General features: G+C 46.3%; 2 protein-coding genes and 3 long non-coding RNA genes across 7 annotated transcripts; all 5 read right to left on the bottom strand.

Annotated features, from left to right (window-relative positions):
* Positions 1-1,239: 1,239 nt before the first annotated feature.
* LOC148222500 (uncharacterized) lies at positions 1,240-6,535 on the bottom strand. Its single transcript, XR_015805923.1, has 3 exons — positions 6,429-6,535; positions 2,138-2,250; positions 1,240-1,714 (listed from the first exon to the last, which is right to left on the bottom strand). It is a non-coding gene; the product is annotated as an uncharacterized LOC148222500 (long non-coding RNA).
* Positions 6,536-34,388: 27,853 nt separating this feature from the next.
* Positions 34,389-42,448, bottom strand: DUSP7 (dual specificity phosphatase 7). Its single transcript, XM_014869643.2, has 3 exons — positions 41,921-42,448; positions 39,260-39,688; positions 34,389-36,777 (listed from the first exon to the last, which is right to left on the bottom strand). Exons 1-3 carry the CDS (start codon positions 42,330-42,332, stop codon positions 36,470-36,472), a joined length of 1,149 nt encoding a protein of 382 aa, XP_014725129.1. The 5' UTR covers positions 42,333-42,448; the 3' UTR covers positions 34,389-36,469.
* A 681-nt stretch (positions 42,449-43,129) lies between these two features.
* Positions 43,130-45,069, bottom strand: LOC148222499 (uncharacterized). The gene is made up of 2 exons (XR_015806082.1): positions 44,950-45,069; positions 43,130-44,859 (listed from the first exon to the last, which is right to left on the bottom strand). It is a non-coding gene; the product is annotated as an uncharacterized LOC148222499 (long non-coding RNA).
* A 43,112-nt stretch (positions 45,070-88,181) lies between these two features.
* Positions 88,182-130,596, bottom strand: POC1A (POC1 centriolar protein A). 3 transcript variants are annotated; one of them, XM_014869640.2, is made up of 11 exons: positions 130,496-130,596; positions 129,197-129,281; positions 128,326-128,497; positions 127,280-127,459; positions 126,067-126,174; positions 124,678-124,793; positions 120,258-120,391; positions 112,387-112,455; positions 111,073-111,168; positions 98,719-98,859; positions 88,182-88,445 (listed from the first exon to the last, which is right to left on the bottom strand). In XM_014869640.2, the coding sequence occupies exons 1-11, from the start codon at positions 130,511-130,513 to the stop codon at positions 88,347-88,349; spliced, it is 1,218 nt and encodes a 405-aa protein (XP_014725126.1). In that variant the 5' UTR covers positions 130,514-130,596; the 3' UTR covers positions 88,182-88,346. The 3 variants fall into 3 exon arrangements, with proteins under 3 accessions (XP_014725126.1, XP_014725127.1, XP_088027692.1); XM_014869641.2 differs by having other exon boundaries at positions 98,719-98,856; positions 130,496-130,592; XM_088171566.1 differs by lacking the exon at positions 130,496-130,596 and adding an exon at positions 129,597-129,648.
* Positions 130,597-131,147: 551 nt separating this feature from the next.
* LOC106849195 (uncharacterized) lies at positions 131,148-139,896 on the bottom strand. Its single transcript, XR_015806081.1, has 6 exons — positions 139,805-139,896; positions 139,295-139,434; positions 137,844-138,085; positions 134,892-135,014; positions 133,926-133,998; positions 131,148-131,283 (listed from the first exon to the last, which is right to left on the bottom strand). It is a non-coding gene; the product is annotated as an uncharacterized LOC106849195 (long non-coding RNA).
* Positions 139,897-143,613: the final 3,717 nt, after the last annotated feature.

Here is a 143,613-nt window from a genome sequence, read left to right as displayed (position 1 = left end):
GACCATATCAAACAAGGAAGCACAGCAGTGACAGATTCTTTGCTATTGTCACACAGCCCAAGTAGCCTCCTGGGAAGGCCAGGCAGCCACCCAGATTGCAGCCATTTCCCTCCTCTGCCCACTGTCTTGCTGCATGGGAAAAGCCTCCCTTGCCCAGACACAGAGCTGATAGCCAGGTGCCCTCGTGCCATGGTGGTCTGTGCCAGGGGGCCAGAGCAGGCTCTTTCCAGCACAGCAAGAGGAGCTGCTGTCTGAGGGCCAGCAAGATTATGCAGCTCTGGTCACAAAGAGCAGGGGTGACAGTGCCAACATGAACAGGAGCAGCCCATCTGCCTCCAGCCCACCTACTCCTATTGATCCTTGTCTGTGAGCACCGACTTCTATTCATCTGCTGGTTTCCTGGCCACTGGGGGAGAAGGAGTTTCCTGCTCTGAGAGCCACACTTTGGCAGAAGTACCTGCAGCCTTCACAGCCCTGGTCATAATGAGTCCTTGGCTTTGCCCCTGTATGGCCAAAGTCATATCCAATCCCCAAGGCAAGGTGCCAGGATCAGGCTCACAATGATGATGGATAATTACCAATAATCACTTGAGCTGCCCCCCACCTCCCACCACTGTTATGAGCAGGAAAACCAGTGGAGGAAACAAGCCTCTCCTGGCAATGCCCCAGCTAAACTGAATCAGCAACAAGTTTTGAAGGATGTTGAGACTGGTGGCCACTAAGGGACCTCCAGGAATGCTGCTGCTTCCCTTACATTGCTGCATATATCCACTATCCAAATTTTTCACATATTGGTCACATAAACAATATTCAAGGCAGTAATGAGATAATCAAATCCATGGTTCACTACTAACATGGCATTTGGTGAAGGCCTTTCCCTCACTAACCAAAGTGCAGCCTACCACCAAAGTAGGAACAGAGTTTTGAGTTTATCGATTTTTTTTTATTACAAATGATGGGAAAACCAAAGTGAGGATACTAAGAAACCAACACATGTTAACTACAAAAATTCCCTGAAGGAACCACAAATCATACTTCATGAAAATTTAGTAGGATAACTAGAACTGCAGCACACTTCCTCCATGCCAGCTGCCTGGACAGCCTCATCATGTATGGCTTGCAGAGGTCTTCCCTCAAAACAGGAGGTTTCAGTTTTTAACAAAGAACAGAGTTAAATTCAGCTCAAGTAGGTAGAAACAGGAAGAGCTTTATTTCAAGCATGTCCCAGTTGCTCAGTGCAGTACAACTGCGAGAATTAGGAAGAGGGAGGGGAGAGAAAAAGGCTTTGTGGTTAATTATGAGTGTGCTAACATGGTGAGAAATCAGGCAGTGAGGATGGCAGAGATAATTACCCTATGAGCTGCATTTCCCTTTTGGACAGGAGATAATGAGACATCCTCTGCTATGCACAGGAGTCTCCTAGCAGAGGAAACCAAAGAGCAAGCAAGGTGCAGCTGCAAAAACCCACTGTCTCCTCACCAGTGACGGGAAACAGGGCCAAGCAATCCTAGCAAAGGGGGAATAGAAAAGAATCAACCAACTCTGAGCCACCAAAATAGTCTTCCCTTCTCCTTGGGCACTCCTCATGATTCCCTGCATGGGTAACTGGCCCAGGTTGCCACAGATGTCATAGATGCATCCTGCTCTATGCTGCATCTCTTGGCTCAGGGAGAGGTACAGAAGGGACAGGTGTACTCTACTCTCTTCTTGAAGCCTGGGAAGGCAGAAGTGAGCTACTTAGGCTGAGAAGCCCCAGAAGACTCAGGGAAATGCATGGAATATCACAAAGCTGTTTGAAAAGTGCCACAGCACAGCAGCCTGCAGCCAGGCACAGATTATCCTAAATCCATTGGTTTCAGTGAGCCAGGGACCACTCCACCACAGGGACCTGTCCCCTCCAAGAGAAGACTGATTTTCAAGTACTCAAGCCCCCAGGAGCACTTTCAAGTGCTGCAGCCTTGTAAGGTCTCCAAAGCATTCAGCTGCCTAGGGAAAAGGCTCCGTTTGAGCGCATTAAAACAAACCTACAAAACTACGTGAGCAAAATCATCATCAGGTACACGGTTATTCCAGGCAGTGAGGATGGAGAAGCCTCCTTTTACTCAGAGATGGAGACAAAGCTTTACAGGTGTGTTACCTTGCAAGTCCGAGTTAGTCCTGTCCGAGCTGACAGGGCAGTGGGATGGAGTTTCCTCTTGGTTATTCACATCTTGAGTCCACCTCGGTACCTCTTCCCCAGGAGCTCCTTTGCTGATCACAAAAAGTTTTCGGTTAATGACGCTATTTTTAGCACCCACAGCTGGGAGAAGCTCAACCTTTTAACAATGCCTGCTCAACACTGTAACGAGCACATTATTGCTGAGGGGGAGGAACGAAAAAAGGTGGGGGTGAGCCTGTATCTAGGTCAGCATCAATCTCTCTCTGTCACCTATAGTCTTGTTTTATAGGAAGCATGTGGATAATAAATGGTGATTACAGAAAGTGAAGGGGAAGAGGCAATCCTGAGAAATTTATAGATAGGAGAGAATTCACTTTAATAGCAGATAATACAGAGCTGCAAAACTGTTATAAAAAAGGCATTAGAAAAAGCTCTATAATTGAGGTTATTAGACACAACTACACCAGGGTTTGAGGGTTTTTTTTCCCATTCTGGGTACATGTCACAGTGATGTATGTCACTTTTGATCGTGATAATAACAGTAAAATATCCATGTTAAAGCCAAGTACATTAACTTCTATATTGGTGTAATTTACTACGTTATGAGTTCCCATCATTCAGGAGCCAGACAGAATGCTCTCCTTATGATGTCGATAACCATGCACACATTTTACAGGAAGAAGTGTTTCTTTAAATATCTATCATATGTTAACGAATTCTTTTAACTTGCCATTAATCTTGTCAGAAAAGACAGGGAGCAGGAGAAAAGGGGTAAGCTATTCATACTGCTAACATACATCATGGGCTGGATTTGCCACTGCCCTCTGTCTGTCTCATGCACAGCTGCTTTTCCAGCCAAACATATGAGAGATTAGTTTGCTATGTGGAAAGGGGCAGAATGGACTGGACAGAAGCCATCATTTTTAAAAATACATATGCATCAATATGATACCAAAGGAAACATTAGGCATTACTTACTTGCCAACAAAAATAGTAAAGGCAAAGGATTCTCCTGATTTACCAGTGTGGATCAATAACAGGAAGGTGGAGAACCTGTCTCTCAAAGTTGAAGCGATGCTGTACCTGGGTAGGTGCTTAGAGTTATAAATAAAAGGAGCCAAACTTCAATCCTTTTCTGTCTGTTCTCCATTGCAGGAGCCAAATAACTGCTAAAGGACCCACAAACCTGGTCCTTCACAGGCTGTAACTAGAAATTGCAACACCACAAGTGCTAGGTGAGGCTTAGGTTCTGTGAGGAAGCAGGGAGCTGATGGCTGAGCCTTTGCTCCAGTCACTGCAGAGCTGCAGTCTACTCTCAGGCTGCCTCTCCGAGCACCCCCGCACCTTGGGGCAAGTCACTCCTTTGACTATTCTTTCCAAAAAGTGAACGCCTCCAGCTAAGGGCTGTGATTGTACAGGGACAAGCACAATGAAGCCTCGAGGGACTGCAGCAAGAATCCTTCCTGCTTCGAGATAAACTCGTTCTGAGGCAGTGTGGAGCTGTAAAGCAAATCAAACTACCCATACCAAGGGCAAAAGCATCCTTAGAGAATCTACTTCAAAACTGCATGGAAGAGGACTTGATACCAGTGTGATATCAAAAATGGGGTGGGCATTCAGAGGCTGAGCTAGAGTAAGTTTTAATGCTTTCAAAAAAATCGCGTAGAAAATGTTCCTTTTTCCTGCAGTACAAACCATACAACACAAAGCAATCACTCCCAGTTAACCAAGAGCCCTTTTCCATAACAGCAATAAGACCTAACAGCTCCCTCCAGCCTCTGTATGCCTGAGGGCCAAGGGGTCTGTAGGGCTCTGAATGTGAAGGTAGGTCTGTTCCCACTCAGTTTGGCTCATTAAATCAATCAGTTCACTTTCAGGATCAGGCACTGAGAAATGCAATCAGCTCCCCCAAGCTGCACTTTCAAATTGCAAATTACAGAATAGCTTCAATGTTAAGAAACAATTAAATCACTCCAGCTTTTTTTCCAAAACAAAACACTGCAGTGTGGCATTACTGAACACCATCCCACCCAAATGGAATTTGATACTTCATTCAAGCCCAAACATTTTGCTTCCACATATGCAGCTGATTAATTGAGGATTCAACCATTTATGCCCTACTATGTGCTGGTCTGGGGTTTTAGGGGTTTTATCTCTTAACAGTAACTGCATTTGACCTACACACATACAAAAGGCGTTAGCTGGTGCCTTGGAAGTGAGGAGACAGGGCAAACTGGAGAATTCTTCCTTCACTTCTGAGCCAGATGACCTCACACCTACTGCAGACCCTGCCTTTCTTTCGTTGTTCCTCACCGTGTGAGCCACACTCTGCTCTTCGCATTCTGTGCAGCCTGGACAGTCCCCTCTCTAAATAGCTGGGAGGTCTCTGCTGGCTTTCCTGGTGTTATCCACCCTGGCACCCAACCTAACCTAGATACCTGCCACCTCCCTGCCCTCTACTGTTGCTTTCACAATGGCTTGTCTGCTGAGAAAATATTTACTTTGCATTTGAGAAAAGGTCATTGACTGTTGGTTTAAACCACTCTCCCCCGGGACAACAAGAATGGGAGTCAGACTCTAAAAGAGAAAATCAGCCTGGGGTCTTTTTCCTCCTCCCTTGCTTTCTCCCACATCCCATTCAGATGGCATGAAAAGGCTGTCGGTGGCTCCAGGCCCAAAGAAAGGAGGACATATTTCATGTCCCTCATGAAATCCACCTCCATTGGTCCCTTGTTCAGCAGGAAGCAGGGCTTGCCCTAATTAAAACTGAGGTGGGTAACAAAACAGAAACATCAATTTCCTGTAGCTGACAGGAGCAGTTCCCTGTCCTCAGCATTCTTTCTGAGGACAGTCCTCCAAGTAAACACATTGACTGGAGCAGGAAGCAGTTGGATTTGACTCTCCTTGCCTTTGAAAGACATTTTGTCAGGTGTGCTCCTTATCCCCAGCTGTAGAAGCAGAGACACAAGTGCACATCAGCTGCACCACAGTGCTGCAGCACAGCAGGACACGTGGGACATGAAACAAATTTGGCAGCACAACACCCGGTCAAAGGAAGCAATGCACTTTCCTGTGCACAGTACAGTGGTTTGTATCAATGTCAAGTTCACTTTTTACCAGGAACTTGGAGGTTCCTGTGTGGTTTATGTACACAAAGAACAGAAGGGCATAAACACTATAATCCCAATGAAAAATATCTCCCACTCAAATGAAAGGAACAATAAAGTTAACAAACTATATGATTACAATCTCAGAGTACACATCTGTCTATTCAAAATACCCTCCAGCACAGTGACCAGCCACACAGAAAACCTGTGTCCTGCAAATGAAACCACCTGAGTAACATCAAGCCTAATTCAAAGGCCATTAAACAGAATGTGAACCTGGATGTTGGTTTCAGTAGTTTTGGACCAATCCACTCCACTTCATGAAAAGTTTCACCATTCCTTTCCTTGCATCTCTCCATTCAGAGCAGCAACAGCTGTTTAACATGGAGCAATGGCTGGAAAGAACAAACATCTCAGGGAAGAAGGTGACTGAAAGAATATATGCTTGGGGAAAGAATTAGGAAGAGAGAAGTGGAATTTTAACAAGGATGAAGATTGTTGGTACATAGCTCCCTCCTGACTTTGAATAACTTAGCTCCCATGCTGTAACAGCACAGATTCAGCTTGTGCAGCTCTTCCTGCCTCAGATCCAAAAGATGAGGTTTCACAAGATGGATGGTTCAAACTAAGACCTCATTTCACTTCACTCTGGATCCTGTCCCCTGCTCCCCAAAGCAGAGCCTTCCTCTTCCCCCAGGCCAGCTGCAAACATTGGTGTGATCCTCTAGGGAACCGCTCCCTTTCAAAGAGACAGCAGGAAATAGGCTGTCAGGGAAAGAAGTTCAAGTTTTGGCTGAGTGTGAGCAAACCAATTTCACAGACAGGTAGGTGAGTAAACAAGTTGTTTGCTTTTTGCAAGGTAAAGCAGAGCTCTGCAGAAAGCACCTACATCCATCCTCCCTCCTGCTCACCGAGGGTTTTGCATGGGCACACACTTAAGGAAGGGATACAAACATAACAATCTGCACTTCAAACACAAACAGAAAAAAATTGTAGCTGTCTTAGGGCTTAGGAACCGTCTTAGGAATTCAAATCACTTTGATATCTTCATGATCACCCAACATGACCTTTCAGGCAGGTCATATTCCCTGTCCAGTGCTCCTCAGTTCCTCTCTCCTCCCAGGAGACTCATAGTCACCAATTCCTTTCTGTAGAGCACTTACCAGCACCTCGGGGGAACCACACCACTGCCTGGCAAGGCTCCCACCACCTTTTGTTTGCAGCCAGCTCAGTAGTACAGAAGGATGAAGAGGTGGGGTGGCTTTACCCCTCAGCCTGCAAGACAAAATGGATAGGGAGTGCAGAGAAAGGGCAGATGGGGAAGTTGCCATAATTAAAATTCTGAGAAAGCAGAGTTGCCACTTCAATAATTTATTGCAAGGTAGAGCCCCCTTAGACAGTTGTCTCTGGGCAATAAGAGCACATGGATAAAGGAAGGGAAGTACTTGGCCCTTGCTTTGCTTCAGTTCCCTAATCCAGCACAAATGCATTTGGGGATTTATGGGTTTTTGGAAGCTTCCAGCAAAGCTCAGGGCCCGTTCCTTGGGTTATTGTTTTCCCATCTGCTTCTCTTCATTTTATTCCATCACAGAGGCCCCATCGTGGGACACAGGAATGTGACCGGAACAATAGGCAGAACTTGCAGCCTCCAGGACTGCAGTGAGGGCAGGGCCACCATTGCAGGATGGGAGCCAGCAGCTTCTATATTTATCCCTTTCTTGCTCATTCCAGATCACATTCTAACCACGGACTCAAGAAGTCAGGAGGCTTTCACCAGACCACTGTCCCCGAGCACTGCACATCCAGCAGGGCCCCCTGAACATAAACCATTAATTTCCCTTCTAATAAATGCCAACAGGAAGACTTCCTGCTCCCCCCCTCCTTTCCAGATCCCTAGTTTGACAGACTTATTTTCTTCATATAAGCAAGCTAAACAAAACCATCTCCTCCTCTGCAAGGCTGGTGGCCTTGGAGCAGCCCCAGGACTCCAGAGCTTGGACAGCACAGACTGCCTGTCAGAGCAGCACCCTGGGAAGAGGCAGAAATGAGTGAGCTCTTCATCCCCCATGTCTGAGCCTGTGTTAAACTTACCAATCTACAGAGACTTGCCCAAGCCCACACCCCAACACCTGATGGCAGGGTATGTGGGGGCAACCAGGTCTGAGCACCCATCTGGCTTCAATCACCACCACAGCACGTGCAAACACCTCTCAGACCTAGATGAGAGGGGCCTGCTGAGCAAAAGCTCAGGTGTTATTGCAAAGTCAGCCCTTTCATGTCCCAAGGCACCTCTCCATCCCTTTGAAGGCCCTGCAGGAAGCCCAGCTGACTGTGACACTGACCACGATGCCATTTAGCACTTACCTGAATTAGATCATCAAGTGAGGGGATCCCATAGAGCAAGAGGAAAACCTGTTATGTTTCCAGAAACACTTACCTAAAAGCTTTGTCACTTCAAAAAAGCTCGGCTATAGACAAGTTCTCTTCCAATGGCAAGTTCTCTGCCATTTTCACAAGGGTTGTAGGTTAGGACAACTCTGCACTTTGTTTCTCCAGCCCTACCAAAGTTCTATCAAAGGCTGCTGGTGCCCCAGTGAGAGGCTTGAGCACAGGTGGCCTCCTGGGAACCTTGCTGCTATCCATATTACTCCTCCTATTTACCAGTGTTTTCACACCCTGCCTTTTCTCCTGTTGGCTGTCCCTGGAAAATTAGTGGTACCTAGCAGTGCCCAAGCACAGATGGAGAAATTACATCTCCTGGTCATATCACAAACCACGCCACTAATTTACTTTGTAGCCTCAGACTCATGGCAAGTTAATCTTCTCTCCCTGAGGTATTTTCATCTGAGGGCTGCTCTGAAGTAGGGGTGCCCAACGAGTGTTTGGAGAGGCCTGGACAAAACCAGCATACTTAAGAGGCTGAGCAGTCTGTCCTTCTGCAGATTAGGATCCACTGAACACCTTTGCACTGCCAGCACTGGCAAGTCAGCTGCCTTCATTTGCCACACAAATCCCTTCTCCTTAACTTTTTATGTTCTGGAGCCTGGCTTCCCTCTGCTCATGTGAGGAGGCAGTGCCCAGTCAGCTCTTTGAACAGCTACCACATGCCAGCAAGCTGTAAATGAGCCCTGTGTGCCCAGCCAGCCTGAAAAGAACACTTACCATCTGGCATTCCTGCAGGTCTTGAGACACAGTTATTCGTCCAGGGTAGACAAGAGAAAGGAACTGGAGTTTCCAGTGGAAGAAGCTGACAGAGACAAGCACCAGCAGCACTCAAGGCTTTGCTTGGCCCACAAAAGCACTGAATAAAAAAACCCCATGCTGCTCCATTTTACAGCCAAAACTTTCCCTTACATCTTCCCCTTCCCTCCCAGATTTACCTCCCTGGAACACAAGAAATGAAGCTCAGACCCTTTGGAAGCTTTAGCTTTTAACCACAAAGGCTGTGAGTTTTTAGCACCTCAAAACCAGAGCTATGCTCAGGCAGAAGGCCCTAAGAGCAAGAGAGGATACTGCCATGGAGAGAACAGACCCAGCCAAGGAGAGACAAGGAGACACCTGAGGCACACAGGTAACAGAAAGTCTCCAGGAGGTCACACAGCAGTTTAGGGTAGGACTGGAAAATGACTTGAAACTTTGATAAATCCTACACCACAAGGATGCTTTTCCAGAATATCAAACATTGAATTTACACCATCTCAGAGCAGGGGCCATGCACAACCTATCAACTGGATCCAGACTATTTTTGCATGCTTTCTTTCCTGTGTGACTGAAACTCTCAGAAGTGTTGCCCTTCATTTATAACAGGCCTTTACCAGTCTCATACCAACTTTTAATTCTCAGAGTTCTTCCTCTCTCCTCAAGCTGTCTTCCTCCCATCCATTTAGAAGAAATAGGAATAACAAAATTTTTCTCTTGGAAGTCAGATGTAGTGTATCTCCCTGCAGACACAAGCAAATACCTCCTTTCAGGGAGCCATAGAACGATTGTGATCCCTTCTGGACACCAAGGAAAGAGTCGGGGTCCTCAGTCCTCCTGTTCTGCCAGGCTCAGACACCCAAAGGAAATCACTTATTTCCCAAAGGCACAGCTGGGTAGCAAGGCCCAGTGACACAGCCACTTTGCAGCTGAGTGGGAAACACAAGAGCATAAAGACAAGGATGCAGCAGAGCTAGAGGTGGCTTAGCAGAGCCCCACAGAGCACAGACAATAACAAACAGATGTATAATACCAGAAGCTTTAACTTTTAAAGAGTAGAGATTATAACTTTACAGAAAAGTGCAATCAATGCATATGCACAAAGATTTGTGGTCAACTGTGCAATCCCATCCCCAGCTGAATGATCCACTCGGTACACATGTTCAAATATGCACAACACTGACTGCTCAACTAAGACTCTGTTCCCATAAAGCCACACAGAGTCCCTTGGGCAGGGGCCAAGCAGTTAAATAAAAAAGTCTATCCAGAGTGAGAACTCTTCAGAGACATTCCAGCATCTGGAAAGAGGAGGGGGTCTTACTCTGAGAACTCTTGGAGAGCCCAATCTTCTGTGGTTAAATACGTGCCTCATCCAGCGTTAATTCCTGGGGAAGAGCATCTCATAATTCCCACCACTTTGTGCAGCAGGACCTGCAGTGAGCAAATGGGCCTGATTCTGCTCCTCTCTCCAGACAAGAGCATACAGCCAGAGCCCAAGATGGGATGGCAGCTGGCCATTCAGTATTTGCTTTTTAGTGAGGCCAGACTCACAGTATGCCTGGTGACAAACAAAAGCCATTACTGCTAGTGTGGGCTTCTTCACTTCCTTTCATTATATCCCCACCCATGGCATGTAAATAAAACTGCAGTCAGCTTTCTCCAAACACTGAGGCACTGAAGACTGTACAAAGCATCAGGAGGGAGCACAGCCAAGGCTGAGGGCACTACCTCCTTCCACCATTCCCTCAAGAGACTGGGCACTCCAAACAGCAGAAAAAAACACTTAGAGCAAAACCCTACTCTCAACAGGCCTTTGATATGTGAGCTGGTCTAGGACAGCAGTGGTCAGAAGAAATTAAGTTGGATGTAAGACTTGGCTCCCTTCAGAGCCCTGCTGCAGGAGGCTGTGTCCTGGTAAAGAAAATTTGAGATGGCTGTATAAAGGCTCTGTATTTCATAGTCACATGAGGTCTTTCTCCTGGTGAGTTTCCAAGAGCTCAGCTAGGTAGAGAGACCACCCATACACATGCAATTGTGAGAGTGAACTTGGAGAGATAGAGCCCAGGAGAAATTAACACATTCACTGGGAGCTCTCATCCCATTCCCTTCCTGTCGAGGGACACAGGCAACATGGAGGAGTACAAAAAGTCTCATTTGGCAGAACTCAACCAACATCAGCGCTCTGAGCTCTATTCTTTTACTCAAGGCTGGCCTGAGCAAGTTTTGGTGCCCTCATCCCTCTTTATTATGCAAATCAGAAAGAAAACCACCTTTCTGTAGGTGAGAGAAGAGGCCAAACCCCACTGCCTTAAAGCTCAGTGCACATTATCAGTCAGCATCCCTTGAGAGGGGCCTCAAAGGCAGCTCAGCCTAAGGAGGCATCATCCCAGTAGAAATTCCAGGAAAAGAGGATGGGAAAAGACAACAGGGCACAGCTCTCATCCCTGTAGGACAGCATACAGCTAGACACAGCCAGCCAATGCACCAAGTGTTATTCAGCACAAACAAAAAAAGCTCTTTCCAGCCTCTGCCTCACAGCTGCTCATCTGTATTCCATCCCTTGGACCCCAACAACCCTTCTGGCTGAAAGAAATGGAGGACATCATTTCATCTGCTCCCTCCTATCACTCTCCTGTTCCAACATCCTTAACCCACCCATCACCACTCACTAGAAATCTGTTTGTCTCCTTCACAGGGTCACGTCCCTGCAAAAGATGAACCTCTCATCTGGACACTGAATTTCCTGGATGTTATCTGACCATGATGGGGAAGGAGGAAAGAAAGGTCTTCCTCAGAACACAGAGATGGAATTGGTTGAAATAGCTCCAATCAATTGGGCTGCAGTATCTGAGATGGTATTTTGATTCCAGCCCTACAGCAAGAGACAGCACAAGGCCAGGCGAGGGCAGATTACATGATCCCTCAAAGCCGCCTTTCAGTGCAGCACAACATGTCCTCTGTGCTGTTAGAGGGCTTTTTTGGACTGAATGAAATAACACTCCACAGCTCTTGATTCCTACCTCAGGGCAGCAACAGCATCTCTCCTGCCCATCTTTCTCCAGGGAGGAGATTAAATAGCAGAGATGAATCAAAATGCAGTCAATCAGGCCAGGCAATCTGCCAAAGCAGGAAAAAGGAAGGGAGGGAGCAGAAAAGGTACCTCCATAGTGAAGTGACCTGTTTAAATGCTGCTGCTGAACACCAAGCTGCTGGATCTCTCCAAGGCTCCATAGGACAGGAAAAGAACACAAAAGTGGGAACTTTCCTGCTACCCTGGAGGATGGGGACAAGCACATGACACTTCTTAAGCATCAGCTATACTCGAGGAAAGGGGCAGACTCAGCTGGAGGAGCTGAAGGCACAGTACAAGGCTAGTCCAGCCTGGGTCTGACAACTCACACTGGCAATGGCCTAGAGAGGAGAATGAGATTCAAATGTGTACTACTTCAGGAACTAAGGAAAATGCACCCCTCAGCCCAAGGGATTGCAGAGCTCTAAGGGGCTCTGGTAAGTCCCAGCCCACAAGACCTTCTTTGCATAGAGGTACAAAGGTCAGGCCTCCAGACCCTCCTGGGCCTTGATGGGTATCTGGACACAGGGCATTTCCACTTTCCAGCAGCAGTAACAGAGCTGGAGCCAGCTCCTTTGGCCACAAAAGCACAACCTGCTGGGGTTGGAAGCAAGGGAAGCTGCTTCAGTGGCTCTCTGTATTTTAGCCACTTTAGGCCAAAGACAGCTGGACTCTGGGAACCACTCACAATGTGCTACCACGTCAGAGTCCCACTGTGCTCTGCTGTGCCACAGTGCTTTGCACAGACACGCAGAGAACGCTTTCCTCTTCCAACAGCATGTGCCTGCACTGGCCATCTGGGTAACCTGCAAGCCACAGCAACCACTTGGCAGGAAGAAACTGCCAGCACTGCACGAGCAGCCTGAGTTCAGAATACCCAGCAAAGTCTTGTCAAGAGGGCCTGAAACCCTGACCACCACCTCACAAACCCTGTGCCAACAGGGTGAGAGGCCAGAGAGCACAAGTCAGAGTTCTCAGAAACAGATTGTTCACATATCACCCACATCTTCAAGTCAGGCAGCAGCAGGTAAACCACAGCAGGAGGGGAGATGGGAAAGCAAAGCAGAGAAGCACCAGAAACTCTGACAGAATGATAGAAAACCACACCAAGAATGGAGAAACAAGCTGTGGTCTCTGAAAGACGTACTTGCACTCACACACAGGCACATTTCTTGGACTGTTTATCAAGTTCAGGAAGGAAGAGGGATCAGTCTGCCAGAAAGATCAGAGATGCTGGGGCCATCATATGATGCTCCCTCTAAGAAACAAAACCCACAGACTGTGCATACACAGACAGAGAGGAAGCTACAAGGAAGGTCTTGAAAACAGCAGAGGAAACCCTAACCCCACCCCAGAAGTCCTACCTTTAACTAACCCCCCTCCCAAAAGCTAAAGAAAAGCACAGCCAAACTTGCACTGGTTTTTGTACTCCCCTGTCCCCTTTCAACACAGCAATTGGACAAATAGTTTCTTATCCTGGCTATGTCAATGACAGGAGGCTCTGCCCAGTCCCAAGTCTTTGCTAAGGGTGCTCAGCTGCATTTGGAAAAAAACTTGCTACGCAAGAGCACAAACGTTCTACATAATCTTTCCTTGTTCCCAGGAGCTTTGAGTCCATCTTGTATAAAAATCAGCAGTCAATAAGGCTGTGGATCAGCTAGAAATGAAAGATTTTGCCAGCAAAATGATTGTACCCTGGCCAAGGCAAGAGAGTTTGCCTCCTACCCTGTCGGTATAGCCCTGTGCAAACTCCTCATACAACCCTACTCCATTTACAACCACTGCAGAGCACAAGAAGAAAACCCTCAGTGGGTGAAGAGGACATTGGGGCATGGCTGAGATTCCCATGCCTGCAAATGCAAGGACACCCAGGCAGGGGGGCCAGAGTGGGAAACACATCACAGGAGCCACACAGCATCAGATGCTCTCCTGCTCTGGTTTTCAACCGCTCGCACATGAAGCCCAGATGGTTTCCAGAGTGAGGGAGAAGGGTGTGCTGCTTACACAAGCAATGCCATATTTCAGTAAATATCATATGCCATCCAGACATTCTGGACTGGATCCAATTTCCATTAGGCTTTGCTCAACTGGGGACCTGGCTCCTCCAGCAGACAGCAAACTCCATTTGTGCTAATGCATGTCTAAGGCAGATCTGTCTCAGGCAGACATACATTTTTACCAGATGATCCTTGTTACACCTGGCATGAAGAGAGGATTTCCAATGTTCAGTCAATCAACCTCTGCTTGCAGCCTCAGCTCAGACAGAAGTGACTTAACTCTTCCTCACCAGCTTGGTGTAGGAATGTGCAGGTCACAGCAACCTGCAGCTCCCATTTGCCTCTCTGGAGATCCTCCAAGTCTTCTCAGGTCCCTTTGGGTGCTTCACCCAAATGTTCTGTGGGTGGGTACCTGCAGTGCTAGGAAATACCTACTCTATTTGTTTGATACCTATCATAAGACACAACAGAGTTGGCAGTGCCTGGAGATAAGGTGTGAAAGTATCTTTGTAGTGTCAGACAGAAAAGAATATCTTGAGTTCTTTCCTTAGGTCCTTTTCAAATGATAATTATTAAACTTGTCTCTAAACTACTGGGGAAGAGCAGAAGTATTTCAGCAACCTTCTCTTTAACATGCTAAGTTTAAGGAAATGAGGAGATTCTCCAGTGTAAACATGGTCCTGCACAGTCTTGCCCTTGATACAATACTCCAAACACAATTTTATAAGATGGTCTCCATAGTCCTGATTACTGCTTTGCTGCACTAGGATGATGCAGATCTCTGGATACCACCCCTGTCTAGCATCCTATCCGGCTTCAGGATCCTCTGCCAGCCAAGGTAACGAGGTGTCATCCAAGGCATTCTTGCAAGCACTCACCTTTTCAGGACAGTACTCCAAAGACATGCATCCCTCAACCTGCCAATGAGCAAACGTGATCATGAAAGAACGGCAATAGTGGCAATCAACAAAACAAGGCAGGAATCACTCCCCAAAAGAACCAACATATATTTTCTCTGACTAGAACTTCATTGCCTACTTTTCTTTCAGAAAGCACAGCACATACTCCAGGCAGCTTTGAAAATCGACTTCCCTTTAAAAATCAAGCAGAGCCCTTGAACAGCAGAACAAGCTTGGCAGAGGGACTGTAGATGTCTGGCTCACTGGCAATGCTAACAAAAGCAGGGCTCTCCTCCTACAGCCCATATGCACGAGACACACCAGAATGGACAACACCTTTGGAGAAGCCAATCCAGAGACCCGACAGCTTTTTTGGCATTTCTTTTGGACAGTGAAGCCAAAAAACACACACATTCATGAGCCAGGATGGTGTGGGTTTAATGGGAAAAGCAGCAAGCAAGTTTAGTTTCACTCAAGCTCTGAGTTCAGTTGGGGTTTGCCAGCATTAACACACTGGTCACCACACTTGAGCTGCAGCAGCTGAGCAGCCGTGTCCTCCCTGCACACTCCAAGGGCCAAAGCAAGAGGTGGGCACTGATAAAACCACAGCAAATGGCACTGCTGAAGTTGTTCTTGCCCTTTTAAAGGCCAAGAGCCACTCTAGCTCATTTCTTTGCTCTTTTATATCTTCCTAGCCCAAGGCTGAGAGCTTTTCCTCTCTCCAGGCCTCCCAGAACCTCTGTGCTGGATAAACCTCTGCCTTTCTCCCTGGTGTTGCATCCAATTTCCCAAACAAAAGATGTGTCATTCAGAGCAAAGCCTCAAATAAACTTTTATCTCTGGGAGCAAAGGATTTTATTTAAAATACCCAAACCAGATATTTAATATATAAAGCAGTTCTTAAAGATCAGAGTTCCAGGCACATTAGGCTCAGCCAAGGAGCACAGGCATCTGTGAGCCCTGCTTTCAGCTGTTACACTGCTGTTAATACATGACCATCCTTACAACAAAGAGGAAGGAACCAAAAAAGACCTTTTAAATCAGCCCAGCTGGTGATGCATTCCTGAAAAACTCTGACAAGTTGTAACTGTTTTAAAGCACATATACCAGGATGGTGCAGGGCACCTCTCCAGTTACTTCCATGGCTTCCTTAGCATTCTGGAAGAGGTTGCTGGCCTCGTTCAGACACTTTGCTAAGTCCTTTTGCAAGCTCTGAGTGTCTGTGTGCGTCTCTCATGACTATTCCTTCTGTGAGACTCATGCTGTAAATCTTGGAATTGCTACAGCAATTTCCCAGTCTAATCACATGCCTTGTTGCATTACCACAGCAGTGATAGCTGGTTGAACCACACACCACATCCTTGCAATTGTTTCTATTACTCACAATCGACTTATTTATTAAATTTCAGCTTGCCAAGCCTTGCCAGGAGATGAGCAAGAACGCTGTCACCCCTCCTTGCTGTTGATCAGAGTGGCAAAAGGCAGGTGAGTAGGCTGTGAGTCTGAGCTGTGAAACAGTCCCAGCAATTTTGTAAGTTCATGCTTTCTCCAGCAGCCAAGCTCCCTTGCATCTACACACCAAGGTTTGAGTCCTGGGAAGCAAAACCTTGAATTGCAACAGAAATCAGAAGGGAAAGTAGATGCAAACGAACACAAAATTAATTTGGGATTTTAGAGCAGACAAGTATTTCCACAGACTTGCTTGTGGCATGGCACCAGGAACAGTGCCCACACCAGCCCTTACTTGCAGACATACCTAGGAGCCATCCATAAGAGCAACGGGAAGTGCCTCTGATGCAAGGAACTCCTCTTGTGGGGGATTTCCTAGGCTTGGAACAAACAGCCTGATAGCTTCTGGCTGCTTCAGAGGCCCAACCCACCATCTTGTGCCTCACAAACACTCCTCTGACAAAAGACTTTGACTCCTTGCTTTCAAAGGGGAACAAACAGAAGGCAAGTTCAGACAAGGCTTATGGCTGCTTGCCCAGCCAGGCCTCAGCTAGTCCTTCATAGTAAATATTTGTTCTTAATTACACTGCCGTTTGCCCCAGGAGCTTGCCTGCAATCTGTAGGAGGGAGGGGGATTATGTTGTTGATAGGTAAATAACAGCTCTTTCATCCAGAGAACCCAGTGCATTTTCCAGAGATGAAAGCCTCCTGAATGCTTTCCCCATAGGTTAGGGTAAGGATTTTAAACCTCTGTCCCACTCAAGGACATGCCAAAAACTCTCACATTCGGTTCAGAGAGAGTGAGCTTGGAGCTGCACTGTGACAGCTCCTCTCCAGCCTTGCTGCAAGCTGGAGTCAAGTGGGAGAGGCTCAGCTCTGGCAGCGTGGGTTAGGCAGAGTCTGGTCAGGAATGTGACAGGAGGACAGAGTCTGCTGCTCTCCATGTTCTGTCATGTCTGCTCATCGCCCTGAAGCCAGGAATGGACTCCATCCCTGCTGGCCCCCAGGTCCTGTTTCTGCCCAGCACACAGCCATGCTGCTTCCTGCCCAGCTCCTGTCTGGAGAGCTCCTGAGGAAGGATGAGGCACTGTCCAAGCACAGGGCAGCCATGTGAAGCAATCCCACAGACGACATGTGGGAAGCAGCCAGTTCTCACTCTCCACAAGAGTCAGCAAGTGTGAGTTTGTGAGTTTTGATCTTCCGGCACTCAGCTTCCAAATCATCAAAATTACAAATATTTATCAGCAGGACTAAGGGAAATATAAGCGAGACAGCAGACCTCTGCTCTGTCTGAGGAGGAAGTGAGAAGTGACTTCCTCCCACCCACCATGAGAAAATCTCTCTGACCTCTGGGAGGCAAGGAGTGCAAGCATTCCCCTTCTCCCCAAGCTGCCAAGCTAATGTCACTGCCAAAGCATCCAGCAGCTCAGAGTCAAACTAACTTCAACCACACATTACCCATTTCTTCCATAAAGAGGAAAAACAAACAAAAACAGCAACAAGAAAACTACCTCAGGCAATCAAAATTGGTATCTAACCATGCTACAGCTCCTGCATTCCTAATCCTTTCCCAGTTACTGAGCCCGGCACAGAGGATAAATGCCTGTGAGCACCAGAAATGAAAGGAGCCTTCAAAGGCTCTTTTAGAGGAGAGCCAGACACACAGAAGTCTGATACTATAATATTTAAAAATCTAAGATAAACTGCACTCCTTTCCTCCCACATTCAGCCCATCATTCACAACACATTTTTTGCAAGCCCCAGCCAGGCAGCAGCAGTTACAGGGCTGATACTGCACTTCTCATGCTCAGGAAAGCAACACAAACCCTCCAGCACCACCTCTGCTCTCTTGCCCCCCTCATCTTATCATGTACAAGCAGATTTGCAAGGCTCAGATTTGTTCCTCCTTCTAAACATCATCCAGGTCTTTTCTTTTTCTTTGCTCTAAACTCTGCTTAAAAGAAAAATATATTGTCATTCTCTGCTCCCAGCTGTAAAGGGCTGACCTGAAATCTGTTGCCAGCATGCAATAAATATTTGTACGGTTCCATTGTAACTTCATTCATCTCTCTCTACTGCAAAACTTGAATCATTTAGCATTTTCCCCCTCTTACCCAAGGGCTTCAAACTCCTAGACAGAAATTTAATGAAGCCTCTGAAAATCCCCAGTCCAATCCTCTGTTAACATCCCTGTATTGAGCTGGAGTTTTTCTGCTTGACCTATGTATGAAATCATCTGTGATGAGAGCAGCAGAAAAGAGAAAGATTTGTTCCATGCATCCTTCCCTCTACAGGAATACCCCCACAGCTGGGGAACAGCCAGTCCAGCCTCACACCTGGACTTTTACACAAGCCCCAACACCATGAGAGTTCAGACAAATGGTTCATTGGATTATGCCCAGTAAAGGACAGCACGAGAGCTACAGGACCAGAAATGTAACTGGTGTCAAGTCTTCCCTCTGGTATGTTGCTGTGTCCTACCCACCTGAATCTCTTTATTACATCCTTTAGATGTTGACTTTGCTTCCTGCCACTAAATTCGTCAGACAGGCTTCCTTGCTATTATGGTAGTTACAAGGTACATGGTTAGAGGCACATTTTATAGTGTGCCTAAGGAGTTAAACCTATAAATCTATGTAAGAAGCATATTACATTTAGAACAAGAAGCAAGCAAGGGGGGAAGTCTTGAAAGACCACTTTCAAACAATCCTTGTTTATCCCTGATTGAAGCCAAACCTTTAACACAAGTCTGCCAACAAGCCCTAAATCACCTGTAAAAGCAAAAGGCACCTTAAAACCAAAAGCACTGGTAGGTCTGTGTTTCTTGCCAAGAGTCCCACTCCAAAGCTTTCCAAAACTAAATAACCAGCTTACAACCTTGTAAAAGATGAAAAACCTTGGATTTGGGGTTAATATGTATTGCTGCTCTTGAAAGGGGAGTGGAGGCAGCCAGGGAGCATAAATATGTTTACATACAAAGGGTTGACTACTAAAGAAAAAATTCCAACAAAACAAGTTACTTTCAGTTTAATGTTTTGGGGGTTTTTTTTCCCTTTCTCATGCAGGACAAACCACCTTTAAATGCTAGCAGCAAGGAGAAAGGGTGTTTCTCGTAACTCTGCTCTCTAACATAGATGCAGAGTGCTGCTGGGGAAGCAGAGAACAGGGTTGAACAGATTTCTCATCAAAACCTGTAAGCCTGAAAAGAACTATCAGGCAACAGCAGCTACTGGTGACTTCTGTAGTGAACTCACCTTGAGACCAAAGCAAAAAGCCCAGGCTCCTGATCCTTACAAGTCCCTTAAAATAATGAGAGGAAGAATGCCCATGTATTTAAGTTAATTCATTCAGAGTATAGGTGCACACCCCCTTACCGTCAGCCATACAGAGCATAAATATTCACCAGGGGAATGGAGCAGGGCAGGGGAGACTAGGAGAAACACTGCACATCTTGTGAGTCACAGCAAGCCATAACAGAGGATTCATTAACTGGATTCAGGTGATCCTATTAGCTTTGCAATTGCTGCACATCAGGCTGCAGAGTAATTAGGGCTGCAATTCAGAAAGATTTACCAGAACATTTTTTATTAAAACACAGTGGTTGTTAATCAGCCTGACTAAAGCCTTCAGAGCTATTAGCCTGCTGCACAGAAGTCATAATTACTTCATCCACTGGGGAAGAAGGCATCAAAGAAATTGCCTGGGATCATCTGCAGGTTTAAAGGACCAAAGGAAGATTGAGGAGTTTAATGGGACATCTCCCTTTGGCATCACCACAGGTTTTTGATCAAGTTTCCAAGTGGAGCATTTGAGAGGCCATCAGAGAATGTAAGAACATCAAGCCTACACAGGAAGGATTTGCCATTGGAAGCATGCCACGGCAACACCCAGATGTATTAGTTGACTCAGAGTTACTGTATAAGTCCTAATTGCTGCCTAAAAGTTTAGTGGTCCACCTGAATTACATGATCTCTATCTGCTGAGGATGTTTGGCCACCCTGCAGCATCTCAGAGAAGCAGGGCCTGCATTTCCTCTCCGGAAGCAGAGCATTTTTCAGTGCAGACAGACTCAACCACTCCAGAGAGGGGTAAAGGGCATCTCCTACCAGAGTGGTGAAGCACCATCAGCTCCTGGGTTTCCCAGTGTAGAGCCAGTCATGGAATATCAGGATACATTCCAGCTCCAGTCCCTGACCTCAATTCCACCAGGCTAAGGCAGGTTCGATTCAGGTGACAGGCAACTGGCCTCAACTCTGGCCACAGGACTGAGAAAGAACAAAACATTTGGTCACCTGCTGCCTTGCCCTGCTCTGCTTCCCAGACACTACACACAGAGCCCTGCATGAGAGCAGGGGGACAGAGGCACCAGCATAGGCTAGAGAAGAAATTATTTCCTTCTCCACTCTTTCAGACCAGACTTGGTGAGTGTAGCACAGGGGTTTTGTGAGTCAGGCTGATCCTCCTCTGCCACCAGCACTGCCCATCCCCTTTCCTAGCCCACTTTGCTCAGAGATTTACTACCAGTGCACAGAACATCCTTTCCCAGTTTCACCCCCACCATAGCAGCTGGCAGGCAGGGACCCAGCAAGCTCCACTGCCCAGCTGATAGACCATGAGACCACACTGTGACAGCTCCTCTGCAGGGAACCCTGCCAGACCCTCCAAAGCCAACACCCTCGCCCATATTAAGCAATACAGTTTATCAACAGTCTAAAGGGAAGCTCAGAAAGGAGAACATGATAAAAAAGCAAGTGGAAATACGTGTGCACACACAGGCTGTGAGGACATGGAAATAACACTGGGGCAATGACAAGTAGCCAGTCCTGACCACAGGCTCTGGGAGGGAGATCTGCTTGTTAACCACACACCTTCTGAAGAGATACTTTGACTTATATGCTCTGCAGAGCCAAGAGTTTGATGGATTCTGCTTTGCCCAATATTTCTGAATAGTTGCCCCTATGCCCAGCCTGGGCTTGTGCCAGTGGGAATAGCCCAGTGGACCTTTAATAGGGTCTCCCTCAGAAATGTCCTGCTCAGACATACAGCAGTGAAAGCATAAAGGAGTTTTTAACCTGTGCAGGCTTCACTTCTGTAGATGACTATTCCATTTTAATAAGAAAGCTAAATTAACATGTTAAATATCTTACTATTCCAAGGGGAGAAGGTAGGGGAAGTTTTACCAGCTTCACCTCCTTGAGCACTTCAAACACTTTTGCACATCCACCCTACAGGGAAGCCCGTACAGTGTCCAAACCTGGGATAGGCTTTGCATCATTAGCCATGTACAACACCTAGCACAGGACTAATGATGTAATGCAAATAATTAAACATTAAATCGTGGTTGGCAGTTGATAGAAGAAGGGAGTTGGTTAGAACAGCTCATAGTGACAGTTTGTTCTTCCTTTGCCCTAATTCAAGTTGCAGAGAGGAAAAGTGCTGTCCTGCCTGGCTGGTCCCCGTGCAGCAGAGACAAGGACCCCTTCGAACTTCCAGACCAAAGAAATTCCTTGATGACTGTCTGACCAGCTGCAGGGGATAATTGCCTGCCTCTGATCTGCTGACATCCTGCTGGAAGGGGTTAAAAAAAATTACATTCCAAGGACCGCTCAAGTCTTTTCTAAGTAGAGCAACAAAACCAGATCTGATCTTCATAAACCATCAATACTAAGCTTAACTGAATATTTTCTTCCTTTGCAGCTGGACTCTAGAGCTAGGTGTACAACTTGGAGCCAATGCTCATCTAATGGTTGAGCTCCTTTGTCAGTTAACAAATAAGCTATGAACACACTTCAGTTTTTATTACTCTACTCATTGTGTTCAATTTCTCAGTTTAAATATATTTCAGCTAATGCATAATTCAGCAATTTTTGGTTGCTCAAACCACATGATGACTTCCCAACATAAGATCACATAAATCACATATTAAATTTGGATTCCAAGAGGAGACAGCCTTAAGGGACTTGATTTTCTAGACACTGTTTATGGGCTACCTAACCACAGGTTTGAGGGACCCTTCCCCTGTCACTTTTTAAAATCTAGGCCAGAATTCTCTTTTAAAATTGAAAGTTGTGCAAAGGTTTCCAAATTACAGACTCGTTCCAGTGACACTGCTGAGAATAAACTATTAACATTCCCAAGAAGCTCTTAAAGTGGCGTGTACACGTCCGGCAGCCTCCGAGCTATTTTCCTTTGAATCCTCCTGAGTTGGTTTTTTTGTCCCTGAAGGCTTCATTGAGATTTACTGGACATAAATAAAAAAGTTAAACATTTCCTTTTGTAGTACATCACATCAATTGATACTTGACTCATAGACCTTCCAGGCCTAGAAGGTTTTGCATTCTTAAGGGACTGTGTTTCCAAAATGAAGCTTTTTTTGGTGTGTTTTCCTGTTTGTTCTTTCATTGTGCTGCAGTTGTAGTTTGCTTTTTTTGTTTTCATCCACAGCATGGAAAGAAGTAATTTCAATTAACATATTACAGATTCCTGTAAATTTTCTCTACTTTGGGAAGGTAAACAGGAGATTTATGGGGCAGAGGAAGAATTAAAAAAAAAAAACAGAATAAGGGAAAAGCAAACAGGCTAAGCAGCTTCTTAAAAATCTTTGCACAGAAGACACCTGTATTCCAGCAGGCCCAGGAGAAGCAGTGAAAAAGCCAAAGATATACTGATACCCAACAGTAACTCAAGAGCTGGTGAAAAGCCATTGGCTTTTATCAGAAAGGCACGCCAACAGCAGAACCACCCGTTCCTCTCCATCCGTGTCTGCAGGAAACATGATAAAAACCTTCACCAAATATAAATAAGGAATCAGGACTTGCCAGCTTGGTGTTTTTTCTGACAGTGCCACAGGGGTGCTGCCTGGGCTCACGTCCCTGCTCACTGGGGCACTAGAAATAGTGGAGGGGAAAGATGGTGCCCACCCTAAACTGGCTCTCACTGCTTTTCTGGAACTATGCACCTGAAGTCTTGTTTAGAGCCAGGAGGGAGGAAGACAGACAGACAGACTGGAGGCAGGCTGTGCTCTCCATTCAAAGCTTTGATCTGCTCACCAGCAGCATCTGAATGCAAGTAATTGAAAGTGGTTCTCTGCTTTTTGGTGTTGTTTGTTGATCTGTATTCTTGTCTGCAGTTTCTGGTAATGGAGCACACAGCAAAGCTCCACACTTTTCCCACTCTGCTCTTCCAGACAGCAACTCACCCAAGCCTCAACACTGGGTGCTCAGCCAGGAAAGGCCTCCACTTTCAGGAAACTGATTACTTCCACCAAAGCTGCCTTAGTAGCAAGTTTAGTGAATGAAGAATGCCCTAAGGAGAAAGGAGACAAGTGAGAGTTTGGCACAGAGCATCCACCCCGCCCTGCTCACTGAACACCTGTCCCTCCCAGTGCTGTGAAGAGCATTTACCAGGGCTGCCCCAGAGCTGGACCTGGAAGTCTGCCTGTCCTCAAACCCCACCCCAAGATCCTCCTGTGTGCTCCCCATCTCACCCTGGCCAAGCCTTCTCTTCTTCAGGGCTTCCCACAGGGCAGGATGCTGCTGTCTGCACTTCCCCAGGGAATACCTTCCCAGGTGAGGATCAGGATTCCAAGCAGCTGGGTACTTTGGCCTGACACCTTGCTCCTATGCCCAGAGGAGAAGGCTGGACCAAGAGGTCATGGTTTGTTAAAAGCTCAGTCTTTCTGCTGGTGGCTTGGTCCAAGAGCCTGTTCACAGCCAGTGCAGGACATCCCTTTCCAACTGTCCCCTGCCTGGCTGAGCACCCTGTAGCTAGTATGTTCCTTCCACAGCCAGCAGCACAGGGACTCCCCTTCCTGCAGCAGACCAGATCCCAACAGCACACACAAAACAAGAATTCTTGAATATCCTTCCTCCAGGAAGCTTCAACTCTCTCTTCAGTTCTTTTACTTTCCTGAAATCCAGTGCCATGCCAGGTGACTCAGGGCTCTGCAGGAATGTTGATCCCTTCAGCCTCACAGCTCTTCACTGCAGGCTGTCACCTGTAAGGGGAGAAACAGCACACAGCAGCACCTGGTCAGCAAAGCATCAGCATTCCAACAACCACACTGCAGAAGGACTGAGTGAGAAAACCAACATCAAGGGCAGGCTTTGAGCTGTGAGGAGGAGTGGAGCACCTGACAAGGACTGACAGCAAGAAGCAGTGAACTCAGTGACCAGGCACAACATTTCAGCAGTGACCATGGAGAGCCACAGTCGATGTTCCCAGACTTGACTGGCGACCAGGCAGTATTAAAGCACCACTTATATAATTACAGGGTTAATAGATGTTACAAGCACGTTACCAGGTGTCGTGACTTGCTGGAAGCACATCTCAGAAGATAGCAGAAGCAATTATACTCTGCTCACTATCCAGCTGTATCAACCACCTGTAGGCACTACTTAGCAACCCTTTATGAAAGGAAACTTAGCACAAAGATGATCTGCAGTGCCCACATCTCTGTGTATATCCTCTGATCCATCCCTGTTCCCTGACAGAGTTTATCTTACACAAAGCCCAAAAAAGAAAACCAAACCAGCCACCAGAGTCTAACTGTGTACTGTCTATAATGAAGTAAAACCCTTGGATGACATAACCTGCCATGGTGGAGAGAAAACAACAGAGCCAGCCACCTGGGGAAGGATTTGGAGTTCAATGGCACAACATGGTTGTTCTACTGACTTTCAGGCAAAAATCAATTATCCTTGGAGGCCAGAAACAATAGAAAGTGGGAAATTAAGATACAGGTGGCTTATAAATATCTAAAAAGCTTCGTCCTTACTCATAGAGGAAGCATGAGACAGGCAACTATTGTATCACTTGTCTTAGGCCAAGCTTTGCAAGATCTCCTGTACAAGCTGGACTACCCGAAAGGGACTGGAAGTTTCTAGGAAGCAGCAGGTGTTTGTACATCACTGTAGCTTCACAAACTGATCCAAGGCAAGGCCTGTAGGGCTCCTGAGGCAAGAAGCAATGATCAGCCCAGAGCTGGGCAACAAATTAAACAGCATCACCACACAGCTGTGAGCAGGACACAGCGAGTGAAAAGCCCAACGAGCCCAAACCTGCAAACGCATGACGGCATTTTTCAGGAACTTGCAACACCACCTTCAGGGTGGGGATGAGCAACCAGTGTCCACACCTTGCTGCATTATAGTCATTCACATGGGATCATGCTGGAACACCTGATGCACATGAGCATGCAGTTAGGGACCCTCACACCCACCACAAAGGCCATTCACATCTCAGGAACAGGCACCAGCTCTCACTCTGCTGGCAAACAAAACACACAGAGGCATCCCAGGCTCTGTGCATGGTGCTGGGATGTGGACAGGACAGGCAGGAGGCAGCTCTTCAGTTTAACAGGTTGTCTAAAAAGGTTTATAAAAGCAACTGTCTGTAGAGAACTCCCCACCACAAGCAGCTTCAGCACACTCCACCCAGCCCACATGAAAGGTGAGCATGAGGGACAGACCAAGCCTCTGACTGGTCCACATAGGCTCCAGCTATGGGTCTAGGTAGGGGAAAGAAACACCCCACCCCAATAACCCACTTGCACTGGACGAAAAGACCTGTGGGTTTCTGCATTTTCAGCAATGCCATGCAACTTTAAATACCCAATGGGTATATTAGCATGTCTGCTTCGGGAAGAAAATGACACAGCCCTTTTCTTCTCCTTGTTTAGTGTCTTATTCAAATAAAACCTGGGAAATTAAACATCTATCCATGCACTGCAGCTTGAATCAGTACACAAATGACAAAAAAGTTGCTTTTAAAAACACCTTTCCGTGTTTTTTTTCCTCAGGTTACTCCTCCTCTAGTAACACAAAGCAGAATCTGTCTCCTCCCCTCTGCTGAAGCTGACATCAAACAGCGACTTCACCACATCATAACTTACAATTCAGGCTACTCCTGGAAAAAGACGTTCCTTTCCTAACTAAATGCTAAAGCTCTCCTGGCATTTCTCTTCCTATTATCTATATCCAACCCTGTATTTATAAGATTAACCTCAAATTAGGACAGTTTCCTCATTCTTTCTTCACTCTTACTACAGCCTGGCTCCTGGGAATCTGATCCTATCTTCCACAGAGGTTCCTCCCTGTTGATAGGAAATATCTAGTGTATGTGGGCAGGAAGCGCCAACAGAGGATAATGAGGATTAAGAGAGAGTCCTTGTTTGGACTTATCACCACAGCAGATCAGGAGACTCAGTGGGCCATTTGATCAACAGGAACATTAGGAACTGTCTCCCACTCCCACACAGTGTCTCGCCCCACTGTGGTGTGTGTTCAAGTAGCACACGAGGGCTTTGAGGGCAGGATGAGTCGGCCTCACCCATCCTGCCACTTCCACATCATCCAGCTCTCCTTTACCAGAAGCACAGTACTTAAGGAGTGATGGGAGAGGACAGGCTAAAGAAAGGAAGTCCTTTTGGAGTTGGTTTCCTGCCCAAATGTTTCTCAGAGGATACAAGAGGCAGATCTGTTGACCCAGGCAATGGCTTTCCATCACCTAAGGATTCTGTCCATTTCAGAGTGGCTGGTGCTGGTGAAGAACAAGATGTTTCTGCTGGTACAAAGACCTTCTCGTTGCTTGGGTTGTCTGTCTGCAATGCCCATTTAATATCAGATGAACAACAGCCTCAGGAGTCTTCTCCAGCCATGCACTTCAGCAGCTCTCTTTACTGAGAGCACAGTATCTGCAAGCTCCACAAAAACTCTTCTCACACACTCACACAATCACAGAGTGCCACACAGCTTATTCTAGGACAGCAGTTTTTTTGAAAAGCAGAGGAATCACAGCCACTAACTATTGTTGGATCAAGCTTCATCCTGCCCTGCTGTCCTGTTTTCTATGGTACTTAACAGCAGAACCAAGGCAAGAGTGTAAGAGCAGCCCATGAAGCTACGTAGCATGTAACTATGTTACATTACTAATGCTTGCTCAGGCTCCAGCTCTTTCCAGATGTGGAATTTTCTCAACAAGATACCATGTATTGATATTTAAAAGCACTCAATGGATTTTCCTTCCATTAGTTATTCCAATGCCGTCCAATTGCCCAAATGCTTTTGCTCACCATAGATTCATACAATGCACTTACCCAGTTTGTTGTTAGCTCTTTTTCAAGAGGCTGACTGTTTGGGGGTTTTTGACCATACTCAGAATCAAGCCTTGCTCCCACAGCACAATTCATTGCATTTCTGAGATCTCTTTCCCTTGTGACATTTTCCTTTTTTGAGATGGATTGCTTTGCTTTTCTCAGCATCATACGCTACAACCCCAGCACTCCATATTGCAAAGACTTCCTACAGCTATTCAGTGCAGCTTTTGGATTTTGCTACTCTGAATAGTCAACAGAAAACTTCATCTGCCACTTATTCCTCCTTTTCATTAATAGACACATTCAACAGTTTTGGCTCTTCACAGGCCCTCATTGCATCTGAGTGATGCCAATCCTCTACTGGGAAAGCTGCCCCCCTCACCTCTGCCTTTATTTCTCATCTTTTGGCTTATTATTTACTCAATAGAAACCCCCTGATGAGATGTCCCAAAACCCTGAGAGTACAACAGGACCTCTGGCCATGGTCCAGCCATCCATGGAGTATCTTGAAAAAAAAACATTTTCCCATCTGGTCTCTCAGCCCAACTCCTCATCTTCCAGGATTCAGTAATGTTCTTCAGGAAGGCTCCCAGTTGTGTCAGTAAGGAAAGGAGAACAGCTGCAGCCCAGGCACAGCACAGTCCTTAACACCATACAAGACAATGGAGCAGCCAGGCAAGGAGGCCCAGCTTCTCTGGCTGAGCATCCTCACCTCTGCTGAGCTCGGCCTAAGCAAGACCCCTGCAAGAAATTTCTGGAGTTCAATTTCTTTGGGGAACTTCCCCACAGAAACACTACCAGGACTTCCTCCTGCAACACCCTGGGCCAGCCACAAAGAGAAGGGTCATTAGTCAGCAACCCAGCTTATTCCCAAAGCCTGGAAAACATCTGGAGAAAGAAAAAGAATGCGGTTCTTCCTATTACCCCTTTCATTAGAGATTATTCCAGAGTCCATGGAGATGAACAAAGCACAGACTTTTCCTCCTAGTAACAATCTCCCATCCTGCTACCCATCCCCAGCTCCTCCCCTGATTGTCCCTCTGGATTTCAGTCTTCAATTCCCAGCCACACCATACTTTTGCAAAGGGCACCTTCAGCTCCTCCACCCCAGACCTCCCTGTGCTCCAGAGAGAACAAGCCTCAGGAAAAGCACCTTCCTCCTCTCTCACAGGGAGAGGCCGATTGCTTCAGATAATGGCATTAAGTGAACAAGTTGGACACTGAGCAGCAAGATTAGTTCCCACAAAGACTGGGTAGTAATGAGAGTGGTTAAAGACAGGTAATGAGTGGGTGGCACCTGTCAGCTTCATAATGTAGATTATAATTTGTTTATTACTCTTGCTGCTGCTTTCGCTGCTGTTGGAATGCAATTAATTAATTAATTGCACCCATGAGCCCTGCTGAGTATCTGTCATCCCTGACCTACAAATATCCCACAGGCAGTGGCACTGGACATCTGATGGCATCACACGGACAGTAGGAAGGATCCCGGTTGGGGAGAAATGTTAAGAACTTGATAAACAAACCCAAATGCTTCTCCACAAGGAACAGGCTTACAGAAATTCTGGAGATTCAAGAACCATCATCCAGAATTTTGTTGACTGTATCTCAAGGAAAGCATTGATTCTGTGTCAGGAGTGCACACCAGCAAACTGACTTCAAACATGAAGGTTCAAACATGACTGACTTTGTTTTATTAAAAATACTAAGATTTGTAAGCCTTGCTTCATGCACACACACTTTATGCACCTCTCTCTGCTTTTACCAGATTTAAAACTAGACTGGAAATTTCTCTAAATTGCCAGAGCAGCTGGCAACACAGGAAAGTAACAAGCTGGTTGTTCTGGGCTTTTTCAGATACAAGATTTTTGCAGATCAGGCCTTTATTTGAACCTCCATCAGCGTGGCACCCCTCAACACCAGTGCCTTCACCATGTCCTGCTGAAGATGGAGGCAGCCAGGGTGAACTGGGAGCCTCAGCCTCACTGACTTAAAATAACAACTCTCCTTCCCTCCCCAAACCACTTAAATCCTTCCCCTTGCAAAGAAAAACACACTGCAGGGACACAAATAAAAAAACAGCGGTGAACTTCAGCACTGAAGTGCACTATCAGTGCATGTTTGGGCACAAGCTGATGCCCACTGAAGTCAGCAGAAGTTTGGAAAGACAAAACACCTCCCACACAAAGGAGAGACAGAGGAAGCAGTCAGAGCTGCCAGGCAGATAAGCTGCCTGTCAGAGCAGGCTTGGACTCTCCTAGCAGGAAGATGTCCAATGAGAGGGAAAGCTATTGGAATGAATAGTGAAGCTTCTTGATTTAAAAAAAAAAAACAAAAAAAAAAAACAAAAAAAAAAAAAAAAAAAAAAAAAAACAGAAAAACACCCAAACAAAAAAAAAAATCCGCAAGACTTTCCCAAACATTTCTTGCTCTCAGATTTCTGCCAAGAGATGCAAGGCCAAGACATGCAGGAGCCTGCCTGAACCTCTAGCACAAGATCACTCAAAGACAGCAGCTGGAATGGGGGCGGAAGGAAGGTGAAGAATGGCAGAGAGAACACAGAGGTGGAGCTGACAGCAGAGCTGATCCTTGTTCTGTCAGAGGAGAGGGCAGCTTCCTGTAGGCTCAGCACCCTGAATCCCATCCAGCTCTCCTCCAGCACCTCGCTTTGCAGAGCTTTGAGAGGATCCTGCTTGGCTCTTGGGGCTGTGATCCTGCCTGGACCACTGCCTGCTCCAAGCAGCAGGGAATGAGCCACCCAGGGAGAGGAAATGGCAAATTTAGAGTAAGACCCAAACAAGTTGCATCACTGGAGAAGGGCTATAAATCTTTCACCAAATACTGAGTGCTTCACTGCTGGGATAAATGCATGGGAAAATGATGGGTTCAATTCAGAGCCACATTGGCAGAAGGAAGGAGAGTGCTAATCCCTCTAACTGCACCCCCTTATACATAATTAAATTCAAAATCTCCTATACAGTAAGATGCTGTGCTTTCAGGATGCAATCAAACTTCAGAGCTCAGTTTCCCCTGGCACAGGGCTTTCACTAATGCCATATGAGTGACCAGGGTCTCACCAATGCACCAGACTGCTCCCTCCCATTTTTTGCAGGGCTTATCACAACGATTCACCTCCCAGAAGAAAGCAAGGCAAATCCACAAAGTCAAACTGGAGCAGATCTTTGCAAGAAAATGAAAGAAAGGAGAATAAAAGACAACACAGACCAGAAACAAAGAGTAAATTTCATAAAAGCAAAACCCCAAATCATTAAGAATCTGCCCCTGAGGCAGTGATGGGAGATGAGAAGAGCAGAATGCCCGATTGCAGAGACTTTCAAAATAAAGCAGTGAAAAACTCAGCAAATGGCTTTACATAAGCCAGATGTTTCTCTAGGGAAAGAAAATAGGAAAATAAATCTGTCTGGATTTCCCCTTTTTCCCCAGACTTGGGTCCCTGACCAGACATTTCTTAGAGCCCTACCTGCTCTTGGATCACTTGTACCACTGAGGAGCACAGAAGTGATATACACATCCCCTCCAAACCTCCCCATAGAACAGCAGCTCTCCATTTCCAACATGTCCCAATGTCTCTCAGAGGAATCCAGGGCTCCTTTCTCCTACAGGAGGACCACAACTTTGCAGGAGCCACTGCCATGTGAAATCACCTCAAATCCCAACAATTTGAATAAACAGAAGGCAGTGGAGAAACCAGGGAAAGGAAATAAGGAAAACTCAGAACAAGAACAATGTCAGCAATGGGCACCGTGGGTGGGGGAGAAAGAAGGGCCAGCAAAGCACTGGTGGTGTTGCCTTGCACCAGGCAGAGGAGGGGGATCTGCACTGCCTCCCCCAAGGGAGCCACACACCCACGGAGGCTGTGTCCCTGCAGGGCCAGCCAGCCAGCCACTCCTGCTGTAGGATTCATTCCCAACCCATAATTAAACCCCAACCCTTGATAGAGCCACCAAAGCTCCACCACAACTTCCACCCTGACCCAGCTCCCAGCCCAAACCCAGGATGGTGGCAGGGCAGAGCAGGGCACCAAGGAGGTGTCAGGAAGGAGCCCAGAGACTCCAGAAACTTGCAGTTCCTTCATGAGCAGCTCCAGTCTCTGACAGCCAGTGCCACCTCCATCGCAGGCTGAGGGGTTCAGAGCCTTCCTCCCCGAGCTCTTCATCCTCCACAGGACCCAGCCACCGTGATGGCCACGAGCCTTCCAGGCCTTCCCAAGCCACCAGCCGGAGTCCCCCCAGGTGGCACCACAGGTATCTGGTGGGGAGGCAGAACCCCAAGTGTCTGCCACTGCCCTCGCTGGGGACAGCTGTCCTGAGGCTGGACATCCATCCCTTCCCACCTCATGGTTTCCTGCTTCATGGTTTCCCCCTTCACATTTTCCCACCTCATGGCTTCCCCAGTCACATTTTCCTGCCTCATGGCTTCCCCCTTCACAGTTTCTCCCCTCACAGCTTCTCCCCTCTCATTTCCCCCCCTCACGATTTCCCACTTCATGGCTTCCCTCCTCACATTTTCCCCCTTCACATTTTCCCCCTAGTTTGTGGCAGTCCCCATTCAGAGGCCACACGAGCGAGCGGCCTTTGGAGCTGGAGCATGGCCCCCAGGGAACAGCCACATTTGGCAGCCTGGAGCCCGGACCTGCTGCCGATACAGCCAGGATGCAGAGGACAAACCCCGCAGAGAAGGGAACTGTGCAGTTTGAATCAAGGAACTTGTAGGAGCAGGACGTGGAGGTTGGATGGGACTCCCAGGAGCTGCTGTCCCTGGTGAACAATCCCTCACACACCACATTTAGCCAGCCCAGCACCCCATGAAGAGACAGATTTGAGGAAACATGGGAGCAAATGGCTCAAAATCCAGAAGAAAGCCTGTTTTCACACACATTGAGCAGCCCAGAGCACGACTATCACAGTCTGTGCCAGTAAATACAGACATGTGTTTATTGGCTGAACTATTTGCGTGCCTTTACAACACTGCAAATAGCCTGATTTCCTCACATAAAGGATAAAACAAGAATGTAACAGCCCACAAATAACCTGGTTACCTTGGAAATGTGAGCACCCAAACTCAGATGGTAGCAGGAAGTGTCTGATTTTCCACGTGTGTCTCGGGGTGTCGCAATAGCAGGCAAGTGCAGAGCTGCAAAGGTTGACTTGCATCATGCTCAGGATATGTTTGACGCCACACCAAGGGAAGGGTAGACACAAGCAAGGGGAAAAAAGCGACAAGTAACCACAAAGACCCTTCCCTGAGCTTGTGATACACATATTCCCTGAGCTTGTGTCCTGCTCACAGGGCTGCTGATGCTGGGCTTCTACTGGGGAATTGCAGAAGCTTAGCTTTGTGCTTTTGCCATGACTTGAAATGGAGGGAGAAGCTCTTTGAAAGCACCTGGGACCTGTGATCCTTCTAACTGTTCAAACGAGTTAAAATAAAGTCATCCATTGGGGGGGAAAAAAAAAAGACAAATTCCCACTCATATTGTCTAATTCCCACTCATACTGTCTGAGGGCTTGCAGCATCACACGTGAAAACCCAAGGACAGGAGATCTCTCTGCCCAGGCAGATTATCTGGTTTTGTAGAGTAGAACACCACAGAGCATCTTACAAACAGCTCGCCTGGAATCAATGGGTTAACAGAGGAGCTTCTCCCTGTGCGTGTGGGAAGCTCTATCTCCTTGCCAAATTCCACTGCTCTGAACATAAGCAGCTTTCTCACTCAGCCTGTGCTCCTACGCTCAGCTAGTGCTCGTGCCTGCCTCTGCAAGGGACTGTAGACAGACCCCACGCTCTTCTCCCTCTCTAACTATTTCTCCAGCACTGCCCCTCGCCTGATGTCAGTTCTGTTCTCCTCACTGAACTACAGGACATCAGGTCTCCAAGGAAACCCCTCCAAGATTTGTAAAACACTGATGGCTGAAAACCAGCCAGGCTGCCTGCTCCTTGCTGTTGAGAAGCTTGGAAAAGCTCCTGTGTGTCCTGTTTGCAGGTGGCAGGGTGATTTTCAGACAAGTCATCTCCTGCCTTTGGCAACAGGGCTTTTGAGAGCCACAGCACCAGGACTCTCACAGCATGACCCAAGATCAGGGATCAGATTCCCAAGAGATGCCTGGTGGCTCCCTGCACACCAGCTCTTCCTCCAAGGCCAGAGCAAACAGCAGCTGTGCTGCTGCAGACAGCCACAACTCAGCTACCACACAAATGTGCTTGCAATGCTGACTGCCAATATCCTGCTCCACACCTTAGCAGAACAACCTGAGAGGAAATTAGATGGAAGCAAATACAGCCATATACCTGACAAGCTGTTCTGCACTCCTTCAGTGCACAGCCAGCCTCCAGCACAGTTTCCCATCTTCCTCAAGAGCTACTCTACCATGTAATGACAGGGGAAAACCTAAAGGTCTTCTTTCCCCTGCATACCAGGTAGACTTTCATTTGTTAAGCCACAAACAGACTTCTAAATCAATATATAGATTCCCATCGTGGGGTCCAGGAGTAAACAAACTCATGCACACACTCCCTTGGCTCCTGCTTCAGCCTCTACCTCCCTTCTGCACCCACTAGGCTGAGCTGCTTCTGGAATAAAACTACCTGTTGTTGGTGCTCAGACCCTAGGATTAGAGCATGATGACACATAGACCTACTCTGAGGAACTGAACAATTTAATTGTTCAATCATTTAATTTCTTGCCATTCAGGTTAAAACAAGGAATGCTGGAGGGAACCTACTCCTGCCCAGCTACAGGCAGAGTGACAGAGAGCCACAGCTCCCTTAGCTGGGCTTCACTCACATGTTTAGAGCTCACATGTTTTCACCCTAAAGCATCATCAGCCCTTCCACATTTCCCACAAACCATCCAGGGATCACAGGGGACACAGCACAGCCCAAGTGTAACACACAGAGCATCCTCTTCCCCAGGGATGCAGGAGGGGGCTCTGGCTCTCTGAGAGCCCCAGGATAACCCTCAGGTGGCTGCCCACAAGCCCCTGACTTCTTGCTTTCCTACCAAAGTAAAGTCTGCTAACACAACAGTTGTGGGCAAGGCCTGGCCATGCCTTTGTAGGCCACGCTTAAACAGCGAACAAAAGTGTCTTTAGTTTATCTATTTATTTTTGGCACAGAGGAATGGCTGGGGTCAAAGCCAGTCCCATTCTCAAGCTGTTCTTTGTTCTCCAGTTTACCCAATACCCCCTATCCCTCTCCTTGCCCGCCCACTTCCCCCTCTCCATTTTACCAGAGGTCTTAAAAATTAAGCTGTGCATGAAACCAAACACCACACTTGAACACAGCCCAGCAAATGTTCTCCATGGTCACAGAAGGATCCTAATCGACCATAAAAAATGGATAAGAGCAGCGTGACCTTATATGGGCAGAGGCTAGACAAGCATCTGACACAAACATCATTTTTAAAGAAAAAATAATATTTATTTGCAATATAAACAAAGTCCCAATATTGGATCAGTATATATAGGGTCACTAATTTTCCTTCATAACTCAGAAAGCAGAACCATTCCTCACTAACAAGCTCTCATTTGTACTAATCAGAAGATGCATCTTATTTTTTTCTTTTAAAGAATAAAGACCACTAACAGCACAGGAAGCCTTTACAAACCAGCTTAGCTGTAATGCAATACAGATGCACTGTCAAAAAATCCCTGAAAAAATAAATTCCTCCATGAGGTAAGATGCAGTTAGGATATTCTCAGTTTTCTCACTCACAACCGTACGTCCATTCTCCCTTCCAATGACCCACGATCCCAACATTGTGGCAAACAAAACCCAACAAACAAACAAAAAACAACCAGAAAACAAGAAACAGAAGCTCATTCCAACATTCTGATAACATCTTTAAACGAAAAAGAACAGTTTCAGGATATGACAGCATCAAACATTCCTCCAGATGGAGATTTTTTTTATTATTATTTTTTCTTTTTCTTGAAAAAAGTACAAAAAACTGGATATTTAGAAAAAAATCCGTGGCTTTTTTTTTTTTTCACTTACATGAGAGTTAAAGTGGACAGGGAGGGGGGAGAAAGGAGGGACTACATTGCAGCCAATAAAGGAATCTCCAAATCCGTTCTGCCCTCCTCCCAGAAATTATTACCACTTCCTCCCCTCCCAGCTTGGTAAAAGGAGTTTGCCAAACACTAGCCAGAAATACATACAAGTCTTCTCAGAATAGAAGGCACGGCATAAAGTTATTCAAAAGAGGAAGAAAAAAAATCAGAACCTCTGTTGAAAGCTCCAATCATCTTAGAATTTGCCATTTAATATATATATTCATATATATATATATATATATAAATTCTCTGTTACAATGCTCTCCTCATCATTTCCACACCTCTTCACTCCCCTCACGCTCCGTGCACGACGATTTGAGTCCTGTCCCACCACACAATCCTCGCTCTGCTCCAGGCACTCCCCCTCCACCCTGCACACGTGGGAAAGAATTCCGTGTGCACAAGAAACGCCAGCATCGCAACTACCTTCAGCACTGGGGAAGCTGCAATGGTTTGGGGCCAGCTGGATGACGTTAAGTCAGTCAACAGGCAGCAGAGAATGAAGCCAGGCTCAGACATGCTTCTACCAGCTCTGGAGGCTACGAGAGTTTTACCTCTGGCAATAGCAAACAGTGCTTTTGGCAGGGGTGGCATTAAAAAAAAAAAAAAGCTTGCGGCTTAGTCACCTTGGCTGAATCAGTGCAGAGTTTGTGATTGTGAGTGCAGGAGTGGTGAAGGGGTTGCGTTTAAGCCCAACTGGCCTTCACACATAACAAAGCTTCCTACCAGATGCTAACAACAACAGCAGCAGCATGTATCTCTCTCTGGAGTACCCAGTAATATGCCAGGACATACCAAGGCTTCACAAAGTGTGCAAAATGCATTTGGTCAATATAAACATTTGATTAAAAAAAATAATAAATGATCAAACAAGAAACAGAATAAAATACTGGTTTTGCAACCTGGTCTGTACAAACAGTCAAGAACTTACATATCTAAAAAGAGTTTGAACCCAAAGCTCGAGTAAGATCTACCTTTTCTTATTTTTTTTTTTTAAATCAAAAAAAGTGAACTTGGGTTTTAAAACAGTCTTGGCCCAACACCTTTTGTTCAAGGTTTGCAAGTGCATAAATCTCCTCATTTTCCACAGCAAGCTAACCCCTGGTAGCTCTTCACACGTGTGCATGTTCTGACAGTCTCAATGCACCCAGGAAAGCTGTTATTGCCCGTGACAGCTGCGTCCGAAACGCTGTAACATCGCCCGTGTTAAATAACCCCCTGTAAAAACTCTACCTCTTCAAACCACTTGGATCAGGATACTTAGTGAGCGGCATTAGCCTTCGTAAAGCAGCGATCAGGCACCTCTGCCCAGAGAAGCTACTCATCTCAGAGCTGCCTGGCAAGACAGATATTTTCGTAGGAGTTGAAATACTCAAGAGAAGCGATTCGATGCTCGAGTTCCCGACCAGGCAGCGTCCTCTTCATGTGGACTCCAGAGTGTTCAGCTGGAACAGGTTGTGGTTAGTGGGGGTGGTGAAGTAGAGCTGTTCACTGGGCGAGCGGTTGTCACAGGGGCTGTTGAGTCCCAGAGTCCTCTCAAAGTCCAGGAGTTGGCCCATGAAGTTAAAATTTGGGGAAATGTTGGATTTTTTCCTTTTCACAAAGTCATAGGCATCGTTCAGGGACAAGTTGAGTTTTTGCATCAAGTAGGCGACAGTGACTGTTACGGACCGGCTGATGCCAGCGAGGCAGTGAACAAGGATCCCACACTTCTTGGAACGGGCCTCATCTGAAACAAGACAAGGGGAAGGGGGAGTCTATTATTCTGCACCAAAAACACGTGGCTTTGGAGCAGGGCCAGGTGGCAGCTGGCAGCTCCCAGCACCACGACGACTGCCAGAACTGAATCCCATGCCCCTAGTGACACCATCCCATGTCCCCTGGACACCCACATCTCTCCCCACAGGGCTCCTGAGATATTCCTGCTGCATTTGCAAATCCCCAGCAAGGCCAAGCATCTCATGTGCTTGAGAAGTATCAATCAAGTCTAGCAACACATCCCTTGCCTAGGGAGCATCAGTACCCTTCTACTCAAGAGCACTGGAATATTACCCACGGGAGGCAGATGGAGCTGGAGACAACAGCTCCAGAGAGATGCTGATGTTTGGGCACAGCACACCCACCTCAACCCCAACTAAACCAGGAAAGGCTATGCACTCAGGGCAAGGCTGCAGCCCAGCACTACATGAGCTATTCTCTTCTGCTGTTCCTGTCCTCCTTCCACTAGAAGGTTGCATGAATGCAGCCAATGCCAATTTAAGCAGAGTCTGAAGTGCAGGAACTTCCCTTATTGTGAAATTGTTCTTCAGGGTCGACAGAAACGCACTTCACTACAAACAAGCGTTTGTGTTGGAGGAGACTCTCAGGATGAATGGTAGCGGGTAGCAGGAATGCAGGCTGGACCAAAAAATGGCGAGAGAACAGCAGCGAAATTTCCCCTCCCTTGCCCCCGAGTGAAAAGCACACACACACTCATTGTCTCTCGCACAGCCGGAACAGCGTGATCCCTTTATGAATTGACATCTCAGTGCTGAAAGAGGGACACGCCACTGAGAGCACTGAATGCACGCAAGTACCCAGCGCTGCTTTTACTTCTGGGCAGCCCTATTTCAAGTCAGTCATTTGACTGAGAGCTTGGCGGGGAGCAAAAAGGTGGCAGGAGAAAGAGGATCCTTGGGCAAAGCTGGAGGTAAGAGACACTCTGGCACCGTAAGTGCAGGCAAGGGCAAAGAAGATGCAGGCAAAACAAAAATCCAGACCCAAGCCACAACAGGTTTTCTGCCCAGCTTCTAAAACCAGGCAAGAATTTCCAGTAGGGTGGGCAATCACCGCCCAGTGTACTCAGCCCTCCCCCCAGGCTCTCCCATTCAACATTTTTCCAGACATTTTTGCCTTTCATCTGACCTGCACAACATTTCTTGGTGTTTTAAAGTGAAGTAATCCTCCATTTCCTGTCATTAACTGGAAAGCACAAGCTCGGTGTTCACAGAGACATGGGCTGACTGGAGCAGACAGATCCCAAATGCCACATGTCAGCAGGGACACTACCTCACCCTGACATTTAACACCCTGCTCATGCAGGAAATGCAGACAGGACATCAGACAGGTCCCTGTTGCCACACTGAAGCAGCGGCTTCTGACCACAGTCATGTTACTGGAGGGCAGAAGCTGTGGCCAGTGGAGAGCATGTGGGAATCAGGGTTTCTGACAGCTGAAGAGCAGCCAAGGATGCGCCACTGCTCTGGCCCATTTCAGGCCTTACAGCACCTGAAACGGGCAAGAACACCAAAAGAGCCTGCACAGGCTTCAGTCTGTAGGTAAAGGTCCCCTTTCCCTTACCTATACAAGTGCTTCTAATCAGACATGAAGCCATGGGGCTTTTAATAGTTAACAGTGATATTACTGCCTGTGCCATTCACTCCCATAAAACAGAGCTGATTAGGCTAATGACTGTCAAGAGCACACAGCACAGGTCAGGCTGGAAGTGTACATCCCTGTTCAGCCCAACATACACTTCCCACAGAATAAGAAGCAATTCTCAAAGTCAAGGCTGGCGTGAGAAAAGCGATCTTCCTTCCTGAACCCCACCACCTCCAGCCAAAACTGTCACAGGGGCTGCTGTCTACAGAGCAGTTTTTCCATCCAAACTCTGCAGTATAATTATAATCACTAACTCATTGTGTTGACACTTACCTTGGGAGAAGTATCCATACAAGGAGTTAGTTATGCTAGGCTGACTTACAGGAGGATCCCAACTAGACTAGCAAATCCCCTTGGGAAAAGAAAACACACACACACACACGCTCCCTGATTTTAACCACATTCGGGGCTAAGGAATTGCTGGCACCAATCACACTAATGCAGCTCCCATCCCCAAGAAGAGCAGGCAAAGGAGCTCCCCACTGCCTGGGTTCAGCCATTTCACACCAGTGCAAATCCCCACGCAAGGGCGAGAGGCAGCGGGGCCAGTCCAACCACTTGCAGGTAGCTCAGCTGAGGTGCTGCAAGAGGGCTGGATTTTGGAAGGAGAGGCCTCCCTGAACTCAGCCAGGCTGACGTGCACCAGATGTGCCACCTCGCAGCGTGACACTCCTGCTAAGCTGATGCTGTGCTCCAGAGAGATGAGGCTGGAGACAGCAGCAGCCCTGGGAAGCGGCACACCACATTCCCAAGCGGTGAGTATGAAAAGCCATGTTCTGCCAACTACCTACCAATGAAAGCAATGGCCTCGGGAAAGAACTGCGAGAGGTTCTGGCTCCAGTGATCTGAGATGGGGATCTGCTTGTACTTGAACTCTCCGTCATGCTCAAACATGTTTGGCAGGTTAGGAGTCACATTCAGGATGTATTTAATGCCGTATTTGCCCAGCACGTCCAAATTGGTGGAATCTTTGGCACAGCCCAGGTACAGGTAAGGTAGGATCTGGACTGGGAAGGCAGGCTGATTGTTGGGGATGGGGCTCCCGTCCGACTCCGTGGCACTGCTGGGCTCCCTGTCGGATTCTCCATCCGAGCAGTCGGAACTTATCCGCAGCCCTCCCAGGCCAAGGACTGATGCTGGGGGAGAGTTGCTGGGTGAGGAGCTGTCAAGGTTTGTCTCGCAGTGCTCAGAATATTCAGTCTGAAACTTGTTAAAGCCACCTGGGAAGGGGGAAAGGAGAGAGGAAGAGAGAAAAAAAAATGATGTTTTATTCTTCAGAATGGGAAATCCTTCTACCTGTGAACATATGTTACCCAGAAAGTCTTTACCAGCAAAGAGTTGGTATGCCTTCAACTTCACACCAAGAAAAGCTTTTCCCTACTCCCTCATCTTCCCCGGGCAAACTGATACTGAGCAAACAGGGCCCAGGAGACCAAAGAGTGGTTCTTACAAAGTTCAATATTGCTTGTGAAAAATAGGGCAAAATCTCAACCACAAAAGAAAGAAACATCCACAAGTAAAATCAATGTCAAGACACAATGCTGCCTTGTTAGCTTCTCAAAAATAAGGGTCTGGGGCAGTTTAGGCAAGAGTTATTATGCCACTTAGAGAGAAAGGGATCCATGTCTGAGAAGACAGATTAGGGACAACTACCACATACTCACCCCAGGCACTAAATCCCAATGGGATTATTAATCTCCAAGCAGGAAAAAAGACCCTAAGTTTTGCCACAGAGTGATGCTCAGAACTATTTTATCACTACAGATTGGTTTTGCTACAGAGCAGTGTCACAGGTTTATTCTTCACCCAAACCACAGTAGGAGTGCAGAGGGATGGGACCCTCCACATCTGTCCCTAAGTCTTTTTCTCCAGCTCTTCAGCTTGGGAAGGAAGGCAGAGGCAGGGAAGTACAAACCCCACCGATCTACCTCCTTTCCAGGCAGTATCAAAGCGGAGCTCAGCCATCGCGATCTGACACTGACAAATGGTTTAATTAGAAAGGGCTCCTGGAAACTTCGTTAGTGGGTTCGGCGGTTGTGGCAGGGTCACTGAGCAGGACAGACAGCTCCTGCCACATCCATTCATGAAAAAGGCTCGTCCTCGCCCTCCTCCTCCCCCCGCGCCGCCAGACAGCGCCGAGGAGCCATTTTGGAATTTTAATTGGAAACATTTCCCACCGAGGCTCCCGGAAAAAGGCAGAGAAAGGGGCTCAGCTCCTCCCCTGCCCATCGGGGAGAGCTTAGGAACTTCAAAACCGCTCCTTCCTGCTAGAGATGAGAACGACGGGGAGAGAAGCAGGAATGCAAAGCGAGGGAGCAACGGAGCCCATGGGGAAACCCCAGCTCGGGATGGGATGATGGGATGGGAGAGTCGCCCACGGGCAGAGCTCGGAGGGTCGAGGGGGAATGGGATCAAGCCCTGTGCTGGCTCCCACTATGTTTTGGAAAGAGGCGTGTGCGGGCTGCGCGGCCCCGAGGGCTGGTCCCCAAATACCTGACTGTCCCCCTGCCACCCCACCCCGCCACCAGGGGCTTCCCTGGCTCCCCTAAGAGGGTCTATCAAGGAACAGCCGTGTTTTTTAAAGAGCCGCAAGTGGCAACTTTCTTGACCACTCTCCCCCACAGACGCTCCCCCGCTCTCCTGTTATTCCTGCCTCAAACCCGCCACCCAGCGACAGGACTGGGAGCACCGGGAAGATGGGAAGGGTCCCAGCAGCCCAGCTGGGGGTTCTGCTCAGCCCGCTGCGATCTTCCAAAATGGCCAAAACACCAAAGCTCCCAGAGCACCCCCAGCCCTGACGGAGGGAAGGAAGTGTGCGGGGATCGGCTCCCCTGCAGCTCCCCGCTCCCCATCGCCCTGCCCCGGGCAAGCAGCCCGGCTGCCCTGTCCCAGACCGCCGGCATTCCCTAGCAAACGAGGAGGAAAACCCAAGAGCTAGCTTTTTGGTTATGTGGGGCGGTGAAATAAAAATAGGGAACGGTTCTCTTGGCCCCCAAAATCCGGCCATTCCTTGCGGAGGGCTGGAGAGGAGCCTGGTTCTCCCCCGAAAGGCTCCCTCCGAGGAGCGGAGGCGAGCGGCGCCCGGCGCTGCCCAACCGGGACCCGCTTGGGACGGGGCAGCGCTGGAGGGGCCGCGCCCGCCGCGGGGCCGGGGGCTCCTCCCGCCGCTGCCGAGGAGCCGACGGAGGAAGAAGCGGAGCGCTCCCGGCCGCTTCCAGCCTGCGACCATTTTGTGCGGGGGATTAAAGCGGGATGCAGAGGTGGGGGTGGGGGGGGAACACAGAGAAAAATTAAAATAAATCAGGCAGAAGGGATAAGGGAAGGAAGCAGAACAAGACAGCCACCTCCGTCCGATCAGGGGATGCAGCGGCCGGCCAGGGGCTGCGCAGGGGGACGCGGCCAGGGGCTGCGGGAGCGGGACGGGGCCGGAGGGAGGGCGAGGGGCACCTCACCTTTCAGGTAATAGGCTTTGCAGCCGTCATCGCGCAGCTTCTGGAGCAGGAGCCCCAGCACGGAGGTGGCGGCACCGCTGTCCTGCCAGTCGGCGGTGGCCTCGTCGTAGAGCAGCACGGTGTCGGCCTTGCAGCGCTTCACGAAGCGCTCCTTGTCCTCGTGGTTGGGGATGATGGAGCGGATGGGCAAGTTGCCCTTCTTGAGGCGGCGCAGCATGAGCCCGGGGATAGCCAGGTTGATCGCCGTCTCGATGTGCGAGCTCTCGAAGAGCTCGTGGGGGCGGCAGTCGAGCAGCAGCAGCGAGCGGCCGCCGCCCGACTCCAGCTCCTCCTGCAGCCACTCCGCGCTCTTGCACGGCATCGCCGCAGCCATGGGCGCCCGCGGGGAGCTCCCCCAGACCTGCGTTTTCATGGGGCTCGGCAGCGGCGGCCGCCAGCGCCCGGCCCGCCGGCCACCCACGCGGCGTCCGGACGCGGCCCCGCTCCGCTGGGTCGGTCTCGCGCTGCGCCGGACGCGGCTCCGCTCGGCACGGCCGTGGGTGCGCGGTGTCTGCGGCCCGGAGCGCGGCGGCCCCCGCTCTGCCCTACGCGCTGCGCCCCATGCCGGCGGCCTCAATTAAAGCGGGGCTTTGCCGGCGGCTCGGCGTGTCATGCCTCGGGAGGCGGGGCGGCGGCGGGGCCCGGCGGATCAGCCCCGCCCGGCGCGGCCGGAGCGGCACAGCGCACACGCCGGGCTCCGCCCCCCGCGGGGCCCCGCCCCCGAGCGCGCACAGCCAATGACACGCGGCGAGGGGAGCGGAGCAGCCCAAATATGGGCATGGGCGGGGCCCGGCGGGGGCCGAGCGCGGGAAGGGCCGCGGGGCCGCGGGGCGCCGGGCACGGCCCGGCCCGGCACGGCCCGGCCCGGCACGGCACGGCCCGGCCCGGCCCGGCACGGCACGGCCCGGCCCGGCACGGCACGGCACGGCACGGCACGGCACGGCACGGCCCGATCCGACCCGATCCGCCGGGGCTGCCCCGAGCCCTCCGCCGCACCGCGGGACACAGCTGCATAAAAGGGTGAAGTGACCCGGCCCACGGGTTTGGAGTGGGTCGTGCCCAGCCCTGTTTGGTCTTTGACAGGAACTCACAGTTCTAAAATAAAATCGACTGCGACTCATTAAGCCTCCGCATTCCCTTTCGTTCTCAGAATGAGCCACAACATAGATGTTTTTATCCGTGCATCCTTGTTTATTTTTAGAGTATCTTCCCTGTTGGTATCGACTACCATAAAAACAAACCTTTTGTGCTGCAACACTAACATTTCAAGACAGGAATGTAACTGGAGGCACCCTTTGGTTTCCTTCCATCTTTTACATTCCTTCGTATGTGAATCAGTCCTCTGGTACCAGAAGTTTTCCGTGCCTCACACAAACTGTTCCTGTTACAAAATAGATTTGATCTTTCTCTTTTTAATGAGCGGGATGACATTAAAAATGTGGTTCTGTATGAGCCACTTCTACTGCAGTCTATTTTCACCATGCAGGCAGTCAAACACTGGTGGATTGCTCAGAGAGGTCGTGCAATCTTCATCCTCGCTGGTTTTCAAGATCCAACTTAACACATTCCCAGGTAACATGGCCTGAGCCCAGAGCTGACCCAGCTTTAAGCCAGAGGTTTGACTGGAGCTCTCCTGTGGTCTCTTCTCACCTGGGTTATCCTACAAGCCCTTGCTCTCCAAATTCTGTGAACATGAGTGGGAACCATTCCTTCTCCCCAGATTGGGACAGATAAGCCATTCCTTTTTTTTTTTCTCCCTAACTTCTCATCTCTTTAGCCTATTAATATAAACTTTGTCAGCACCCGCTGTTTGGAGGGAAGTGGCAGGGTATATTTCACCAGAACATTCCCAGGCTCAGCGACCTGACTAGGTCTCCTCAGGTTTTTTTCCCAGCTGGCTGAATTTCAAGAACTGGGCTGAACCTTGTGTAACAGGAAAGATATTGCTCTTAAAACACTCCCCCCCACACAAACAAACACGTGCACACACAGCGTCTTAGTTGTAATGTTGACAACTGTGCTGTTCAAGTGGCATTGTCTCTAGGCAAAACTTCAAATCGATTTGTATTTGAAGACACTTTTCTTCCGGTCAAAATCTGCTTTTCTCAAAGCCGAGATCTACTACTGAAGCCATCTGAGAGCCACTGTCTCCCCAGTGGTTTTGTATATACCCTTAACACATGAAATATCCCAAGAGGATATTCTTGTGCCTTTAGTACAAAAGCAGCACTTCGATGTGCAGGGGTCCCTGCCCTTTTTTAGTCTAATTCCTAAGGCTGGATCCTAATGAAAATACTGACTTAAAGAGAGCATTTGAGCACCTGCTTAACTTAGAGCACAGTGAGCATCTCATTGCAAAACACCATGATTTCAGTGGGACCGTGCTCTGAACCATTCATGGATTTCATTGGCATCAGCAAAATAAATGTCTTGTTCTACATGGCTTTTTTTGTGACTCAAGTGGCCCAAGAAAGCGGAACAGCAGAAGCTGTCCACTTCCCCTTGCCCAGTTTATTTTTACCACTGGTTGCTGTGGGAAGCTATTGTGATTCAGTGTGGCAGTAGGAAGTTCCTAACACTGCTCTTTGCAGCAGAGGATGTTGAGGTTCTTATGCAAGCCACAGGAACAGTGAAAATAGCTGACCTTTCATAATGTTTATCGAAGCACCTTCAATTCACAAGGGAAACAGCAGCAGCTTGTGCAAAGAATCAAAATCTGGGTCTAAAGTCCCTGTTCTGCCAGCCCAGAAATCTTCCGGGGATCCTTTTTGGTGGTGCGAGGGAGGCAGGTGTAGCCGCTGATGTGCGGTCCCGTGAAACCAGAAGAGAAATGTTTCACCTCCATTCTGCGGTCGCATCAGCAACCACGTACGTTTTGGGACAGGCTCCAGACGCGTCACCTGCGGAGACAAGATCAGATTTCATCCTGAGAAGGGCCAAATAATGTCACTTAACAGAAGGGTGACAACCTCTGCCTGCCCAGCCAGGACCTGAGGGACATTGGAAAGGCATCCCCTCGCTGCTGCCTGCTCTGGGCTCGCAGGGTCGGGGTCACGTTGCCGAGTGCCCGTGCCAGCAGCAGCAGCAGCAGCAGCGGGCGGTGCAAGCCCAGCCCAGCCCAGCCCAGCCCAGCTGAGCCCAGCCCAGCCCGTCGCCTGCTGCCCTCTGCAGTCAGATGATCCAAACTGCGCCTCAGCCACGGGCACCATCCTGCCCGGCTCCGGGACTCGCATCCAGGGGGGGTTTCTCCTCTCAGAGAGTAAATCCATGCTCTCCAGAGCTCTGGGCATTCCCCCAAATCTCCTCCCACGGAGAAAGCACCTCGACCCCGCAAGGTTTCCTGAGACACGGCTTGCAGGCTGGGGCAGGACATGGTGTGCCAGCACCTCCTTCAGTCCACACGGCTGGCAGGGGCTCAGGGATGTTGGTGGTGTTTGACTCCCCATGTACAAGGCTTTGCTGACAGGCAGAAGATCAACACATATCCAGAAATGGGCAACTACCAGCTCAGGTCCCCAAAAGTCCCAAGTGCTTGTGACAAGGACTGCACGAAGCAATAACCACTCTACATGTGGATCCATAAAATCACAGAATATCCTGAGCTAGAAGGGACCCACAAGGACCATAGAGCCCAGCTTCTAGTTCTGCCATCCCAAGAATCCCACCACGTGCCTGAGAGCATTGTCCAAACCTTTCTTGAACTCCAGCAGGTTTGGTGCTGTGACTGCTGCCCTGGGGAGCCTGAGGATTGCCATCATCCCCATACCATAATACCAGACCTGACCCTGGGTTTCTAATACAGGTTGTGTGCATCTTTCTGGCTGTTCTGCTGTGGAAAGGCTCTCTCCTCCAAAAGTCCTTCTGCTTCATGCCCAGGCAACTTCTCCTTGCCCACAGCCCCATCTTGCTGGCTTGGCTCCAGAGTGCTTTTTTCTTCATCTGTCCCCATCTTCCATGATGCTGGTGCAGATGCCAGCTCAGGTTCTTCATTTCCATCACTACCACCTCTCTTTTCCCAGATTTTCCGACTGCAGAGCCCACAGGTTGTTTTGATGTTTTAGAAACAAAGACCATGAGTCATGGCAGAACACAAGGTAAAGTAATCGTTAGCAGATGTCTGCCCAAAACCCACTCCAGGCCCTGGCAGCCCCGGCAGAGGCATCACTCCCAAGGATGTGACAGACCCTACTTTGAGCCAAGGGGGGAGGCAAGATGTGAGTGAAGGGCAGAAGGTGTCACACCCCAAGGGGATGCATGGAACTACCTACAGCTTAGGTGAGGCAGGAGCTCCTAAGGATTTACAGAGCAAAGTAAATTAAAAGCTGGTCAGAAGTTAATATATATTTTCTTCTTAAAATGAACTTCTGAAAAGCTTTTTTTTTCTTTTTAACATGTACTTTCTCCACAACACTTCACCCCCAAAGGATTTTCCTTCCAGCTTCTCCCCCAGAAAATCTGGGCTGTAGCAGCTAAACCTTCATAGGACTTACCTTCTCACTGCTCATCAGCTGTTTGCTACATCTAGTAAGAGGTATTAGGTGTGATTGGTGGCCCAGATACAATCCATAAAGCTATTAAACTCCTTCTAGAAGGAGTCTTCATCTGTCTCAGGTGCCTGTGGTCAAATATCCATCAGTACCAAGAGAGGAAGCACCTTTCTGGAGCTTGATGCTGGACTGGCAGCTCAAAGCAGTGTTTTGTGAGCAAGATTTCAGCTGGGAAATTGCTCAGGTAACCTGGGCTCCTAGGCCAGCCTCCGGTTTGCTCTGTGACATCGAGTGAATTCAGAGTTTTGTGTATTTCCCATCTGTAGAATGGGGCTGATACCTCCCATCACCTTTGCAAGCATTTGGGTGCTAAGGAACCAGGCAGGTGGGCTGGTGTGATGTTAACATCCTCTTGCAGTGCTGAATTTCTAGGACTGAATCACTTTTTTCTATTAAAAAAAAAAAAAAATTAAAAAAAGACTTTTTATTTAACTTCAGCTTCTCTTCCAATTATTTAATGTAGTGGGAGTTATTTTGTCAGGAGAGGGCACTTGTTGATGGTTTACCCCATGTTTCATTAATGCATGTAAGAGGTTAACTCTTGGTAGAGAAACAGATGCATGGTTTTAACAAGGAAAAAAAAATCCCCAATTTTACTTTCTACTCCTGCACTAATTTGTGACTATTTTTATCAATGTTAACACTGAGCCAGGGTAAAAATACTCCCTAGAAAGTTTAGAATTTACATTTGTCTTCATATATATTCAGCAGAAATCCAGCTCCCAGCCTCCGCACTGCTTAATCTGGACTCATTAACTTCACCCACCCCCGAGAAAAATGTCAGATGACTTTGGCCTGGCGAAGCCTTTCACCCACAAACGCTCAGCAGGAGGGTCCAAGTCTCCTGTCTGCAGCAAACAATCCCCGTGGAGCATCAGCCCTGGCACTGCAGGCATCCAACTCAGCCATGGCAGCAGACTCACGCTCCCTAACGCAGCCCTGCCTCCGGGCAAAGTCTCCGATGTTGGGCTCCATCCTGCTAGAACGCTGAGCCCTGGAAGCATCTTCCACATGGCAAGGCAGATGGATGGAGGCTGGGGAGGAAGCACCACAAGGAGGAACCTTTGTGGGGCATCTTGTGAAGCACAAGGCAGTCACAAGCACGTGGAGCTGGCATTGGCAGGTCCTGGGATAGTGCCATTTATCTTCTATTAAATGGATGTAACATTTGGCTTTCTGAAATGCCCTTTTGCTGCACAGCTGGAGACTTTCATGTCAATGTGTCAATGAACTCTGCTCCAAAGATAACAAAATTGTTCTCTGGCAGGTTCCTGCAGCAGAAGCAAACCATCCCCTCCTGTGCAAAACCCAGAAGGCATGTGCAGTGTCTGGGCAGCTGTCACCATCTCACAGTGGTCACAGCAGCCCAGAAGGGCTGAGGTCAGAGGTCTCTCTGAGGAGTGTCCAGTCCAGCTCCTGTCTCACAGCAGCATCTCTAAGGGCAAGTATTGCACCTACTATTGGGCATCCCAGTATCTCCCAGGATGGAGGCTCCACACCTTCTCTGGGCAAGCTGGCACAGTACTTGACCACCCTCACAGTGCAAGAGTGAACTGACATGTCCTGTGCTGCAGTTTGTTCCTGTTGCCCTCACTGGCCACCCAGGAATAGTCTGGCTCCATGTTCAGGGTTTGAGGAGGCGCCTGCATTTTTATGGAAATGGGTGTGTTTTCTATGAAACCCAGGAGAGAAAGGGGGGCTCATGTTTAAGCAGGAGCCAAGAGCCCAGAGGCTCCACCAGCAAGGGAGGACAGCTCTAATCTAATTAAACTGAGAAAACATCCTTAAGCAACACCATTTCCCTTCTTCCTTGCCTCACTTCCTGGGCTCCAGGCTCCTTCCAAAGGAAGAACTGAAGAATATTTAAGATTATTTATCCTTTTAGCAGTGAGTTTTAAATGAGGAGGTCTGGAAGCTGTGTGTCACCACCCTTAGAAAATCCTGCCCTGCCGAGGACTAGAGGAGGGGAAATCTCCAATTGGCTCGAGACCCTCCGGAGTCTGTCTCTGCAATGATGGAGTAGGACAGGATATTTATGGGACTTAAGAAGCCAATAACATCAACCATCAAGCCTGGCTCAGGCATGTGTTGGACACAGCCTGCACAGCCTGGAGTTGAATACAGACCTCCATATCCCATTTATTCCTCCTTTTGTATGCCAGAAAAACCATTCCTCCTTAGAAAAGAGTCAAGCAGGAGAGGGATGGCCCAAGGCATGGAGTGCAGGACCTGTTGGTGCTATGTGAGCCCTGGCCCTTGGCTCCCTGGCTCCCTGGCTCTGCAGACCCAGCACCTCGCCTGCCCCGCACACACGTCAGCTCCTCAGCAGCTTCTCCAGGCAGCCAGGCTGTTTTCAAGAAGCAATTTCCTGCAGAGGAAGATTTTTTTTCCAAGGAGCCTAAGTGGGGAACTTCCTGGTGCAGGCTTTTAATCGGAAACCATTGTGAAAGCAGCTTTGCCACCCACCAGGAAGGGCTGTCACTGAGCAGGCTGCACCCAGCTCTGTGTCCCCAGCCCAGCCTCCCAGTACATGCCCAGGGGGTGAGTTTTGTGACCCTCACTCATCTCTCCCAAGCTGCTGCTGGGATGCTGACTTGGTGAAGATCTGGACTGGGTGCAGGCAGTGCAGAGCTTCCCAGGGAAGGTTCTGCATGGCCGGTCCCTCTGGTGGGAGAAGGTGTGGGAGAAGCTGAGAGGAGACATAAGACTTCACCACACTTTGGCTCACCAGCCTTTTCACTTTCCCTCTTTGCTGTGTTGCTGGGTCTGATTTCAAATAGGGGCACCAGCTGCCAGGACAGGCTTCTCCCCACATGGAGCTGGGTGGTCACTGCTCCTCAGCCTGGTTCTGGAAGGCATCTGGGTTTCTGGGGGCTCCCCTGAAATGCAAACCCTGCTAGGGCTTCTCCCCACTGCTACAAGGGTGGGGCAGCCCTGCTCAGCTCTGCCATGGTGGAGCCAGGGCAGTCCCAGTGGCTTTGGCAGCATTGCCTGGAATTTACACCAGAGCACACCAGAGGCAGCCTCAGCACTGTGGCAGTGCCCCACAGCCCTGGCTATCAGTGAAACCCCAAAATGCACCAGTTAAACTCTCAGCTAGCACAGACATTTAGGCAGCAAGTTGCACTGTGCTGCTGCTTTTCACCATGGGTGGCTTTAAAGTAATTATTGTCCATATCCTTTTATTCCAATGAGTTGTGTAGGTCTCCCAGCCAGTGCATTTTCCTACAATGCTGCTTTTGCTTCATGCAGTTGTTCTGGTTTGGGTGTATTTGTGTATTTTGTGGCTATGGATGGACAGGCAGCTCAGCCTCATGCCCTGCTTTGAGTTCTCACCACCTGTGCTCTGGCAGCACTGCTCTCCCATGGAGAAGGTCTGCTGGACATCTGTGAAGATGCTCCAGTTCCAGAAGTGTTTTTCCTTGTATCAAATTCTCTGGTTTTGCAACTCCTCACTGCAATTAAAATAAAACTGAACAACTCCCAAGAAGCCACTTCCGTGAAGCATTTCAGGAGCAAGGGGCTGGTTCCTCTTTCAGAGCATCAAAAAACTTCTATTTTCCTTAGTGTTACCAATGTTCAGCTGAACCCTGCTCTTTTTTCCCCAAACAAGTTTAGTTTCCAGGAAACAGGACTTTATTTTGAACACAAAGCATCTCTTGGGCCAGCCTGACACCCTTGGGTACACTCACAACTTTTGAATACCCATATATGACCTACAAGAACATGACCAGTATAAAGAGAACAGAACCAGGTTTCAGCAAAGAGTCAGGTCACTTCCCAACCCACCACTGGCTTAATTGTGTGATGCTGGGCAGGTCCCTTCCCTCTGTCTGTGCCCTGTTTTCCAAGCCTTGAATTGGGGTTTAAGTTCCTTCACGCATCACTTTTCTGGACCTCAGAGTTGGCAAGAAGTATCTGAAACACTCAGAATGTGCCAATCCAGTTTCCACCAGTGGCAGCACTGCTTGGTCAAAAAGGATTAATCAAAACCTCCTTCCTCTTTCTCCTTTGGCCTGCTGGCAATGCTCCTCCTAATCCAGCCCCTGATGTTGCTGGCTGTAAGAAAGCACCACTGGCTCATGGTCAGCTTGTTATCCATCAGGACCTCCCAGGTCTTCACCTGCAAAGTTGTTTTCCAACTGGCTAGTCCCCAGTTTGTACTGGTGAGTGAGGTCATTCCTCCTTGGGGGCAGGAGTTCCTATTCCCTGTGTTGGACTTCATAAAGCTCCTCTTTTCACACTGAGGTCCTTGTGAAGGGCAAGGCCAGGGGAGCAGGGAGAGCTCACAGCATTTAATAGTTCAAGTGGTGGATCTTGGAGAAAAGGATGGAACTGGAGACACACATTGCTTCCCTTCTGACCACTGCCCATACCAGAGGGAGGACATCAGCCTGGGGACACCCAGGGCACAAGGAAAGGGGGATCCTGTGAGCAGCTGGTGCCATCTCAGCACATACTGTGTTCCTTCATTCACCATCTGACAAGGGAGGAAGTAGTGCCCAGGGAAAGAGGTGACCAGGCAAATTTAAGTAAAGACATCCCAGGGAATGAGTCACTGGCTCGGTGTAAGAAGCCAGACTGCTCTGGAGGGAGAAGGGCAGCAGGAAAGAGGAACTTCCAGGAGATGGCTACAGGGTGATTAAAAGTCTTTTACTTGGACCTTGCATTGGAGAGCCCCTGCCACGGCAGCAGAGGTGAGAGAGCAGAGCTCTGGGTGTGCCACAGAGCAGCTGCTGCCCACAGGCACAGAGCTCAGCTCCCCAGGGAGGCTGCTCCCAGGAGCAGGAGAAATCATCCACCTAACCCAGGCTTTTCTCAGGAAAGGCTTGGCTCTGGTGGTGACATTTCTCATGGGAAATGTTATTTCCTTGAAAACCTTGGGTATTTAGGTCAATTAAAATCTTTTAGCACAATGACACCAGACACACTGAGCACACACTGAGCTGGTTGAGTCAGAGGTAATTTCCAATACATGTAAGGCAACTTCCAAGGACCAGAGTGCTTCATCACCATGTTTTCATGGTGACAGCTTCAGTTGTTTTGCTTCTAAGAATCAGCCTTTTGTTTACTGTTTTAGCTTATTTCCTCATGGAAAGCCTTTAATTTACTCCCCAGCATTACCTGTAGCTTTTAATCCCAGCCAGGTGAAGGAGGTGCAAGAGGAAGAGCTCTTCAGCAGCAGGGCCAGTGTGCCAGAAATGGTACTTTTTTTTTAAGCTGTTCATAAAGATAACGAGAGATGAAAAGGTTGTGTCGGGAGGGGGATCTTCTCTAGCTGGAAAACATGAAATACAAGAGTGCTGTCTCTTCTCATGGGGCCCTGGCATTTCTGATCTTATTGCTCCAAGGGTTTCCCTTTGGAGCAGATGCCCCAGAAGGGCAGCCAAGGTGGACGGGTGAATGGGAGAGAACCTGCCAAGGGACTCACACTCATCCTAGAGGGGCTGCAATGCCTCAAAGAGAAAAGAAAATCTGGCTGGAGAAAAAAATCTCAGAGCCCAGACTTGTTGGGTGAAAGGTGTTGGAAATGCAAATCATTACTTTAAAGAACTGGGCCAGGAACCAGGGGTTCCAGGCTGAGCTGTTATCTGCTGCATCAGCTGCAAGCTTGGCTTGGGATTTCAAAATAAAATTAGACTTGCAGTATATGTCTTTAAATATTTAAATTACTTTCAGTAATTCATATGGTGACATTTAAACAAAGTACACCAAGCAAACGGCTCCCAGTGCTAAAAGAAAATGTTTGCAGGTAATAATATTTAATTTAAAAGGGAACAGCTGATATCAAGGCAGAATCTTAATGCTGAATTCAACCTACATTTCTCTCTCAGCCAAGCAGGAAAGCATAAATCCCCAGGTCAGCGAATGGTTAAAAATGCAGAGTGGTGTGATTGAAGTGCTGGTCCCAGACACCCCAAAGAGCTGTAAATTACGTGGGTGCCCAAATATTTGCAGGACTGGGGCTGCTGTGCAGAGTAGCTCTGTGGGCTCGCAGAGGTGTGGACAAGCAATTTCATGCCGGGAAGTGAGAACCAGGGGGGCTTGGTGATGCCAACCCCTCCTGCCACACTTGCCTGCCTTCCCACTGCCTTCCTGGGCCCTTTACTGTGAGTCTGTTCCAGAAACTAAAGGGAAAATCCATCCTGCAAACAAGCAAAACTCAATGAAGTCAGCTCCCTCACAGGCAGCCTCTCCACAGTGCTGCCGGCCAGTTTGGAGAGCTTAGCTGGGTCTGTTACATCAGTCACACTGGATTTCATAACATCAGACATTTCAATGAGTGTGACTCATTCTCTCTTGAAGTGTATTGTATGTATGAGCAAAGATGATTAACTTTTGCTGAATGGTATGATTTCTGGGATGGGAACTGCTATTAATTAGGAGCGGATCTCAGATGCTCACAAACCCTGTTTTCATGGCCTACTTTGTATATTTTTCTCCATTCTACTTGTTTTCTTAGCTCAGGATAAATATTAAAGTTCTCTTCCCTGCTATCTGGCACTAAAGCAGCCAGATGTCCAGCAAAGGCATCTGACTTTCATAGTCAGGCACAGCCCAGGGCCCAGCTCCTGTGGCCAAGCTTCAGCTACCTGCCCTAAAAAGTTCAGTTTTCACATAAAAAGCAAACAAAAAACCCAACAAAAACAAACAAAAAATAAAATAAAGAGCTTCCAGCCTTCACAAGTACAGCAGATAAAGTAACCAAGGGAAGTAAAATAAGCACAGGTGGCTCAGAATGTAAAATCCAAAGAATTGTCATTTCTCATTCTCTTCCGAAATTTTCTTTATCCAAAGTAAGTTGGGGGCTTATGCTAATCTCATGCTTCTGGCTGTTGAAGGTTGAGGTTTGGGGGCTAACACCACCAAGAATCCTTGGGATAAAGACTTTGCCAGGTTCAGGGAGAAAAATACCCTTTCAGCTGCACTGGCTGCAAAGCTGAACAATTTACCAGGATAAGGGTCAGGGTGTGCAGTGTGTTCAACCACATCTGCAGATCTGCAGCACCCAGCACTGCGGTCCTGCGGGAAGTGCCTGAGAAATTAAGAGCAGCCAGCTTGGAAAAGCCAAAGGAGGCAGGCATGGGATGGGATGGAGCAGTCCTTCTCCACCCCAGGCAATGCTGGGGGGATGTTAAGGAGCAGCTAGGCTGAAGCTGGGGACCCCACAGGTCAGTGTTTAACAGCCAGGCTGTTCAGTGGCATCTTGTCAGCACCTCATGATGCCCAGCATCTCCACTGGGATGACAAGGTCCCCTCCCAGATCCAGCCTATCAGCTCCCTCTTGTCCTATCCCATGGCACTGGCAGCAAGCAACACAACATCCCACAGAGCCAAACATCCCACCCTGCTCCAGCTCCATTGCTGTGGGCAGTAAAACAGTCCTGGGAGCAGACAAAGTGTGGTCAATCCCTCGGCCTGGCCAGCAAAGAGATGGAGGAAGTGTCCTGTCCTTGGTTCCTGGTGAGACACCACCATGAAAATCAACTGTGACTCCCAGAGAGGGAAAGGAAAGGTTACAGCTCAGCCTGGTATTCTACCAGCAAGGATGAGGTTCGTGTGCTTTGCCCAGTACCCCATCCCCATGCTCCCTCCAGCACTTAGAGCACTCCTCAAATGTCAGGCAGGAACTGTGGGCAGCAGTGACGCAAACAAAGGTCACTGGATCTGTGCTTTTCCCCTTCCACCAGCTGAGGCTACCCAAAGCTCCTGGGCACAGAGGAGAGCTGCTCCTGCTCCACAGCAGGCAGTGATGAGGAGCATGAGCAAACTCAAGGGAAGCAATTGTTTGTAGTTAATTGAGACAAGAAGAGATGGTTTTTTTGATTAAAAGTCAGGGCTGAGCATTTGAGCACAAATGGGTGGTGAGCAGTGAAACTGCCTGTGTGGGTGGGCAGCCCTAACCTGTGGGACTTTGGAAACTTTTGGGGCAGTGAGCTGCTCTCCTCTAGTCCTCCCTCTTGTCACCAGGCAGAGGCAGCCAGGCTGGGGTGAGCTGCCCTGGCTCAGGCACTGCACCCAGGCTGGTGGCAGCAGATCTGGAAGCACCTGCTGCCCAAGCTTCCCTGTAACCACTGCAGCTCCCAGGCTTGCTCTCCAGAAGCTGGGAGCTATGGGAGCATTAGAAGGCTTCTCCTTCCAGATTCAGCATTAAGGAATGTGCACTCGAAACAGAGATAGGGCTGGTTTCACTTCTGCACACCAAATCCAACCATGAGGCTCTTTGAGATAAAGTGGCATGTAGGGGTAGGAAAACCCCACAATTTGCCTAAATTTTGCACCCATAAAGCACCAGAGGCAGATCGAAGTGTGGATGTATGATTCAGGCACAAGTCTGGGATGTGTGAGCCACTGCCCAGGCGTGCAAGGAAGGCTGAGCCACGCAACACCGAGGGTTTCCTTGGAGACTGACGCAGAAGGGGCTTCTCCTCCAGCAGCACTTTCTGCCTGCCTCACCAGGCAAAGAAACACCCCAAACCCCATCCCTGCCAGGAGAGCCAGCAGGGCTCCGCTGCACCGCGGGAGGAAGGGGCAGTGCTGAGAGCCTGGAGGGGGGCTTTCCTCACCTCCGAGTAGTTTTCCTGTTGCGCAACTCACTCGTGCTTCTAAAAATGTTTGCTGGAGCAACAGTCTCTAAGGCGATTTCCATAACAATGGGTGCAGAAGAGCGATTCATGCTGCTGGGGTGATTTGCTCGCTCACACGCTTGCTGAGGACCGGGCACAGCGCGATTCCAGCGGTGAGATGTTCGTGTGAATGAGAGAATATTTGAGTGAGCTGCTCCCAGCAGCTGCCGGAAAGCTCCCCAGAGGCGCTGCTGTCCATTGCCCGGCCGAGGGGCACGGGCAGGGCTCTCTGCCTTGCCCAGGGCATTGCCGGAGTCTGCAGGCACAAAAACACCCACAGCAAAGGTAGCAAACCACAGAAAATGTTTCCACACCTTTGGCACTGGTGTGTCAGCACTGCCCAGCAGTGGGGCAGGAGCTGCACTCTCCATCACCAAAGCTCCTGCCTCAGCCCACACCTCAGTCCTTACAAGGCTGTGAGTTACACAAAGCCCCCACGCGTTTCTCTTTTATCTCACATTTCTGGGTGCTCAGCCCCAGCCAAAACCAACCAGATTTGCTCCTTCCCCACATCTTTTTCCAGTTGACCCATTAAAATCAACACTCAGCCACTGCCTCCAGTTTGAATCGCTCACATCCTGCCATTACAGCTTTGTTTAAATCTGTGCAGAGCTGAACCTGTTGTCAGACAGACACTAATTTGTATGTTTCTAATTATTTGTTTCCATCTTAAAACCTGTTTTTCGGCAGATTGCAGCTTTTTTTAATACATGCTTGGCTAGAGCTTGATATACTGGTTGCCAGTAACCTAGGCACAAATGGGATTGCATTGCACAGGGGGAGCAGGGGGAGAAAAGAGACTGAGTTAAACTGAATTAAGAGCCTGCTCATAAAAATGAATTAAGCAAAACTGTGAAACAAGCAGCAGTGTTGCATTGGAGAAGATTGTTTCTGTATTCCTGTTTCTACCTCTCCAAATAAAATGAACCCTTGCATTTGCAAAAGGGCATTTGAAATTTCTCCTTACACAAACAATTTGACCATGTTTTTTCATGTGATTAAAGCTCTAAAACTTAGGGTTAATCCTTTTTATACTCACATGGTTGGTGTTAAAAATTAGCTCATCACTGGGTGACCGAACCAGGATCAATCTCCAACTACTTTCCCAGGATGTGAATGCAGACAGTCAGGCATTGTCTTTAGCCTCTTCATTCAAGCAACACCAATAACCTTCTCCTCTTCCAGGAGCAGCCTGGGCCCTTTGTTTCTTGGCCATTTTCACACAAGTGTTCAGAGGGCAGGAGAAGTAGCTGAGGTGCTCTGAGGCACTGACACGTCTGGGGCACACCAGGTAGCACAACCAGTGCTCTGGGACCTGCCTTGCTTCATTCTCTCTCTGTAGCTCTTTCTCCTGTGCTGAGGATTTTGGGGTCTCTGATCTAAAATGCAGTTAAGGAGACTGAGGCAATTAAAAAGAAAATATGTTATTTGCTGGCAAATACTGACGTTTTAGTCGAGGTCATGTTCTGCACAGCCCTGACTGAAGCTACTTACAACAGTCTCACCTTTGGCTTCTCCTCTCCAGCTCCCTGCCTTTCCCTGGCTGTGGGAAAATGCAGCAAGAGCATCCCACAGACAAGAAAGCTTCATTCCCCCAGCCCAGGGGTTGTGAGTTGCCCACCAGGAAAGGCAGGAGCCACATGAGGAGTGGCAGTGTGCATCCAGCAGCGTTGTGTCCTCAGCAGAGCCTGACTTCTGGTTGTCTCCACAGGCAGCCACAGAGGGAGAATGAAATCCTTGTGCAGTTCTTTCCAGCAGTGAACACACTCTAAGGACATGGATTTCTCTGCAGGCTTTTTGTCAGCAGACAAAGGGGTTCAAAAAGCTGATGAACCAGTGGGGTGTGAGGATGTACTTCTCAGGAGGAACTAACTGCTAGAGGGACATGGGTTTTCTGCTGTCAACACAGTGGCCTGGGACTTTAGAGGAGACACCCAGGTTGAGGGCACAGCCCAGAGCACCTGGTCCATCATGCTCCTGGTGGGCAGAGGCCCAGCTGAGAGTGTGTAGGATCTACAGATGAACACCAGTGACCTCCTCCCTCTTGCAGATCTTGGATTCTGTAGGATATATGGCCCAAAGCAGTCATTCCCTCAATGTCAAGCAGCATGGAGATCACCTGGGAAAAGGCCTTTGCCAGGACAAATTTTGGGGGCAGCCTCCTGGCTTGGTCCTTGAAGAGGAACATCTTATCCAGACATAACTGCACCCGTAAACTGAGCCAGTGGGCATGGAGAGGCTCCATCACTTCCTCATAGCCCTTCCCTATTTCCACCCAAAGACATTCTTGGTGAGCCTCTACTCCTTTTTTTTTATGCTAAAAAGAAAAGAAAAGAGGAAGATATGCACTTGATGTTAAGGAAATCTAACAGAGCGTGCAGCAATCCAACTGCTCAGACACATATGCCTCCTTCCTTCTGCTTCGTACCAGCGAGGCTGTGCCATATTTAGATCTGGCTCCATCTCTCACAAACTTGACCAACTGTTCCTCCACAGTGTCATCTCTGCTTGTTTACCCCCAAACTGTTCACTGAAATCTTCAATTTAGGGGGGGAAAAATAATAATAATATTAAATTTTAAAAAGGTTTTATGTTTAATGACAGGAAAAGCACAAAATGCCAAGAAAGGCAGATCGTAACAGCGGCGGGTAAAGAGGTCGAAAGATCCCTTGGTGAGTCACGATCTCCATCAGGGACCTCCCGTGTGAGGAGGCAGACGAGTTTCCTAGAAATTGCTGTGCTGTGGTGGGGCCAGCCTGTGCTGGCTGCCAGGACAGCGTCCAGCCAGCAAGTCATCCACCCTGGGATGCTCCCACAAGTGTGTGCTCCCACAGGAGTGGCCCTGGGATGCTCCCACAAGTGTGTGCTCCCACAGGAGTGGCCCTGGGATGCTCCCACAGGAGTGGCAGGTTCAGTGACCACACATGAAGGCAGGCACAGAGCTGTGGCCACACCAGGGCTTCCTGGGTGTGACTACTCCAAGGAGCTGCCCAGTGCAGAGCAGAGCATCTGCAAAGCAAAAGGGTAACAGCCTCCCTGGGGAAAAGGCTGAAAGTACAGCTTTGTTACAAGTAGGACACGTGGGAAAGAGCAGAGAGCATTCCCTGACCTTCCTCACTGTGCCAAACCATGGCAAGTTTATCCCAGTGTTAGGGCCTCAGCATCGGGACAGGAGTCAGGCAGAGATGGTCTTGCTCCACGCTTTCAGCCATAGTTGTGTCCCACATGAGGCAGAGGTGAGCCCTTGTCCTCCTACACACAGTGAGGAGCCTTGGAGACCTCCCACTGAACATCCACACCTCTGCCTGGCTCGCCTTTGATGTCAAGACACTGCTGTCTGCTGGAGAGCCTGGTGACAGCCCGTCCTGCAGCCTTGCAGGATGTGCAGCACAGCATCCCCCACACTGGCCATGTGGCTTGTATACAAAACTTGCTCACACTCGAGGCAGGTCTTAGGGAGTTAAGAGCATTTTTTGGCTTGCTGTGCTGGTGGAAGAGCGACTTACAGCACAGCAGATGGATAAAATTCTAATTTGGGTTTCACATGATTTATATAAATAGGCTTAGACGAGGTTGCACGGAGATGGCGCAGTCATCTGCCAGCCTTGCTCTGTTTACCTCGAGACCTTCTCCTCCCCCTGTTAATGAGCACCCCAGCAGTGTCTTGTGTGCTGGCAGTGAGGAGTCACCTCAGCTGTGTCACCTCCTGCCAATGCCATGGCTCTGGGCTGCGCTCCCAGCAAGGCACAGCAGCCTCCTGCCACCCCACCCGCCTGGGCACAGCTTTTATGCTCAACCCTCAAACCCAGAGACAAACTGCCAAGGGGCACACCAGAGTCACAACTCCCGTGCTTGGCTCAGGAGAGTGGGGGAGAGTATGGACCACCCTGCTTCCTATCCAGGTGAGTGGGAACAAGAACAGGGCTCTCCCAGCCCCACTCACTCTCAGGACACCAAGTTCTGTTGGGGCCTCTTCCCAAGGGTGGCTCAGAGTCAAGGGGCAGCAGTGGCCCCCCTGCCACGCTCATGAAAATGACACAGGAACTCCCCCTCCTTCCCACAAGTGCGTCACCAAGGAGCCTTCACCACATCCTGATAAAAATCATCAAGCACACCTTTGTCGGGTTTTGTTAGAAACCTCTTCATCATCTCTGCTGCTCCTGTATCCCTCACGGGGTGACATGAGCTGGTGCTGCTCCTAAGAAAGGGCTTGTGACAGACAGATAAAGGTCTGGCTCCTGTAAGGCTCCAGCCTGCAGCTGCTGAACATCTCCATCACACGTGTATTGTCTTCTAGAAATCAAATGTGACATGATCCCAGCAGAAAAAAAAAAGTAGAAAACTAAGCTGCTGGTTTCTTTATGTGGTCACCAGAAGCTGGATTTGTGACAGCTGCATTTTCTCAGTGTCAGGTACAGCGTAGGGGTCACTCATTCCTGGTGTAGAGGACAGGGGCAGGGCTCTGCTTTTAGCATGCACTGACCACCAGATACCCCAAGGTCTCAGGGGCAGTCAAAGAAAAAATGCCAAGTCTGGGCTGAAATGGGAAGTGGGACACAAGTTTCTCCAGTCTGAAGGCCAAAAGCCAGACTGCAAACAGAACGACACTTTTCCCTGTAGCCCCAAAGTACCCCAAGTCACACCATGTTACTTTGTCATGTAAAACTTCTGCCTTTGAGTGCCTTTGGCCGTGGCAAAATGATCATCATCACAAAGTGGATGCATAATCTGAGGGAGAAAATGATGGAAGCATCATTAAACTAGCCCATTAAACTAGATGTCTGCCTGCATCCTCAGTTTTACGACCTGATTTTCTACAGAAACAAGGTTCTCACAGCCATAGCACCCCTGCACCCCTCTTCTCCAACTCTCCTTCTTTTTGGACACTTTCAGCTACACACTACAGGGCTCCCAGTGATTATGGGAATGGAAGTTTTGTGAAGTTTGGTGGCTGACGAGAAGATGATGGTGTGTGTTTAGCTTTTACTGGCCAGTGAAAGCTCATGCACGTCCTTTACTCCACAAAATAAACCCATTGGAAACCAGGCTTTGCTGGTTTCCGCCGCTCGTGGAACAAGTTGTATTATTTGTATAATTGTATCCTAGGAGCCCTAGTTTCTGTCCTGCATAGTCTCTGGCATGAGCAGTATTTTCCACGGTCAGCCTGGAAGGAGGGAGCAGACTTTAACCCCCTCAGTGCAAAGAGCAGATTCCCACATCAGGTTATTTCCATGCAACTCTCCCTGAGAAAAAAAAACCCTCCTAGGACCAAGGCACCATGCAGAGAAATCTCAGTGCCAGGAAGGGTTTGCCTCTAGGAGAGGTGCAGGTGGCCTGGGAACAGCTGGGGACCCTCCTGGGGGGCTGCTTGAGCCTTCTCAGCTCCTGCAGCCAGTGCCATCCTCAAACCCCACCTTCAGCCTGGCTGCTGCCAAAACTCTCTGATTCAGCCTCTCTTTCCAGCCATGAATCATAAAGCAGCTCTTCACCAGCTGGGATAAGGCACAGGTCACAGGCCACCAAATGAAGGAAGAAAAAGAGATTTCTCAAGGTCCAAAGCAGATAAGCCCCTATGATTTGACATAGCTCCCTTGCTTGCACATCTCTGCTGGAGGAGAAAAGTGATGTTATGCTGGCAGTTGGAAATAGCTCTGCCCAAGGAGATGCAAGCAGAACCAGGTCCCTGCTCTGGGTCACTGTGGAAAGTAACAGGAGCTTCATCAGGCACCTCCAGCCTGAGATGAGCAGGCCAGGCCACACATGGCTTGGAGCTTCTTGGGATCTGAGTCTGGTACATGGTGAAGAACCCCAGGTCCAGAAGGGGAGGTCTTTGGGGAGATCACAGCCATCCCAGAGCACAGCCACTCTAGTCCTTGTTGTCTGAGTTCATCACTGAGGTCCTCCTTAGCCAGCCTGAGCCACATCAACATTCCCACCCCCACTTGTTCCTATTGTCCAAGATCTGCCCCTAATTATGGGCAGCTGAGAGAAGAGGGGAAGCACAGGAGTGATAGAGATTCAGGTCAAAAAGTGGTGGGATGCTGGAACACCAGCGATTCCTAAGAGAGCTGCAAATGTCCTGCAGGTGAGGGCTAGGAGAGATGCAAGGTGCAGGACCAGGTGGTCCATGGAGCCCCCCACCATCAGCACCTCCAAAGGCTCAGAGCCAAGCTGGGCTCTTTGCAGTGTGGGTTATGGCAGGTGTGGGCCTAAAAAGCTGGACCATGAAACTTCTGTTGAGCTCGGAGGGTCAGTTTGTGCTGCCCTGGGAAAGAAGAGCAAGTGGCAGGTTCAGGGCACTGCCAGCAGCTGGGCAGAGTGTTCCTGCATTTCCCACTGCCCACAGCAGTGGCAGATGAGAAACACGTCAGGCAGAAAATATTTGGGGTTTTCTTCTAAGAGTTGCTACCTCTGTGCTGAGGACATGCAAAAAAAAAAGGGATGGATCTTCTGTCAAAGTAATTTCCCACTTCTGCAATGTTTTTAAGCAAAACCCAAAGCATTCCAGAAGAGACTCGGGAAGACACCCACAAACCAGAGAAAATAACTTATGGTTACAAAGGTTTCAGAACTGGATGATTTAATTGTTTCTGGATTTCATTTCAGTGTTCATTTTTAAAAACAAAGCTTTTTAAAAGCACCTACTTAGTAGTAATAGCAAAGATATTTTCTTGGAGAAGTGTGAGTAGCATGTAGAGGCAATGTTTGAAAAATAATAAAAAATAATAAACCCTTGCTAACTCCCCAGAGCACAAAATCACATTTGTCTAGGAAAATAGTTACAAGAGCAGGATTTCACTAGCATGTGAACTAGCAGTTGGTATCAATCTCTGAGCCTTTCCCAGTGTCTTAGCAATTAAGTGACATTATTTCAGTCCCAAGCAGTAGAATTCCTTACGTCTTCCAACAAAAACCCCATCATCAAGCTGGAAGCTTTGACGAAGAGCACAGCTGATTCCTGCCACAGATCACAAACCTCTGCTTCCTCCTGTGAGTCAACGCTAAGCACAGATTTCAGTGTGAACACTGAAATCACAGATCCAGCCTCGATCCATGCCAGCAGTAAAGCTTGGATGAAGCATTTACTGAAGGCTCTTCTTGAGCAAGGGACTTTCCTGAGCTGGGTGCTCAGGGTCACTGCCTCTCCCTTGGGACACAAAGGCATGAAGCCTGGGTTATTTTGGTCTCACGTGGAGTGAAGTCACCACCACTTCAGTGTCACTGGTCCCCATTCACAACTCCCCCTTCATTCACTCCAGAGCATTCCCATGGCCAGATGTTTATCACCCTTGTGTCACCCTCCAACTATTTTGCAGGGGTGGTAGGAGTGGCTTTTGGAAGACATCTGAGTACACACACAAATACAGGCTTAGGCTGCTGTGTCTTTGGACAAATAATTAAGTGCAACTAATCAGTAGAAATGTTTTTATGCTAGCTATGATCGGGAAGAGAGGATCCCAGCCCTGCCAGATAAAAAATCCCCGCGGGGATTTCTAAGTGCAAAAAACCAAAACCAGCTGGACTAAGACCTTGCTTGTCCATGCATTTGTGTGGATGAGGAATTTAAAAAATATAGGAAGTTTTTAAAAAATAAAACAAAGCAAACAAAATAACTCCTCTGCCTCTTACCTTCACACAGTCTGAACTGCTGGAAGAACAACATGGCTGTGTGTGTTGGGCAATACAGCCCTGAGCCAGGTCTCTCCAGCCCTGAGCTGCAGATGCAGCACTGATGGAGGTGGTTGCTGCTGTAGCTCCCAGCACCCAGAACCAGCAGTTTCTGTCCAAAACAACCACTCGTATACATGGATTCAAAAATACCTGGGTTTTTACTCCATTTATAACACACCTTGGAAGGTCAGCCTGTCTGGGAGTGCTTTTCCTGGCCTTACCTGCTGCAGGCAAGCAGCAGTTCTAGTACAACACCAGTAGTAATGGTCTAGCCCAGATAAAGCTGTCCCAGGCCCCCTTGCCTTGATGTCCAAAACAGAAGCTGGCATGATCTGGTGTTCCTGCTGGGTACAGGCAGTGATGAACTGTTTCCATATCAGGAGATGGTTTTGAGAAGGCAAATGACAAATCAGCAGCTGCTGCCTGGTGATGGCTCAAATGGGGCAAGGTGGGTTTGTTTTGGAGTCAGGACCTGTACAGGGAAGGCAAAACACATTTCGAGCATCCACTGCCACCCTAAGTACTCTGAGATCACTGCAGCACTCAGGAAGCCAGAACCCACCCCTGGACAGGGCAGCCCATCTGCTGAGGTCAGTAGGGCAGATGTGCTCAACACCTGGCAGCAGGTCCTGATCCTGATCCCTCTGAAACCAGCAGCTAAAGCTCACATTTAACTTCAATGGAAACAGGATTTGGACTGGATCTCAACTAAACCCATGACCATCAATGGCTTTGCTTGGGGTTTAATTCCCTGGATTAAAGGGAATTTACCCTGCAGTCACTGAGGGAGCCCCAGCTCCCTGGGCAGAGCTCAGCACCCACACCCCACCACTGCTCTGCTGCAGCCAACGGGAACAAACCAACCCAAGGGCCCTGGGTTTTAAACAAACAAACAGCAAAAAGAGAAAGAAAAAGAAAAAAAGAAGAGCATTTATTTCCCTCACAGCTGTGCTCTCCCAGACAGAGGATTTCTGTGACAGGACAATGATGCTTTATGCAGACAAGGTTAAGTTGCAGTTACTTGAAACTATCAGCTCTTGTGTTCGAATCATCTTATTACCTCCACAATCAAACAAGGCTTCCCCATGGGCAAGGATTTGATCATGCTGTTAAACTGGACACAAAAGTCAAGCAGGGCTGGATTTAAAGTGATATAATGGGAGCTGCCCAAGGCTGCTTTGGGAAGGGGGATACAGCCATGTGTTATTCTTCCTGTTGGAAGAGGCAGGTCCCATATGCTGAGCCCCATTTGTAAGAAAGAAGAACCCAAAATCAAGCTCTAGACTTGGGGTTTTGGTTCCCAAATGTCCCCTCTGATAGCAATTTAATACCATCAGTCTCTAAAATACTTAAGGTATCTTCAGATCTAGTGTGACATCTCAAGAAGAATTTCACTTTAGCTTTCTTCAAGCAAACTTACAATCTAGTTCTCTCCTGGCAGTTGCCTCTCCCACCATCAGTTTGGGGAGGGCAACATCTCTTCTAATTACCTATGCAAGTTCTCTTCATGACCCAAGTGGAAAGAAACAGCCCTAGATCCCATTGGTTGCAGTTAGGCTCAGCTTGGGAAGTTACTCAGTTTTTGGGCACATCTCACAGTCAGCAGCACATAACATGTGATGAAGGCAATGTGCACTTCAGGGCTGCAAAGCTAAAGAGAGCAGATGCTAAAGCCTGAGTGGTGCTTGTGAGCTGACACTGCAGGGAGGCACATGCTGAATGTCACCTGGGGAGGCCATGGCTGACCAAGTGTTTGCATTTGTCCCCATGCAGGGGACACGGATGTTCAAACCAACCTGGTGCCATGCAAAAGCAGGGGAAAACATCCCTCACACTGTACATGTGTGGAAGGCATCATTCAGTGGAACAGGAGGAAAGCAACTTGCCTGCATCTTCTTTGCTTGTACCAGAAGCGCTGCTCCTCCAGCCAAAATCTGGATCCCTGTCAGCCCCTGTGCCACTGCAGCTTGGCACGGAGCAGGCAGCAAGCCTGGGAGCTGTGCTTGGAGCTGCTCCAGCTCTGCACAAGGCTCCAATGGAAAAATGTGGCCTCCATGTTCTGATCCACCCCCTTGCCCAGAGGTAAGACACATCACTGAGGAGCTGTAGAATGAAGATGTGGTGTGGGATCTTCTCTGCAATCAGCTTTGCTACCCTGCAGTCTGGATTGTCAAAGGAAGTGATGTTGCATTACTAGACCCCAGTGTACAGCCTAGCTCCTAGGAATTAATGCCCTGGGGAGGGAAGGTGGGGGAGCAAGACAGAATTCCCCAGGGACACACACAACCAGGGAGCTGCTTGGAGCTGTCTTCTGGTGTGCGTGCAGCAAAGCACTAAGGAAGCTCCCAAACACACAAGGCCTTTCAAACCAAAAGCTTTTTTCTTCCTCCCAGCTTCCTTCCCAATTCCTTGGGATCTCAGTCCAGGAGAAGGAGGCTGCACAAATGCAGAGGAGTTATGCAGAACATTTCTGAAAGTGGCATGAACCATTCCCCAAAGCAGGACCAGCTCTGCATCCCAGATCCACACACCTCTTCCTCAATCTCCTTTAGGTCTTGTCCTTACAGGCACCACCTGAGCTTGCTGGCTGGCTCCTCATGCCAGGGGACATCCTGGCCTTGCCAGGCAAGCCCCAAACACTCTGCAACACGGAGCAGGAGCTCAGCCGGGCTTTCTGCATGAGCCAGCTCTGCCTGTCCCACAGGGGCACTGGCCAAGAGCCAGAGTCACTGGTCAAGAGCTCAGGGGATGGCCTAGACATGGCCACCATTTCATATGCAGATTTCATACCTTCCATCTTCAAGTAGCTCCTCTGTAGCTTGATTTAATGATCCCACAGGTTTCCACCCAAGCCCCAGGCTATGTGGAAATTTGCACAGGTGTGGCAGTGTTTCATTACACAGCAAGACAGAACAGCTCCTAGCCCTGTGCACTGGAGCTTCCCAGAGCTTCCAGAGTGCTCTGGATGCTCCCTCTGCATCAATCCCTGCTTGAGATGCTCTTTGTGCAGCCAACATGAGCCTGGGCACCTCTGAACTCACCAACACTGGGAAAGGGGCCAGCACAGACTAGTGAGGCTGGGAATGGAGTTCACGTCCCCTCAATGCTCTGTCTAGTACTTGCCATCACATACTCACAGAGGGTGTGAAAAGGCACAGGGTAAGGGAGCTAAATCTCGGAATTATTTAATATAATTGACCACAGGATTGAAATGGGCCCATTACCAAGGAGAAATCTTCCCTGCTCTTCTTTGAGCACCAACCCAAACACAGGAAAGGCTTTGCCATATCTTCCCAATGGAAGAGTGGAGAGGAGTAGGTCCTGCTTTTTGTTTTGTTTTTGTTTAATTAATATTATTTTCAGAGGTTGTTGATCCTGACTTCAAAGAGAAGCCATGTCTCATCTCAGGCTCCAGCACTGCAAGTTGCCAGCATGACCCCACATTTCTGGACAGGTGCTCACACTGGTTTGGTTCAAAGCAAGGGAGGCAGCTGCCTTCCACATCCCCATCAACCACTTCCCAGGGCTGTGGCCAGCACCTTTGCAATGGGGATAATGAAATTAATTCATTAATTGCTTCCATCCCTTGGTGTTTCAGGTGGGACAGCTTACAAGAATCATCCATTCTGCATTTCTACACCTTCCCAATGCAAAATAGACCATTTTAAAGCATTTTTGATACTCCAGTGGAGATCTTTTCAATGAACCTGCTTCTCACTCTTGCAAAAGCAAAAAGTCCTTCCTGGACAATACACAGTGCACTTGCAGTGTTTCTGGAGTGTTTCTGCAATGCTTTTCTGAGGTGATGGTGGGATGCAGGGATATCTCACAGCATACTGAGGCTTGGGTTTTTTCACCAGCAATTAATTCAGCCCATAAAAGTTGTGCTGCATTATGCTATCCCCCCTTGTGCTTCAGATGCAGCTGGAGAACATCACAGACTGTAAATGGGGAAATCTTCACCTCACAGGACTGTGGGCTCCAGTAACAGCCATCCTGGGTTCACAGCCAAACAGCCAGTGCTCTCTTGTCACCTCCTCCAGGGCCATCCAAACCCACCACTGTGACCCACAAGCCAAAACACACCTTGAGGCTCTCGGGGCTTTGAGTAGAGCCACCAAAAGCTACATTATCATCCCTGGCTGGCCCCTCTCAGAACAGCATCACCTCAACGTTTGCAAACACTGCCTGCATTGGGGGATGAGGATGAAGACATCATTGGCAGTGCTTCTCCTGGGCTCCCTTCCAGCAGCCCTCACTGTGAGGAGGGGTGACCAATTCCTGGAGCAGCTCTGTGAAGTCATTCTCTCCCAACAGCCCTCTCCTCCCTGACATCATCAGCTGGGCAAAGCAGGCACTACAGTGGGCCCTGCTGCAGGATTTGCTTCCAGAGGCATCAGAAAGGAAGCCTGACTGCTCACAGTGTGGCTGGGACCAAACAAGGGAACTGCCACGGAGCAGCAGCCCCCAGGACTCCTGTTCAGTGAGCTGGGTGACACTGGTGGGAAAAGGCTCAGGAAAAGCAGGAAGGAAACAACTCACCCAGCTCAGTCTGTCTTGAACCTGGCTTGGGAGCACTCTCATGCTGCAGATAACCATGGGCTCAGCAAAGCCTCTGTCTACCCAAGGACAAGGTCCTGGAGCAGAGACTCATGTGGTCCAGAGCAGGAATGTGTGTGGATGCAGAAACCTTCATTTAAATGAGCAAAACAAGGCATTAGTGATGAACATCTTCCAGAGGGCTTACAACAGGAAAGGAGGCACACGCCCCTCACTGCAGCAAGAGTTTCTCCTCCACTCCCTTTGGTGTCCAGCACAACCCCCAGGCAGAGAGGGCGAGGAGCTGTCCTGGGGGGTGCCCAGGCTGCTGACCCTAGGAGGGGGCCATCCTTCAACAGAGAGCAGCTGGGAGTAGCTCCCAAATTAACAGGAGTGGGGGCTGAGCTCCTGTGTTGGAAGTATTTAAAGATTTTTCTGGGCTGGCTCTTCACCTCCTCGTCCACCCCAGCAGCACCCGCCGTGGTTTCACCCAAAGACAGTCCCAGTATAGCTCACCCTGCAGTGCTGGGGCTGCATCCTGCCCTTCCAAAAGCTTCTCTCTGCTCAGGATGCCCCTGCCAACACACCCACAGACACTCACCTTCTGCCCCAGTTTCCAAATCAAATGTTTTAATTTAGGGCTGGATGAATTATTTCAAGTGGGGGGAAAAAATGACAGGCAGAAACTGGAATTTGTCTGCCTTTTTCCAAAACTAGCATGAGCTATTTCTTTACTTTTTTAAAGCTCTTAAGAGATTAACCAGAAAATTTAAAACATTTGGTCTTTTCATTACTTTTTCCATTTTCTTCCTCTCATTTTTTTGCTACGACAAAAAGCAAAAGAAGAAAATATTGAAACCACTGAAAGTCATTTACAAAAGGGAAGAAACTTTCATTTCTCAATTACAACACAAGCAAGATTTTGAGTCTTTTTTAGCATCTTCACTTTCTACCTTCTTACCCCTAGAATTCAGCAGAACAGAATCTTAAAAACATCCAGGAAATAAAGAAGCTCCATGCCAGAGATTCTGGCTTCTCATGCCCAAGGGAAGTTGCCAAAACTTACTGATACTTGAAGACAATATACTAGCACTGGAACAGTGATGGCGGTGGCAATAGCCAGGAATTGATTTGAAATTAATTTGGTTTGATGGTGTTTTTACCATTTTGTGTTCCTTTCATGCCACTGGGGTTCAATAAAAGGCTGCAACGCAACCCCTTTGGGGCTCAAAACTTTCAACCAGAGACAGGAACATTTCTCCAGGCTGGGGACAGCAGCAAAGCCACGCACAGCTGCTGTGAAGCTGCACAGCTGAGGTTTGCTCATTTGCCTTCCAAACACAGTGCAGTTTGAGAATAAACTTCCCCTGAGCAACTTCCATGAGCAAGTCCGAGATAATCGGGGATCTCTCGAAGGCTGCTCTGCCAGCAAGAGAGGATGCACTCAGGAATGACTGGATCTGTCCTGAATGCTGGTGGTCAGTTGCCCACAGTTTGTTCAGATGGCCAGGGGACACCAGCTTGGAAATGGCGTGTGTCCTTGCATGTCCCAGAGTGACAGAAAGAAAACATATCACATGAAGGTAGTGTGTAGTTCAACGTGCTTTAGAGGTGCTCTTTAAGGGGCCTACAAGCTCTTGCAAATCAAATGCACCTAAATACCAAACGGATTTCAACCCAATTCCAGAGGTAACACCACCTACTCACATGCCAAAGCAGGGAGCAGACTTGCTAATTAACGTGTCTCCTTCATGAATATTGCACTTCCCGAGGAGGAATTTGGTGCTCAAGCAAAAGGCTGCTGAAAGTGAGCCAAGTTGGGCTGAGCAGCGAGGATGCTTTGAAACTGCTGAGGTCCCTCTGGCAGGGCTGGTGCTAAAGCCAGCCCCTGGATTTCACACCCACTGAGTGAGTCAGTGGGTGCCACCCGGGTGCCACCTCCAAAACACACACTCAGCTCACAGCCACATCTTGGGGATACACACGGAGGTGGTGGCAGGGACAGGAACGGGAAACACAAAACCACAGGATGTTTGTGGTCCTGAACCTCTGTGACATTTGACAGTACCTGGGGCCTGACCTTTTTTTAACCCACAACCAAACCCTTCCCTAGAACCTTCTGGGAGCTTCCTCAGGCTGCAATACCCGCCTGGCACTGCCCTATTTTCTGCTGTAAGCAGCCACCTGGGCAGTGTCCAACAGCCCTATCCACACACAGCCATCACACAGCCCAGGGAAGGGCCAGCACAGCCCCACACACCGTGCTGGGAAGAGCCAGCTTTGCCAGCCCAATTGGAGCCAATCAGGCAGGTTTCCCTCAGCCAGGGCTTTCAAGGCTCTCCCATGATGAGGTATTACCTTGGTGTCTATTTGTTTCCCCTGGCAGCCTCCTTTGATGTTACCCCATGAGACTGAGCAAGGAGACACCACAGAAACCTCACTGACATACATCTGGCATTCTCAGAATGCAGCAAGGTTCCTTGGTGTCCTTCCCACACCAGCATCCCTGCTCCCACTTCAGCACAGCTCAGGTGCCTGGTCCTCCAAAACCCATGTGGTGCCTAAATCCTTGGTCTTGTGTATGGTTTGATACTGAAGTAGAAATTACACTCCTAAGCCCTCCCAGGAATCTTGCTTTATTAGTTATAGTTGAACTGGACAAGGAAAGCCAGGTCTGACCACATTAAAAGGGTTCCTGCTTTTTTAACCAAAGTGCTGGGGTCAAAGGACTCATCATTTCAGATCCCTGCAAACTCAGCTATGGTGCTGACAATGCTGGAGAGCAACCAACCAACAGTCCCAACAGCATCAACCAACACCAGTGACCTACCAACAGTCCTATCATGGCCTCATTTGGAAGAGACTTCCAGAGGTACCAAATGGACTACACACATCTCCAGAGGAAATCATCTTCATCACTGGCCTAGCTGAGAGTCCTGCCCAGCTCCTGCTCTTCAGAGATTAAATTCCAGGGCTGTGTGAGCTCTCCCCACAGCCTGGCTGTTGGCATTTAGCCCATGACAAACAGCCATCCCAGCAGCAGGCTCCAAGCTGAGACTGGATCCCACAGCATTAAAGCCACTTCTGAGAAAATACACAGCCCATGTTATTACCCCGTGGGACAAGCAGGCTTCAGAGACCTGTTCTGTAGCCCTTTCTGGACAATCACCCTTTAAATTTAGCTCCTACTACATGTGTGCATGAAATCTGCTTGGCAGAGCAAAAAAAAAAATCCCAGAAAATTCACTCAATCTTCATTAGCATTTCTAGCATTGCACAAACAGCCTCCCTAGCCACTGGAAAGTCTGCCTTTACCCAGCCAAAATGCTCCTTTGCAAGTCATTTGAGTCTTACCTCAGAAAACTCCTTTCCTGCCCACACACACAGGGAAGGAGCTGCAATCTGACTTTATTATGGTCATGCGTGTGCTGTTGCCATGGAAATGGACATGATGCTACTGGATCTGACTGCAGCACAGCCAGGCACAGGCAGGGACCACAGCCAGGATCCTTGAGGCAGTGCTGCTAGAGAATCCCCCTTGGCCAGCTTGCTACAAAATCCCCCCAACCAACAGTAGTGAAACCCCCTCAGACCAGGAACCTCAGGGTAGCACCAATGGCAAGTACACCAGAGACCACTGGAGACCACTTGACACTTATGGTAGCAGCAATGCAGCTCTTGCTTTGTCATTAGCTCCACTGGAAAGTTATTAAGTCAAGGGAAAAGCATCTCTAAGTGTTTCTGTGGTAACTGTGCTCAAGGACTTGGTCTCTTCAATCATTTGGCCAGTCAAGTCAGCCCTGTGCAGGTGTGACATGGGCCACCACAAGAAGACAGAAAGTCCTTGCAGTGAAAAGCAGGACATACCCTAGCCTGATGGACCCTCCTCAAACTGGAACCTGCGAGGTGCAGCCTTTCAGGAAATTAACAGCAGCCTTGGTGATGGGGGTATTTCCACAGAGCCTGGAAGGCAAGCTTAAGATAATAACAGAGGCTATAAATTCCTGGAGAAGCCATCCTCTCTTCAGCATGATGGAAACCATCTTTGCCCGGGGAAGCACAGTTTAAATCACAGCTTGCCAAGGCAAGTATGGGTCTACACACATGCCCCTGATTATTCTTCTTCTAAGCCCCTGGCATCCCTTACAATTGCTGCTGGAAACAGGAGATGTTTCCAGTTGGACACACAAAGGCAGTACTTATTTCCTTCTTCAGGTCTGTGCTCAAGCCCTGTGCTAGGCAGGGCTGTGGACAAGTCCAAATCCAAAGCTCAGGCTGTGCCAAAAAGGACAACACTCAATCCTGGAGCAACCTGCCCCAGGGGCAGGATGGAGTACAGCTGTCCTGCAGCTAAACAACAGCAAGGGCTTTGTAAGCATGGAACCATGAGAGGCAGACAAGTCCTGTGAGTTTAGGAGTTACCAGCATGTCAAGAAGAAAGGACTCCATGTTCAAGATTGCATAGGGGCTTTGAGCAAGCTCATCTTGTGTCATCTAGAAAAGCTCATTTCCATGACAGGGAGGTGGAACTCGATCACCTTTAAGGTCCATTCCAACCCTAACCATTCTATGGCTCTATGATGATGCAGGTTGTGAAGGAAATCAGAATAAAAACTTGATTCACTGAAGACAGAGAGAGGACAAAGCTTCAGCTGTCTCATGTGGGACTTGATGAAATAAAAATGCTCCTCTAAGGCTCAAGGAAGGAAGGAAGGGCATCACAGCACCAACCTGCCCACTGATGTTCAACTGCTCCATCACCTCTGGGCTGTGTGGGGAGTGTCAGTGCTCCAAACCCCTCAGCCTTGAGCAGCATGGAAATGTCAGGGGTGCACCCAGTGCCCATCACCAAGGTTCAGCTGTTCATGTGGGCAGGGAGGTTTTCAGCACCCTGCCATGCTGGAGCCAGCATGAGTTATCACCCAGGCTGGTGCTGGAGCCATGGCAAAGGGAGATCCCACAACAAGCACACAGCTCTGTGCTGCACCCCGACATGCCAGCCCACCTGGCTGAGCTCCCCCTCACAGGTACACATCTGCCCCTTCCCCTGGCCTTTGCATCATCCCAGACATGCAATACCAACTAAACCTGGCAACAGCCTCTCATTTACCTTCCCAAGCGTTGAAAGAACCTGGCCAATATTTATAGCAGCAAATCAAGCCAGTAGTGCACTGGCTGCTTTGAGAAAAATAGCTGAGGCTTTTCTGAGTCCAGGACTATTTATTATTCATCAAATTGGATTTCAGCTTCCCCCTTCAATTTTATGTGTTTTTTTTCTTAAAATATGGATTTTAGTTTATGATGAGGTTTTACTTAAGGATTAAAAGGGAGGACACAGAAAGGCAAAACAGGAGAAAGGAAAACAGAATGATAAAAAAGGCATTCTGTAAAAACAACAAAATTTTCAGCAAACAAGATTTACCTTTGCAGAAACCAGCAAAGGCCAGGACATCAACAAAAGTGACAGTGCACATTTTTTACTACTTCATATGAATTGCTCAATGGATCAAGAACCCAGTTTACACCAACACCTCTATCAGAGCCAGAGTGTCACAGCTGACAGAAAGCGTCCCAAATTGGCTGTGCAACCAAGCATCCTGAAGTCAACCAGAAGGATCCCTCTGGGAGGGCTGGAACAGGCAGGAGAGGCAGGAGAGGCAGGAAAAGACACTTGGCTGATGCAAGGCTCTTGCTCGGAGCACCTTGCTCTCCTGTCAGCCACCTGGAGCACATCTGACAAAGACAGCTGACCACAAGGCTGTGAGAAAAAGATGGGATCTGCAAATGAATTACCACATCTATTTTCTCCAGGGCTTGCCCAGGACTGAGTCATGCCAAGAGGAGGCTTTGAGCAGGATCTGGACCTGGGCAGATAAAACCAGTGTTATTTGTGTGTGTTTGCTTGAATCAGCCAGAGAGAAAAGTGCACAACGCATCAATGCTGCAAAATAAATACAGCACTGTAGAGGCTTACCCAGGAGAGATGTCCTGGGAAATGCTCTCCTTCATTCATCATCTGCCCAGGGAGGAGAAACCACAGTGCAAGAACCAGCCATGGCCAGAGGAGAGATGCTAAGGCACAGGACACACTGTGGTGGTGGCTGGAGCAGAGAGTGCCCGGCACTACACAGGGCTGGGAGTGAAATAACGGGATCAGATCTTCCTGGGATTGCTCCTCCTGAGTCTTCACCTTTTCCCTTAGAAAAAGGCACCCCACAGCAGAACAAAACTCCTTTCTCAGAGGTGGAAGAAAAGGGGATGATCCCTTCCCCAGCACCAAAAGCAAGGCAGAACTAACTACAGTTACATCCCACTGGACATGAGGCTGCAGAGGGCACACGGTCCCTTCTCACTGCACCAGGGACCAAATGCTGTGGGGTCAGGGTAAGAACTACCCACAGATGCACAAGTACACTCTCCCACAGTGCTGCCAAGCCCTGAATAGGGAGGGGAAACAACCAGGGCAGCTTCTTCCCTGAGCAGTCTTTTGGGACAGCCACCATAAGGACCCTAATGCAGTCAGGCAGGCATTTCCCATTTCCCCGGTTACTCCACCAATGAATGCTCTCTCCCTTGTGTTACAGGTATTCTCCACTGCTGCAGGATCACGTCAGGACAAGCTCTGCAGTCCCCAGGGCTTGAGCAAGTGCAAGTCAGACAGGCAGAGCCTGAGCGTGTCTCTTCCATGCCAAGGGGAGGGAGAGACAGCAAGAACCACGTAAATGAAGAAAAACAAGTTCACAAAAGGGGTGCTTCTTCATGGAATCAAATCCACCACAAAAATCCAAACCCAAACCCAATACCAGGATGTTGAAGGGAAGAAGGCTCTAGAGCAAGCTTAGGATGGAAGACTAGGAAGAGGGAGAGAGCAGCACCTGCAGTAAGGGACCATGACTGAAAAGAGAAGATCCAGGCTGAGGAAGACACCAGGAAAGGCAAGAGACACCTCCACAGCAAGAAACAGATGGTCCAAAATGACAGGCAGGTCCTTGCACGTCACGTCAGGCACCCTGGGTAAACATTCAGTGCTGACATTTCACACCTACACAAGGCTGCATCATCACATCTCAACACCCAGAAGGGGAGACAACATCCTCGCTGCACTTGTCCCCAGTGCCAGGTCCTCCAGCCCAGATCTATTCCCTGGAGAGTCTAAATGAAGGTCTGTGTGTGAGGGAAGGGAGTCCAGTTCCATTGTTTTATTGCTCTGAAGAGCTGCTGTGCCTAAGACATTTCTGCTCGGGAGGTCTCCAATTTATTTAGTTACTTTCCCCTTGCTGTTCAGTCCAGGGTAAAAATTTGCAAGGATTTTCAAGGGGTACAAAAGTTCCTCAACTCTCCCTGATTTCCTCTTCAACCCAAGGGTCCCAGCAGCCCTCCAAGGCTTGTGGTGAAGGGCCACATCACCTGGAAGAGGACACCACAAACATCAACGAGTCATTTTGTCATCCAAGGCCAGAGGGGAAGCATGCAGGTGTCACTAGCCAAGCAGGTAACATCACAACAACAGCCTGCCAAGCCAGGGTGTGTGATTTAGAGAGCCTTTTCCTTCCTGACATCTTAGAAATTAGCTCTGATGTCCTAATGCCTCAATCATTCAAGAGTTTATCTTCCTCCATCTTCACGAGCTTCAACACAGGACAAACTGAGCATCTTCTTACTTACTTACTGAAAAAATGCTGAATAAAAAAAAGATGAGCAGGATTTAGGAATTGGGCAAAATGGATTCAGAACTTGCCAGAAGCAAGAGGAAGTTGCATCTGGCTGAAATTCCAAGGGAAAAATCCCAGCACTGCCTTGACCAAAGTCAGGGTAAATCTGTGATGGGCTCAGGGTAAAGGAAGTGACAATTTTGCAAAATTGCTGTTCATCCAACTTCACTCACAGTGAGGCAGTAGATGCTGGCTGGCAGCAAATGCATCTTGCTGATGTTGCAGAATGACTCCCACCAAAATGCTAAATTGACTCCCAAAATTTCCACCTTTGGTAAAGAAAATTTTCCCCAATGCTCCCAATGACAAGTCTATTATATTTCATCAACAGCAGGGAAATCATAAGCACTTGCCGTTTGGAAGGCTAAGAACAACTAAGCAATAAGAAACAAGCAATTTCAAACAGGACAATAAATTTTCTCTTTGTCATTAAAAAAAATAGTCTTTTTTTTTCCCTCAGAGAGCCTCGAGGTCTCTAAACATGAATGAAAACCAGAAAATTGCTGCTTGATTCCTCTTCCACAACACTACTGAGTATATGGAAACATTTATAGCATCTATGTAACAGGAAAAAAAATCAGAATTATCTCTAAAAGAACAATGAGGCTTCAAGTTCCTGATAATGGATGTGGCCATTACACCTTATACATACATTGCAAAATGAGTTTGTGCTAATGGCAATTAATACCTCCCACTCCAAAACATTTCTATCAGATCTGGAGTCTGCTGGAAAACAAAGGCACTTTTTATGGGAAAAGATTCTCAGTTGTTTTTCTATCCACACATGTCAAAATTGAAGCAGGAAATTAGGAAAGACAACTAATCAGAGAATGCAATAGTGTAACTATTTCCACCAAGGTACTTGTCCATCCTTGCCCAGTAACTGTGTACTCTGGCATGGCTCACAACCCACCTGGGTCCTGGGCAGAGGGAAAGTTTTCTGTGCAGCATGTACTTCAAACACTTCCTAAACACCTGCAACAGGTATGACACATTTCCAAGAGCTGTCAGCTCTACCTCAGCTCTCAAGCACCTCAAGAAAGGCAGTCAGCATTTCTTCTAGACCCACCTCAGTTCCTGCTGGAAGGTCCATAACTATGGCACACTCAGCACTGCTTCCAGTGACATCAGCTCCTTCAGCTTGGCAGCCAAGAAGGACTTGTATTGACCTGGCCTGTAAGATTTAATACCTGTTAGACCTCTGAAACAGCCCACACAGAATGAGCTTGTGCAGAAACACTGCATGGGCTTTGTGAAGAGCAGGCATCTGCCCTGGTCTAAGGACATTCTTGCTGCAGTAAAACCCAGCTCCTTCCACAAGAGCTTACACCAGTTAAATGTTTCCTAACAGTGCAGATGTTCTGTTCCAGAAAACAGGGGTGAAGCTGGAGGGCCTCACTCCTTAGCCTTTACTCACCATATTCTGAGTGCCATTTTCAGCTCCACAACATGAAACCTCACTCTCTAGGGCAGTACAGAGACTCCAAGCGTGGGGTCCAGGGGAAGCAAATAGTTGAAGTCAACCAGCCCAGAGGCTTTCCACAAACATCATGCACCAAAGACAAGTTACTGCAAGCTTCCCTTCACATCCAGGCATCACCCAGCTCACCCAGCCACACCACAACAACCACCTGGTAAACTCACTTCTACTCAAACCTGTAAGCTTTTGTTGCAGGAGGCTCAACTGAGGGCATTTAGATAAGAGATGGCATTTTAGATGAGAGAAGGTATGATAATCTCCTGATTATGCCTCCTATGCAGCCTAATCTGTCCCCACAATCTGCACACAGAGACCACCAAAGCCCTGTTCCCACACCACTGGATGATCCATAGACCCCCAGGCATGATCCAAGGCTGGGTGATGAAGGGCAGATGAAGTGCACAGAGGTTGGCCAACCTCATCTGCCTTTGATCTCCAACTTATTGTCTTCCATGGTTTAGGGAGCTAATCCTCCCCTGTGGCTGGGGGAGGACACCAACCTCCCCAGCCCCACACAGCTTGGGGTGGGGGGAACTGAGTTCCCTGGGGGCAGGTCAAGCGCTGAGCACGTCCAAATTGTGTGGATTTTGTCTGAAATCCTTCTACTCCACAGCAGCCAGCCTTAGCAGCAGGAGCCTCACCTCCTGGCTCCTTCTCCTGCCTATTGCAGCAGCCTCTGCTCATGCCCTGAGCCACCCTGGGCAATGGTGAAAGTGCAGGTGTCACCCCAAACGCATTAGAGAAAGATGTAACACTGCCTGAGCAACCCACTTTGTGCAATGCAGGGGTAACACCAGCCAGGGCAGATCCCATCCAGCACAGCCTTATCTCATCAGCACAAGCTCCATGGGTCAGGTTTGAGAGGTGACTTCACACTGCACATCATCAGGAGCACACCATGTATGGCACTTCCTGGACAAAAGGAGATGCTTTCTCTTGCACTGTACAAGCAAAGTCACCGAGCCACACAGCACTGATGGCAGAAGACCTTGCTGCCATCCCCCCTCCCAGCATCCTGCTTGGAATGGCAGATCCCCACCAGCCTTGGCTGAGCAGAGCAATGGAAGAGCAGTGAGAGGCTGGAAATGAAAACTTAAATTTGGGATTTGCACCTGAAGCCCACCACCAGGGAAACCAGTCTCAAAGTGGTGGCAATGGTTTGTTCCACACCTGATACGTAAGGAAAGATGTGGTTGTCAGGAACTGCAAATCCTATTAGCAAATTCTGAGCATATTCAGGGGGAGCCAAGAAAATGGACTTGAAGCAGGGACACACTCCTGGTCACTCAGCACAACACAATAAGGAGAAAGGCCTTTTATCAAGAGATCCAATCTGCAGGGAAGAAAAAAGGATAGAAGGATCCCTTTCTTCCCAGAGGTCTCCAGTGAACCTAACAGGCATGAAACCCTCTGGAGACAAAGAAGAAGAAGTAAGACACAAAATCCAAGTGTAGAAACCATCCTGTGAAGAGTCAGCAAGGGAGGAGTTTTGGTGTGGGAGACAAGAAAGTCTCTTGAGAAAGCACTCGAGAGATGAGCCATAAGATGCACAGGAAATGAAACAGCACCCAGAGCTCTGCACCTGGGCTGTCACCCAACCAAACACATTTCAACAGGCCATGAGCAATTTCCTCAGCCAAGCTCAGACACTAGTGAGGGATGCAGGCAACTGTGAGGACATGTCTTTAGGATGCTGTTCTCCAAAGAGACTGGTTTACCCTCAGCAGCCTCTGTTTTGACTGACATTTCCATCTCCTGGACTGTAACAACAGAGGGGAGAACATCACCAAAGTGCAGTGTCTTGTAGCTTTCCACACCAGCAGGTCTTCTCTGGTACCACTTAGCTTCGACTTCCACAACATCCTTTTCATAGAAATACTATCTTGTCTATGAAGAAAAAGGCCTTGGTCTCGAGGGTCAAGTCAGCAGCTCCAGTTTGGGACAGGGAGTCCAGAGCCAAATCAAATTTTCACTGCAACACCACATCCCTGCCCAGAACCCAGATTCTGGGGTGCCTTCCAGTAGGCAAAGCCACAAGAGTCCCATGGGACAGCCAAAAGAAACAGAAACACAGGTGCTGATCTTGGCTCAGCCACTGCAGCTGCAAAGCTGAGCTCCACACAGGCTGCAAAAGCCGGCAGAGCAGCTGGATGCTCCTGCCGTGCCACACTCCCACTGCCAGCAGCACCCAGCCAGCTTCAACCAAACCTCACTCACCGTGTCCCAGCTGGAGGTCACAGCACAACCACCTGCAGGCAAGTGCCACAGGCTGAAACAAGTCACTCCACCTTCCAGTGAGTCAGGATCTCTGTCCATGGAGAGGGGTCAGAGTGTGACCTCTCCTATCTCACAGGTCTCCAGCAAAGATCCCAAGGATACCTGTACAATGCTGGGATTATGAGACATCCCATCTATGTGACAGCCTCCATCAGACAGCAGAGCAGAGAAACCTTCCAGCAGGGATGTGGTGGGGGTCCAGGAAGGATTATCAACTGGAGGAAAGGACTGCTCACTGTCCCAGACTCTTGGATGTAGTTTGACTCACCCACATATCAACACACACAAGTGGTACATGTTTTTCCCTCCAGCCCTGTGTTGTCACACAGGACTGGCCCTGAAATCCTTTTGAAAAGGGTTTTGCAAAACCCACCAACTGGGACCTGCAGAAGGCTGTGGGGCATGCAGAAGCCCCTGACTGCCAGGATGTGATGAGAAACACAGTACACACAGTTCTCAGTCAGGCCAGGTTTCTTGAAAGGCTACAGGAAAGTAGAGGCAAATAAAAATCAGAGTGGGCCCATAGCCACTGCTAAGCTATCCAGGGGGCTGCAGCCATGTTTTACCTCTTAAATTTTCACATCTATTGCTTTCCTCAGCATTCCTGACATGTTTTCCTGGCTTTATCTGGCTGTCATGATAGAGGGTGATAAGAGGTTTCCAAGGGCATGTCATCACTCTTGGCCAGAGTCTAGACCACCTGATGGACTTCATCCCTGCAGAAGAAAGACAACAAAATTAAACTCAACCTCCCAAAGCCTCCTGGAAAAACCATCTTCCACACTTTGCACCACCAGCCCTTCTTTTTCAGATGTGACAGGACCCATTTGACCACCAGCTGCAGGGACAACACGCAACTTATCCTGCAAGGCCACAAGGCAGCTTTATATGCAGCCAGGATGAAAATTCATGCAAAGAAAAGGCTTAGGAATAAGGAAAAACAGTGTCGTGACTGAGAGGAAAGGAGGCATTAGAGTCTCTCCAGCACAAGAGTCCTGTAAACGATTGCAAAGATGCTGTGTTGAGTCAAGAATAATTTCACTGCTGTCTCTGCACTCATGTGTTTTGCATTTGGACACCTCATCAGAGCTGATAACCTTGGAAGGGACCTCCTGAGCCATCTGGCCCCAACCCCATGTAGGTACCTGATCTCCCCTTCAGTGAGGCAAAGCTCCCAAGCAGCCAGCTGGGACTTCACTACTCAATCTGTGCAGCTGGGAAGGCAAAGAGTAAAATCCCTTCCAAAGCCCCTCTTGTTTAACCACAGGGGCTCGTTTTAACTAACCTCAGGGGTTTCAGTGGAGTTACTGGTTAAAGTGGTGCAGATAGATGTAGATGGATTATAGCACCACTGCTAAGATTGCCAAGGAACTGACTTCAGAAGAGCTGATGCAAATGTTCTTAAGAACAATTTCCATGCAGCTTAAGAGTGAGCAACAGCAAGAAAGGAAAAAACCTTAATTAAATAGTTAAATCACATAAAATTTCTCACTGGATGAAAACAAATATTGCTCAGCAGGAAAAAGGTGAAGGGATCCTAAGGAGAGCAGTGGCCAACACAGGGTAGCTCTGCACATTCCAAAAGCCACAGCTCATCAAAAGCCCTGGGGTGATTCATGCCTTGGGGAAAGAAGAAATACCTGGGGAGGAGATGGAGCCGGATCCAGCATCTCCTCAGTGGGCAGGAAAGTCTCACCGGTCTGTGCAGGCAGGAGGAGTTCAGGAGGATGGAAGCAGGTTACAGGGAGCCACAGGAGAGGCAAGTATGCCACACATGAGGAATAAAACTGGTTCATTGCCAAATCCTGCACTCTGGATGTAGAGGCTTGGGGAAGATGCTGGCAGTGAGCGGCGTTTGGTCCAGGGTGGTTGGAAGCTGATGAAGGATAAGAAGAGGTCCCAGGACATTAAATAAATTCTGGGATAAGAATCACAGACATGCTTTTAAAGAGGTTTCTGCCAAGGCCACAACATGTACTTGCCCCTGGGCTTGGTGACTGCACTGCCTTGCCACTCAATACAGACAGACACATTGGCTCAAACCATGGGAGTCACAGTCCCTCTGTCACTCACTCAGCCTTGAGCTCTCTGAACACCTTAGATACCACAGCATCCATTTCATGCCAGTCTTGAAGACAGGGAAAAACCTTTTCTAGTGTCTGCTGGAGATTTATCATTTGGCATTTGAGCATCTTTCCACCTCCAGCAACTTCTCCCAGAGCCTGGGCTCCCAGAACAGGGCCAGAGCAGCTTGTTGCAGGATGAGTGGCAGCTGATTCCACAGCTCTTTGATCCAGACTGTGAACTGCTGGGGTGGACTAAAGAAAGAGGATTTCAGCTGACCTTCATTAGCTTTCTGCTGCTCCTTTCCCAGCTTGTAAATTAGCAAGTATTTGCATCTAAAAGGCAGGAGAGCCAACCTGCTGGGGCTAGGGCAGAGGCATTTTGCAGAAGGGGGCAAAGGGCTTTTCATTTAAGTGGGGGGAGAAAAAGACTTTCCTGTCAACCGGGGCCAGGCAGGGAAATCCAGGCAACACAGATGTAACGTGGCTTTCCCCTCTCCTCTGGTGCCACAGTGCAGCCCACTACAGGGCTGGCCAAATGACCACATGAGATTTCAAAGCTGCCTCCCAACTTCAATAGGTGGGAGAGCAGGAATGAAAACAGCCCTTCAATCACCATGCTGATTTTCATTGCTATTAAATATAATCATCTCTGCTCTCTTTCATCTTCACTTGTGCTGTGAGAGCTGGCAATGGAGGCAGCACACAATAAGGAGAGGCAGAGTGGGGGAATTGCAACAAAGAACATAACCTCCAAAATGCACTGCCAACCCAGGGGCAGGGAGCACAGGAAACAGGGAAACCAACAGGCCCATTGCTATCAAAGGGTGGGAAAAGGGACCAGACACAGAAACTTGCTCAGCTTTGTTTCTTGCCCTCATCACAGCTGCAATGTCTCCAGAGCACTCTGAGCCTGCTCAACACCACCAACAACCCCACTCAAAGGTATCCTAAGAATTTTCAGCATCTTCTGCAGCACAGAGCATGGACCACGCCTCTCATCTCCCACCTGGGCTGCCAAATTTAGAATGCCAATCTCATGGCCCCCCCTTATTTCTGGCCCTGCTTCACTGTGTGACCTGCAGCTACTCAGGCAAGAATTTCTGCTTCTGCTCCCATCACTTGGGCTGCTGTAAAGGCATTTTCATGGACAATCCATCCCTTTGTGCTCAGGTGAGCTCCTCTTCTGTCCAGCAAAGATGCTGGGCTGATGGGAAAGGCTGTGCCAGCGAGCAGGTTTTCACTTTTGCCTCAGCACACCTTGCTCCAGACACTTTGTGGTAAGTGTTCCTTTTTAAGATCTATTGATTTCATAAATAATAGAGTAAAAGAAAGAAACACACAAATACACAGGTCAAATAATCCTCCCTAAGGAAACAAACAGCAGCTACAAAGGAAAAAATAGCCCAGCAGGAAAGCATTGATCTTTAAGCAGGAAATCAAGTGGCATTAGAGTTATTTGTTAATTAACTTAACAGCACATAGATAGGGCCAGATTCAAACAGGTCACCTTAGGGGTCTTGCTTCACAAACAGTCTTGAAGCCTGCCTTTCTCATTCCAGGAGCACTCAGCAGTTTCTGCAACACCACAGCCACCTCTGTCTTGGTTCTACTGACTGATGTCCACAGGGGACAAGTGTCAAAAGCCAAAATCTTCATCCCTAACTCCTGGAAAAAGCTCCCAGCCTAGGGAACCCAACATGAATGAGAAACTTTTCCAGCCACAGGCCTGCATCAGAAGACTCTGACACAGAAATCAACACCCACTGCTCCCAGGATGAAAAGAACAATGTCTTCTGAAGTAACCACAGCCTAGAAGAACAAAAGGAAAAGGGTATTTTCCTAGGCTTTCTAAAGATGAAAACCATCTCAGTTAACCCTGCTTAGCACAAAATGCCTGCTTCACTACACAGACCAGGTGTAACAGGAGACAGGAAGAGCCTTTGTGGCTGTTATAGCATCTGCACTTGGCAGAGTGGATTCACACAAGGGGAACAGCAATCCTGCCCTCTTCTCCTGCCTATGCCATGCTGCCAGGAGGATCTCGTGGTGACCAGCACAATCCAAGGTGCTCGTTTCAGCTGAAACAGGCAGAAGTCCTTCCTCCAGTTGGAAGATCTGCACACCAAAGCTCAGCCCCGGCTGTGAAAACGTGAGGAGGGAATCATTGCCAAGAACAGCCACTCCAGAGGGAAGCAAGGCCATGCAGGATCTCCTGGATGGAGCTGCTTAGCTCAATCCTTTCAGTCACCAGCTGCAAGAACAGCTACCACGAGTGGCACATGCTCCACACAGCCACAAGCTCTTGCAGTAAGCAGGATCAGCCTCAGTAGCATTCCCCACCAGGAATTTGCAGAAAAATCCTTGTGCCACACAGAGCATCATGTATCTTCAGCGTGCCTGGTCTCTGGAAGGCAGCAGTGAGTTATTAGCTGCATGGGAGGTGCCTGCAGGGAGCAGAAACAGTGAGGGAGAACAGGGGTGACAGGTTTTTGGCACTGGGTCATGGCACTGATTCAAGCCTAGCATTTTTGTGACAACAGAATGGTGTGTTTCCAGGGATTATCCAGACATTATCAGAGAGGAAGGGCTGGAGTGAATATAAAGAAATCTAAAGGTGGTCACTGGGGAAAGACTTCCTTGCAGATGGCAAATTCCTAGCCTCGAGCAGTGATCACCTGGCCTGTCTCAGCTGCAGCTAAGCAGAAAATGAGCCTCTGCCAGAACATGTCCAGGTGCTCCCAATGCTCATCCCCTAGAAACCAGAAACCACCCCACAGCACGCTCTCCCAGTTTGCTGGTTTAACAATGTACCCTCACCTTTGCTCAGAATTGATACCAGATAGCTTCAAACTCCACCCGAGGCAGCAGCCACCACTTGTGCAGTGCAGCACAAAGACTCTTGGGCACACCTTTACCAGCAGCACTGGCTGCTGTGCTACAAGGAGATGGAGAAAGTAAGGGATGCCAGAGACCAGTGCCCTGGAAGCCCATCACTCTATTCACTGACACCCCACATTCAAAGCTCTGACAAGCTCTTCTTTAATGGATCCTGTACCTCAGCAGAGGAAGTAATTTATAAACGTGTCCCCTGACAAGGAGAACAGGGGGACTGAAGAGTGATGTCTGCCTGCAGTGACAGCTCTGTTGCAGAGCTACAAATCCCAGCTTTCCCTGAGACACATGTAAAACTTCCTACAGCACATTAAATCCAGGTCAAATACACAGAGGAGTATCAATAAGAGAATCTTCTTTCCTAGCTTATTTCCTTTCCAAAACTACAGGTGATCAGGTCCTGCCACTTGAGAAGCACTTGCAGACCAACCGTTTCTAAAAGCAAGAGAAGAAACACAGCCCTGCTCTCACGTCAGAGTGACAAACCTCTGTAAAACTATTCGCTTCCCTCCCCTCCTACTCACTCGTGTTTCAAAAAAAATTAGTTCAAAAGCAGCTCTTTAAAGAGGTTATATAATAAGTGGTTTGTACCACGAGGCTGGCTAGTTTTAGCCCAGCTACTTAGATCACAGTTGGATTTTATTTCCTGGTTAGCTGGCGGCCTCATATGCAGTGACGAGCCTGTGGGCAGAGGATGCTCCTGGGCCATTGCATTTCCCAGCCAGGAGAGTCAGTACCACAGGGCTCTGCTGCTTCTGCCTATTCAGTAACGAGCTCTGCTCTTGTATCTGTCCAATTCCAGCTCCCAGACAGGAAGGAAAGTGGGCAGTGCTTGGAGATTCCTACTTTTTCACAGATCATGGTTATGTTTAACATGCTCCATCCTCACAGCAGCCAAAAAGCCATTTGCAGCAGCACTGGGCTCCCCAGGGGCCAATCTCGGCACAAAGAACCCTTGCTGAAAGTTTAGTGAGGTCATATGTCTGGCAAATGTAATGGCAACAAATTAAACTACTTTTTTAAGAACTTGGCTTCCACCGTGCCTTGGAGATCCAAAACAAAATCCTTAACTCTTCGTAGCCTCCCCCTGCACAGAGCTCACCACATGAAGTTTTCAAGGCAGGATTTGTCCTCAAGCAGTGCAGAGGCCATGTCAGCCCAAGGACAAGCCACAGGCAGCTCCTCACCTGGCTGCTCCACTGCTCCCCGAATTAACAGCTTCACACATGGGACACTACAGATGTGCCCACATTAAAAAAAAGATCATGACTGTAAAAATAAAAGTGAGTTTAACTAGTTCCATTCAGCATTCAAAAACTGTGCTGCTTAGTGGATAAAGCATGGAGCCTCAGGACAAGACAGGCAACAGGATTTGGGATCCTTAAGGTTTTCCTTTTTTTTGAGGTTGTTGCTCAATCTTTAAGCACAAAGATTAAAATGTAAATCTCGTCTTTTCCAAGCCTTGCCTGGCTCTCAAGCAATAGCCAGCCTTCAGAAGTGCTGGTATGTTTTAAGTCCTGTTCCAGGTAAGAGGGTTGTAAGGGGGAAAATGAAGTTGCTGAGATTTAGGACAAAGAAGGTAGATAATACTGTCAGAATCTTTTCAGATTACCTTTCTTGCCACTTAAATCATATAGAGGTTGTAAGATTGCATCTCTTCCTGACTCCCCACACCCATCCACCCTGGCTTACCTCTACAACAACAACATGGAACAAGAAGTTAGTTCCAGAAAAGCAATTTTCCTGCCCTGCTGCTTGTGGTTAGCATAGAGCTATTTTTTTTCCCCAGTAGCTCTTATGGGCCTGTTTCAGATTTGTGCTGGTAACAGAGTTGATAATTCAGGGATGCTTTAGCTGCTGTTGAGCAGTACTTACACAGAGCCAAGGCCTTTTCTGCTTCTCACTCTACCCCAAGAGAGGCGGCTGGGGGACAAAGAGTTGGGAGGGGACAACCAGGACAGCTGATCCCAGCTGACCCAAGGGATATTCCAGACCACGTGGCATCATGCTCAGCATAAAAAGCTGGGGAAAGACGGGGAAAAAAGGGAGGGTATTCAGAGTGATGGCATCTGTCCTCCCAAGTCACCATTACAATGTGATGGAGCCCTGCTGTTCTGGGGATGGCTGAACATGTGCCTGTCCATGGGAAGTGGTGAATGAATTCCACATTCTGCTTTACCTGATCAACTGTCTTTACCTCAACCCACAAGTTTCCTCACTTTTAGTCTTCTGATTCTCCTCCCCATCTCACTTGGGGTCACTGAGGGGCTGTGTGGGGATTAGCTGTCAGCTAGGGTTAAAACACAACACCCTACATCTCACTTGTCCTAAGCATTTGAGCACTTAACCTGTTTTAGAAGCACAATTACATCTTCCAAATGGATTCACTCAGAACATCTGAAAAGGAAAAGCATCTGTATCAAAAGTGCCCAAATGTGAGCACCTCTGGACACACGAAATGTATAAATTGTACTGTCATCCTCTCTAAAATACTATATTCAAGTTGCTTCTTTGTTTCTAAAACATTAGGAACTACACATTAAAAGGATGCAAAGGCTATTTTTAAAGCAAATCACAGAATATTCTGAGTTATTCTGAGCTGGAAGGAACTCACAAGGATTATTGAATAGCCCATACAGGGATCGAATCCACAACTCTGGCATTATTAGACCCTCGCTCTGACCAACTGAGCTTAAAAACTGATGTAGGAATATTTAAATTTCCCCCACCACATCCCAATCTCAAAGGCCAGTCCACAGCACTGAGGATCAAGTTGAAAGTTTAGGCTCTTGCAACTGATTTTTGTCATTATTTCAGTGGCAGCAGATCAGGGCAGGCACAGCTTTTTTTTTCTAGCAGCAAATTGGCCACAGCATCTTTGAGTCCCTTCCTCCCCACCCATCTGCATCACCACACAAGCTCATTTCAATGAAAATTATGTCAGTCTCTCAGCAAAAAGATACTGAAAGGTTAGAGCAAGAGCACAGAATCTCACCACTGAATTGATTCCATTAAGGAAAAGTAATGATTTATCAGATTCAGAGCCTGGAAACAGAAAACAAAGTCTGTGGCAGAACAGAGAGAAACTCATCATCAACCAAGCAGGAAAATGAGAAAGCTCTCAGCCTCCCACAAATGAAGGAGTGAAATATTGTGATCATGCCAGCAAGGGGTTCTTAGAGATGTACAAAGGATCAGGAGGGAAGGAGACCAGAAGCTTCCTAGTGCTGGCAAGAAAACACAACCAGCTCCTCCCATGTGGGATGAGGAGCATTAACACCACCAAGGTGCTGTCCCAGCCAGCACAGCCTGAAACACAAACAATACCAAAAACCATCCCAAAGCCAAAACCACACCTCCTGGCCTTAAAACCAGCTAAACTCCACGTGAAGTAAAGATGCCAGACTGTCCTCAGGCAAGCATCCAGAGGGCCACAGCACATGCAGAGATGGAGGCCCTGGAAGCTCTGCAAGGCTGGCAGGTGCTGGTGGCACAAGGTACCACCAAGGGCAGGGACTGGGCAGCCTCTCTGTCTGCAGAGATCAGACAGACAGTGGGGAGGAGGTGCTCAATTTCCTGCAGCTCATTTCTCCAGGAATGGGGGTCAGAGTTTATTGCAAGAAAGGAGACCACCAGTATGTGTTAGCAGACGAAGTGTTGCAGACAGGATCTCCCAGAAGTCCAAATTCTTCTGCAGCTACATACTGAACACCTGCTCAGGCCTCAAAAAAGTCAGGAGGAGCGATGAGGGGAGGAGGGTGCCAGTGATGAGCTACTCAACTGTGAAACCATCAAAATGACCAAAAATTAAAGGCAGTCCAGTATGAAAAGAAGGGAGTTCCATGATGGAGAAAACATTCCACTGTTTAATTCCTTTCCTGTCCCTTTGCCTTGCCTTTAATTTAAGAAGCAAAGATGAAGCAAAATCTCCTTGGAAATCACCCTGCATCTGACAAGCTGGGGCCTCTGTTCCAGCCTCAATCATTTTTCCTATATTGCACATGGGAGCAGGCTAAATGTGTCAGATTTAATCACCTCTGCACAAATATCATGCAGGGTCTCAGCTGCTGTGTCAGATTTGCTGTGTGAGACTCACCTGAAACAAACCCTTCCAGGTGCCAGTAGCACAGGACCTCACCTGCTTGATATGGTCCTAGACCAGAAGTGAAACACCACTGCCCCAAATACCCTGAGAGCACTTTGCTTCTCACCTTCAGCCAACACACACCTCAGCAACAAGCCTAATACAGCCTGGGCCAGGCATCTGTAAACTCCAAGGTGCTTACACACTTTAAAACTAACTTAGTAGGACCAGAGACAGGAGAGATGTGACCTTCCAGTTTAGTACTCAGTCCACATGCTGGCTGCTGTACTTCTGGAAAGCACAAGAGATCACAATTGTTACCCACACTTACAAATAAAATATTGCTTTTATTTTAGTAAAGTTACAAAGCTATTTACAGATACAATAACTATACATTCAAATTGAAAAATAGAATGTGCTCAAAATTGTTAAAGCAAGTCACACACAGTCTGGAACTCCCAATGCCTTCACCTCCTGTCTGATTTTAGGAAATCAGTTCGTTTTGTTCTGAATGATTTTCTGCTGATTCTCAAGACATTCCTTCAGCTTGTCTTCAGTGAGTGTCAGCCTCTGCTCCAGGATGGAAACTGTCTGCAAAACAAAGTGAAAGCTGCTGTTGAGCTACTGACAAAGACACACTGCACACTGTACTCCCAATAAGATGTGCCCAATAAAATGCTAAATTCACAGGAATATTTCGAGGTATTCCCAGTATCAGCATTCCAGCAGGACAGAGCCCCTCATGACTTCAGAGAGGAGCAATAGAAGGCAGTGGACACAAAGCCCTCCTGCAGACAACACCAAGCACCCATTTCAGCACTGGTGCTTTCAGACTGGGCTTTCATTTCCTTTCCTGGACAGGTCCATGAGGCACCAGAACTGGAGAGCCACCAGAAACGCTTCTGCTAACGAGACACACAGATTTTAAACAGTTTTGCTCAGTTATGGCTCTGATTTTGTCTCTTTGCTTCCAACCATTTCCTCCCTTTCCTGAACACCATGGGTCTGCTGTAATTAAAACACTCAAAACTTGCTGGAGAAGCACCATAACAGGCAAGAAAACCTTCCCAGTCTAACACAATGCAACAGGAGACAGAGGGGAAAAACTCCAAGTGGCAATATCTATCTCAACATAATGTCTACATTTTTTTTGTGCAATCCAGTTACCCTGCAAAGGATTGTTCTCTTTCTCCTCGAGCTGAAGTCATCATGTACAGGATGCACAGGAAGAACATTTTAACCACGTGGCAATAAAAGCTTCTGCTGAAAACCTTTTATTGATCACTCCAAGATAATCAAGGGCCTCAGCTATGCACAACCACTTTCAGCTTCCAGAAACATCAAAATGGCTGATAATGGGTGGTGATGATTTAATGCTTTAATATCCATAAACTTATCAGCAACAATCAATAGCTTCACGTTTTGGGCATTTTTACTGCATAAATAACATCCTCTGCCAAAAACAAAGGATGCTCAGAACCTTGGACTTTAATAAAGTAATTCAAATAAACTTGGACAACCGCTGTTTGTATAGCAGTTATACATAGAAAGCCTTTTAATAGCACATTTCGTAAGCACATCTCTAAGTGCCTGACAAAAGCAAGCAGGTCTCATTATCCCCATTTTACAGCTGGGGAAACGAAAGCACAAAGAGAGGAAATAGCTTGGCTAAGGCCACTTGAGACTAAGAAAAGTCTGCTGTAAAATGATTTGGGGAATGAGACAAGTCATGGGGGAGAAGAGAAAACAGACATAGTAAAAGCAGCAGGCGTAAGGCAAAGCCATCTTGCAAGACTGCATCAAGGAAATCAGGAAGGGCTTGAGATTGTTCAGTGCATCACCATGCACCTTTTTTTTCCTCCCTAAACACAGTTCAAAGCTGATTTCTGATCTATTTCTTATTTCTGACCTGTGACAAGGCAGAAGAGCTCTGCTGCAGCTGTAGAAAGCTTCACCTGAAAGAACAAACCCTGCACTGCCCAAATGTTCCATGGACTACAGCACCAGCCGTGTTTAAGTCTTTTCCTCTATTTCCATCCCTTTAAGGCACAGGAACTGAAGTACACAGAGAACCTGAAGAAACATTGTGGAGCAGGCAGGTAACGTCCCAAGTGCCCCAAAGCCAGCAGGAGCCCTCCCATCTATTCAAAGGAGAGAGGACTTAATCTTTCCCACATCCAGCCATGCCATTGCCTAGTGACTGTCTTGGAGACCAGGAACAAAGCTATCAAGGGCAGAACACAGCAGGCTGAATATCTACCAGGGGTTTACAGCAAAGATCTTATCCTTCAAGCAACCAGACAGAATGAAAACCAGTAGGGATCCTGGTTTTTCCATCTAAAAAATGAACTAGTAACTCAACACTCTAATAAAAAAGAGGGAAAATGAAACATTGCATCAAATTTCCTTTAGAAAGATAATCAGCTGAATTAATGTCCCAGTCACACTGCCCTGCCAGAAGCAATACCCAGATCACTCGTGGTTCCTCTGTTCTATGATTTACTGCCACCATGATCCTGTCAACAGGAGTTAAGAGCTGCTACACACAGCACCATGAGACACAAGTAAAGCAGATCTCACAGTGTTGAATTTGTGAAAAAACTGCAAGGAAAATGTTTATTGGAATGGAAATTGCATGTAAGTATAAGCAGAAACTTGCAGCAAGTATTTTTTGGAAACTAAAAGTGGAAAAGTAGCAGTCAGAAATGAAATTCAGGAAGTCCAAATTAGGAATCAATGACTATAGTCCATTTAGACTTGGATGTATGATGAATATAAATAGACAAGGCATCTGACATCCTAGGAAGGTAAGGGAAAGCACAAATACTGCCCATCTGCTGAAAGTGCTATATTGCAACTTGCACAGAAAAGCTCCTTTATTAGCAGCTGAAAGTTTTACAGTATTTCCATGCTGCCATTTATAAAGCAAATCATTCTCAGGAGGCAAATGAAACTGCACCCATTCAACTCCTGCATGCTTTTGTTATGGCTTCTCAAAGGTAACAAACCAGCAGTTAAGCCAAGGAGGAGAACACTCTTAGCCAGGTCCAGTAAGGATTCACCAGGGCCAGGTTTGCCCTCTGTGGCAGGATCTGGAAGGATCTGTGTCAGAACGTCTCCAGTACGCATCCAAAATGCCAGATAATTTACTGAAGTCCTGGCTCAAATTGGCAGAACCATAACAGCTTAGGCTTAAACACGAAAAAAAGACCAAGTTATTTATTTTTAAGGAATATTTCTGACATTACAGTAATATACTGAGCATTACTATGGGCACCAGAACAGAATACAGGAATTTTTGACAGAAAACTTAAATGACTTTTACCAACACTTCCTGCAACATTCATCTTCATTTATCTTCACAGACTCAGCATTGAAAAAACCCATTCTTCTCTTTGGAAACATTAATGAGAAACTACGGAGAAATAAAAAGTTGCCTTCTATTTACTTAAAAATTCTGGGGAATATTCACTTCCATCCTCCCCCAGGACACCTAAACTGAGGCACCCATGTAGCCATGCTTGCTTACCTGATGACAAGCCCCTTATCCTATTCCTCCATGTTATTTTTACAACCCAAATAACAGTGATTTGGGATGCTGTTCCACGAAGCTTTCATTGGTATCTTTTCCTTAGTCCCTCTTAAATATGTTTGATTAAACGGTTTAAAAGCCACTGGCCTTAGGGTTGAAGCTTCTGCAGTAGCCCTGGAGGGGCTTTTAAGGAAGACCCATAAGGGGAACCAGGTGCTAAAGTGAATGCCAAAAGAAACCCCAGTTCCACCAGCATCGAAGGAAATCTAAACAGCAGAGTCCAGAGCAAGGGAGCAGAGGTCACTAGCAAGCCTCTGGAGCAGCAGTGCTCCCTGCCAGGAGAGATCCAGCCAGCCAGATGGCTGCTAGGAGCTAAAGCACTACTTAACCTGGAGCTGGGGACGAGGCAGGCGAGGGCACAGAAGGGTGGAATAACTAATGCTCAGCTCACCCTGCTAAGGGACACTCTCTGCAAGGCCAAAGGTGCAGCACAGGGCTTTTCCAGTCTGCACACAGTGGCCCTGAGTTAGCCATATAATAGCACAGGGGACAGAGGAGCCTGACTGATCACCAGTAATCAGGGAACTCCCCAAAAAGAACGGACACGGCCGTTCCTCAGATCAAGTTACACCACTTGGCTGAACCTAACAAGAGATATGATCCTGCAGTGACTGCACCACAGATGTGTTCTTGGCTCTGTGCAGAAAATATAGGGCAAATGCACTTCTATTCCTGTTTCTTCACAGCAGAAAATCCCTCTCTCCATTGATCTCAAAGGAAGCAGTAGTTTTCTAGCTTTACTTAAAAAGACCCTCAAAAGTTTGCTCCACTGTTTTTTTCTAAGCATATGCTAAAAGATTTTGCAGAGCACCAACATATCAAACAGCTCAAAGAAAAAAAACATTACTTCTGCCTCTTCAGGTTTTTCTTCCCTATCTGACATGTTAATTTATGAAGACAGCATTCTCTTATCAATTTATAAAAAAAAATCACCCACAATGAACACACAACAAGTGAAGAAGTTTGTAATTTTCCTTTACTACAGTTTCTCCACTCCACTGTGTGGGTACTAGGAAGAACTTAGGGATTGATGGTTTTTACGAGGTCTGTTGAAGACTACAGATGTCCCGAGGATTTACAGAATGAGATTTGTCACGTCTGACCTGGAGTTAAAGGCTAAAGAGCTCTGCCCCCTTAACACGCATGGCCAGTGCAGGTGTGTTCTCAAAGACTGTAACTTCTTGTGATTTCCCCTAAAATTAGCAATTTCAGAGCTCACTTCATTCCCAAACACAGCCAAGTACAAGTGAACTGCATCATAAAAATGCTGCCTTAGCACCCAAGGGGTACCAGGTAAATTAAGCTCGGGAGCCCTTTCTCTAAACTAATGCAATGAGTGAAACAAATTACTATGGGAAGGGTTTGCACTGGGGTAGCCCTACCTACATTTTACAAGAGAAAAAAAAAAACCTTAACTCCTGCCACTAACCACAATTTACAACTCCAAACTGCAGCTGTGAGATTGAAAGGCTCATGGGAGAACTTATGCAGAGAGAGTTCAAGCATGAACCTGTCTGGCAAGAACAGCTTCTCCTCCTCCCATTCTGGGTTTTGCCCCAACATGCTGCCAGTGTCCCTGCACCTCAGCAGCTGCATTTGGACCCCCAGAGCAGATCCCTGCTCTTACCAAGCACACTTAAAAAGAGCTGGGCTGCTCTCCTCACGTGCAAATGGTAATTTAACACCTTTGAGACGGCACTCAAACCAGCTACACACATTCTGCATGCTCTGAAGCATTCTAAGCAAGAGTTGGCAGCCCAGACTAGTGAGGAGGTAAGTCTCATTTCACAGTACAAGAAGGCATGAAGCTTTCACAGTAATTAACATTTTATGTAGCAAACGAATGCCTGCAAGGACCAGCCCTAGTCCAGTGGTCAAAGCCTTAACCTCAGAGTGGGTTTTGGTTTAAAATAAAATGTGGGGTGATTTCTAACAGAAATGATAACTCCTCTTGTGCTCAGACTGAAACAAGACGTGCTGCCCCAAACATTTTAAATCAGGTCTGTAGCTCCTCACCATCTCTGCTGGTTTTGCATTGAAGCTAATCACAGAAGTAATTTTTCGGAGAGGAGTTGCTAAGAACTTCCTCCATGTCTGAAAAAGCCAATCAATGATCAGTTTTGAGAACTGACAACCTGTTAAACCACTGAGAAAGCCGAACATGCCACTGTGAACACACATGTTAAAATCCAACAAGGCCGGGAAAAAGCTTCCTGGCCTTTGCAGAGAGTTCTTCCCCTCCTGGCCCAGTGGCTGGGCAGGGGAGGGGAGGCCATGGCTGCTAACATCTTGTGGACATTCAGACAGTGTCCTGCTAACACAGCAATATCCCTCACAGTGCATTTAATTTAAGCAAGCTTAGAAAGGGGAAAAATGTATTTGCATCAAGATTTTATAACAAGCATATTTTGGAAGTAAATTTCAGGGGGCAAAAAAAAAGTAGCTCTGCTCAATGACACAGAGGACTGGCAACAACCAGGCTACTTAATTAGTTTTGAGTGAGAGATCAAAGCTACTGAATCTCTAAGAGATGGGTCTGACTCACAAGAAATAGCCTCTACGGCTTTTAAATTCAGATTTAAAAACCAAGCTCATCTGACACTCCATAGATTTTCAGATGAGAGCTTTATTAGTGTTTCAGATTTCAAACTATTTCTCTTGGAATAAAATTGCTTGCAGTTTTTCTCCTGTATATTGGGTCCGTCGGTGTTCAGGTCTTGAGAGCAACACAGAAACCAAGATATTTGCACACAGCAAATGATCCCCCCACCACTGCCAAATACTTCTTGATTTGTAACTACTTGAAGTCATAAAAACATATATTTTACTAAACCAGTTGCTTAATTTACATTCAATGCCTCTCAAAAGAGAGGCCACATTCATCCCTCACCAACACAGGCTTGAGACCGCATCTCAAAAAAGGAGTAAAAATTTGATTTTACTCACTTTCATTACTAAGCACTGGACACACAAACATTTTCAGCTTTAATTAAAAAGTAACTCACTTGTGTCCAAGTATTTTTTTAAGCTAAAAAAAAAATTTAGAAAAATTCTTTCTCTGCCTGCAATCTTTTCTGGAGTGAAATAATCCTTTAATCTCACATGATCTAGATTATCCTTCAAATTGAGGCTTTGGATTATTTTACAGATTTATCAAGTCTTCTCCATTTCACTGTGTTGTTTTCTCCCAGCTTCAATGCAAGATTAGTTTGGGGAAGCATATAAAGCCATTTCCTGTGGGTGGATTATTGCAGCTATTTATGAATTTTTATGCTAACCTGATTCTGAACTCTTCCTTTGGAGAAGACATATTCCTTCCCACATAAAACCAGCAGCTTTTTCCTCAGTGCCTGCTGCCCACAGATGAACAGAGTGAACACAGCAGCTGGAGGTGTTTAGAGTGAGGACAAGTGTACATTAAACTGCTTGAAGAAGATCACTGAAAATACAAGTTTTCCACTGCAGCCAAGACAGTTACTCACAGATGGTCTTTTTCAGAAGGGCAGCTCAGCTGTAAATGCAAGAAATGCACCTGAACCAAGCAAATCTTTGATATCTGCTACATTTTTGTTTCAGCCAAAACACACCTTTCTGTGCCAGGTTATCCAAGAGAGAAATCACCTTGTTTTTCCCTTAAACTTTAATATTCATCCCAACTCTTCATATAGGCACTGAGATACCGAGATTCAGCCTTCAATAAAAACAAATAAATTGATAAACAGCTTGCATTTTCATCCTTTTCACATTTCTGAAATGCCAGTAGAGGACTTTTAAACACTGAGACACTGACAAGAGAATAAGCTGCAGGAAAGGGAGGAGCAAAGCATCAGTATTATACATTTATTACTCTCATCTGCCTCATTCCTTTGCCAGATGTGAATTGCCTGCTTTCCTACAGAGGGAAACCAGGGTATCTAAGTAATCCAAAACTAATGGGAACAACTGGCTTATGTCCAGGTCTCTACTTCACTCTTTAAGGCAGCAGAATTATTAAGCATCTGCTACTCTTCTGAAAAAGAGCCATGTAAGGCCAAACACAAACTGCTTTCAAGAAAAAAATATGAGGACCCTGTCAGGTCACATTAGACCACTTTCTTACAAGTAAAACAAAAGTTATCCTGACAGAGCTTTGGGGATGAGGAGGAAAAAAAAAGGTTTCATCGAATCAAAGACCACTTGAAAGGAAGTTGCCAAAACTTTAAAGAATTGAATCGTATCAACAACATAAGAATGAAGCTTAGCAAAGCTTCTATTCACTCTCATGGTTACTGCTAGTTGTGATAGACAACAGCCACTGGATTCTTCTGATCCATCTCTCTGATAAGAACTGAAGTGGCACCTGAAGGAGCAGTGCATCCTTCTGTGTGGGGCACAACACCTCCACAACCTCAGCGATTGGTGACGGGCAGGAAGAGATCTCTGAATTGAATAAAAACAATCTCACTGAATGCAAGCACATGACACCTCATTTCATCTGGAAATCTATTGCCAGCACAGGGGAGGGACTGATCATTGGTGATGCAGCTTCAAGTGTACAGCTCAGAACAAAGCTGTGTGCTGGCAAGAGATGACAGCCCACAGCTGATGTCTTACTATCACCTCTTTCAGCAGAAATTGGAAGTATTTTCTCTCCTTCCCACTTCTACATGATACCAGGTTTAAACCTTGAAATGACACCTTCAAAAAATATTAGAAAAATAAATTTGGCTTAGATCTGCATAATTTCCCAAAGTAGTTTATCACAACTTCAACCTTCCCCCACTGGTACTTTACATGATGGTAACACAGTGTTGCATCTACAACAAGAACAATGAACACAGAAACTCAAGATACCACATCAGAAATGAATCCAAACTCCCACGGAGCTAACAGATTAAATTCCTAAAAAGCCCATGGATGGCCATATCAAGAGGGCTTCTGGAAATGTCACATGTTCTTTTCCTTCAATTGGATGGCCCTGCTTATGCCCTTAGAGTTCTCTTTAAACACACAATACTCAGGAATTATGATTTTAACAGAGCACTAGGAGCATCCTCAGCCCTTCTCCAGGAAGAGTAGTGACATCTGTTACGTGTTATTTATTAAAGCTTTCAATTGTTTTGAAGAAGCAGTGGTGTCCTCCTGTCACAAAGAGAGGTCAGCAGGCCCAAAGCTGACACACACACATTGGTTTGAATCTGCTGCCTGCAGGGAGCAGCACCCATTTGTGCTTTGGCAGAAATGCCTTGGAATAACAACAATCCCATACCACCAGGCACTGCTTCCAGTTCACCTGGATCTCTGCACACCACAGCTCCTACCTGAGCACATCCAACTGCATGGAAGAGGGCTAACAGTGGCTCTGCTGGAGCTGCACTCCCTTCTCCTGCCAGCCAAAGCTGGAAAAGCTAAAGCTCAGAACACCTGCCTTGCTCCCTGCCCACATCCCTTCTCTCTGAGGTGCCTTCTGCCAGGAATGAGGAATTCTTCCAGGCTCATTTGCTAAAGTTTGTTCGGTGTCAGTTTGTGTCACTGCTAAATATCAAAACCTTGGCATCAAAACAGCACGTCAGGGACATCTACCTGTACAAATGCATTAAAATGGTGTTAATACAACATACACAGAGTAGAGCCAATGGGAAATGAAGTACATCAGAGATGGTAAAAATGCCACAAAAAAGGTAAAAGGTTGAAGAACACAGTTACTCAAGGCAATTTTTTGTGGTTTTACTATTTCAGGGCTATTTCCAATTTTATCCCATAACTTACTAATTTATTCCTCCCCCACTGATCTCAATTTCTCTTTCTGCTAGGTTTAAAACAACATTTAGAATTTTCTACAGTTACACAATATCTTCAATAGAGATATTTGCATTGCTTATATTTAGGTTAAATCCCACACGTACTGTTTACTGCAATATTTGCCTCCTCTAAACACCTATGAAGCTGAAAAGGAGCCATTACACATCCATCATCAGAAATGTGGATGTGATTTATGAAATGAAAGATAACAATCACATTCCTAGCTTACTAGGGAGACATAAAAACAGTATTAAAATATTTTGTGTATACACTGGGTTGCTTTTTACTCAAGTATGAAGGCCCAGTGTCACACACGATTTCCCTCCACTCCTCCAGTGTTCAGTGTTTTAAGGATCACAGCAAAAGTGCTTTTTTGCATTTCTGCCAAGTGAACTTAAATACCTTTTGGGTTTCATCCTACACTATTTTAGACTGCCTGTAGTTGTGGCGTGTTTTTAATCCCTAAATCAGCCTTCAATCTCCTGATGGGCCCACCAACCCATCATCTTAAACTCTTTGACAAGTACTGTGACAAGTTAACTCTCTCAAGAGCAGAGAGCTAACTCAGACTACTAATCAGTATGTTCAACACCAAGCTTTGAAGACCTACTTGTTCTTCCTCAGAAACAGTATTTAAACTCACATTAAAACCCTCCCAACAGATTCTTCCATCCTACCACCATGGTCTCAGCTACAGGAGACCTCCAATGTTTACCATGCCATGCTTTCTCCCTGCTTCTCACATACCTTAAAAAAACACAAAGAAACTCAGGTCCAGACAATCAGAAACAGTATTTCTCCACAATGAGCAAGGAGCAGTTATTTAGTTGATCAAAAAACACTTCTATCCCCAAATTTTTATTAAGTAAACACACTCTGTGATGATCACCATTAATGGCTGGTTCTGTTCAAGCATTGCTTAGTGACTCCAAGAAAGAACTGTTCATTAATGTTTTAGCAAGGGATTAGTTGTTTGTGGCCATGGGTGAAAAGCATGTTCCAGCAACGAGGCACAGAAGGGCCCAGACTTGTTGATGGGAGGAGGATTCTGCAGAAATTGGACTGTGTAGGTGAATGCTGGGTGGGGGAAAGGAGCAGGATCTGAACAGAGTTCACCTATAGGCTGCAGTGTAATGGAGGAGGGAAGACAGAGATTATTCACCAAAACAGAGTTATTTTGCCAACCACTCCTTCAGGCATCACCTGAGATAAACCCTGGCTAACAGAACAGTCTATCAGAGCTGGCTCCAGCTGCATCTGCTACACTGCAGCATAAAGAAACTGGGGAAGAGCAAGGCCTAAGCTGGAAGCCAGTGCGAGGGAAATGAAAGAGGTAAGCTGAGAAGCAGGTGATGAAAGACTTATCAAAATGCTACTAAAAAGAAGTTTTGAACCAGCCATATTATTATTCTATTAAATTGTTGCAAAACATTCCCAATTCTTCCAGTCACAGGTACCTTTGTCAATAACAAATTAAAAAGCAAACCATACCTGAGTTAGAACATCCAGCTGTCCTATAATATGCTCCAGGGTATTTGCAAGACTGGTCTCCTCCTCTTGCTGCTCCTGGGTCCTACTAGAATCCTGAGTTTTTGTTTTTTTATGATGAATGCCACAATCCATTTCTGACTGCTGGAAAAATAAACAGACAGGATCTGCTATTGTGATGCAAACAACTGCACAGGGATTTCTGTTCCATGGAGGGTAAACAGTAAAGGACAGTTTATGCTGGGACAGTCTATGCTATTAAAAACAGGCAAAGGAGGAAAGGAATTGTTCTTGTCACAGCTGGAAAAGGAAAAGCTTCTGCTGACTTGTCTGCCTGCTCCAGGTGGAGAGTGGTTTTGCTGTTTTCTCGGGGATTTTTTGTGTGTGCTTTTGTTTGTTTTTAAACCACCACCAGGAAAGGCAAACCTTAGATTAAAATCTTGAAGCAATCCTGCAAGGTTCAAGTTTTCAATGTACAAAGAACTTCGGTGTGCTTTTGTGGCACACAAGCACAGACTACAGGTAAGTGAAGACTCACTGGAGCTGCTTAGGGAAGCACTACATCCCAATGAAAGGAATTAAGTAAGCTACCCCAGAGGAGTCTGATTATTTCACTCCAACAGTAAAGTTAAAGCCTCTCTCCATGCTTGGTAGTTGAAAGAAGGCAAAAACATTGTACTATAATTAAGTTCAGCAGAAGCAAGATGTCCCAATATGCATTGGAACTGTTTTGATTTAGTAATTTTTATTTTGTTTATATCTTGAACTGGTTTTCCTCCTCAACAAGATTAAGAACAAGTTTACTTTGAAGTTTCAACTGTTGTAGTTATGCAAGCTTGAATATTTCATTCAGAATAAATTAAGTTTGAAAAACACAAATAGATCTCTACTAAAGAACCCATTCTTCTTTCCTTTTCTTTCAAAATGGTATCTTTCTTGTAGAACAAACACTATTTGCATTGTTTATCTGCATTTTTGCCAGTAGAAGCAGTTCAGAGAAGCTTAACTAGAGGAGGTAGCCAACTGGTTAAGCAACTGCAGACTTCAGTTTCTCAATTTACACTAATGGACAAAATATGAATTGAAAGCCAAGATCACAGCTTTCAAAACACACTTATCCATGGCCCAATGCCTGATGCAGCTCCATCCCATGTACTTAATACTCACACAAAGTTTACAAATCAACAAAGCAGAAAGGAATTCTGACAGATTGAAAAACAGTCCCCAAAAGTTCTTCCATATGTACTTTTTCTAAGTAAAAATGTAGATTTGCCTGTCTCTTCTCTCCTATGCAACAGCAGGAATTCATTTCTCCCCAGCACAGTACTACAGATTTACCTGCTCCACTCTGTATTTGATGCCAGATGTCTGCAGATGTGCAACAAGATCAGCTCATAACTTTAACCACCAAACTGTTCATCATGAAGATATATACACACATACAAAAAATTTATATATTTTTAAAATAGACATAAAAACACTTGTGCTGCTGGGAGCCAATGCTGAGGCCACAGAAAAGCTCCCAATGCTGAGCTCCATCTCAATGCACAGGCAAAATATGCAATAAGTAGCACAAGGAACAGAAATGTGAGCACTTAGGGAAGGTGGACACTGGAGGAGGTGAGCAAGACAAAAAGAAATAAGAGGCTGCAGCAGTAGCAGCTTTGCCAGGAGAAGGCCTTGCTGCTGGCCACCAACTGCTGGTAGGAGCTGACCATTCTTCCAGCCCCTGCCCACCAAACCATCCTCCTACAGCCAAGCCTCACGTGGCCAGTTTGGCATAAGGAGCAGGAAAGAAGGGGAAGGTTTAAATGACAGCTGCTTCCCAGGGATCACTGGGCTCCACCACAGGCCTGGGATGCAGACAGGTATCAGGTGGTACCAGCCACAGCAGCCTCTGCTAATTTCCTTCCTCCCACCTGCTTGAATAATTTGGATTATCTCCAGGCCCCTGGCCAACACCACCCACACTCCAGGTCACACAGCACTGCCTCAGCATGGCAGCCACACTCCAGCTGCTCCTGTGCTGCAGGAAGCCCAAGAGCCACCCATTGCTCACCGATGCATTGATTTAATCAACTAAAATATGTTCTTGCAGAGATGAGATCAATCCAGTCTTAAAAACCTGCTATTTGCTGCTTAAATTTAAAAGTGAAAACAAACAAAAACCACAAACCACTGCTTTTCAATGGGTAACTAGCATAAAAAAAAATATTTCTATTTTAAGGCTGACTAGCTTATGCTGATGATGTAACTTCAGGCCAGTCAATCATGGCACAGAAGAAATTTTAGTGAGCTAACACTGCATACAACCTGCACTTAAAAACCCCAAATGATGATGAGCTATCCTCTTCAAAACCCATTAGAACAAGCTGACTCACAGAGCAGAAAAATGACTGTACCAACAGATTTTCTCAATCTATCTTTATAGCATATGTCAGACAGCTTTTCATAAAAAGCTTCAGGGTTGAACTCTGAGTCTATATTCTCTTTGCTACAGTTCACAAAGTTTAAGTATTTGGCAAAGGCAATACTGCCAAGATGTTCCCACACTGATGCTTTAGGGGTGAGGTGGTCCCTCATCATGTCAAGTTGAAGCCAGAGCTGTCAGATGCCATGATCTGCTGCTCACCTCACAGGCTACGTACCACCCCCACGAAAAGCCACCTCCAGTAAGGCCATGGGGGCTCCTGAAGGCAACAGCTCCAAGAACAGAAGTATATCTACATTTAAAAACAGAAACATGACAATATGGCATACTGTCCCATTTCAAACTGCTTGGAGGGCTCCTTAGTGCCCATCATCAAGATATCCCATAGCTACAGCCTTCAGCAGTGAGGTTATGAATTAGTGCCTCTAAACCAGGGACACAGCCAGCCAGCAAATAAACATTGTCACAGTGGGTCACAGCAGTGACTTCCAAAAAGGAGGCTTCCAGCTGACCAAGGTCTTTGACTATTTGGTTCTAGGAAGTGTGCACCCAGCTGAGGAAGAACCAAATTGCCTCAAGACTGAAACATTTTCAAATTTTGTAAAAGCAGACTAAATCAGCTGCTGTTCCCAAGAATGAACAAAAAAACCCTTAGAAACCGACAGCCTTAGAGAGACTCCAGGAACCTTTCTAATGACAATTTATATCATCTGAGCCAGTCACCAGGAATTTAAATTCTAACAGATTTAGAAAAACACTGCAAAAATACAAAATTGTGTCAGTCTCAGTAGCAATGAGCATCACGATTACAGGCAGAGACAGCCATGCTCTCTTCTGACTCACCTGTGGGTAAAGTGCCAGCTGAATCCTGGGGACAGGCACAGAAACAATGGCACTGCTGCAGAGGTTTAATTCATTGCAGTCAGAGTTCAAGTGTGCAATTTATTCGGCACAAACAAACAAATGTCTTTGCCATTAAATATCTTATTACAACATCTGTGTATTAAACACTGGGAGTAGAGCAAGGAGCAGCTGAACATTAAAGGAAGAAGAGATGAGCAGTTTCAGAATACAATACAGCTCTCAGTGACAAAGGGAAAACAGAAGTGATTTATTTATAGCAACCACTTAAAGACAGCACAAGGCAACTACTTGGGGGAAGGGGAAAATTAATCAGCCTTCATTCCAGAGGTCTCTTACTGAGCCTCTTATGAACAGTGTTCTGGCTAAACAGCATCCTGGCCAGCAATTACAGTGCTGATCAGGGGTTGGGGAGCAGGTAGGAGCTAAAAAACACATGTGCATCTGTAGCAAACTGCATGAGACAACTGAAAAAAAATGCCATTTTGCTTCTTAAATAGTGATCCTTAGAAAAAATACCAATACAATAACCATAACCACCCACCTCAGTTTTACACCTCCTAATAAAATGTAGGATTCTTATAATTCAGTCCAGAGGAAATATTTCTTTTCCATTTTCCTCACCTCTCTCCACTGGATGGGAAGAATTGAGTGGTGTGAAGGGGATCGGTTCAGCTCTACCTTTAAGACCTATTCAATTAATTATTGCAGTGTATTTACTCTTTTGAGGGTTTTGTGTTTTGGTGGGGTTTATTTTTTAAGACAAGTATGATGTTGCCAATAATTAATTTTCAAGTATCTAGAAAGACAGCACATGCCTCAAACAACACATACATCCAATGAGTTCAATTCAACACAGACCTTCAATGTATTAAAACTCCCTATTGTGATCAAATTCATTGTCTTAGCTGAAAAAATTCCTTTAAAAACAGAGGAGTAGAAAACCCTCAAAGGGGGCATATGCAGTTCATCTGGACCCCAATTCTACTAATCCAAAGAAAAGAGAAATACCTTTAAAAGCCTATTTTGAGGAGTCATTTTCACCACAGGTAAAATACTTTAAATGTGTTCCCAAAGAGCAACAGTGACATCCAGTGGAAGCACATCAGCGTCAAGGTAAGCTCCACAGGAAGGTCAGATGGAGTACACCAGGCTAGGTAGGAGGGCTCATGAAAAGCTGAGAAATAACCTCAGCTCTCCCTACTGCACACCAAGTATCATAGACTGAGCACAGGCACATTTCTCTGCCTGGAAAGGCATTCCCTCTGCAAGGCAGCACTGAAATTTCTGGAGCAATCACATTCTTCCACATTTACTGTCCAGACCAGCATAGGGTAACAACTCGATTTAGGACACAAATTAGCTTTGTGAAACCATTTATATGACCATTCATCCATGCTCAACTCTTAGGTGAGAATTCAAGTTGCAATAATGCAGGGAATTTGGGAAGGAGAGAGAAAAAGGAGAAAGAAGGTGAAAAGAACATTACTTACCTTTCATTTTTGCTTCAGACAAACGGTACACTGGGTTTGATGCAATTATTTATACAGAACCCTCCTCCCTATTGGTGTTATAAAAAAAAACCACTAAAATTTGGTACCTCTACTATAACAGCCATGTTTCACCATAGACCAATAAATATTAAGAAGAAATAAGAGTTAACAGGGACATCTGAAACCCATTTAAATCCCAAGGCACTCTTGTGCCAAGCCCTAAGTGAAGCACTGGCAGAAGGAGGTGGATGAAGCAGGCTCGTGTATTTTAAATGAAACAGCTTCAGAGCATCCAGCTCTGCTGACCAAAATGCCCGGAAGGACAGAAACAGAGGAAGAGCTACTGGCCCCAGCTAAGGTACTCAAAAATGTACAAAACAGCCTGTCCATACAGAGAAGGCTGCACTTGGACTGAAATCTGGATTTGCTGGCAGAAATACCAGCATGCTATCTCTGCAAGCGACCCCGTCAGAAAATCTCCAGCCAAGAGCAGGACGTCACCAGAAGGGAAAAGCTATTCCCACATTTCAGTGACCTTGCTCTGTGCTTGACTGTCTATTGGTCCAGTTTACTTACCCCTATAGTCTAAGGGTCACTTTTAAATCAGGACAGACACTAGTACCATCAGCTTCAAGGTAACAGAGAAGACAAATGGGAGTTTGGCACATATTACATTTCTAAAAGCATAAATGGTATTCATGTGAAGAGTGAAATGAGTAATAGTAATGCCAGACATTCAAAGTCCAGTGATAGATAAAACTCAGTGACTACCAATTGTTTAAAAAATAAATCTAGTCTGTATTTCTTGAGAAGGAAAAGCGAAGGGTGGACTTCAACATTTGAGATTTATGTTTCCTGCTTTGCTTAGGCATTTTATCTCCCTTAACCAATTTTCCCCTCCCATCAGTCCTAGAGTTTCCTTAGGAAATAGGAAGAGGTCTTCCAGAATTTAGTATGGAATAATTAAGCTTTATTGCATAGGTGATGCTCAGCTGTCTAACACTGCTCCTGGAGAGTAACAACAACAAAAATTTCAAAGGAGCAGTTTCGTGTGGAAAGAAGCCACAATAGGAACAAAAACAAAAATGAAAATGGCTTGTAAGAAAGGTCACCAAGAATTGAACTACTTCTTCCTGGTCCTGATTTTTGGAGAAAAACTCCCAAGAAAAGGCAGCCAAACATTGAAAAAAATTGTTTATTCTCAGCCTTGGGTTGTCCAGCTACAGGTTCTTTTACACTTAAAGCATCAGCCTCCAAGGCAAGACACACAGTGATCTCCTGTATTGGGAACAACAGCTTCCAGCTCATTCTCTTCATCAGAATAATTTGCCTCCTTCCACTGAATTAGGTATATACACACTGTATAACATACAAATCATGTGCATACCTATTTTGTTAATGCATGCCATGTATATGTAAATGCAGACACAGACACACTACAACACATGCACTTGCTCTTACTCTTGCTTGAAGTTTGAATTTTAGCAGAAAAGTTTGAGATCTTTGAAACTTTTAAAGCTTAAGCTAACTTCATCCATCTCCAAGCTGGCACAGAATTGCAGCTTGAAAAAATACTTTAAAATCTTGCCTCCATCTCATTTCTTTGAATTATGACTCAAGCATTAAAACAAGCCACATGCAGCAGCAACCTAAGTGGGAGAATTTACATTAATTAGCCTGAGATGCTGAACTTAAAAGGCAATTTTTATTCTGACCAATAATGACTTGTCAGGACTTGCCTTATTGTTTCAGAGTCTAAGAACAAATCTATTCACTGTAAGATGACAGAAATTAAAAGCTGATCCTCTTATTTCTGGAAGAAATCTTGTCAAACCAGAGCACAAGGGAAAACAGTTGTAGCAGCACAATTGTTCCATCCACTACCAGGCAAAGCTGCTGCATGTTGCTGCAGTCATTCAGGCCCCTTGGAAAGCCAAGCTGAGGGTGCTGCCTTTTCCTCTCTCCCATGTTCTTTACCAAGACACTCGTCCTGTCACTCCATGCCCTTATCCACAGACCCTCTCCAGCTCTTCTTGTAGTTCCCTTTAGGTACCAGAAGGGCCTCTAAGGTCTCCCTGGTGTCTCCTCCAAGATTTTAAATAAACAATCTACCTACCTTCTGCAGGAGGAAGGCAGTTGTGCACCAGACTAAAGCTTCCTGGAGTGGGAATCCTCAGAAAAGTAAGGTGAGAAAAATAATCATTTTGCAAACCACATCTTTGCCATAGGCTGAAGGTTGGATCCCTGCTCTTGGATACAGGATCCCTCCCTTACAATTCTTAAAATTAAATAAACAGAAGGGAGGAGGAGAAGATACAAACAAAAACCCACATTCACATCCCATCACAAAGAGCTGCAGCTCTATGCAATGAAACTGATTCCCAGGAAGGAATTTCACAGCAAGTGAAAAAAAAAAGGTACAAGAGGATTCATAAGTATTAACAAATGCCAAAATTAGATACAGTTACCAATTTGGAAGCCAAAAGGTCAAAAAAGAGGCACATCTGGCCTATGAGTAATTCAGAAGGAATTTGTTTACACAAGGACAAGCTGACAGGATGAACTGCTGCAGTCAGCACGGGACCATGGGCTGAGCACTGGAGGCACCCGAGGTCACCAAACAAACCCAACCAGCAAAGGAGAGAGGTGGAGTCAGCTCTGGACATTCAGTTATGGAATTCACACAACTTTATGATCACATCCTGGTTTCTAGAATTTGCCTCCAATCCTATCCAATAGGATAACCATTTTGGATAATTTACCACTGAAGAAATAAGCACAGTCCAAGGCTGGAGAAAGCTCTAAACCCAGCAGCATCAAAAGAGCCTAAATGTCTGTCTTAGCTGAAAGAAACATTTGAAGAGTCACAGGCTACTTGTTTCAAAGTCCTTTTCTGCTGAAGTCTTGCTCTAATCAAGCTTTCCTTTGTGAAGGTCAGCTATGCCTAGAAATTTGGTATCTCCACAACTGAGTGCCATTTAACTTCGTAAGAGCTAAGGATATTTAAGACATTTGTGCTCCTGAATTTCAGGAGAGCAGAAAGACTTTTTGGCAAGAGAATGCCAGAGGACAGTTCTCACTTCTACCCATGTCTCCCAAATTTCCCTACCAAGGAATTACCTCTCTCTGTCTGAGGTAACTCAGGATGAGCAAGTTTTAAGGTAATTTTTATTAGAAAGTTATATACAGAGGCTGAGGCTAAAGTCTCCTCATAAGCCTCCTCCTTTGCAAATTAACATTTTGCACAGTTACAACACTCCTCCAGAAGGTTTATGTTTAAACCTGAGCAAAAAATCCCTCTATCAATGCATTTCCTATTTTCCATAATATTTCATAGAAAAATTGTCTACCCACTTAGCTTATACTACAATGCTTTTATTCACCATTTTCAGTGTTTAGATAAACAAGCTTAGATAAACACCCAAGCACTTTCTAGCTGTCCATGTGACATCACCCATTCAGCATTTGCTGTGACACTTGACCATACACAGCCTTCCTGGAATTACTAACAACAGCAGCAAATCTATCCCATAATGAAAAAAGCTTTCTTGCACATTCATGGCAGCTGCAACCACACATGCAAAGCTTTCCTTGTACTTGTAAAAAAAAAAAAAAATAAAAAAAAAAAAAAAAATCCATCACCAAACTCCCAAAATAAAACCCATTATCTGTCCTCTCTGGAAAAAATCAAATCATATGTTGAATGCTTTCATAACTTATCAGAACAGTGAACACATCCTCTCATCTGATCCTACACAACTCTTCACCCAGACAGACCCAAATGCTTACACTTACTACCCCAGACAAGCATAAGAGTCTGTATTTTTGAAATCACCTGGGAAATCCAGTCCTCTCATTCTGACTTTCCTTTAGGTCCTCACTACTCAATATTGCAGCATAAAGCATGAATTTATCCTTTAGATTCTGGATCAAAGCAAGCATACTCACAGGATCAAGGCACAGGACTGCAAGACTTCCTTTCTTCCCATCAGCTCCCCACTGCACACATCAGGAGTGCTTGCCCTGAACTTTGGGTTTCAAGGTGATTATGCAACACTTAAAGCAACAATTGTAAGCCTATAATTTAAGAGCAGGCATTTATTGCAGAGATACTACTTCTGATCTAACATTTACAGTCTCACATCTATGCTAACATACTTAGAATTCACTTCTGACAGCTTTAGTGGTTTATCACGCTTTCACATCTATGCTTTCACACCAGCCATGACTGCAATTCTGCCCATGGTGTCCTTCTCTTTCATTTGCATTAATCCTTGCACAGATCAGTTCTACTTTCAAAGCAATCTGCATTTTCCAAGTCTTCTATATTTACAGGAAACACAAGCAGGTGGGCAGAGCAACTTTGAAGTTTATGTCCATTGTTACAAACACATCCAATACCCTGATTCATACTGAACTTAAATCAAGTACCTGAGAAACCAGAATCTTCCAAAGGCTCCAGTCTCCCTCTGCCTAGGGAAGTGAAAATTGGTTTGGAGCAAGTTTGTTTTCAAGCTCACCAACCTTGACAATATTTCATGACTCTTATCCCACAGCTTATTTAGGATTGTTTTTTCTTCCTATTCAACTTGATGACAAACTAGTTTTGATGTCTGTATTCAGTTATTCTTTCCTGCATGTTAGTCAGCCTCTCCCCACGAGGAACCAGATACTGCACTGAGTGGTTTTACACAGCCACTGTGTTCATTAACATCTGTGCTTTCATTATGCTTAACAAAAAAAAAAAAATTACACAGCTACACAGCAGTATAAGCTCTCCTTGGAAAAATATTCTTCTGGACTTAAGGGTGAAAACAGATTCAAGATGTCTCAGGAATAGTGTTCGTGTATTTTAAGGGTACCAAAACTAAATAGTAACTCATATACCTATTTTAAATTTAATTACATCTTGAAATGCCTGCAAAATCTCAGGATTATTCAACAGGCAGAATCCTGGCACACTAACACAGCAGTAAAGAAAGAAGGAGTAGGTTCACTTTTCATTGAAGGAAAAGGTGACCTTGGCATGAAATCAAGATCTGCAGGTGGCAGCTTCAAGTCTGAATTTGACAGAAGATAACTACCTCACCTACCCAAAAACCACTAAAATAAGCAATTCACTATTAAAAAAGCAAGCATTTGGCTCAAAACAAGAAAGAGATTAAAATACAGTGAAATTTAAGTCTCACAGTGAGTTGTAGGAGTGGTGGTACTCTTAAAGAGCCCAGCATGATGTATTTCTGAAAGATACAAGACAAGATTCACTTCGAGGAGACTGACCTGAGTGTATAAGTTACTATGGAGCCAAGATCTTCGTGCTCAGGTTATACTTAAAATAGCAAATTAAGCCATTTTCAGAGATATCAGTTTTCTTTTTAACAGCAAAGAACATTTCAGATCAATTCTAAATTTAATCTTAACCTAGGGTATTCAAAATAAGTTCTCAGAGGACATAATTTACTCTTCCCCTCCTAACTTTAGCAATTTTAACCACCTTAATCCAAGAACATAGTACTAGCTATATTTTGCAGCTCCCATGCTGCATGCCCAAGCCAAAGCTTGCATTTGGGTGTCAGTTCAAGAAAACTCCTTTGAAGTAATTTAGGACCTTAAACCAAAGCATGATTCTGCTGCATGATTGAGCATGGATTCACTTCTCCCTCTGCAAATACACAGCACCTGGTCCAACCCAACACATTACACCTCAGAATACCAAATGCCCTCAGAGCATCACTAGAGCAAACCCTTGTCACCACCAGCACGTGACACAGATTTGCCCTGTCAGTGGCACACAGACAGCTGGTCCCAGCAGCATCTCATCTGCTGGATGTTTGGCCAGGTAAATCCTTTTCCACAGGGGAACACTTGTGCTGGAGGGACAGATGTTCAGCGTGATTAGACATTGTTCAAGGGATTTGTTCAGCAGCTCCCTTCAATGGATATCTTAAGAGGTTTTATAATGAAAAACTACGTTTTAGAAGAGCTCAGGCATTTTCTTCCTTCCTTTAAATTACTACTGCATAATATGCTCTGGCAGTAACAGCAACACAGGAGAGGGCAAATTTGCCATAATTTCCCATTAGCTGATACCTTGTCTACAATTTTTAAGCCATTCATGGGCATGTTACAAATCAAAAGCGTTATTTTTCTCCCAGAGAGGATGGTTCTATGCTGTATTTCAGCTCAGTATTACACTATGCCATATTTTAAATTAAAGCAGATAGAGTTCAAAGCTAGACCAGTTCAATAGGCTAATAAACAAAGAGGTCACTGGACTGATAGTTTCATAGCCTGCATAACTTAAGAGTTAGAACATAGAAGGGGGAGAAAAGGAAGAAGTCAGATTTAGCCAAAACCAGCCAAAGATCAATAAACACTTTCACCTCCTTCCTTATATGACTGCTTCCTCCCATGCTCTCCCACTAACCAAGCTCAGGTTTTGTTTGCTTTCTTTACACAGCACTCCACAGAGTAAGGCATCAGGCTTAGAGCTGCAAACTCAGATCTTGTCCATCCCAAAATATCATGATTATTCCAGTATCTCCAGCAATTGACTGAAGCCATACTAAATAAAAACAGCACTGTGTTTGAGAGATAACCTTAGTAGCCCAGTAAAGATCTAAACTGATATGGTCAAAGACACTGCCACAGAGCAATAGATGTTGGCTAGAAGCCTGCCCTTCAGCTGGGGCAATGCCACCTTATGCACAGAACCCTGGTTCACAGAAAGCCTTTCAGCTTACAGCTCATGCTGAACAAGATTAACCAAAAACCAGCCATGGTAATAACATACAGCAGAATCCTATAAGTATACCCAAATGTATGAAAAATATCCAGAGATTGACAAGACAAAATAAAGACGTTGAAATGAATCATCACCATGTGCCAAAATGACAAGCTTGTACGGGCAGCAGCTTTAAAGGGTCACTTTTGTAACAGCCAACATCTGATGCACTGATCCAAGTTCCACTTAGATCAGTGCATCACTGAATTACTCAGTTGCTGGATTTATCCTCAGGTACAGTCAGAACTCAGAGGTCTCAGCACATGGTTCAGGGAACAGATATGAACTCATGTCTCCAGGTATTTAGGAAACAAGCTCCAGTACAATATGTCACCTACTTGTCATGTGTGACACCTACACACAGCAATTTTTTTGTGTCTTTGCTGACTGTCAGTGAAAAGATATCGTGAATTCTATTTTCAGGACTAAAGGATTCATATCAGTTAGCAAAGCCAACTTCAGTTGTTGCTTACATCTGCTTTTTTTTTGTGAACTATCATTCATGTCATAATAAACCACACATTCCTAAACAAGGGCTGTTACTAAAAAACACATCTATACATGCACTAAGTTTATCTTCCTTTTAAGATCCATGATATACAATTGCCCTATGAAGTAAGTACAGTTAAACAAAAGCAATACAAGGTTAGTTAAAAAACAGGCGTCTTGCAGCTCAAATAAACAGCAAGGAAAGATGATTCTACAGTTCAACCACCTGAGTCACACACTCTAAGACTGCACAAAGTGTACTGAGAAGAACTCTCCACAATTACTGGTCGCTGACCTACCCCAGTGCCATGGGTCCCATCCACACTGCTGCCATATTTTTGGGGTTTCACTACTTCACCATAATCAGCATCAAAGTTAGTCTTCCACACCATCACCTGCAGAAGAAAGTTTAGTCCATTAAAATTTTCCATCTAAGTTTGCTTATAGGTCATTTTTTTTCAACCCTTCAGAGAAGAATCACCAAATCCACAAAAAGTTTCCCTACAAGAGCTTTGCCATTGATTAAATTAAGGATGTTGTTTGTAAATATGCTACTAAATACAGACAGTTTAACTGAGTTCTAAATGGATAAGTGACCTCTTTCTACATTCTTTGGGTCAAGAACATCATTAAACTAGAATGACCGAGAGAACTTCAAAGCAACATGAAGAATACACCATTAAAATCACAAATATTTTAAAATACCATGCTAAGAATTATGGTATTTATCAGCCACATCCCAAACAACTAGTCACTCATCATGAGACTCATTCAGAGGAAAAGGTGAGTTTGTACTAAGACCAGCATTAGAGATCTTAAGCTAGTTTGTCAGCTGGACACCAAACTTAAATCCCACTTATAGGCTTCTGCTTTCCATAAAACAGTATTGATTTCAGAAAAGAGGCTTCTAACACATAAATCACTTCAACATATCAAGAGGAAATCCATGGAGTAAACCCCTCAGCACTGACTCTACAAGTCTAAAAAGATTAAGAGCAATCAATCAATGATTTCAGAGGTCTGAAAGACACCCAAGAATCCAGACAGCTCATCTGATTATCAGAAGGAGCATTTATTCTTCATTTACAAATTTGCATCACTGCTTTGCATGAAATAAAAGCATTTTTCTTTCACTGTTGCACAGTTAACCAACACGGCCATCCCACTGTGCAACAAAAAAAAAAAAAAAAAAAGTGCATTGCCACCTGGTCCAACCTGGGGATTAAGAGTAATACAACACAGCTCTTTGAAGACTGATGATCCTTACTCACACCACTACTTTGGGTTGAAGTCTGTCTATGTCTTCAGCAGGGCAACTCACACTGTGCTAAAATCAGGACATATTTGCAGCACAGGCTCAAGCAACGGGCCTGTTTGCAGTTTGGCAATTGAGTATGGGCTTCTTGGAAGGCTATATGTCCTACTTTACCACCAAAACAATTTCATTTGATCTCCAGAGATGTTGTTAATAGAAGAGCAAGTCACTTTAGCATGGTCCAGACATACTGGATAAAGGACATACTTTTGTTTTCCCCCTTGACAATGGAGAACAAAAAGCAACAGCTTTTAAAGAAATGTGAATCTGGATTATAACTCAGAAATTAACCAGGTACCTGTTCATCAGAACCTCCAGAAGCAAATAAGTCTCCATCTCTTGAAAATGCTACACAGGTAGCTGGTCCCTGCAAACACATTTAAAAGACAGGTTTAAAAAAAGATAAGAGTATATTAAGTGTTACAACATTCCATTCACTGCAGTTTTACAAGGTATTTATCATTTGACATCAGCAATCTAAAGGCAAAATTTGAAAAGCTCCTACCTGTCAGATAAATGGGCCATAATTAAGATGCTAAGCTTGCTGGCACTTACCATTTCCCCACTTTTCAATATCCATAGCAAAGACAGGAACAAACAAATTTTTACAGCAAATTTTTTACAGGCTTTTTCTTGTTCCCCTCAAATATTCCCTCGTCATTTTGGAATTAGAAATTTCTAAAACTCCTGGTCACTTATTAGCAGTGTTAAAACTATGAGGTTTTTGTATAGTAGGCTGGCTTCAACTGCTTTTCTCTTAGTAGTCTGATAAGAGAGATGCCAGAGTTAATGCATCCAAGATCACTTCTGCACAGCACCTGCATTTTGAAGAAGCCTCATGCTTAAAACAGTCAGTTCTGAGAGACTTTAAATGCTTCTGAGTGCTACAGCACACCTTTCACACCTATTTCAATGTGTTTTCCACCTTCCAGCAAGCACATGAGAAGGCTGAGGCAGGAGCTCTGCAGTTAAACAGAGCCGAGGAACTGCTACATGTATTCGAGCCCAGGCACAACAGACAAACTGTTCTGCTCAGAGTAAACAGCTGAGAACCCAGATCGTGGAGTTTTATGTCAGCTGTTGAACACATTCCTGTGCAGACTGTTCACAGCATGGGCTGAGGTCAGAATGAGAACTTCCAGAAGCTGCTTATGGAGCTGACAGGCTAGGGAGGGTTGGGAGGAAACACCAAAAACAAACATCAAAAACACAATCAGAAAAGCCACAACTACTACCAAAAAACTCCACCACATGATCATACACCTCCTGGCAGAAGCAGTTACCCTCTTTCAAGTAAGATTATGTATCTCAGAAGGCAATTAAGAAGCTTCTCCTCACTCTGCATCAAGTTGGAAGGAGACACAATTCTGAGTCCACATCTTCCCAATGGACATCACATGGTAATCTCACACCCTTTCTTTACCTTCTTTGCAAAAGTGAATTCAACATAATAAATCCTGAAGATAGACAAATAACCAAAGATTGCATGTGAGATAAGCACCCAGCTCTCACTGCAACCCATCTCCCACAGTCCTGTGGGCTTCCAAACCATGTTGGCACAAGGTTATGACAGCAAAACCAGAGCCTTGCTGTGCTCAATCTCAGTGTGAAGAGTTTTAGCTTCCTTAAAACTTAAGGTGTTTCCATATTATCATTTAATACAAAGTGATCTCAAAATGTTTTGAGGCCTTCCCATAGCAACACCTCAGTAGACAGGATTTGCCAGGAATGATCCAGCAGCAGCAATTCCAAACCGCACGCGCAGTCGTTGCTGTGACTAAGCTCACTCACCTGACACAGCAATAACTGGGCTAGATATTTCAGACCAAAGACACTGCCATCAATCAGCTGAGACAAACTGTGCCTCTGCCTTTATTGCCACCCACCTACCCCAGTGTTCAGCTCTCTAATCACATGTCAGGAATGGAAGCTCTAAAAAAATGCAAAAGTAAAAGACAAGCGGTAAGAAAGGGTAGAAACATCCCCAGAGCAGAAAACTGCGGTGGTGAATATTGGTGAATTTACTTCTGTATGGAGAGCATAGAGAAGCTGGTCTTGGAGTATAATAAACCAGTCAGAGTTGGGAGGGCAGAAGAATATTTAAGACTAAGTGCTCAGGAACAAGCACAAGCAAGGAACACTGGAAAGGAGCAGTGTTTCCTAAAAATATTTTTATCAGTCTAAATATTTCAGTGTATTTAGACAAAATCTAGTACAACACAAATCACATCAAAACAGGCAGTGAACTGACTCCAAAGTCATGGCATTCTGAAGGGAAAAAAGTTCAACGGAACATATTCTTCCCAAAATAGAAAATTACATCAAAGACTGAATGTGCCTTTATAAATTGAAAGAAAGGGAACAAACAAGTCTATAGACGCAACATCCTCTACAGATTGGCTGACATAAATTAAGTGAAAAGTATTCCTGCTACATACACTTCCAGAACTCTTCCAAGATACAACAGGTTTGCTATAGCAACATACAAATAAAGTTTGCCAAATACACTTGCAATTTAATATCAACACACCAAGCAAAAATAAAAAGCTACACTTGCCAGTTATTAGACAGAGCCTAACTTCTCTTTGTCCCAGCAAGCACAGCAGAAATCTAACAAATTTCTGACGAAGTCCTGGGTAACAGACATGAGATTGGAGAATGAAGACTCCAAATCTTTTTTTCCCCCTCTTTTAACTAAATGCTTGCATTAAAAGTATCAAAAAGTAGCAGTTGCATATTCTTCTACAGAAGTTGTAGAGAGAATTTTAAGCTTATTTCCCACATAAGCAGAACTTGTGGGATGCAGCAACCTTCTTCTACAGGATCACTCAGCTCTTCTTTCTGTAGCAGGATCAAATGGCCCTCTATTAGCATTTCCTGGAGGTTCAGAATTTCCAGTTTGCACCCCCATTGCTCAAGGTGCTCCATACAAGCTGCTAGCACCAATCCCCAAACCCCTGCAGCTTCTTCCCTCAGACTGGACAGCAAGCTGCAGGAAGAAGGGGCTAGGCAACGACATACATCAAGTCAGTGGTAAGGAACATTTTTATTTAATCCTCAGTGGGTCAACGCCAGGACTGTCAAGCTTTTGTGCATGTCCAGTAGAGTTTGACATGATAACAGCAGCTTTGGTGATACTGGGAGAGCTGCAGAAATTTTGAAGTAAAGTACAGAAGAATGCAACAGGTCATCCAATGAAATTGTTGAGTGAGAAGGACGTGGCCATTAATCAACATTCAACTCATCTCCTCTAGTGAAAGAGTACCAGGCAAGGTAGAGGCAAGTCCCAGAGAGTCTTGAAAAGGACAAATAGCTCAGACACTGGATGGAGAAAAGCAGCCATAAAGAAAAAGGAAGCCATAGAGAAGAAATGGTAACAGCAAAAAAACCTCATTGTTTGCCACAGCATTCCCAGTGAACAAGATCCAGGCAAGGTCAGATAGGCATGGCATGGCACTGAAATACCAGTGCCAGCCCATTTCTAGCTGCATTCATAGGTGACAAAGGTGAGGCCCAGTATGTTACATAACTCATGTGCAGAGATAGAGATTACACCTTCTCCCTATTTTCCCACTTCCTACAAGGGAGGTTAGTGCCCTCAAGGCCTTTATTGCCCTAGCATTTCACAGGATGATGAGCTTACATAAAACATTACGTTTGGCCTTCAAAATAGATGGTCAGACTATTCTGAATGACTTGAATGCATTAATCACCAAGAGATAGGATCTGAAGCCAGGACACAGATTACACCACCAAGCGACTGGCAGGATGCTAATAGCATCACTAACAACTGACACAGGGGTGACATAAGACAACAGGAATAGCATCCCAGAGCTTTCAAGGGTAGAGCTAAAAATAGATGTCTCTGAAAGAAATACTTAAGAGAAAGGCCAAGTGTTTAGTTTGGAGAAATATGAGAAATTTAAGACTGGAGCCCAGAGTCACACCGGCACACAGGCAGCAGATGAATGTGTACCATCCATAAATAATGAGTGGACAATCACAGAGAAATCCCTCTTGAACACCCTTTTCTTCTCCCAGAGCTGCTAGGCACAGAAGGCATGTCACTTCAACAACAACAGAGCCAACACCAACAGGCAAGTCAAGAGAGGCCAGACTTCCAGGCTTCAGCTAGGAACAGAGCTAACATTTTGGCTTCAGCATAACAGAAGAAACAAGAGCCAGGTTGGAGAGGGTCCAGGAATAAACCAGAGAAGAGTAGTTTAATGATGCACTGTCTGCACTATGAAAGCAGAGGCGGTGTGGAAGGAAGCTGGAAAGAAAAGTGGGGTCAAGGATGCCAGTAGTTTTTTACTTTTTTTGTTTCAGTCCTGCGAAAAACCAATGCATAGTACAGAAAAGCCAGGTAAGAGAATAAGGAAAGTGCTAAGAGCTGGAATAAGGCACATCTAGAGGATGCAAATAGCTGATTTAAAGGAGAGCTTCCTCTTCCACTGCCACAAAAGGAGATGTAGAAGTGGGAGCCAGTACATTCAGTCAAACTCTCCAGGAACAGACTAACTAGTGCAGAGAGAAACAGGACACATGAGAGGAGACGAGGCTGAAAAGCAAATCCAGCAGCAACCAGCACACTGGGATCCCAGCCCTGGCATCATTAGTTCTAGGCATAAAAGAACTAAGAACAAACAGAGCAGTCATTGCTACTGTTGACAGTGCTTTCAGCTGCCTCATGCATGTGAGAAGAGGGCAAGTCACATAGGAAAGGGAGAATGGAAGAGAACCAAGGAAAAAAGCACAGGGAACAGAGGTGGCAATGATAACAGGGATGTTTCCAGGTGGAATACCTCTGACAAAATGTCAGTACCTCTGAGTGGGCTTTGAAAAATTCCTGAGCAAGACTGTCACGTTTGCACCTTCCTTCCCCAAGGAGTAAGGGCTACAACTAACATAGGGAAAATTTACACAGCATCTTACAGCTGAATCTTCAGCAGCTTTAACTCCTGAAAGCTTCAGTCTATAAAAACACAAGGCAAGGACAGAGAACTCATACTTCCTTTCAAGACTCAGAAATGCTAGCCTAAAGCCAATTGTTTGTTTGTAAGACACAATTCTTTCTTTTTTGTTTGAGTCCTGTGTAGTCCTGAGCTGTCCCCACACTCTTCAAAGAGGACCAGGCCTACAGAGATGTTTAATGCCACCTAGGCAGAGCTGGCAGCTGACAGTAAAGGAGCACATTTGTTTCCTGTGCACTTGCTCAGGAGACCTTACTCATTAGTCAGTGAGCAAAGGAGGGAGCATTGATGTTGCCCAGGTAGGTAGAATGTAGCTGCTTCATAGCTCAAGTCAAGGTTTTTTGAAGAATTGTAACTTTGCATTTTCTGTCTTCCTATTTATGAACATAACCATGAGATGTTTTCTAAATATTTACTGAGAACTTCCATTCCACTGAGGAAGTCAGTCTGGAAATGCTCTAATTAAACCACTCCAAAGGGCAGACAAGTACCATGTACATACCTGCTCTCCTCTAGCAACTCTCTGGGGGCAGCTTAGGGGCCTCAAAACATTCTGTTCTTCAACAATGATTCAGTACTAGAGGTGGATTTACATACCAAGCCAGTGTCTCATCTGTATGGAATTAGATAAGAACACTTCACAGCTTGAAGCACTCCAGAACCAAAATATGCAGCACAATACAGAGTGATACTTTGCAGCTGCAAGATGTCAGCTCCAAGCTGCAAACTTCTGTCTCTAATGGTCCTTCTGCTACAAGGAGCCAGCTACATTTCAATTAAAGACAGCAATGTAAACTTGGCCAACCTCCCCATGTAAACTACAGCTAATCAGCTGCTAACAAATTCCTGGCACTCCAGCAGTTGCGTCAAAGTATGTCTAAATGACCTTAAGGTTTTTTCTTCAAGTGTTCACTTGCATGCAGCCTTCCCAGAACAATGTAACAGCAGCCAGCTGTCCAAGTAGGAACAAAGTGTCAACCAGAATGTTCAACCTCAAGAAGTCACAACTCGAGAACATCTTCAGAACAAGCTGTCCATCTGGTGACTAACCTGTAGCACTCACCTAAAAAGGCAAATCAACTTAATGACCAAAATAGTCCACACCATTTTGTTTTTAGCCACTTGGGGATACTGGCACAAATCACAGTGATAACAGAGGAGACAAAATAGTCCCTCTTTATTAACTTGGATTTATCTATGAGCAGAACTAGCTGAAGAAGCAGCCAGCTCAGGAATCCACCCCAGTGGATCCACCTCTGGTGACAAGCACAGCCTGTAGCCTCTGACAGTGGCTTACTGAGCTGAGAATGAAGCACAAGTTGACATAAGCTTTTAGTGGAAAAGCAAGGTATCTGTTTAATCAGGTAGTAAAAGAACCAACCCACAGGAACACAGCACATGCCAGACAGGGAATGCCAGGCAGGGCTATGCCACGACGGGGTCCACAGATATGTCAGTGCAATACTCTTAAGGACAACCAGAAATTTACACCAGCCACTTCCAATACCTGCACTCTTTTCCAAACTGAAGGAGCTGTAAATGCCACAACAGCAGCTGCTCTTCAGCTGTGCCAAAGGCAAAGCTTTCCCAATGCCAGTTAGATGCCCAGGAGGGAGAGGCAGACACATTGTTACTGATCTGAAGTAACAGGGAGGAAGAACAGGGAGCTTTAATTCTACTTTTGAATAGATGATCTGTTGAAGCCTCAAGTTAAGTACAACATTAGCCTAAAGGGACTTTCTATTGCTCATTCTGAAGACCTCCATCACCATAATCAGTTTTGGACTCTCATTCAATGCTAAGTTCTTTTTTTATGCTACTGCAGTCGGTGAGGCACATCTAGCAGCTTGAATGGGAGAAAAAATGGAAAGCAGGTTCAGCTTCCTGCTGAACCATAACCAGGCACATCCCTTCCTGAGGGATGGGGAATTCTTACCCTTTCCCAGGGTAAGAATCCTTTTCCTTTTCCAGGAAGCTGCTTCCCTAGAACTCAGATTAACACAACAAATATGAAAATAAGATTAAGGCAACAGAAGTCTTGCAGCCCCTATCTGATAGGAGTATCCGTTTAGTCCAGTCTTCCAGTTTTATACAGCCAAGGCTGACATGTTAGGATAATCAGCATTTGTTATTTCCTTCCCATTCTTTTAACAGTTGAACCCTTTGATCAGTTTTAATCAAAGCTCTACTTCATGAAAGATTTAAGCATAAGGTTTTCCTATTTTTTCCATTAACATGAAAAAAAGAAGCAAATGTAATTAATATATAGCAAAAGAGAAGCTACAGAAGAAACTTGACCTTTTAGACATCAAACAAGGCAGTCACTAAACAAAGCCACAAGACAGAATTATCAGTTTTACAGCTTACACAGATACCATTATTGCCCACAACAATCCCCATCGTCTCCAAAAAGCTTCAGGCTGTGGTTTTCCCCTGACAGTTTCATGCTTTAAAACTCAGCCCCCATTTTAAAAGAGACACAAGCGGGTTAAGAATTTCTGTTCTCTTTGTCCCTTTGGAAAGGGAACCCTTAAGGCAGTCTTGATTTTTCCACACCCCACTCTGCATGGACAATGAAATTAGTCTATTTATTTTCATTTAAGATTTAGAAAGAGCTCCAAGCATTCATAAAATTAACCTTACAAGCAACACATGCAGCAGCATAATACTAATAGGCCAATCAGTTAAACTTAACCAACCAGCACCATTTATCACCTCGTATGATTCGGTCCATTAACAAGATGTTCCCAAATCAAATCCCAAAATAGATTTCCTCTATATTACTGCTACTGTTCTTGGATTTCCTGCCAGGTGAACAGCATTTATCTTCAAAACACCTATGTCAGGGGCCAAGTGTTATTTGCAGGTCTCTAGAGAGGGAGGGAGAGCTGCAATAGAGAGTGGCTGACAGGGTCAGTCAGAGTCTAGGGTGATGCTCTGAGTTCCTTCTGCCTTAGACTGGAATCCTCAATACTGGAGCTCACTTTTAGTCTTGCTTTCTCATTCTCTCCATTCCTGCCCTTACCTCCTTCCCTTCAAAACAGTGATGATCTCAAAGATTATTAGCATTATAATCACGATTTTACACAAGGAACTTTTCAAACAATTTTTGGTCATGAAGAACCAAAGTCTCAAGCACGGATTTGCTCATTTTATTATGAGTTTGTCCATTACTGTAAAAAAGCCTTTGCCTCACCTGGTGACCATGTAGAGTATAGAGAAGTCTTCCTTCCAGTAAGTCCAGAATCTTAAGAGTTGAATCACTGGAAGCAGTAACCAGATAGTTTCCAGAGGGATGAAAGGAAAGACTGTTGACCACAGAGCTGTGCACTAAGGATGGAAAAAAAAAGTAATAATAGCAATAATAGTCACCAAAACCAGTTTACATAAGCCCAAGGCAAAAGAATAAAATAAAGCACAAGCACATTCCAATTTTCTGTTATAAAATTTAACAGGAAAATTATCATGGGGGAAACATTCCACAAAAGCTCTTCAAAGCACTGGAGAACAATAACAGTAAGTCAATTCTTGTAAAAATAGGCACTACTTTACTGAAAGGAAAAAGGAAGTTTTGCCAATTATTCTGGGAGATTTAATGCCACAAAAACTTACAGTAGAGCCCCAAAATGTACTGTATGTGCAAGTGAACTACAGGATTCTGTAAGAGTGCTGGACATTGATGTACTTTACCATCATGGAGCTGCTGGTCTCATTCTCAAGTCACTCTGGATTAAAATCTGTATGTTAGGACACTGAGAAGATTGAAATTACAAAGAAGACACTCAGAGCTGACACTGCACAGCTTCTTTTGGTTTACTATCCGACTCTAGCCAAGACTGGGGTTAAGAGAAACTAGGAAATAAGAGCAACTTGAAAGTGGTCCAATATAAGCATTATTTCCTCAGACATCCTATTTGCCTCACCAAATATTTGAAACAAATACAAATAGACAAACTATCAAGAGTGTGAACTTGCAATAAAGCCATTTTCCCTCATGAAGATGAAGCCCTAGATTTATTTTGAAAAAAGCTAAAGAAAATGTTCTAGGAAAAAAGTCCAACTTCACTGAAGTTCAGTGTAACATTAAACATTTAATATATGACTTTTTTCCCTCCCCAAACTTTTATAAAACAGGCTATTGAACATATTTATTTATGAGAACACGCAGTACTTCACATATGCCCAGCTTCCTGAGCGTGTGTGACATTACAGAATATTAATATGCCTGAGGAGGGATTTAACCATCCAGTTATTCTTAATTATATTATATGCCCTCCAAATGTTCTGGTATCTCAAATCTACTACTTCTGATACATCACACCCAACTAAATTTATGTTCTGTTGAGAGTCTGCTGTGCATTTTGAATCCACACTGCATGTTAAGAAACTCCTTAAAATACTATTTCAAATACATTAGAACCCAATATTATTTTTGCATATTTGGATTTGAAGCAGATAGCTGAAATAACCTAGCTCAATTTTAAAACAGAATGTCTCTACTTTTGAAATTCTCAGGAACACTAAATACCTCAGCAAAGTTCTGAAAACAACTCCTCTTCACCCAGACTGCTACAAAACATGGAAGAAAACCTTAACACAGGTGACTTCTCAGCTGTTATTCTCGTTGGTGAATACTGTCTCTAGCTCACAGCTAGATCCTCCTCTATCCCCAACCCTGACTCATGCTATGTATTAAAGGAGAAAAAGGACTGTGTGGAGTTTTTTCTTATGAAAGAGTGATAAATATCTTCCTCCCTTGAAAAATCTTTTTCTGAGTGATTCGTAATATTCCTCACCCCCTTAGTGTCTATATTCAGATAAATGTAAATGTATCTTCTCAACTAAGGAAAGTCCTGAAAGGAATCACATCAGAAATAGACAAGGTTAGTAATGTATCACATCTTCCAAGTTCCAGACAGCAAATAAAGTATTTCCAGCATCACAAAAAAAACCTTTCCATAATGGAAAATAAAGTCACACAGACTGCAGCTGCATAAGCAGTTGCAGCGTCTGTGCCCAAGGACTTCTGGGCTCTTGTAAACTCAGAGAAAAGTTCATCTCTACTGTCAAAGAAGGTCATACCTCCCACAAACCCACTCATAACACCTCTCCAAAAAAAGTAGCAACACATCCTGCCACCTCACTTGATTTCTTGCTGTAAACTGAAATCCAGTGCAGCACAAGGTGGTATTTCCCATTGACTTGTTGCTACAAGTCCACCCTTCTGCCAGCCAAGCCCTAGCAAAATAAGGGCCTCTTAATGGACTTATATTGGGGGTAACATCTAAAATTGAGTCCTCTCAGCCTGCACAAAACTGTCCCAAGCCCCACAACACTTCTTTTAATGCAACCCTTAGTAACCACCAAGGAGAAGACAAATTAGGATGAACTTCACACAGCCACAGTTTCTACTGAACGGATAACTACCATCAGTCCCATCCAAACTGGATAAAAGTACCAATTATTTTTAAATAAACAGGAATAAAAAACAGTTTAGAGCTGTTTCCACAGACTTGCTACAAAGGTGTCCCATGCACAGCTTTGGACAGGGAAAAAATGTCAGGCAATAAACATTGGCCACTTCTGTAGGGGCTGTACAAAATCTGCTGTACAAAAGGGTCAGTGCCAAGCAGAGCACCGAATAAAGCATCTGTGTGTTCTCCTGTACAGTAAACGTGACCAGAGCATACTTTGCTTGGCTCAAAGGAAAACACACCATACAAAAGGTTTTGCAGCTTGCTCTCTACTTCCAACTTTCATTTACAAATGTCACAGTTGGAACAAGTGCTGGCAACAAGAGCAACACTGCTAAAAGACTAATCGGTGCTGGAAACCAGCCCAACCTTAAGATGCAAGAGCCCGAGGCAGGGCTACTCGTCTATTAACTCCTCCATGAAACTCCATGCTTAAAATGGATTCCCTGGAAATCGGGAAGCATCAGCACATTCTGAAGGCACAGATGCCATCTAGTGGGACAGGACTGGCAGCCTCACAGGGGAGCCACAAAACTAAACTAGATTTAGCCAAAAGGAGGTGTGTATAAACCCTCAGAAGGGCAGGACTTATTAACACATATGTTACAAACACATCAAATGTTTGTAACAAACACACAAGTTTGTGGCTGCAGGCGCATGAAGTGGCTGCAAAAAGCCACCATGCCAATTTAAGGTTTCTTCAGCTATTATCACTATTTTTAGTTCAAAGTTTAATTCACAGGATTTACACAGTAGCTGTTAAAAATAACACTCACCCCAGGAAAATGACCTCTTCAATAGCAAGGGTGTCACACTAAAATGCCATTCAGTAAGGGTGGGATACCAGGGAAATATGTTACTCCATGACAAAAAATAAACCTGGCAGCCAAGCCTAAACCACAGTAGTTTTGGACAATTTAATAGCCCTAAGTGGAAAGCAGGAAGAGAAGACTTCAGAGCCAAGTTATACAGTGGCTGGAAACATGCACTGCAGATCTTACCACCATTGAAAAGCTGATAAAGCAGGTTAAAGGACAACCTGACACTGCCCAAGTATTTAAAAACACTACTGATTTTAGCAACACGATTTCAGGAAGGCGTTTCCAAGTTTTGATACGAGCCACAAGTTAACAATACTTATTACACAAAATGCACGCTCAATACTGACTAATTGGAACAACAGCCATCAAAACGTTTGGTTTCTATTAGATTTTTTTTAACTGTCAGAAGGCTGGGAGTGACTGTGATCCAGAAGAATGACTAAAGCTGTGAGGCTGTCACAGCAGGAACACACTGAAAAGTTGATGCTGAGGGCAGAAAGAACACATCAAGCTCCAGCCCCATGTCTCTGATCTGCTTTATGAGCATGCCAGAAACACTTCCTAAGGGAAAGTTAAGTTTAATAAGTTTAAGTTTAGTAAGCTATCAACACTGGAAACAGTGCTTGAGAATGTATTAATTTTCAAATGAATTTTTCATTTTAAAAACTGTTATTAGCAAAGAAAAGCTATATTTCAGCACAAGAAACTAATGCACAGAACAGGTCAATCAATCTCAGCAAAGAAGCTGGCAGAGATGGGAAAGCACCCTTTTCCTATCCAGATCTACCAAACAGCAGCATTAATCAGTGAGACAAGGACAGGTAATGGCAGAAGATGCCATTTGGCATTATCAAAGCTAAATATGGAAGCTGAAAAACAGAGTCTGGAAAAGGAACCATAAACACGATCATAGTATAGAATTGCAATTGATTGATTTAGATTTTCCTTCTTTTTAACTTTTCCTAATTTCCTCATAAAAGAACCTAACGTTTTGAATTTCTAGAATATAGTTCTGACTCCTCCTATAGGCTTATTCAGAGGCAAAGGCCATGTCCTTTTTATTGCACACCACCTTCTCAATAACACTGAATATGAGCCAAGTGGCATCGCAGGTAAGACTCAGACCACCTGCAACATAGGTCAGCTTCAGAATTTGTTCTGGAGCTAAACACAAAGCAAAGCACAAAGTCTGATGAAGAAGGGCTCCCACTGGCAGTGCCTTTTTGGAAAAGCAGCAGTTGATGCAGAAACAATCCTTGGACTTCAGAGCAATTTGCATCAATACATGGAAAGGTTGAACTTTTGTAAGCTCTTGACTTGCCTTGGTAATGCTGAAGCAGTCTGTTCATCCTGACATCCCACAGCTTCACTGTGCTGTCCGTGCCCCCCGCGGCAATGCAGTTTCCGCTGGGATGGAAATCCACGTGGTTCACAAACCTGGCAATGGCAACCAAACCCAACTGCTGACGTTCAACTCTTGCCAAAGAGCAAAAAAGCCTTTTCAACAAGGGAAACTACATCAGGACTCAATGAATATTAAGGAAAGGAGATGGCCTGAAAATTTATTTTGTTGAATTTCTCTTAAGACCTTGCTTCTAACCCCAGGCAGACTGCAGGCTCCTACCTAAGCACATCTTCAGTACTTCACATTACAGGTGTAGGAGCTGTTGACACAAACCTACTGAAATCTGATGGATCCAACTGTCACAACAACATTTTCAAGTGTTCATTTAATGTTTGCATAATATATGTCTTCTATTAAATTAACATTATTTCCAGAGTGATGTGTACAAGACTGAACACAGATTGTTCTTCTGTTAAGTAAATTTAAGATGGAACTTAGTGAATTTGTGCCTGAAATCATATGCTTCCACTTGGAAAGTAGCAAGGCTGAGGTCAAATTTCTTTCTGGACCTGAAACAAATAACTTTTAGTTTGAATACATGAGTATAATAAAAACTTCAGCCCCTTCTGGGAAAGATACCCTGTAACTCCTCACCAAACAAACTGGACAAATTAATTTTCTTTTGAGTATTCTTGTAGCAAGTGCTGAAAAAGTTATTTCAATAGGTTGTTTGGACAAGACACATACTTAAGTGCACTGAAAAAAATTATGACTGAATTTGTCTTAATAATATTTGCCTTACCTAGAAATAACGTAATATTGCACTAGAAATTCAGTGCAGCAATGAATTAGGGAGATTCCAGTCTCAGTTCTCTGAGGACTTGTTTTCTGTTTCTGAGTAAATTATCTTTTGCTGTGGCTCAGCATTCCAAATGTAACAGCTATTTTTCTGAAACGCAAAGTGGGGTTTTTGAATAACCTTGTTATTTAAAAACTTGAAGGTGAATCAAAGCATCCAAGTGCCATTCTGTCAGTAGACTTCTGCACTTTTAATTTATGTCAACTCAGAGCAAAATAAAAAAAGAAATAAAGAATTATAGCATCTCCAAGAATAAGTAAGCACAAAGAAACTGAGGCTTGATGTGCTGGACTGCTACTGAAATATAACCCTCACAGTTCTAACCTTTAGCAGTCAAAGGGGCCAGGGCAATTCTGGACTGGGCCCCCACACTGGCTATTTTGCAAGAGGTCCTAAAGGTTTTTTAAGCAGTTTTATAATTGCCAGGGCAGGGATCTCTGAACCTCACAAACCGGGTGTAAGTTCCCCAGGTAACCTCACTTCAGACATCACCACCAGGTACTTACCCTCCATGCTCACAGAAGGAATGGATGCATTCTCTGCTGGTTTTGTCCCACAGCTTGACAGTTTTATCATCACTGGATGACACTATCAATCGTCCATCAGGAGAGAATCTAAGGCAAGAGTTACAGCAATCAAGAAAAACCCTCAAATGAAAGGAGTACAGGGTCAACTGAATTTGGCCAGGTGTCAAAGTATGTTGGTAAATACACCTCACTTTTCAAGAAGTCACAGAGGCATCGGTGAGACTGAAAATCCAATCACTAAGTTGAGGGAAAAGGAAGCAAGCCCTAAGTACTCAAACTATGCCTAACTCCACGACCATATAAAATAACCCTCAGGAAAGTCGTGAGTCTGACTTAAGATCTTGTGTCTCACTTGTTTCAATTAAAGTGTTTAAGTGTTTCTTCTCTGCCCTGATTCAAAACAATTCCTGCCTTTGCCACAAGAGTTCAGAGCAACACAGCCACTTACAAGAAAACAGCTGCAGCAGAGTCTTCACCATTCCAGTGTCTTAGAAAAATATATTGAGTTCCCATCTCGAAATAGCATATCCATGACAGATCCAGATCTCTCTTCAGAGGCATACACATTACAGAATCAAGACTTGAGTCCCTAACTACAGATCACGAGACACACTGGAAAACCATCCTTTCTGCTCTTCTGTAGGCATCTATAATGCTACCAGCCACTGCCACCACCACATTCCAGAACTGTAATGAACATTTTACCGACAGAGGAACCATGGCTTTATCCTAGATACACATATGCATAAGTAACTCCTTGAAACCAAATCTGAAACGGTTTGCAGGAAATAATGTTATTATCATGGCAGCACTCGAAACACTTTGGAGGTAGTACAGGTGATCATTTTAACAAGGGACATGGCAAATCTAAAGAAACTAAGCTGAAATAACAGTACAAATCTCTCCTTTTTTTCTATTAGCAACTTCAAGATAAAGAATTTTCCTTACCAGGTAAAAACAAAACACAGAAGAAATGAAAAAGCAGGAAAGCCTCTGCTTGACAGAGGTTACTGGAGCAACACAAAGTGGGTGCAGACTATTACTCGAAGGATGTCTCTGCAGGTCAATATATTTCAATCACTAGACACACCTGAATCACCCTGAATACAAATGTGTTGCACCAGACCATGACACTGAGCCTCTGCTCTGAGGGATAAATCTCCATCTCTGTTCGTCTGAGAGCTGTACTCACCTGGCACAGCGAACCCAGTTGATGTGCTGGTTCAGTGAGAACAGAAACTTCTGCCTGTGAACTGTCCACACTTTGATTGTTTTGTCATCAGAAGCTGTAACTAAGGACTGGCCATCGCTGGAGAAATGAACACTTCTCACGGTTCCTGTGTGAGCCTTGAACACAGTTGATTCTCCTTTGCTACACAAAAGAGAAGAGCTCCTTAAAATTGCACAACAGGGCAGCAAAGACACTCTGTACCTGAAAACACAGAGCTGCTGTATGCTGAGCAGTGCTAGTAACTGCCACTTCTATGGGAACTGCATGTGACCATAGTAGGATAAAAACATTGATCAACCCCAAACTTGCTCATGCTTCATGAGCAATACAGAATATACAGCTAAAACCAGTTGCTCCAGTTCCATACTGGAGGCCAATCCAACAGGAAACAACCATCGTTTCCTACAAAGGGGAAAAAATGCTACAGCTAATTTGTGCAAAACATCAGTGCAAAAGAAGACACTGAGGTAGTGTTGCCAGGTCCTTTGCTGCAAGGCAGGCAAGGAGAGAGGCGTTTTCACATTTCATCTAGCCAAGCAGGCAACAGCCTCACAACTGCTCCTGTAATGGTCCATGCTCCAGTTGGCCATTCCAGTGTCACATCACACAAGAAATAACATGACTGAATTCAGCACACCTGATGCTGTACAGCTGTGAGCAAACTGCCATTAACTCAGCCAGGCAAGACAATTCAAATGTGTTCATTTTTCTTTACACATCATTTCCAAATAAATGCAAGATACATTTTTCTGGCATATTCAGAGATCCAAAGCACAGCATATTTAGAGATCCAACAGGCTTATGGAACTCTCGGTCCAAAATCTGCCTCCAGCATGTACTGTACCATCAGGAGCTACATATTCACAGACTGAAGAGCAGACAAAGACACTGTGGTTCTTCTTTCTCTCAAACAGATCCCTGTCCCAAAGTCAGAGAACTGCTACAAAGAAGTAAGGGGAAATTCCAAGCCATAATTAAACACAAAGAGAGTCAGAATAGATACTCACACACTAGGGATCCACAAACGGACTGTTTTGTCTCTAGAGCCTGAAGCCACAAGGTGACCAGAAGGTGAGAACTGGACACACAAAACTGCATCTTTGTGGCCCATGAAGCGATAGGCTCTCATCTGAGGCTTCATACTCCAGATCATCAGGCAAGAATCCATTGAGCCACTTGCTGAAATAAAAGAGGAAAAATAAAACCACACAAAACCAAACTTGCATTAGTTCTCCAATTACACTAAAACTACATTTCACACTCAGTTCATCATCATAGCTTCCAGCAGTTTCAACACATTAGCCTTAAAGCTTCACCAGTCTATTGAAAGCTGTGTATTTCATTATTGTCATGCATATCATTTCATCAGTAATTCTAAAAAAACAAGGCCAGTCAGGCATTACTTTGGACTGACAATTTACTTCCAAGAGTCCAGCCATGCAACAGCTGCAGAGGCAGAAACCACATAGGTTGCAAATCTTCCATACACTCAGAAAATATCTTCCATACACTCAGAAAATGAAGGTTATCTCATCACTTTCTTATTGGCAGAGGCAGGTATCAGCTGCAGCAGGTTAAATGGCACTATAGATTAAGCAGAGAAGACTGGGGAGTTGGTGACTTAAAAGAACCCTCGCTACACTTCACTCCAACACCTCTCCTTTGTGGCAAACTATTGACCAAAGTCAGCTCAGCAGTTCTTCACAACACATCAAAAACACAAGGTGAGTAGGGCAGTGCTCAATCTGCTGTTGGCAGGAAGCACCAGCAGGACCTTTTGCTGTTGCAGAGTTCAGTTATCTCCACTGCTCCCCCCACCTAAATAAAGCCAAGCAACTCTTTCTTTATCCACTGGCCATCAAAACACAGACAATTTACCCAATTGCTTCTTAGTGGAACTGAAGTCCACACTAGTGACAGCATCTCTGTGGCCTTTGAAGTGCCTCTCCAGGGATGGATCTTCCTAGAAGACAAGGATGTTCAGACAATACAGGTTTAAGAATCGTCCTTGTACAATAAAATCATTTTATATTTCTACAAGTACACCAAGCCACATATTCACCCCACAAAAAAACAGGTAGAGGCAAGAACCATTGTGCAGGCAATGCACAACACGAAATGCAAATTTCATATATACCATAAATTTTAAAAGAAGAAAATTATCCAAGCTGTTTTTAATTTGGATCTTGAGTGACCACAAATCCCTCATGCATTTTTACAACACACTGCTGGCATAGAGACTCTAAAGCTGACTGTAGGACAGATAAGCCATGGTCACCTGAGCAGGCAGCCAAGCTCAGCTTTGCTCTGACAGCTGCTCATCTCAGCTCAGGTGTAGCCAAGAGGCCACTGTGTGAACCGAAGGGGCAAATTTGCAAGATTTAACACACCTGTTGAAACAGGCAGGAGGAATGAGAATTTCAGCAAAACAGACTGACGTACAACCCTTCCCACAGCAGCTTGCTTTAAAGGCCAACAAAAGCCTGAGGTCAGGCAAAAATCAAAGACCCGAGAGAACTATTATAAGAGGTTTTAACACTTGAGAATAGCCCAGAGTTCACGACAGGTTGATCAACCTTCAATCCCCGCTCTCACACGCATTGCCCCTGCCTTCCTGAAAATCCCCATCGCAGCCTTTTCCCACTCAGGACTTGAGCAGAGCCCCCTGCTCAGACAAGCACCCAGCCCCAGAACAGAGCAGCCTTCCTCCCTCAACACCCAGCACCAGCCCTCTGCAGATCCAGAACCCCTCCGACAGCCTGGAGGTGCTGGAGAGGTGCTGGAGAGGTGCCTCCCTCCACAAACACAGACCAATCCCAGCTGCAGCAGCACCCCAGACCCAGGGCTACAGCAGCATGAATCTCCTCGAGCCCCTCTGTCCCCAGCCCCACAGCAGCACTGAACCCCCCCCTAAGCCCAGCACTGCCTCCCACCGCCACCCCGGCCTCAGAGCCCCTCACAGCACCGGACACGCGCGGACCAGCACCAGCCCTGCCTTCCCCTTTCACTCTTCCCTGTACAGTCACAACCCTTCTGGCTCGCACACAACGGCCCAAAGGCTGCCACCGCCACCATCCCAGCTCAGCGGCAGCCCCCCAAGCACTCCGGGAGGTCCCGGCTCCATCGCAGCGGCCTCACACGGGCTGGCCGTTCCGGCCTGGCCCGGCCGCCCCTCACCTGGCTCAGGGCGGCCATGATGCCCCGCGCCTGCCGTTCGGTTCCCGCGCCGCGCGCGCCCCGTAGCAACGGCCCCGCCCGCAGGGGGCGTGGCGGGGGCGGGGCCGTGCCGGATGAGGGCCGGCGCTTCAGGAGCGGCTTCCTCTGAGCGCAGCCGGCACCGTCAGGGGGCTCGGGACGCTGGGGAAAGCCCCTTCTGCCGCTGTTATATCAGTTATTCCGGCAGGCTTGATGCCGCTCCCTGGGCAGCCCATTCAGTGCCCAACCACGCCGCTCCTTTGCCTTACTCCTGCTCTAGGGCTGAATGGCTCCAGAGCCTGGTGGAGACGGTCCCGACCGTGCTCTCGAGGGCTAAGAAGCCGGGCTGGTCACTTCCAAGAAGTGATTGAACTGGTGGGAGATCAGTTGCTTCTACTTGGGCTCTGGTTGTTCAAAATAGGAACTCACGCTGGAGTTGTGCAAAGAGCTCAGGACAACTGAGACATGTTTATTCTTCCAGTGGTTTAATACCAACTCAAGTTTATTTCATCCAACTCTGTTTATCTCTATCTAGGAGCAGCACTATGAGACACTATGTACGGGACACTGACTGCATTCTAACAGGCACCTGTGTGAAGCCCAGATCTGCCTCTCCATGAAGCTTGGGTTGACCATCTGGGCTTCTAAAGGGGCCTTTCCTCCATCTTTTCTGCATCTGGGCCCCTTCCTTTAAGGACACCTCTCCTCTTGCACGCTTCTGACAGCCAGGGATGCGCTCTGTTGAAGCTGGGGTTAAAGTAGTAGAGGATCTAAAACAGGCAAAGGAGAAGAGTTAGGTGCCACCATCCCAAGACTGGAAACCCCAAAGTTACTCCAAATTGCAGCAGAGGATCATGTACTCTGAGGGCCGTGTAGAACCTAAAGATCACGCTTAAGCTTGTGATGGTTGTGTTCAGGCAACGCCACCCCTGGAGTTTTGCCTCCTGAGAGCAGAGCTGTGTATGATTTTCAAAAGCAGAACAACTACTTTTGAAAACCAAATATCATTATTTCTCAGCAGCTTCAGTGCAGATGTGAGCAGGCAGGTAATCTTGTTGGTCCTTTGATGTATCTGCTTTGCACTTGGCAGATGCCACAGGAAAGTTTCAGGTTTGATGCAGTAAGATACAGAGCAAAGACATTCAGAGAAATCAGGTTATGGCGAGTCTGTGTGAGCCTTTAATGGGTTCAAACTCATCAGATCTCACCAAAAAGTATCTTATCTGCATTTCTACTAGTCAGAAAGACTCACTCAAGCATGCCTGAGCACAGCCTGAGAAGGAAACGAAAACCAGACCACTCGCTCCCATCCCCTCCATCACAGAATCACACACTGGCTTGGGTTGGAAGGGATCTTAAAGATCATCAAGTCCCAACCCCGCTGCCTTTGGCAGGGATGCCACTGACTATCCCAGGTTGCTTGGAGCCCCATCCAGCCTGGCCTTGAATACTTCAAGGGATGGAACATCCCCAATCTCTCTGGGCAACCTGTGCCAGGGTCTCACCACACTCACAGGGAAGGATTTCTTCCTAACATCTAGTGTAAACCTGGCCTCTTTCACTATACAACCATTGTTCCTTGTCCTGTCACTCTCTGCCTGCACAAAAAGTCCCTCTCCCTTATTTTTATGTAAGTCACCTTATAAAAAGCAGTTTCTTTTCAACCTGCAAAAGGCCTTCTATGAGGAGGCCTTATTTTCTGTGCAGGTCCCTCTCCTCCCCCAGATTATGACAAGTGCTGGTTGCTGTGCAGAGCAGCTGCTGTACCTGGCTGTGAGCAGAAGCTGCCACTTCCTCTGCCAGGAATTCAGGCAGGGAGGCAGATCTTTGGAAATTCCGCTGCATTTTGGTGAATCCATACGCATTCAGCTGTCGCATAAAACTTTTAATTTTCTGTGTGTGGAAGACCTGCTGTCCTTCCCTGCTCAACACCTCCACTTCAAAGAGATCTTTGTTGATGGCCACACATTTTCCACTCTCACTCCACCAAATTGACTGAAACTTGCCACTTTCGAGCATTTTCCAAAGCTTCTGGGGAAAGCGCAGGGACGAGAACTCTCGTTCCATGGCCATCACCCGGGACAGCCTGGCTGTGTCCTCCCAGCTGGCAGGCAAAGGCCAACTGACACCAACAGACAGCAGGTTCCAATGGAATGTTCTGGCATATCACTGTGGTGCCTGTGCTGTGCTGAGGGGACATTGCAGGTGACATCTCAGTGATGGTTGGCAGCAGTGCCCTGGCAGGGGGAGCAGACTGAGAAGAAACTGCTGAAGGGAACTTGTTGCTTCTCTGTCCCAGAGCCACCAGTGGCAGGAGTGCAGAGCCCAGCAGTGAGCACAGAGCTGTCCTGAAGGGCTGTGGGCAAGGAGAGGCCTGGGCTGTGTCTGGCTGCACCAGGAGCAGGTCCCCAGGAAGGAGCTGGGATGGCTACAGCCTTGAACATCCCCTATTTGGGGAGCTTTCTGGCTGGGCCCCTCTGGCACCTGCAGAAATGTGGCTTCCTGGACCCCTGAAATGCAGAAACAGCAGCCCTAGCATGCAGAATCCTTTTCCTGACATCTCCTGCCCTAAAGCAGCAAGGATTCCTTGATGTCAACTCATTTTCTTTGCAAACTTCTTGAATAGGATTGCACTTTTTTTTACCTTGTGGGTTTAAAATCAGCTGGGAGAGATGGACCAGGGGGCATACTTGCTTCATACCTGGCATGACACTCAAAAGCAGTAAGTATCCTTTCCATCCATGAATGACCCAGCAAACAGACTGGAGACACAAAGCCCAACCCCTCACTCAAGCCATCTGGTCAAGAGATGTTCTGGTTTACTTTATCTGAATCACTCCTGCTTTGTTCATAAATGCAGAGCCATTAACACAATCCCAGGAATTGGTCTTCTCAGGGAAGCCATCCATCCTTCTCCCTGCACTGCTTTCCCATAGTAGACAGTCTGCTGGTTCAGGGGTGTCTGTGTGCCTGAAAAGTTCTGCATTCCTCCCTGCCCTTTGAGGTACTGCATCTGAAGAGATACATTCCTCCCTCAGACATGGCCTTTCTGCCCACATAGCTATGGATTTTGGATCTGGAAGTCTGAAGCGGTTTCTAGCATGGCCTGACCTGTTCCTCATTAAATTCTTTGGCATTTGAATATTAGCTTTTCTTTCTCAGCACTGAAATAAAAAAAGAAGATACACATGATGCTAAATATGCCTACGGCCTGAAGGCATCTTGTACAATCTATTTTAGAAAAATTAAAAACCAGAAACATGTTGTGATTGCACTGCCACTTATAAAAGCAAGAAATGGAAACATTTGCTTTAATTGAAGGATTCCACCACCCAAAAAAACCACCCCAAGGTGCTTTCTAGATAATACACGAGCAGCATCTCTGGTGGCCATGGATGGTTACTTTGCTTACCTCAGCCCTGGGCTGCCACTGCGTGACACCAACAGCCAGAGGTGACAGCAGATCACTGGCGAGACTCTCTCATCTGTGGGAGTTCAGAGGAAACATCAAAAGAGAAAGAATTAAAGATAATTCATGTCAAGAGGGTCAAAGGGGCCCTTGAGAAGAAGCAGCACACATTGGGTCCAGCGGCAGAGCTGATAGTCTCGAATAGCCCAGTTCAGCCATTCAAATATCCTTGTGGCATTATCTGCCCCGGGCTTGGGCAGGATGGGTGGCCCTGGGAGCCAGCCCCCTCTTGACGCCCAGGGAGGAGCCCTCGGGCCATGCGCTGTCACCCCGGCCGGAGGGACTCCTGCCGTCCTCCCGATGGCCACCGGGGGGCAGGCTGGGGCCACGAACAGCCTGCCTTGGGTAAAGAGGAAAAGCGAGCAGGAAAACGGGATGAAATGCAAGGCGGCTTCATTAGAGATGAATCAGGCAAATCTAGGCAGCCTTTTTTGTGAAGAATACCGTAACACCGGGTGATAAAAGCGCTGAGCTTGCCTCTTTCAAATACCACTTCCCAGCTCGCCACCTAGGCATTATCTAGTAATTCTCAGCAAGTACTTCCCTGAGTTTATTTGTACCACTGTGAATCAGAAAGAGACCAGAACCCAGGATCTGTCCCCTCTGTCACCTCGACAGAGCCTTGCACTGCCAGCCCTGCCAAAGCTGTGATTCCTGCATGCTGCAAAGCAGCAAAAGCTATTGCAAAGCATCAGACACACCCAGAATTCAGGTGAGTCGTTCTTGCAGGAAATTACAGTTAACCTCTGACTTTAAGCCCAATTCATAAAGACCTGGATTTCTCTCTAGAGTGTATGGGTCTAAGTTTAATTGTTAAATTTAACGTTTACCAGTTCTATACCACAAACCCCAGTTCTCATATGTCGTGTTGAAACTTAAACTGCTGAGCATACCAGATTCTACTCATACCTTTGCAGTTCTAAGAATATTCCAAGGGACAGCATGCAAAGCTTCAGAAAGCCACCATGAGACTTTTTCTGAAAAACCTGAGGTTCTCAACAAGACCAGTGGTGGGAAGAAGTATTTTGCCATCTACAAAGAAAGATCCAGGAGACATGGAGTTGGTGAATGCAGTGCACAATGCTAAAATGGAACCAACACCTACACCCAGGTCTCCCAGTTGCTAGCAGCATTCTCACAACAAGGTCAGCCTGTCCCCATGATCCCAGCATGGGTCCTTCACGGCTGTTTTGTGTCCCATCCCAATACATCCTGGAGATGAGGCAGTGGCACTGGGCAACCAACCCTGCAATGCTATGGCATGGGTCGAAATGACCACTTGGGCTGTGACAGCCACCCTGTTATTGGCACTCTGCATCCAGAGAGCACAGCAGGGACTTAGGCAGCCCAAGCACACAGCTACAAGGAGCCAAAGAATGTAGATGAAGATTCATAGCACAGAGAGTTGTTATCCAAACTCCTTTGCTGCTGCTGTGGAAGGGAGCAGCTGCAGACAGGTTAGATACTACAGAAGGGAGCAGACCCACCAAGCAGCTCAGCTGATGACAGTGACATGGTCCCATTGCTTCCACGGGGAGGTTTACATCAGCTGAAGATGTAGTTTTCTGCCACATCAGTTATTTTTTCTGTTACTAATGACTTTGTCCTCCCCTTTGTGCCAAACCATAGCCCACATTTCTTTTTCCCAAATGCCTTTGTGCTTATTACCCTTCCTTACAGAGTTAAAAAAAAAGACAGGAGGAAAAAACCCCACCTTTTTCTCAAGTAAGTCCTGACCTAAATGCAAATCCATTCAAGCAAATTCAGAGAGCTTTAATGCTGCATAAGAAGAGAAAAGGCAGCAACCTCTACTGCTATCAGAACAGATCTTTACTGCTGTGCAACAACCAGGCAATGAAGCAAAAGCCACGGGAGTTTAAAGAGGAAGCTCAGCCAAAGGTCACCTGGCTGCCCCAGGTGCTTGTTATCACAGCCTTGAAAAGAGGGAAGAAAGTGACACCAGCTGATTTATAACAACAGCAGGAAACAGCTGACAGGGCTGGAGGAGTCCTCTCTTCTCCTCAGCACTAGGCATGCAGAGGGTCTTTACTGTTGTAAAGCAAAGGGGCTCTGGAGTTGCTCAGGATACCAAGAGAAAATATTTCTGCTTCAGATTTGAAGCACCTGCTCAGCAGAGAGTCAGAAAGCACCCTGTTAATTGCAATACCCTGTTTTATTTGCTGCCTAGTCTTTGCAGTGGATTTGTACTACTTTCACTGCTCATCTGTATAGCTGAAGGGCTGAGGGGAAGGGTGATAAGGGGTTGCATGCAGAAGCATCAGAGGAATACACTGCTACTCCCTCTCTGGAGCTACACAGTTCTTAAGTCATCCAAGAGAGACAGAGTAAAGGGAGCTCGTACATGCCTGCAGTTTCCAGAACAAGCCTAAAGGAGGAGAAGGATTCAGGAGTGAGAAAATCTGGCAAGCTGGATCCAACCAGAGTAACATCAGCAGCTTTTTTGGCATCTACGAAGTTGTCTCTGTCTACTTACATCGGTTCTAGTGTCTCAAGCCAATCTAAGATCTTAAAATCTGTTACAGGAATGTAGATCAAACCTGGCTTTAAAATGTTTCAGCACATGTGGCTCAACTCTGTTTATCTTGCTGACCAAGGGCAGGTGGCTGCTTTCAGTTCCTGAACTTTCTCTGCTGGTGTCTGCAGGGGTCAGCAGAGTTCATAGCTGAACTCACTATGGCATCAACCCAGAGCCCAAAGTGCACCAAAACTGACGCTAGGAAAACGCTAGCTGAGTTCACAGGAGTGAAGCTGAGACCTTTGGGACATGGAATTCTTGACCCATGGGGCAGATGTCCTGTACCCACACCCGATGAGTTCGTTGCCTCACAGCCCCTGGTGCTGGGGCTGGCCTGGCCAGGGCAGGACTGCATGGTCCAGCACCACTCACCAACAAAGCAGGATGGTATTACCAGTGCCATGGAAGCATGTTCCAGTATTCACCTCTCCCCATAGGGCTGCTTTCTAAACAACATTGAGCACTGGGCTGGATCATATCTGGCCTTGACTTTTAAGCTTCTAATCTTATGGAAAAATTCTTTGTCTCAGAATTTCCCAAAGCTGGGTCTCCACTCTGCAGATTAAAGGAAGGTATCAGTAAGATCCTGCTGAAGAGTATCAAGTGTCTGTGGAAAGTGCCACATGGGAAAAACTAAAAGGATGAACACTCAGTCATTATGAGAGCAGAGTAGTTAGGGGGATGTCAACCTTCCTAGAAAAATTCCTGCTGACAGGAGACTTTGGTCAGCACAGACAAGCACAGAACTTCCCAGTCCTTCTAATGCACTATGCTCTCAGGAGCCTTGCACCTCCTGAAGACTCAGAGCTGGCTCCTCTCCTTCTCACACACCATTCCTGCATGTTGCAGAAAGGAAAGGGAGATATGTGTGACCAGAGCAGACCACAGAAAAAAACCCAAATATCTGTTATATTTGGGCTGCAGGGCTGTGGGCAAGGAGAGGACTGGGCTGTGTCTGGCTGCACCAGAAGTGGGTCCCCAGGAAGGAGCTGGGATGGCTGCAGCCTTGAACATCCCAGGGCCCCATTTGGGGAACTTTCTGGCTGGGCCCCTCTGACACCTGCAGAAATGTCCTTATGCCTATCAGAGAGAGGCCAGCCTAGGGAACCAGCCCAAGAGATTGGACTAGACTGCACAGGGGGAACATGGGAAAGCCAAGCCCTGATGCCAAAGGTGATACCAGGACCTGGCTGCTGGGTGGTGGTGACAGAGATGAGGCATCCCAGACTTTCTGCAGCAGGACTGGGAAGTGGGGGAGCAGCTGCTTGTCAAGGTGTACAGGGTTTGCATATGCAGGGACCTGTGTTAGGGATTAGCTGCATTACCTTGGCAAGTACAGGCTTTCTGTGAGCAGACACTTGTGCGTCCTGTGCAGGAGCTGGTGTGAACACCTCCATGCCAGCAGCAGTTCCCTGGACAGGCCAAAGATCTTGGCAGCTTCCCTCCAGCTCCTTATTCAGGCACAATGCAGCTGGGACTCATCTTTTGTGGTTCACTCTTGGCTTGTAGCCTTCTAGCACCTCAGGATGGTCCATCTTAATGTTGGGCTATAACAGAATCATACAAGCTAGAAAGTGCAGAGGAGAAGAGTTAGTTGTAACCAGTTCAAGCCTGAAAAACAAAAATACATAAGAACTAAGACTTTAGTCTTGGTCAAAAGCCAAACCTGGGTATCAAAGAAGACAGGGGAGTTTGAAACTTCAAGCTTGGGCTGGCTCAGATGGTACAATATGGTTCTGTTAAGTGATAACCAGCCCTGGGTTTTTACCTGAGCAAGTCCACAGAGCTGTCCTGAAGGGCTGTGGGCAAGGAGAGGCCTGGACCATGTTCAGCTGCACCCAGGAATAGTTCCCCAAAGAGCAGCAGGGACAGCTGCAGCCTGGGACATCCCAGTGTCACCTTTGGAAACCTTTCCAGCTGCATCCCTCTGACACCTGCAGAAACACCCTGACAGTCTGCATCTTTTGTGATTCACCAGGGAAACATGTTGCAAGGACCCTGGTAACAAACTAGCTATTGGCTATGAAAAGTTGGCTATTTCAATTGGCTATGACAAGTTCTGCCAAGCAAGGGGAAAGGGCTTTCCTTGTTGAAACACATTGCAGCAAGCCTTTGTGTGGAGTAAACACTCTTCATGCCAGCAGGATCAATACAAACAACCTGTCTTGGTACCCAGTTCTGAGCTGCTGCTCGTCTCTCTCTTGCAGCCCAGTGTGAGGCAGTTTGGCTGCAGGATTCTGTGATCTCTGTAAGAGGAGAGGCTATTACTGAGGTTACAGAGACCCAGCAGATGGCTAAGAGCCCAGAACCCCTGAGCTCACCTTGTTAGCACTGCCAGGTTGCTGTTCTCTAACAATCTGTTCTAAACACTGGCTAAGTTTGGAAACAGTGATAAAAGCAGGCTTGTCATGGTCGTGCCAATGAACGAAGAGCTTGTCAACAGAGGGAGAGTCACCAGCAGCACAAGGAAGAAATATAAACATGACTATATTTCCTCTATAGGAGGGTTTATATCTAGGTGTGAATCCTTCAAACAGCTGCAACAGAGTTTCAATGCTGTATTAAGGGCTGGAAAATTGGAGGACCAGCGGGTATTGCACTGTCTAGCTCCAGTCTTTTGCAAATGAATGTGAATCCTCCATTCAAAACACAGATTCAACAAGCCAGTTCCTAGCATTTTCTGACCCTTAAAAAGTGTCCATATTCAACTTTTGGCTTCAGCTTTATCTCCAGAAAATCCTCAGCACTTTAGGCTTGTTCCTAGGGCAAAGCTCACCAAGTATTCACAGAAGACAAGGAACAGCAACGTGCAGTTGTTGGCAGCAGGGCAAACCCTCTGGGGTGAAGAGCCAGCACCCAGTGATCACAGCATCACCTCTCCCAACTCAGCCTTCAGGAAGTGAGTTGTGTATTTTCCTGTGAAAGCAGAAAGGGGAAGAAAGGTGCTGGTTTTTGCAGGAAGATGGATAGGGAAAAAAAAAAAAAAAAAAAAAAAAGTGGTGCTACAGCTGCAGTGAGTTTGGAGAGTGCTGCTTTAAGTTATCCTGAGGTATAGAAAAAGCCTGTAGGTGTCAGAGTCTCCTGAAACACCGTAGGCCTTCTCAAAAGAATTTATTTCTCACTGCAAGTCACCCAGCTCTGCATTTCTGGGTCACGTTTACTCCCCTCTTGGAGAGCAGATACATTCCTCTGCCTCTACCTTTCAGCTCAATGCCAGGCCTGCAATGTGATTGATAGATAAACCAAGTCCTGGCAAAATCAAGCATATTCTTGTCTAGCACCATACCTTGACCCACTGATGAGCTCTTTTTTCATCATCTCCTGGAGATGTGGGAAGCAGCTGGAACCAAGATCTGTAAGAGGAAGCAACAGCATTTCAGGCATTTCAAAAATAGAAGGATCAGAAAAGTTAGGCTTGAACCAAGTGAGACAAAGCCCATAACCCCTGCCAGGAGGATGAGCAATGCAAACAGCGGATGTCTGTATCTGAACAAGAGATTTTCTCTAGTCACAGCAGAGGAATATGTTTTAAGTAGCTGGCTTCTGTTTTGTTTACTCTTCCAAAGACGAAAGTGACGCCATACTGTACTTTCAGTGCAGAAGGAAACATCTGGGAACAGCAGCAAAATATGACAAAATCCAGACCAGCCTAAACAGAGACATGAACAAACCTTCCTACTGAGCCTGCTGAATATGTAGATGTTTATCTATTACAGTCTGTTACCACAGCTGAACAGAAAATACCTGCTGGGCTTCAGGATGCTCCAAGCAGCCAGGAGGAGAACAGAGGGAATATCACTCAGCTGCTCCTCAGGAGTTGCTTGGTCCCTTGAATAATCACCACTGCACAGAAGGACCAGACCCTCAGCTGGAGGGAGCAGACCCCACAGCCTCTGCCATAGCTGCATTCATGCTGGCTCCAGTTCAAGGGTGTACAGCTACTGCCCAGCTGGCAGGCTCATGGCAGCTTCTAGCCTATGCCAAGCAGAAGCTGAGGAGCAGAATGAGGAAGTGATCCACTGAAACTTGTTCTGTGTGAGGGACTTTCCAGAGAACCAGCACAAGAAAGGCATTGCCTGCCCAAAGTGCCACACTAAACCTGGAGAATGGCCAAGCTCTGGTTCAAGCAGGCTGATTTGATCACAGAAGCCAGTACCTTTGCCAAGTTCAGGCACTGGCTGAACACTGTTATAATTACAGCTGAGGTTCCAGGCAGTTGTTTCTAACTCCTGTTATTTTTATAATATTTCTTTCAGTATTTTGTGTTAACCTGAAGAGACATGGTGTCCAATTTCAGGGCGTGGTAGAACTTCATGCTAAGAACATCCAGTTTTGTTTTCCTACTTAAGCAGAGTGGTCCAAACCTAGTGGTGCAAACCTAGGTGCACCAAGAAGTCCCTAACTATATGGCAAAGGGGAAGCACTTAACTTGCTTAATCAACTTATTGAACAAGCACATTAGGGTTGGCAGCATTTAGTTCTGTCAAATTACCCCAAAGGTAATTCTTCTAATCAGCAAACATTTATTAGAAATTGCAGAGGTACAGTAAAGGACCAGTAGAGGAAGGGATCAGCTGTTTCATCTGCAACTGTCCTGACCTTCAGGGAAAAAATCTCTCAAGCACAACATGGTTGCCATAAATACTTACACCATGACAAAAGATGTCAGAAATGCAGGCTGTTGCCATTACAGGATACTCAGCCAAAGCAAAACTGTATGGCTTTCAAACTGTCAATTTAAAGACCAGCAAGTTTCACGACAGTGTGATGTGCTATACTAGAGTTTAGAGGGCAGGAAAGTGCAGCTGACATTGAACACAAATATACTATTTTCTTTTAAGGAAGTTCGTTTCCAAATGACAATAACTCATTGCCAAGTTTCAGATCTAAACTAAGCAAGTTCATAAAAGTTCATCAAGGCAGAGTTCACCAGAACTTCTATTCCTTTAATCATTAACACTTTTTTTTTTTTTTTTTTAAATTCCCAGTCTATATGCTCTGGCTCAGGGGATTGCCAGGAGCACAGTGCACACCAGCATTTTCATTTAGAGTCTGCTGCTAGCTGGGTGGACATTTGCTCTGACTCACTTGACACATACAGTCAGCCAAGATTGAAGTATTCAAGGCTTAGTGTTGTTTGTGCAAAACAAAGCCTCATTTGGCAGTGTGGGATTTCGCAGGCTCATTTCTCAAAGTGTTCAGTTCCTCCTTCTGTCTCTTGTGAGCCTGAAAAGTCAGACCACCATCCCCAAGGAGGGCAGACACAGGGCTGCTCTGCTTCTTGTTTGTAAAGTATTACAACACTGCGCAAGCAAATGATCTAACCTCACATGAAAAGACATCTTAGATAAATCCCTTGCATGGAATTAATCACACTGATGTCACAGTCATGGGTGTCATGGATAAAAATGACCCAAAGAAGAGGAGGATGACAATTTTCCATCAGGGCTTATTTACTCTAATTATAAACAGAGATTTCCAGCTCTCTTAAGCTAGGCCAAACAACTAGCACCTACCTGTGGCTTGTTGTCTTAGCTGAGGACTATGCTAGAGCAGATTTTCTGCCACATATCTGCAGTGGGCTGCCTTGATCTTACAACTTCAACAGCAAAAGCATCATTTTACTGTTACTGCTGAATATACATTTCTTGCACAGTTACAGAAACATTTCCTTGCTACTATAAAGAGGTACACTCATATCACCTCCAGATGTCATAATTATAAGTTGAAGGTTCCTGGCACCAACCCCACCGTAAGCTCTTATACCTTGTTCAGTGTGGTACAAAACTCTGCCCCTGAGCTGAGCTGTGGTTTCTGCTGTGCTGGTGAAACCAGTATTCACAATAGGGTTCTGGGCTTAGACTGTGGAGAGGAAGCTTTAGCATTAAAAAATAAAATCATCCACCACATTAAGTTGAATATATCTTTTATGCTACCCCTGTCCTTCTCAAGTGAAATGCACCTGTATGGATGTGGTGCTCTTACAGCTTTTGACCTAGTGCTTTTATGCAGTAGGGGAGGTGGAAAGATGACACAAAGCCCGCATACAGTAAAACACCTTTGCAGCAGGAAAATCAAACCCTCTGCATCGTAAAAGCAAGCAGAGTCAGGTCATTGGGCTCAAGCAACTGATCAGGTAGACAACCTGAGATATATGAATGGTTTTCTTAGGACTGGATGACTACTTACACAGATTGTGCAACTGCTCTGCCTCTGCTCTGCAAACACAGCCTGATGTCCAAACAGCAGTGTCTGCAACAGCCTGACTCTGTATTGATATAATTTGCTTGCACTTTGTAAATAAACAAATAGTGACTCACAAGTGACAGGTCTGGAGAAACCCAGGGCAGGGGTTATAGCACAGGCTAAGTCATCACCTTCCCATTTGTGCAAGTGCACAGCTTGGGCCTGACTGTAGTAGAGTAACTCCACAGCAGCAGCAACCCTGGCTGTCAAGGCCAAACCCTCGCTCCAACAGCTCAGTGACATTTGGCCTAACTGGCAACAGCAGCCCTGGCCTGGCAGAGTAACCCCCAAAGGTGTGTTCACACCATATCCTCACCCAAAAGCACCTCTTTCCCCAGCACTGTGTGTGCCATCCACCCTTCAGATTGCTACACTAAATTATCACTGGACAAGTAAAAGAAAGTACAGAAGAGATAGATAGAAATTAATGTTTAACCTTTTCCTGCCTTACACTACTGGCAAATAGCTGCAAGCAATCCAGAAAATTGTTTCCACTCATTTAGTTTCAGCTCGGTGAGCAATTTTGTTTCCTCTGCCATGCAAAGAGCTCCATCAACAGCAGACCTAAGGAAACCGGGTCCCTCATGGATTTAGTATTTGGATAATTCGTTTCTGGTTTAGTTTTTTTTTCCTCATGGCTGCCACAGTTCAAGCCTGCTACAGTCTGTTTCTTGGTCAGTGGATGGCAAGGTCTCTATCCACTGGCTTTGTGGTTTCAAAGATCTCTTATGAACCTTTAAAAGCTTTACTGTTCTTTGAGCTTTTCACTGAACTGAAGCATGGCCACCATGTTCAAAGCCACTGGCAGGCACTCAGCACAACCACTGTACGTACAACAGCGTGCCTTCA

Source organism: Sturnus vulgaris, chromosome 11 (genome assembly GCF_052056855.1).
Source record: "Sturnus vulgaris isolate bStuVul1 chromosome 11, bStuVul1.hap1, whole genome shotgun sequence".
In the NCBI taxonomy this organism is placed as follows: Eukaryota; Metazoa; Chordata; class Aves; order Passeriformes; family Sturnidae; genus Sturnus; species Sturnus vulgaris.
The sequence above is the reverse complement of the archived record's forward strand: the minus strand, read 5'-3'. Positions and strand labels throughout refer to the sequence as shown.

Coding starts and splice junctions, on each gene's coding strand:
- DUSP7 (XM_014869643.2), bottom strand. CDS start 42,332: ATGAAAACGCAGGTCTGGGGGAGCTCCCCGCGGGCGCCCATGGCTGCG. Junction 39,689..41,920: donor CAAAGCCTATTACCTGAAAG/GTGAGGTGCCCC, acceptor CCCCCTTCCCAG/GTGGCTTTAACAAGTTTCAG. Junction 36,778..39,259: donor CGAGGCCATTGCTTTCATTG/GTAGGTAGTTGG, acceptor GTCTTGTTTCAG/ATGAGGCCCGTTCCAAGAAG.
- POC1A (XM_014869640.2), bottom strand. Junction 111,169..112,386: donor CTGGAGGTTCTGATGAACAG/GTACCTGGTTAA, acceptor TTTCTTCTGCAG/GTGATGGTGTGGAAGACTAA. Junction 98,860..111,072: donor ATGGGACCCATGGCACTGGG/GTAGGTCAGCGA, acceptor TTATTTTTCCAG/CAGTCAGAAATGGATTGTGG.